This window comes from Diceros bicornis, chromosome 10 (assembly GCF_020826845.1).
Source record: "Diceros bicornis minor isolate mBicDic1 chromosome 10, mDicBic1.mat.cur, whole genome shotgun sequence".
NCBI lineage: Eukaryota > Metazoa > Chordata > Mammalia > Perissodactyla > Rhinocerotidae > Diceros > Diceros bicornis.
The window spans coordinates 47,410,874-47,555,052 of NC_080749.1; the positions used below are offsets into that span (position 1 = coordinate 47,410,874).

Consider the following 144,179-nt stretch of genomic DNA (forward strand, 5'->3'; position numbering starts at 1 on the left):
TCTGGCACGGTGTCTGCACCTGTTGTAAGCTGGGCATAGACTTTGGCATTTGGTGAACATCTCAGAAATATTGGTGAAATCTACAGCGTCCTCCGACTGCTGCAAAACTGCCTCTTCCTCCACCCCATGCTGTGGGATCCAGTTGTGATTATGCTGTTCTACAGGCACATCTTTCGTTTATTTCTGAATTAAACTGATTTTCTTTATGCCTGCAGTCTTGCATATATTTGGCTTTCCTTCAGTCTGCTCCTGCTGGACTATATCTAGAAAAAGACACTTACGGCATGTGCACATCTCTTCCTGGTTTCCAGCCGTGGTGCACATTTTCCCTCCTCGACTCATTTCAGAGCGTGCGCTGCTCTTTTCACTTGCCTCTGGCAGATGAGAGGGTGGTGAATTGGAAGGAGAGGGATTAGATATCTGTGATCGAGAGACTTTTTTACCCAAAAGTAAATGCCTTGAATCCTAAGATTATTCATGAATAAAGGAAAGAGTTGTAAAAGAAGTGTTCACTGACTCTGATAAATATGTATTTTTATTTACTTAATAGAAAACAATTTCCATTTTTATCTTTTAGTTCAAGTAACTTTTGTTCCCTTTCTTTTTAAAAATCGGATAGCTTTTTCTTTTCTTTAGAGATAACAAGTTATTACCAGTGAAAAGAGGACTGGACTAGGAGTCAGAAAAACAGAGCTGTGGTCCCAGATCGGACAACACCTATGCTCTTAAATTCTGTAAGCTTTATCACCATTAAAATGAAAGAAATGGACTACATTCTTTCCAAAGGGCCTTCTGGCTCTGTATTTCCTCTAGTCCATATTAATAGAACCATTGCTAATGATACCCATGTCTAAAAAGCTATAAAGTAGATCAACAAGGTTGGACGAGGTTATTTCCTTGTTTAGAAGACAAGAGGTTGCTCAACACTCCAGTTCTGGATTGCTAGGAAAACAGAGAAGTTATACAGTAGGTAACCAGTGTGCTGTTAAATGGTTTATCCTTGACTTTGCCCTGTTAACTTTCTCTGTCCTGTTAATTAAGTATCATCTGCGGAAATAAAATATACTGAACTACCTCAAGTGGGGGTACACCTGTGAGATGAAAATGATTCCGGGAATGCCCCAAGTGGAACTTTTTTGCTGCAAATTATCTCTAACAGAGAATATTGCTGTGGTTCTACTACGTCCTCTCCTACCTTGTCTGAGCACCCATCGCCTTAGTCACTTGGCGTCACTGCGTAGGATGTTGAATGTGCTTCAGTTGTTCAAAAAAGAGAAAAGGGATGATCTTTCGGTCTTACTAAAGTGTTGATTTGTAATAAATAGTGATTTACCATGACTGTTACTGTTTCTCTGGGTATTTCTTAATCTGTACAATGAAAAATGGCTTTTGAGGGGCCAGCCCAGTGCCATAGTGGTTAAGTGCGCGTGCTCCGCTGCTGGTGGCCCAGGTTCAGACCCGGGGCGCGCACCGTCGCACCGCTTATCAAACCATGCTGTGGCGGCGTCCCACGTAAAGTGGAGGAAGATGGGCATGGATGTTAGCCCAGGGCCAGTCTTCCTCAGCAAAAAGAGGAGGATTGGCATGGATCTTAGCTCAGGGCTGATCTTTCTCACACATACACAAAAAAAGTGGCTTTCGAGTAGTTTGGTTATCTCTCAAATGAAGTGGCCTCTATTTTTTTTAACTGATAATTAATGAAAATATTGCAAGTGAAAAAGAAAGTTGCGATACAAAGTCTTAAAGCCGACTTATGTTTTATCCAGAGATCTATCCTGCCTGGAAATGGTAAAAGGATACACCCTCTGGTTCATAAAATACCAAGGTCCAGATGTTCTGCTCTTCTGTGTTTGCATGTTTCAGGCCCATCTCTAATACTGATTAACATGCTTTTCCACTCTATACCTTAGTGTTGAGGCTGACTTTTGCTGAATTTTTAAATATTTGTGGCTTGTTTTTCATTATGGACCTCTTTGGTCAGGCTGTAATTTAACTTTCCTTTGAACAAAAATTTCATTCGCTTTTTTTTCTTTAATTTATTTTATTGAGGTCATATTGGCTTATAACATTGTGTAAATTTCCAGCGTACATTATTTTAGATCATTTTCTATGTAGACTGCATCGTACTCACCACCAATAGTCTAGTGTTTATCCGTCACCATATATATGTGCTGCTTTTCCCCCTTTCGCCCTCTCCCCCACCCCCTTCCCCTCTGGTAACCACCACTAATCTGTTCTCCTTATCCGTGTGTTTCTCTTTCACATATAAGTGAAATCATACAGTGTTTGTCTTTCTCTGTCTGGCTTATTTTGCTTAGTATAATACCTCAAGGTCCACCCATGTTGTCACAAATGGCACGATTTTGTTTTTTTTATGGCTGAGTAGTATTCCATTGTGTATATATATCACATCTTCTTTATCCATTTATCCGTTGATGGGCACTTGTGTTGCTTCCACATCTTGGCTATTGTGCATAATACTGCAGTGAACATAGGGATGCATAAATCTCTTTGAATTTTTGATTTCGTGTTCTTTGGATAAATACCCAGTAGTGGGATAGCTGGATCATATGGTATTTCTATTTTTAATTTTTTGAGAAATTTGTTTTCCATAGTGGCTGCACCAGTTTGCATTCCCACCAGCAGTGTATAATGGTTCCCTTTTCTCCATGTCCTCCCCAGCGTTTGTTATTTCTTGTTGTTAATTATAGCCATTCTGACAGATATAAGGTGATATCTTATCATAGTTTTGATTTGCATTTCCCTAATAATTAGTGATGTTGAACATCTTTTAATGTGCCTGTTGGCCATCTGTATATCTTCTTTGGAAAAACGTCTGTTCATATCCTCTGCCCATTTTTTGATCGGGTTGTTTATTTTTTGGTGTTGAGTTATATGAGTTCTTTATATATTTTGGAAATTTACCTCTTGTCTGATAGAAATAATCAGCAACTACAGCAAAGTTGCAGGGTACAAAATCAACATACAAAAATCAGTTGCATTTCCATACACAAATAACGAACTAGCAGAAAGAGAAGTCAAGAATACAATCTGATTTAAATCACAACAAAAAGAATAAAATGTCTAGGAATAAATTTAACCAAAGAGATGAAAGACCTACACACTGAAAATTGTAAGACATTATTGAAAGAAATTGAAGATGACAGTAAAAAATGGAAAGATATTCCATGCTCGTGCATTGGAAGAATAAACATAGTTAAAATGTCCATATTACCTAAAGCAATCTACAGATTCAGTGCAATCCCAATCAGAATTCCGATGACATTCTTCACGGAAATAGCACAAAGACTCTTAAAATTTATACGGAAAAACAACAGACCCCAAATAGCCAAAGCAATCCTGAGAAAAAAGAACAAAGCTGGAGGTATCACAATCCCTGACTTCAAAATATACTACAAAGCTATAGTAATCAAAACAGTGTGGTACTGGCACAAAAACAGACACACAAATCAATGGAACAGAATTGAAAGCCCAGAAATAAAACCACTCATCTATGGACAACTAATCTTCAACAAAGGAGCCAAGAACATACAATGGAGAAAGGAAAGTCTCTTCAATAAATGATGATGGGAAAACTGGACAGCCACTTGCAAAAGAACGAAAGTAGATCATTATCTTACACCACACACAAAAATTAACTCAAAATGGATTAAAGACTTGAATGTAAGACCTGAAACCATAAAACTCCTAGAAGAAAATATAGGCAGCACACTCTTTGACATCAGTCTTAGCAACACCTTTTTGAATGCCATGTCTACTCAGGCAAGGGAAACAAAAGAAAAATTAAATGAATAGGACTACATCAGACTAAAAAGCTTCTGCAAGGCAAAGGAAACCATGAATAAAATGAAAAGACAACCCACCAACTAGCAGAAAGTATTTGCAAATAATTCACTTTTTATATTGAGTGACTGTTTAAAATATCAGGATATTCTTTCTTAATACTCTTTTCATGTTCAGCCAGACTAACAAAATTTAAATAAAGGAAAAAAGTTATTTCTTACTTTTTTATTACATTTCTTTTTACTATAATAATTTTTTATATTTCATTTTAGTTAATAATTAATCTAATTTTCAACTCCCTATTTTGAAAGATCATCATTTTACTCCGTGTTGTAGAAGAAAAGTTTGATAGTCTAATGAACTCTGGAAATATTCAATGCTCTTACAAGAGCATATATATCTTTGTATTAACAAAGGCTATGTTTATTATCCATTCAAACTTCACTCAATTTTTTTAATGAAATAGTCAAATATATTCATTCTTTGCTGCCTCTATCTTGCACTTCAATTTCCAGCTGACTTGGGTTTCTTCCTGCAAAAGATTCTTCACTAGCATCCTTGATTTTAGTCTTTCTCTTTTGCTCCAGTGTCTCAGGTCAGAATAGTTTTCTTTAATACCACTTTCATTCTGTTTTCCTCCATAAATTTGGGATGGCTTCACATGGAATTAGACTTCTAAGAAGATGAAGATTAGTGAGGACTGGGAAAGCCAGAGAAGTTGTCTACCTCCAGTGCATCAAGTCCCCCAGACAAGAACCTTGGAGTCGTCTTCATCTTCTGTGGCTCCTTCTCCACCTGTGTGCAGTCAAACATCAAGTTTTACTTGGAGCAACCTCAGAAACACCCAGATCATCACCTCCTTATCCCATTGCTTCTACCTCATTTTGACATTCATTGTCTTTTGTCTGGGGTCTTACAATAGCCTTTTATCTTACCTCCTGCCCTAAAGGGCTTCAGCTCCAGACCTCTTCCATACTATCAGAGAAATGTCTAAGAAGTAAACCAGATTGTGTTGCTTTTTTGAATAATATGTGCCCCAGTGATTCCCTGTGTCCTGAGCATAAAATCCAGATTGCTTAATCTGCACATGGGGCAATTCCAGCCCAGGACTTCATATGCCTGCATGAGATTCTACTGGATATAAAGGGAGGGGAGGTGGCAGTGGTCACAATCTGACTTGGTAATAGTAGACCTAAAATAATATTTTGAAATCTTAACGCTGTAACAGGAAGTAGAGCCATGGCTAACATTTTACAGTTTACATAGATGATTTTAGTCACCATGCAAACATGGTGGTTAAGAGCTTGGACTCAGCCATCAGGTTGCCCCTCTCCAAATTCTGGCTTCTCTACTTGCTAATCTGTCCTTGGGCAAGAAATAAACCTCTTTGGAACTCCTTGTATAAAATAGGGTTAATAATTATTCCTACCCCACAAATTATCATGAAGATTGATTAAATAAAAGAGTATACATGTAAAACATTTAGAACAGTACTTGGCCTTAGTAAGATTTCAACAAATACTAACTTTTGTTGACTGACAAAAAAAAAGTTAGTTGTTATGGTGTTCTCTTGTGTTACATTTCTGGAGTATTCAGATAGAAAATTTTTCCTAATTTTAGCCAAAATTGACCTCACATGAGGACATCATCTCTTTTTTTTTCAAGTTGGAAAAAAATTGCTAATTTAATAGAGATACTATATATATATGAATTATTATTACCTAAATTCATATGTTTATTAAAATCGTCTCCACAATTTCTGTATTTTTATTATTATATCTTATTTCTTCTGTAAACAACCAACAAAATCCATTTCTTATCAGTGATAATTCAAATGCCCTTATCATTCTTTCCTGAATTTTCCAATCCCAGCTCTTTTCTTCTAACTTTTTCTTAGCAATATCTGGCATAAGAGCTGACTCAAAAAATTGAGGTGATCAGGTGAATTTGATCTTCTCTATTGTTAACTTAATTTGACTGGATTTTCATCCATTTACTCTAACTTTTCTCCATATTTAATGTTATTCCTCTTGATTTCAAAGCTTAATGAGTTCTTCTTTGTTCTTGACCCCATCCTATCCTCACATCCCCAGAGAAAGTCCCCTTAAGCAAGTACTCTCTTGTATCTCTAATTTCTTATTCTTCATCAACTCCTTTTTTCTGGCTTCAAGCAAGCATCGCTCTCTCTTATATTGAAAAGTGTGCTCTTTTGTTCTCTTTTATCCCTGTTTTTCTTCCCTTAACAGTGAATTTCTTAAACAAGCTTTGTGTATCTAATTCCTTTATTTCTTTATAACCCACTTATTGCTTATCCACTCTCACTACTTTACTAAAATTGTAATCTTAAATATGTATTAGTATTTTCATATCAATATTTTATAATATTTAAGATATTTTCTAATATACACTTTTTTTTTTTTTGGTGAGGAAGATCAGTGCTGAGCTAACATCCATGCCAATCCTCCTCTTTTTGCCGAGGAAGACTGGCCCTGAGCTAACATCCATGCCCATCTTCGTCCAATTTATGTGAGATGCCACCACAGCATGGCCTGACAAGCGGTGCGTTGGTGTGCACCTGGGATCCAAACCTGGGCCACCAGCAGCGGAGCGCATGCACTTCATGCACTTAACCGCTATGCCACGGGGCTGGCCCCCACGCTTTTTTTTTTGGTGAGGAAGATTGGCCCTGAGCTAACATCTCTTACCAATCTTCCTCTTTTTGCTGAGGCTAACATCTGCGCCCATCTTCCTCTATTTTGTATGTGGGATGCAGCCACAGCACGGCTTGATGAGCTGTGTGTTGGTCTGTGCCCAGGATTCAAACCTGCAAACTCTGGGCCACCGAAGTAGAGCATGTGAAGTTAACCACTACGCCAACACGCTGGCCCCTCCACTTTTCTTCTTGATATTTCACTTTGCCTTCTTAAAAGTTGCAGCAAGTTGCCATTGACCTTTGGCATTCTATTTGAAACCTTCTCTACTCTGGCCTTTATCATCCTTCTCTGATTAAATTGCAACTTGATCTAGGCAAGAACTTCCACTCCAATCCAACTGATCTTTTCATTTGCTATTGCCTTGACTTGCCTTGTTTTCTCTTGTAGGTCAGAGCCAGGCCTTGCTTAGGGCTGGGCCTTTGCTCATGATTTCCCTTCCAATTGGACTGTCCTCCCCTTCTGGCCCAGCTTTTAAAGCTCAGCCTAAGTTCCACGTCATCCAAGAAGCCATAGTTCATCACTTCAATCCTCAATGCCTTTTGCCTTTTATAAACAGCAAGGGATATAGAATAAATCCTCTTTTGGAGAGAGTCAAAATACATAAGTTGCAGTTTTGCATCTTTTGTTTATTTGCTGTGGCCAGTGACATAGGCTGACTAAAAACTTAGTTTCCTCATCTATGAGATGAAGATATTCATACCTCCTTGATCTACCTCCTAGGGTTGTTGTAAGTGATAAATAATAGATATTAAAAACATTTTATAAAATTAAAAAAAATCTCTTCAAGTTTGTCATTGTTATCACAAACAAATCATATAGTGCCTTATTAGTTGTATTGTTTTTGTACATTGTTCTCATACTGTTACTGGACTCTACTGTTATTTAAATTTCCATGTGTTTATTTTGACTACCAAATTAGGTTTTGAATTCTTTAAGTCAGCGAATGTTAGTGGTTTTATGATCAAAGACCCAAAAAGAGCCAACTCCCAATTATCTTAGAGGCATAATTGGGCTTGTACTTCCCATTAAAGTGTGAATCCGTATCAGAGAATCTTATATTCGTATTCTGGCCCCATGGAGATAGTAAATTGAAGATACTCAATAGGAACACTCTATCAATTGGAAGAGGGTCAGCAAGAGAGTAAACAAAGATGCTTGGCTTGTCTCAGCTTACCCAGGCCTAGCTTGGGTTAGTCACACAGACTTATTGGAAAACAGGAAGTAGAATAAAGTCAGTAGAGCTTGGGTTCATTCCATTTTCTTTAGTTGAAGTATAATTTGCATGAAATAAAATGCACATTAGTTTGAGTTTTGACAAATGTATTCTCCCTCATAACCACCATCTGGATCAAGATGTGGAGCATCTCTATCTCCCCAGTGCCCTTACCTAGTCAATCGTTCCTGCTCCCAGAAGTCACCACTGTTCTGATTTCTATCACCATAGCTTAGTTTTGCCTCCTCAAAAACTTCACATAAATGAAACCATAAAGCATGTACTGTTTTTTCTTGGTTTCTTTCACTCAACACAATGTTTTTTTAGATTCAACTATTTTGTTGCATGTATAAATAGTTCATAACATTTTATTGGTGAGTAATACTCCATTGGATAAATATATTAATTTAATTTTCATTTTCCTTTTGATGGGCATTTGATTTGTTTCTTGGTTATAGCTATAATGGTAAAGGCTGCTGTGAACATTCTTGTATAGGTCTTTCTGTGGGTATATATTTTCACTACTCTTGAGATTGTCAGCAGACTGGATAAAAAGAAAGATCCAATGACACACTGCTTTCAAGAGATACATGTTAAGTATAATAATACAGAGAGGTTGAAAGTAAAAGAATAATAAAGGCTAGAGCATGTAAACACTAAGCAAAAGAAAGTTGATATGGCTATTTTAAAATCAAATAAAGTAGACTTCAAGACAGGAAATGCTAACACAGATAAAAATGGTCATAGGGAAAAAAGGGCTGATTTGTGACAAGACATAACCATCTTAAATGTGTATAATAAAATCACAGAATTCTAAAATAGACGAAAAAAATGATGAACTAAAGTGAGAAATAAACGCACAATTATTGTTTGAGATTTTAATGATCTTCTTTCAGTAGTTGATAGAGCAAGTATAAAAAATTAGTAAAGATATAGAGGACTTGAATAATATCAATTATCAAACATGAGGACCTAATTGATATTTATAGAACATTACGCCAAACTGCAGAATATATATTCTTTTCAAGTGCACGTGGAACATTCGCCAAAGACTATATGCTAGGTCATAAATTAAGTCTCAATTCATTTCAGAGTATTTGACTACAATGGAATTAAATTAGAAACCAATAATAAGATATCTGAAAAAGTTCATTTTTGGGGGGAATTAAGCAACACACTTCTAAATAATCTATGGATCAAAGAAGAAATCATAAGGAAAATTAGAAAATGTTCTGTACCAAATGACAATTAGAATACAACATGTTAAAAATCTGTGTGTTCATGACTTTTAACCATTATGTTGTCTCAGGAACTGATTAATCAAATTAACATTTCATTGTCTTCAGAAGAATTGAGGAAGAGGATGGGCAGAAAACCAGACTGAAGGCTGAGACTTACAGGGATCATGCCCACCATCAGCCAATGTTTTTATTCTAATACGATTGCAATTAAGTCACTGGATCTTGGTTGAACTAATAGGTAAATATCCTTTCAATGTCAATAAACAGAATGCTAACTAAATGTTTTGGCAATATTCCCCTTATAAATCCCATGTAGGGGTGTGTATGGTGCTTCCATTTCCGCCCAATGAAACAGTAGCAGAAATAGTCTCGATAGTGTTAATATTGACAGAGATTATAACTAAAGAATAAGTTACGTGGTGATTAAAGAGTTGAATAGACAACCAAGAAAAGTTGTGAAATCTCTTCTGAGATCTGAGACAAAACCATCTGTCTCTGATTTTGGTTCTGTCCTAAATGAATATAAGTAGTCTGACGAAATGATGTCTTGGGAGGCCCCCTTCCAAACACAACATCTATGATTTTAATTAGCATTGGTTATGGTGCCAACAGAAGGAAAAAATTTGGTCAATGTCATAAAGAAAAGTCAGGGTTTAACTCTAAATCTAAGTCATATCTTCTAATTTACAAGTTTTTTTATTTGGAAGAATACTTTCTTTATAGAACTCAAACCATTATCTCTCTCTCTCTCCCCCTCTCTCTCTTGTCTTTTATGAGACACCAAAAGAAAATTCAGTTTGCAATTTGTGATCATGATTTGAACTTTTCAAAAAATGTGTGAGTCATTTTTTGCCCTTTGATAATTTCCAAGTGATGAGGCTGCTTTTACAGATCAGTCCTTGCTTTTAATGATTTCAGTATATTTTGTTTGGTTGGGAGTGAGAAAAATAAATGGGAAATGTCATTCATGAGTATGAGCCTGGAAATGAATATGTAGAAGGCAAATGATCATTTTGTTGGGGGAAGGCAGTACGTTTTCCTGAGCCTTTTACCCTTTTCCCTTCTCAAGCCTGCTGTTTTTCCTGCTTTAGTTTGCAGATGAAACCAGAGCAACAATATGGTGAGATGGGAATCACATGATCTGACATGCGTGGGCTTCTGCATCTCTGTGCATGGATGTTCAAAATCTAACCGTCTTATGAGTTCTAACCATACTTTTCTAATTCACATACAGGGAATTATATAGGGAAGCTTTTAAATACAGAATGCAAGGGATCATTTCTTTTCATTTAAAATACCTTTCCCCATTCATTTCTACAGGCAAAAATTGATATTTTAATAATATTAAGAAGAAAATGAATTAGAATGTTATAATGCATTGCATTTCAAAAAAATATTTTACTTCAAATAATCTGAATTCATACCAATAGCAACCTTATGGATTTGACAAAGATAGGAATTATCCTTATCCTAAAGAGAGAAGGAAAAGAAAAAAAAAAAGAAGAAGAAAAAAAGAAAGGAAAAATCCTAAGGGTTAAGAGATTGAGTGAACTGAGGAACAGAGTGGCTATTTCTCTCTTTTTTTCTCTCTAAAACGTATTAGGCGTGATTAGAAGTAAGAGATTGTGCTGGTGACAGTGGCTGCCAACATGTTGAATAGACAAATGCATTACCAACACATTTTCACATATGAAAACCAGCAAAAGTTTTGTTAGCAGTATCTGTTTTGTAGCTATATCTCTTAATTGGTGCCATTGTCTCTTTTTAAAACTCTATCATGGTCCAAAAGGAGTATCCCTTTTCTAATCTTTTAAAATTTCAACAAATATTTCTAGGCATTAAGGATAGTCAACATTTTGCTTTGTCTGCTTCTCTGACGTTGAGCTGTTTCTAGCGGCTAAATTTGGCTGGTGAACTCTCCATATCTGTGAGGCTGTTGTTGGGTCCACCCCACAGACAGCCACCCAGGTTTAGACTTTTCTGCACAGCCAGGAATGGCTATCCTCTTTCAGCCTCCCCCTTCTGTGCTCGGGCTCAGGACATTGAGTGGCAGTCAGCTTTCCTTTATTTCTGGTATGATTGTTGCTTCTCAGGGTCTGGCTAGGGCTCTGATCTTGACATTTATGTCACAGGTGTCACCGGTGAAACTGCTGGGAAACCAGATGGCAGGCCTAACTGAGGTTGGCAGCGTCTGCTGCTGTCCTCGCTGTGCCTGCTACCTGCTCTACTTTCTGCTTCCTGTGGACACGTGATTGCCTTGTGTTGTTGTTTGATTCTTTCAATGTTATTTACCTTTCTTTAGGCCTTTCCAAGTGTGAATGCCTTTCTGTAACCCCTGTCATGCATTTGCTCTGCTTGGAACCCCGTCATCCAGGAAGGCTCCTGACTTGGCTGGCTTCCTTGGGTCCTTCAAGGGCTTTTGCTTACTAAGTCACTTCCTCAGCAAGAATTCTCTTGAGCGCCGTGCTTAAATGTACGACACACCCTTCTCCTCCTGCACCTCCATCCTGATATTTTTTTCTCTCTCTTTCCTGCATTATCTTTTTCCGTAGCAATTAGCACCACCTGCTATAGTCTATATTTAACTTACTTGTACATAATCTGTGCCACCAGAATACACAGACTATAAGCTTCATGAGGGCAAAGTTTTGTCTGTTTTTCTCTGGTTACTGTACTCCAAGCATCTGGAAGAATGCTGGTCCTTGGTCAGCACCTAGAAAATCTTTTTGTTAAATGATAAACTGCGTTGTAAATTGTGAAAGATCAGACTTCCAGCTTCATATTTGGTCTTGTTCATTCTGCTTAGTACAGTGTTAAGTGCAAGAGCCTGAAGGGCATAGGGAAAAATCGGATAAGGAGCCTCTGCTATGTGTACTGGGTATTTTACTCACTGCCTTTAATCCTCACTATCATCCGAATCCTTTGCCCAAAGCAGCACAGCTAGAAAGCAGCAGAGTCAGATGCAAACTAGTTTTGTCTGGCTCCAAAAGTACAGACTTTTTTTCAGAAGCGTGTTGCCCGCGAAATAATAGTAAGTCAATAAGAGCCCCTCAAAATGAATGATGTTCCATAAATCAAGTATAGCTAGAAATTGACTGCCAAAAACGCTTGCTAAAGAAAAAGAACCATGGGGCCAGCCCCATGACGTAGCGGTTAAGGGCGTGCGCTCCCCTGCGGCGCCCGGGGTTTGGATCCCGGGCGCGCACCGACACACTGCTTGTCAGGCCATGCTGTGGCGGCGTCCCATATAAAGTGGAGGAAGATGGGTACAGATGTTAGCCCAGGGCCAGTCTTCCTCAGCAAAAAGAGGAGGATTGGCGACAGATGTTAGCTCAGGACTAATCTTCCTCACACGCACAAAAAAAACTATAAACTAGCTCCCTAAAAAGATAAGTGACAACCCCAAAGAAAGAAATCCAAAACTGCTTAGAGCCATAGCACTCTTGGGGTAAGTGCCTGGAGCTCCAAGGTAACTAATTTAAAAAGGAAAACATGTATTTGGGCACATATTTTGACGTCTTTGCTGAAAATGTGTTGTTTACAATGTGAACCCAACAACAACAAATAGATTCATTCTTGATCCTAAAAAGAGGCCAGAAGAACTTCATACCCTCACTCTTCAGCATTTTCCTGTTGCAGTCCAAGAAACAATAATCAGTTGTAATTTTAAAACAAGCCAGATCTTATTGGTAAGATTCTTCTTTACTGTGTCCTCTCTTTGACCTCTTTTGATTTAGTTATGCAGATGCAAATAAGCTCTCATTCTTAATTCAGTGCCACATATTTATGGAGAAACCACGTGATACAGTAAGCCCTGGAGACTGGACTGTGGTCAGCAAGCCCAGACGAGCTCCCTGCCCTCAGGGGGATCACAGCCAGGTGGGAGCATCCACTGATCAGGGAGATAACAGGTTCTGTGACCCTCTTCTGGATGTTATCTCTAATCCAGAATTTATGTAAAAGACCTTAATAATTAATTTAATTCTGTTTTCGTTATTCTTACTTTAGTAAAAGATAATTTGATGCCCTTTTTTTTAGGCAGTAATAGAATCTGGAGGTTGGAAGTATTTTTGGAATTATACATTCCAATTATTTGCCCAGACAAGTGTCCTTTCTTCAGTATCTTTTTGAATATCTCTGGTAATTGAGAATTATTTCTTATTAAAGAATAGTCATTTTGTTTTATGCAAGTCTAAGAATTAGAACATTATTATTTATATTGAATCAAAATTTTCCTTCCTGTAATGTCAAATTTATCTTTGATCTATTGTCTGGAGTCATCTGTTATACCTCTAGGCCCCCTTCAGCAGGACAGCTTGTTTAATACTGTGCCTCTTTGAAATCTTCTGTCATTCAATTCTTTCACTGAGTATCTACTTTGTGCAGGGTGTTGCTTTATGTACTTCAGGAGTTACAAAGAGGAGTACATCATAACCTCACCTGAAGGCAATTACATAAATACAACAAATAGTGTGTGAAAAATAAGTGCATTTGAGCTTGAAAAAGTGAAAGGACATAGTCAGCTGGAGGGATGTGGAAGTATTCATGGAAAATATAGTATTTGAGGTTTAAAACTGCTATTGTCTCATCAGGTTGATTTGGTGATGTAGTGAATTTCAAGTCATAAAAACAGCATAAGCAATAGCTTGGAAGTAGAAACACAGAGATCAGCATGCAAGTTTAGGAAGACTTGAGCAAATTATTTCTTTTTTACCTTGAGGTACTGGTAGGGGTTGACAGGAGATAAGAATGGAAAGGAAACTTGGAGCATTCTTTAAATGTCAGTGTTACCACACAAAGGGCACGATCTGCTCACCACAAGACAAAAGCCAATCATCAAGAGGCAAGATGGTGGGAAAGAAAGGGCAGTTTATTACAGCTTGCTAGCAAGGGGGAAGATGGCCAACTAATGTCTCAAAGAACCATCTTACAGAATAAAGACTACAGGCCAGTTATATAGAGGACTAGTCTCCGAGTGAGGGAGGCATCTGGTCTCAGGGTGGGGGCATCCATCTGGTCTTAGTTCCTGGCAGTCTTTTGTTTAACTGATATGCATCAGAGACTGGAGCAATGCCCTATACCCTGATCTTTCAGTTGTCGTTGATGATGGCTATCAGCATAGACTCTGCCTGGGGGTCATCACGTTCCTAAGGAACTCAAAAGAACAAAGTTATCAATTTATAATAGCTGGGAGGGGCCACAAAGCCCAGAGTTAGTCAGAAGTCATCCAAAGTTACAATATGGTCTCTTCTCCAAAACATGGCTTCCCCCTTGTGAACCCTGTATTGAGCCAGCATCGTCAGAGTGAGGAATTTGTACTTTGAATGGATGATCATGGAGAATGGTTCAAGATTCGTGGGTGAGGGTGACAAATGTAAGGTTATAGTTTCATTAAAATTGACCTGGGGCTGGCCTGGTGGCATAGCCGTTAAGTTCATATGCTCTGCTTTGTCGGCCTGGGGTTCGCAGTTTCGGATCCCTGGCACGGACCAACACACTGCTTGTCAAGCCATGCTGAGGCGGCATCCCATGTAAAGTAGAGGAAGATGGGCATGGATGTTAGTCCAGGGCCAATCATCCTTAGCAAAAAGAGGAGGATTGGCAATGGATGTTAGCTTAGGGCTGATCTTCACAAAAAAAAAAATTGACCTAGAAGTAGTTTTGGGGAAGAATTAAAGCAAAGAAAAGTGTATGTAGAGGGGTGCGTTAAGAGATTAGTACCACACTATTTTTCTACTCTAAGTAGAAAATTCAGAAAATGAAGAAGAGATTCCTTAAAGAAAGTTTTCCATAGCGATTGCACCTGAATAATTGATAAGACTGGGAAAGGCAAATAAGTGAATGCTGAACTTTGTGGGCTGGTGAAATAAACTACAGAGGCAGAAACAAGCATGCATATGTATAGACACATCTGAGCACGTGTGCATATGTGTGATGTGTGCGTGTGTGGTAGAGAGGAGAGGCAGTGAGGAGAGTAGTCTGACTTTAGGTTAAGGGCACGTGTTAGGAAAGGTAAGGTGAGGTCAAACTATGGAGATGCCATAATGTACACAGTCACTAATACAGTTCCATAAAACTGAAACAAAAAAACCAGAAACCTAGAATTAGTCTGGTGTCATGACACATAATTTATACTGGAGAGAAAAGCAAGTGTCCTCAGTGAAAAGAACAAGAAAGCTCCTGAGTAAGGATAGGGTGACAGCTGTTAATTCATCAATGATTTTCCAGATGGTTTATCACAGGTGAGGTACAATGCTGGACATTGAGGAAATCACAGAGACAGATGAGATAAGATAAGGAAGATGGGATAATACGGGAGTTTTATTTACATAAATAACTTTATGTTATTTAACTTTCATGTAAATACCTTTAATGAAAGGTAGAAATGACAGACATCACTAAGGCGTCTCTGAAAAAAGGGAAAGAAACAGCACTTGTTAAGCATCTACTATGTCCCAGTCATAGTGTTTTGCTTTTTCTTATACATTTATTTCATAAAACTCAAAATGAGCCTTCATTTCTTCTACTGATGAGAAAACTGAGGTTCAGAGAGTTTAAATCTTATTCCAAAAGAAGTCGAACTAACCCCACAATAGCAAGACTATAATGGGAAACCAAGTTATTCCTAGTGGGTCACCAGTTTGTTTAATAGCAGTGGGCTGATGAGATCTACAGATATCTGAGGTATAAATAGGTATACTGTAACTTAAAAACTTAGACATATTTCACATTACCCTTCTCAACTTGTGTATCAATGGTACATTCTCACTTCTGAGGGAAAATGGGACAATGAAGTGTATTTAGAATTTGAAACAAGACACATGTGAGTTTAAATGCTGGCTCTGTGTGGCAATAACAAGTTACAGAGCCCCCGTAAGCCCGGATCACCACCACATTAGAAAAGTGGCAACAACACTATTTCCTTCACAAAATGTTGCAAGGATTAAATGAGAGAACTAATATCAAGAACTGAGTAGAGTGCCAGAATTTAGGTCATGTTAACATGACATGAAGAAACAAATCTATGGCCTCTTGTGCTCTCATTCTCTCACCTCTAGTTCTCTCTCACTCTCTGAGACACACACATGCACACATACGTACACACACAAATTTTGTATCTTGGACACTGGAATGTAGTGATTTTGGGGGCATTGTTTTCCATTCCTGCTCCTGGCTCTGCCTGCTGTTCTCCCTGGGGGAGATGCCCACACATTCAGATCTACTACCCCACTGAGGAGTTTAGAGGCTGCTTTTTTCTACCCCATAGAAGAGGGTGAAGGCTAAGAGGGAAAGTTTTAGGGTAGAAGTCCTCAGAAAACAGAAGAAATGAGGAAAACTGAGCTGAAAATGTTCAGGCATTTGGCACAAATGGAAATATCTCACTTTCATGGGGAGGAGCACCCTTTAGAAAATTTTCTTCCTTACCTGACTATCAAGATCCAGAAGTGGAATTCTATGATTCTAGCACAATCTATCCATCAAAAATAAACCAATATCTAATCAGATTAGAAGTGGCCTTCCGGTTGATAAGTCATTTAGGAAGGGTCAAAGTAGTTTATGGATGTCTACTAACATGCATTTAATACATCTGAAAATTAGGAAAGGAATTAGAAATGTGCTGCCAGTCTACCTACAATAAAATAAAAATGCTTATATAAAGATATAGGCATATCTCATTGTATATAATTTAGTTTTTTCCCAGAACAGCTGAATGTAAAGTGATTATCAGTATATTGAATAATATTTCCCAGGGATCATCAGGATAACATTGGTGTGCATTTCTGTTAAAGAAGAACAAAATATGTTTAAAAACATAATCATTTAAAGGAATACCCATATTTTTATAAAGAATATTGCTCAACGAATGTAGTATGAATATACAATATTGAAAATAAGTTTTTTTCATGTTGGAACTAAACCTAGCATTTAAAGAAAAATGACTTTATCTGAACAGTACATACTGAGCCTGTGTCTTTTATTTTCTGTTGTGCTCTGTTCCTAATTGATAGTGGAAAAACAGATGAATCTGGTTGTTCAGAACTTTCTCCCTCTCGTGGAAATTGTTAGTCACTGAAATGAGCTAGTGGATCAAGTTTAAAGAGAAAAGGATGTGCAGAAACACAGTAAGTGACAATCAAAAAGTTCATGAGAAAATAGACTCAAACCTGTGGCTTAAGGAAACTAGAAAATCCAGAAAATAAATCTTCAGATAACACTTAGGAAATATTTTCTTGGTTTATGTTTCCAGTATTACTCTAATGTATTGAAGAAAACTAAAAATTACAATTGTAAAATAGGATTAAAAGATCACTTTCAGAAAAAGACATTACTTAATCTTTCTCAGCTTTCTTAACTCTTGGGTATAAAATTCTCTAAGTTTTTTGAGCACTTATCCACTATCAATAATTATAATATAAACCATTAAATAATTGTTTACTTATCTATGAGATTTAACAAGCCAATAATTTTTTTTAGCATAAATTTAACTTTAGAGTACTTATTATTATAAATGTGGATCTTTGTGGAAAGAAATTAGAGCTATATACTATTTTTTACTACATATCTTTGTTTTGTTATTGCCCTATCTTTCATATAACTGTAACTACTATTTTTTTGTAGATGTCATTATGAGTAATAACATGGCTTAATTTTTCTTTTATGTTTTAATTTAGAAAATTAACGTTCCTCTTTTATAAGTGAGAAAAATAAGAGAAAAGAGGCATTGAAAGGGAAACAGAAATGTCATCAGAATTTAGAAACCCAATTCTTAGTGTTCTTTCCTTTCTGACTACTTAAAATAATAGTTTGCCTTTCCCATTATTCATAGGTCTTCCAAAAATAATGTTTGGCCTTAAAAGTTATAATACAAAATCTTCTGTCTGAAAAGCAATACAGCTGAATGAATTTAAAAACGCCATGAAACATGTCATTATCATTCTCATAAAATATCAGTGTGGTGTTAACAAGGGACAGAGCAAATGGAAGAAAATTTAGTACACGTGACCTGAAAACCTCATCCAGGGAAATCAGAAACAATAGGCTGATTCTTATTTCAGATCTGCATTGTACGAAAGTCTTTTTGAGATGGAAATAATATTCAGGTGTTGCTCATCTTATGTCTTGGATATTTTGGTAAAAAATTTTGTGTTCACCTTTTTAAATATCCTAAGACACGTTCACTGGCTAGGATCAATGAGAGAGAAAGGGGTGACCCTACAACTAATACAATATCAAAGAAACTGCGCATTACCTTGGTGTGTTCCTGATGGTGAATGATTCAGGAAAAAAGCTTGAGAAGCATTGCATAATGGTTAGGAATATAGATTCTGTAGCTAGAGAGCAAGAGTTCAAATATTCACTCTACCACTGCCAGCTGTGAGAACTTATGCATGATGCAAATTACTTAACCTCTTGATGCCTCCGTTTCCTCATGTTTTAAATCAGGCTGATCACACTATCTAGTTCATCAGGTTGTTATAAGAATTAAATGGTTTTATAGTTCTTAAAATAGTGTTTGACAAAAAGTAAGCATTATGTGTTATTATTATGGTTAGTTTCCCCCAAAAATACGTTTGGCAAATCGCTTTGTAAATTTTTGCCTCCTTAATTTATTTTTTGAATTAGAAACTTTTGTATAACCAGTTAGCTTATTGTTAAGCACATCTGTAAAGTGAGACCAGAATATCCATGTATTCATTTGATAAATGAAGCTAACGCTCACCATAGAGATTTATGAAATATTTGATTACAGTAGGACAAGCTACTTTGGGGAAGGAATCTTCTAAATATCTTGCCTGGTTTCTAAATCTTTAAGGTGGTATACATGGAAGATATATATATTTTCCTAATAAAAATGGTAAAGCTACAAAATAGGCTACATATATATCTCTTGGTGTTCACAATGTTACTCTAAGTATTAGGGCACTGCAAATATGACCAATATGTGACTAGAGTGTACACTTGTTTTTGTTGACCAGCATCAATCCCCCCTTGTTCCAGTAATAGTACTCCAACTCTGCTTTTGAGGAATGTTCCTATACTACCATCACAACCCTGACTGTTTATAGGTTTCAAGTGAGGTTACCTCTTAGTTCCAAGGGTGGGACATTTGGTTTAGGGAGGCCAATCAAAGCACAAAGCACAGCATCACCCTGGGCAGAGTGGTTACTTCAGGGATGGGCATGTGACCCAACTGGAGCCAGTGAGGGTTTTTCTGGGTCTTTGTTCCTATTGGATTTAAGTCTGGGAGGCCGGGAAGCTGGAGCTGCTATAGCGTCTTACATAGTAAGGGATGAATCTCTAGAAAAGCCATCACCGTGGAAGTCAGAGCCAAAGGATACAGCATAACTAGGTGCTGGTAACCTCAGTTGAGTTCCCAAATTATCCCATGCCTGAAGCTAACCCTAGACAATAAACCTTGAATCAATGGACTCCCTTTTCCTTCTTTCTTTTCTTTCTTTCTCTCTTTCTCTTTCTTTCTTTCTTTTCTTTCTCTTAAGCCACTTTGAGTCATTCTTTTATCTTATAACCAAAAGAGCCTTGCTAGAGTGACTAAAAATTTTTTTGGCTGTATCTTCTCCTTGCTCGTTTCCAACAAATACATTTTCTAATGAAGATGGTGAAGCTAGAAAATATGCAAAATTTATTGATTTAATAATTATGACTGTTTCTGATTATAATTGGTTCCACTGCCTGACTTTTATTTAATCCTTATTTTAGGCTTTAGTTGCATGAGCAGGTGTTTCTTTTTATGACTGAATGGAGTTCACAGATTTTTGGTGTCAGACTTTGAATCCTGCCTGTGTGATCTTGGGCGACTTTTCCTAACCTCGGTGTACTTCCTTTCTTCAGTTTTCATATAAGGATCATGAAACCGTTTGTCTGATAGGGTTGTGGGAGGATGAAATGATATAGTGCGTGCAGACATCTTAGCCCAGTCAGTGACTGGCACATAGTAGGCCCTCAAATCTTAACTGTTATTAGTTGAAAGATTGGCATTTGGGATGCCACTGACTTTTCAGTTTTCTTCTGGTTGCTTTTCAGTCTCTTAAATCAGAGATAAAATAAAATTGGTGTCTCATCAAGTTAATTTAGTTTCTAGAGAAAGTTAACTTGTATGGCACAAAGGCCATCTCTTTGTTGAATTAGCAAAGCATTTTATTGGATTTCAGATACTCTAGGGCTGAGGCTAATGTTAAGTCCCACTGTTGTAAGACTTTAATATAACTGCAGTTTTATGAGTTTTTATGTTTAACTCTTCATTTTTCACTTTTAATTTGCATTATTTGTATTGATTGAATGACTTCTGGCTTAGCAAATAAAAAGCATGAACAGAAGCATTGTTAGTTAACAAAATTAATCATTGAAATCAGCAAAGTCTTAACGTTTTGTTCTAAGAAAAGCCTGTAGAAAATCCGAGCTCCATTACTGAAAGCTTTGGGCTGTTTCAAACATCCGTCTGTGTGTACACTGTGAGCGGTTTCTCTTCACAGTTCCCCGCCCTCTAGTGGTAGTTATAATCATGCCGTTTTGTAGTCCCCACACAGGAAATGCCTGTTCTTACTTCAGTTACCAGAATCCTTTTACAGGAAGTTAGGTGTGGTCTTTGAAGGAGAATTAAAAAAAAAAAAAAAAAAAATTAAAAAAAGAAAAAAAGCATGATGGAATTTTAGCTGCAGTCTTCTTGGTGCCAGCTTATCAATCCCAAACTCTTGGTGTAAAAGATTCTACAGGGGTAATGTTTTAATATTCTTATTATGCTTATTCTCTGTAATGCTTCTCTACCTTTACAGTAGAATCCTTGGGGGAATCTGCAAAGGACCACTTTCATTTTGAAGCTGCTGGCTGCATGTTTTAGCATGTGTCTTCTGTTAGAGCATCTAGGCTTGGCAGTTTCTTCCCTGGAACGTGCAAGGACCATCTTCATGCCTATGCCTGTCGCTAGGCATAAGGGTCTCTGAGGTTGGGTGAGGAAAATGAGGGATGTTTGGAGGCACTGTGATACTGAGAGGGCATTCTACTAGCTGGTAGCTGAAAGGTCCTAGTCTACTTCCAAAAAAAATTATGGAAATGATACAATAGCTCATGTTATTTTAGATTTCCCTCTGTTTTATCTGGCATATGCTGCAGAAATGAACTGGATAGTAATGCATTTTATACTCAGAAAATGCACTTCATATATTTAAATGGCAACTCTCATTCCTGTAGGGTGGGGGTAAAAATGGATTGATATTTTTACAAGAAGGAAAAATAGATAAGTGATTTTATACAGATAGCATTCAGGAGTTCAGATTTTGGTTGTATTGTTTCAAAAAACATAAGAACTCCTGCCACTGGCTTAGAGGTAACATTGGAATGATTGGTGTGGTCTGTTGAGTTATGTATGTTAGTCTAGTAAAATATGATTAGAATACCAGCAAAACTCCATTTATGTTAATGCACAGACCAACATAATAGGAGTTTGCTTAAAAGACAAACTATCTGAAACTTACTATTTTTTTCAAGTCCAAATCTGCTATGTAGATTTTTGTGAAATGGGCACTAATTGAGAAAATGGGCTATCTCGACAGTATTTCCTAAGGTACTGCAAATTTGTTAATTTAAGAAGCAATTACACTAGCTAGCAGCAGGTTGCTAAGCCAGGGGGTCCAAGCTCCAGACCTCTGATGTGAGTGACTTCCTGCCCAGTTTGGCAGGAGCTGGATCCCTTCCTGTGTAGCTTCCGAGCAGTTCCAAAAGCAATCGGGCATCCCCTGCTCCTTCCCGCTCCCCTGCTTTCAAGCAGTATCTACATGTTCCCATAGCCTGGCATTTCAAGATTTCCAGAGCTCTTTACCAGGTGCGTTGATTTTGAATAAGCTTTTAAAGGTGGAAAAGTGGGCCAAAGGGAATGTGGAAAAAAATGGAGAGAGACATGCAAGATCCTCGCAGAGGTTCCACAATTTTGGGTGATTATTCATCTCTTGTTTTAGATCTCTGACATTTTTTCAGACAGGCTGCTGAAAAAGATGGCTGCCAAAATATTCACACAAGTGAAACAGCAAGCACAAACCAGTATCCTCCATTTCCGAGCTCTGAATTGGATATTTTCACTTCAAACATTTTGGGAGTGAGAGATTAGATTACCTCATAGACACCTACTGAATGTGGAAGATCTTCATGCAAGCAAATGAATGCATGCCTGAGAATCCCTTGAATGCCAAATACAGCCTCCTTAGTAAAATATTACAGATAGCTTGGTTTATATATTTTATCTCAATATCATGTAATGCCACAGTCACCTTTTATCCTAATGGACACTGCTTTTCCCTCTCTCTCTCTCTCGTTTCCATAGCACTTTCTTATGCAAGGAGCTAAACAGTGATTAAAGGAGCAGGATGAAAAGATGGCACAGTCAGTGCTGGTACCGCCAGGACCTGACAGCTTCCGCTTCTTTACCAGGGAATCCCTTGCTGCTATTGAACAACGCATTGCAGAAGAGAAAGCTAAGAGACCCAAACAAGAGCGCAAGGATGAGGATGATGAAAATGGCCCAAAGCCAAATAGTGACTTGGAAGCAGGAAAATCCCTTCCGTTTATTTATGGAGACATCCCTCCAGAGATGGTGTCAGAGCCCCTGGAGGACCTGGACCCCTACTATATCAATAAGAAAGTGAGTTCTTACTCAAGTTGCCGTTACTTCCTCTACTTACTAACTGGTTCTAGACTAGTCCCAAGGGTGCCTGGTGAAGAATGTTGTGCCTCCTCCCCTCTGTCTGAAATATCACCACGATGCTAGGTGGGCCTGGGATGTAATAGACTCATTAGCCTAGAAGGCTTTTGGAAGCACCCATTTGAACCTACATTCCCAGGACAGGCAGTGAACTGAAGAGGCATCCTGCGGTGGGAGAATTGAGGAAGGGCAAAAGTCTATTCACCTTACAGTGTAGTGAAGCAAAAATTCAAAACAAGGAGTATAATTTATATGTGTGTGTATATATATATGTTTTGTATTATATTTCCAGGAGTCGTATCTAAATTCCTCTTTAGGATCTAGACCTCTATATGAAGCACTTTGTGATCTGCAGCAGGTTTCTGGCTTCACCCCGTAGGCTCTCTGCCCTTTCCATGGCCCTCTACAGAAGAAATAATAGCAGGTGGATTGTAAGTGCCAAAAAAAGAGTCTGATCCAAAAACACACCTGGAAAACCCTGAAGTTCTTGTGAAAATTTTTTTTATCTAACTGAAGAAGTAATCAGAACCTCACTTGTATGTTTTTCGTGAATTATAAATACAGTTTAAAAATACTGATATCAAAACTTGATAGAGATACTAAGAATTCCTATGGCACTGACTACAAATTTTCTTTATTTTCTTCTTCAAATCCTGATGTCACTTAATTTTGGAGAGTTTATAGTGGTCAGAAAGAAAAAGCACCTATCATTATGTCATATGTAGGTAATTAGTACATTACTGTATTATTTTATAAAGCTATATTTCTAAATAATGGTCTCACCTTTCTCTTACAATGGTCTTAATTTTAATATTAAGATTCTAAATTCTGTTTTATGTATTTTCTTTTTCAGACGTTTATAGTATTGAATAAAGGGAAAGCAATTTCTCGATTCAGTGCCACCTCTGCCCTGTACATTTTAACTCCCTTCAACCCTATTAGAAAATTAGCTATTAAGATTTTGGTACATTCATATCCTTTTTTCAAATAGTCACTTCATATGATTTTGGTCTTTGACTGAATTATTGAGCTGGGAATTTTTCAGAAATACATGTGGTTGGCAATGCTATATGCTCTTTCTTTTTCTTTCCTCTTACTCGACAGTTAGCATATTGCAAAATGGGATCATAGGTAAGTAAACCACTTTTCCCCTCTTCCAAGTATTTCTCCTCTCCCTGACTCACTACTACTTTCTTTCTTCTTTCATCCTCTCCTTCCTTCTGAATTGCTTGCTACATCCAAGACTTCTTCATTAACTTTGACTGTATTACCAGGCTATCCTTTTACAAGTCTTCAAATTTTACAGTGTTATATAAGGGTAAACTCCAGGAGCTAATTTTCTTTATTTCTTTTACATTTGAAAATATACACATACTCTGAATTGCACAATTTTATATATTTTTGTCTGAATTTTACTACTTTCTGCTTTTCAATTCAGCATTTGAAAGCTTTGAGTTAGTAAATGTTTACAATTGTGACTGTATAACACTAGCCTTTCAAATATTTCTCCAAATTCTCTTCCCAACAGCATTCCCATTGATTTTCTATCGTCTATTTCTTCCTTCCTTCCTTCCTTCCTTCCTTCCTACCTTCCTTCCTTCCTTCCTTCTATTTTTTCATTGCTTGTTCCTATGTTTCATTCAAGTCACAGGTCCTGCTACAGTTATCTCTCTCCAAAGGCTTAATGTCTGTCTACCCATGTACATCCTCATTTTATTTTGTATTCTCCATATTGAATTATCTACTTCCTAGAAATGGGATTGATGACATCTTAGTGGGAGATGGTAATTTGATTTACTCCTGGAAGTTAAATAGCATAGTTGTGAATGAGAGATTTTATTCTAGGCCAGGGATAGTGGTCTGGCTGACAGTCAGCCCTAGAAAAAATGAGGAAGCAAAGGTTTGGAAGATTGCGGCTGTGCCAAGCAGGAGCATTTACAGGAAGAACATAGAAGCCTTCGAATCAGGGCCGCTTTGCAAAAGGAACCAGGGGTAAGGTTCCTGGAGGGAAAATTAACATTTAAGCCAAGTCTCAGGACATATCCTTTAATGTTGTTTCCTAATTAGAAAGAGTCATTGCCTAGGATTCCATGATATGGTCACCCCAGACGTGGCTTTAAGGCTTGTAGTATAAAAGCTCACTGCCCTTAGCAGACCCAGAAAATATTTGAGTTAGATAAGATATCTTCAGATTAAATTACGTTGGATTAGATGGATTAGATTAGATGTCTTTAGAAGTATAGCATTCTGGAACTCAGTCTTCTTTTAACCTCTAGTTCATTCCACTCCACCGCCTACCCCAAGTTTTGCAAAGACATCAACATATGTTAATTTTATATTTATGTTTTAAGATTTAATAATTTCTTGTGAGTTAAACAATAATGTTTCCTTACCTTGTTTTTCAAGTAAGAGAACCTGGTTGTACATGGAGAAAATACGTCTTTGAGTTAGCATTAGGAATGAATCATAAAGTTGAGATTTAGATTTGAGTCTCCTGAATTATAAATTATGGTTTATTATTCTGTTTCGAGTGTTTATAATCTGTGTACTGAATAAATCTTACCATAAATTATTCATTATATTTAAAAATAATTTTATATCCCTTATATTAACATAATTTATGTATAAAATTATGTGGAAAATTTAGATGTACTCCAATGCTCTGTTCATAGTGAACACTGGGAGAGGATGTATTGAATAAATGTGATTAATGAATCAGAGGTTAAATAATCAGATGCAAGACAAGTGACAGAATGGAAGGTTTGAATAGGTCAGAAAAATCTATTTTGTCCTGAATCTGAATGATGAGATGGAATTAAGAAAGCCAGTATTAAAGAGACAGTTTTGTGTTGTAAAACTTTTGTACAGAAATAGTGCATTTCTTTGAAAATCGCGTGAAAGCTACCATCTCCACTCCAAAAAATCCTAGAAAGTTAGGGAACCTGTGAACCTGAATTTAAAACCCTCTGAAAAAAGAGCTTCCCAGTGGGAGAAGATGAGCACAGTTTTAAAAGTTTTGATCAGAGAATCTGGGCATTGAGGACAGTTTATGGTGGGCAGGGCGGGGGGGCACTCTAGGAATCAAGATATAACTTGAATTTGAGGGTTTGCGCTTGCTTCCCAAAAGAGAGAAAGAAAACTTCCAGTTGTCAGGAGGCCTGCAGTGATGCAAGTTGAAATGTGAAAGCAGCCAGGTAAATCTATTAAGATTTGCAAAAATGAACTGTTGACTTTCTTAAAAGCTTACAAATGGCTTATAGCCACAAATTTCTTCCAACATAGAAAAGTAGATTTTTAAAAATCTCTAATTGCTTGAATTAAAATATTATATTTCAAATGTCACACCTTGGAGTAGATATATAAGAAAAGAAAGGCAGTTGGGCTAATAGTCTAAGATAGATAAATTCTTCAGTTTTTTGGTGATAGTGGCACACTTGATTAGAGATTCCAGTAAACTTTGATGTATATAATACTGTACAGTTTGCCATTGATTTTCCCAATGATTTTGTCTTTTATTCCTCACAACACAAGCCCTAGGCTCAAATCCTGGTTTTCTGACTTCAGGCACAGTATTTTTGCTGTAAGTTAAAAATGCTTGGGAGCCGGCCCCATGGCTTAGCGGTTAAGTGCGCACGCTCAGCTACTGACGGCCCAGGTTCGGATCCCGGGCGCCACTGGCGCACCGCTTCTGCGTCCATGCTGAGTCCGTGTCCCACATTGGGCAACTGGAAGGATGTGCAACTATGACATACAACTATCTACTGGGGCTTTGGGGCAAAAAAAAAGGAGGAGGATTGGCAACAGATGTTAGCTCAGAGCCGGTCTTCCTCAGTAAAAAGAGGAGGATTAGCACGGATGTCAGCTCAGGGCTGATCTTCCTCACAAAAAAAAAAATGCTTGGAGATGGTCACGGTGGGTTTGAGCACAACTGAGAGGTCATTGTGTATTTATTATCATTAATTTATAAACCAGAAAATGGCCATTACAATAAAGAAATCGGTCTTTAAACCTAGACCGAGACCTCTATTTCCAATGAAAATCCTGACTTGTTTTGTAAAGAGCTGTCATCTTCATTAGGAGATATTGCATATCAAATTAGTTTTGTTTCTTGATTTTGGCAGAATAAGTTATACTTATGCTTACTATATTTTTGCCAGAATATATTTTGAAAACTGAAAATGCTTTTGATGTGCCTAGTGTCTTGTTTTGATAGTTAAATAAAATATGGTTATATTTTCTAGATAGTAAACAAGTTAAAAATAATCCGTATTTCTAAAATTCTCTCTCAGAGTTTTAAATGTGTTTTATGTCAGTTTTTATTGTTTTAACTTAATATGTGCACTTTCTTTTATTTTGTGTTCATTACTCATTCATTTGCTTATTTGCAAATATTTATTGAGTACCTACTATGTGGAGATATTATTCTAGGCATTGGGATGCAACATTGAACAAAACAAAGTCCCTGCTCTCATAAAATTACATTCGTGTGTGTGTGTGTGTGTGTGTGTGTGTGTGTGTGTGTGTGTCTGGGAGGAGAAAGATAATAAAAATAAATCATGTGTCAGCTAGTGATAAGTGCTATTAAGAAAAATAAAGCAGTGTAAAAGAGACAAGTGACAAGGTACTGTTTTAGATCGTATGGACAGAGAAGTCTTCTCTGAAAAGGTACCATTTGAGCAGAGATCCCAAGGAAGTGAGGGAATGAGACGTAGAAATCTAGGGGAAAAATAAGTCTAAGGGGAATAGCAAATATGAAGGCAAAGTATGAAGGTAGAAGTGCAACTGGTGTGTTCAAGGATCAGCAAGGAGACCAGAGTCACTGGAGCAGAGTGGGAAAGGCAGACAGTAGTAGTCAGTGGAGGTCAGGGGCTAAAGTTGTAGGCCGTGGTGAGGACACCAAATTTACTCTGAATGAGATCAGGAGAGATGACTGAAAGATTTTCAGCAGAAGAATGTCATGACCTGACTCACACTCTGGCTGCTGTGTGGAGAATAGACTGCATGGGGGGGAAGGTTGGAAGCAAGAAGATAGATTAGGGGCCTACTGCCATTATGAAGGCAAGGGATGATGGTGGCTTGGACTGTGGTGGAAACAATGAGGGTGGCAAAATGTCACCAAATTTAGATGTGTTTTGCAGAAGAGCTGACATGATTTGCTAAGCAATTGGATGTAGGGTATGAGAAAATCAGCAGAGCTAAGGATGACTCCAAGTGTTTAGTTTGGCCAAGAAAGAAAAATGTAGTTGCTGTTGACTGAGCTTGGGACAAATTCAGGTGGAGCAATATGGTGGATAAAATCAAGAGCTTGGATTTGAACATGTTATTTTTGAGACGCCCATTAGACAGTATCAATCAAAAGGTTAACACATTTTTATTAATACCTGGCATAAAAAATTTAATAGATTAAAAAGATCCTTTTTTCCTGATATTATACATTAGTCTGCCTCTTTTATATTATTTATTATACCAAGGCTCTTAAAGAAATATTTTTCTGGGATACATTGTTCTTTTGAAAAATATACTCTAGTTGGTGTCTTGGCCTATATATTTAGAAAATAATATAGGACATATGCATTTTGTAACCACTTCTAACCCCTTGAAATCTACCTTGATGTGGAGTTTCTATCCTTTTTCAATGTATGTTATCACCAATACAAAATCAATATTTACATTATTTTTTTCATATTCATATGTTTGTTATGGTTGAAATCCTACTATTTCAGTCACTCACCAAACTCTAGGAAGTGTGTGACTGATAAAATAAATCCATAGTGATTTTTACAATTTAATGGATTTTGAAACTCTCTATTTAGAGGCGTCTATTATACCAAAAGCATAAAAACCTGACTCTAGTTATCTCTTATTTTGCTTTAAAAGCAAAAGAGTTTATTTGCTTTCCTTTTTGAGTGTCTGTCAGGATCTTTAACTTAAGTGTATTTTCTATTATTAAAATGATAGTCATGCAATGTGGAAAACACCTGTTTGAATATAATGCTTTATCAGTTGTGACTTACTGGACAATAATCTTGCTTTCCATTGTTTATTAATATTGAAATTTATATTTTACTTCATTATAATTAAATTAATTAAATTCTACTATTATAAAGAGTAAATATTTTTTAGAGGTCATAAAACCATGGCTCAGTCCATTATGTGAAATAAATCTCCTGAGGCTATTAATTTTCACCTTATGTTTATCCTATATCCTCCCTGTCAAAAAAAAGTGTAGAAACTTGTGTGCTCAATATATGTGAAGACAAATTCCATGCTGTATTTTTGTTTCATATTAATAAATACATAATCAAAAATCACTAAAAATGAAAAATATTATTCCATTTAGTAACAAACGAATTACAAAATTATTTTCATTCAGTAGTCAACAGACACTGTGCGAAATGGCAAGAATATAGTGGTGAACAGTACAGACATGGTCCCTGCCCTCGTGAAGCTGACAGTCTAATAGAAAAGGTCAACATTAAAATTAGTCATTGGAGGAATAGTATAAAGTGCCACAGGGAAATATAACTGGCAGATCTAAACAGGTCAGGTGCTATTGTGAACAGCTTTCTACTAGAAATAACTTTCAATCTGAGTACTGAAGAAAAAGTATGAGTTACCTAGGGTGAAGTAGAAAGCATTTCCAGGGAGAAGAGGTGGCGTTTGCAAAGATTGTGATTTGAGAAAGAATGTATTTTGTTTGACGATGTAAAACAATTACAGTAATATTGGACTGGGGAGAGCACAATGAAGAGTAAAGAATATGAAACTAGAGAAGTAAGTAAGGGTTGGACCCCCTAGAATCTTGACTACGCTAAGACATTTGATCATCACCCTAAGAGTAATGGAAAGCTATTAAAATGATCTGAATTATGTTTACAAAGGTCATTTTGGCACAGTGTGCAGAATTGATTGAAAGGAACCAGACATGGGTTCAGAAAAGACCAGTTTGGAGGAAACTGCAATAATCTAGGTTAGACCTAATGCACACTTGAACCATGTAGTGATGTGGGCATGGAAAAAAGTACACTGAGTCCAGAGATAGCAGGTAGAGTTGACAATATTTGGTGCTAAATTGGATGTGGAGGTTTAGGGAGAGAGAGAAATCCAAGACTGCTCCTAGGTTCCTGGGTAGATCATGGGATACCTTCTAAGATACAGAGATGTCAAAGGAGCAGTATTTGGGTGGGAGGGAGCAAAGGGATGGGATGAAAAGATTTTTACTTCAGTTTTAGAACCAAAAATCTTTTAAATGATTTTGAAGTATGAATGAGATATGTAAATGCAGATGTCATATGGACAATGGGTGTGTGGAGTTCAGAAGAGAGGTCTAGCCTGGAGAGAAATATCTGAGATTCATGGGTATGTAAATGGTACTTGAAGCCATGTTTGTTGATGAGCTCTATTGGGATGAGTATAGCAGGAGAGGACTGTGGCTTAGATATCCTATGTTCTTCTTTTCATAAAGGAAATTACGACATTTCATAGGATATAAAGAAATTGTTGCCCATGAGGCATGAAGAAACCAGGGAATTAGGGTCTCATAAAAGCAAAGGGAAGAGAACGTAGTGAAAGGAGGAAGAACCGTCCTTGTGGAATGCTGCTGAGGGAGCAAGTCAAATAAGAACTCAAAGTTATCCTTTTGTTTTCACTGACAAAGCATGGAGAGTTTGTCATTTTTACAAAGAAAAGATAGTAGGCTGAGGATGTGTTGGATACATGAGCAAAAGAAAGGATAAATAGCTCTTTTAAGAAATTGGCTGTGAAAAAGAGAAAAGAGGGTGGTAAGTAGTTAAAGAGGATTGTGGGTTACAGGAAAATATTCTTTTTTTTCCCCCCAAGATAGGAAAGACTTAAGCAAGTTTATGTTGCTAGGAAGAGGCCAGTAGAGTAGGAAATGATAAAGATAAGAGAAAGAAGAGATAAGAGATTTCTGAAGTATTCTGGAAAGGTAGAAGGTGCCCAGAGTATAGGTGGAGGGATTGAAAATTTCCACCATTGAAGAAGGAAGGGGGAAAGATAGGTCCTGATAGAGAGACGTATGTCAGTTTGAAGGTGGGAGGTAGAGGTATGGCAGTCTGATGCTATCTCTTCTCTCAGTGAAGTAGGAACTAAGGTCATCAGCTTGAGGTAGGGAGGAAAGGAAGAAGGTCAGAGGTCAAAGGAGAGTGGAGAATATTTGAAATTGTCTTTGCAGAGAGCAAGAGATGGAGCAAAGTGGAGAAATACAGCACTGTGTTGAGGACCATTGAGGTTGGAAACCAAGCATTTAGAATGGTGCTAATCTGCCAAGCGGACTTATTTTCTCCAGGAGGTCCTAGCAGGCTAGCAGACACAGAGGATCCTTTTTTTTTAGTTAGTTTTATATACTAATGGCAAATCATCTTTAGTTTTATCTTAATTTTTGTTCCTTTTTAGCAATAAAGGAAAAATATGTTTCATCCTTGAGATGTTTTTCTAGGTTGTAGTGCCCTCACGTGGCTGATCCACATCATTCACTTACAACTGTTTTCATGTGGATACATTTGAACAAGCTGAGAATTAAGCATGTGCCTTATATCACTGCTAGTAAAACAAAAAATCAATTGTTGCTTTGACTAAAGCCAGTCGTAGGTGCAAAGAAACTTCCTTTATAGATTAACACAACATTGGCTACTCATTGTCCTCTTTTACTGCACTGAAAATGGTGTTGATATTTTATGTGCAAGGAATGTGAAGATTTATAGTAAAACTAAAGAGTGAGAAGAGTTATAAATAGCACATATTCACTCTCTGGGATTTTTATCATTGTGTCTAAATTTACATTGATAAAGTCTATTGTTTTACATAATTGAAACTGAATCCTTCTTGTGCTTTTTATTAAATATGAAAGAAAGTCATTTCAATTATCTAACCTACGAAATATTTTCTTAAAGAGTTGCTGTTTTTCAATAAAGGAAAGTGAAGGGCATTGGATACGTCTGCAAAGGCAAGGTGGGGTAGAGTGAAACAAACCAGATGGTTGTTATAAGTAGTCTTCTCTATGATTCGGGAAATTAGAAAAGCAATTTGTTGAGCCTCTACTATGTACCAGGCACATTAAGTTGTAGGAGGCTTAACATATTGTAACTACTTTGATCCTCACAGCAATCCTGAGAAATGGTTCTTTTTTCTCACTTGTATAGTGAAGTGAACCACGGCTCAGGGAAATTAATAAGTAATATAGCCACAGTTACAAACCCAAGAATGACAGACTAACGCCAGCTATCTTCTCTTCAAAATTTTATGAGCAATTACAGCGTATTATACACTCCACTTAGAAAGGATCTTATTAGAGACATTCTACCAGGGTGACCCTTAGAATGGAGTTAAAATGCATTTAATTAATTACTTGAGTTCTCTTGCTGAATTTTTGTCAGGGTTTACATGCACGCTAAGCTTGCTGTTCAGTTGTTGAGTCTGTTGTTTAAAAAACTTAAATTGATAAATTATTTACCAATGAACTAATTTCTTTGCATTTAATCTTTTTAGTTACTAAAAGCTCCTAACTAACCTCAAAATAGTTGATGGCTTGGCCTGATATGGCCTAGATATGGGGTTGTTAAAATTACAGAAATGGAAAAAACAAACTCAATAAAAAATTAATAAGGGCATAAAAGTTCTAAACTTCGTGATGGTGAAAGGCATGGTGGGGCATGAAAGTGAGATTTTCTGTTGAGCTTTGTCTTCCTTGACGATATTCTTCTACTTTATTCAATGTGCTCATTATGTGCACTATCCTTACCAACTGTGTGTTTATGACCATGAGTAACCCTCCAGACTGGACAAAGAATGTGGAGTAAGTAGAAAATAAAAAATATCTTTCAATATTGTCATTCCTTTCTATTTAAAATTGTGCGTTTAACATCTTGAGACCTCATGAGTTTCTTAGCAAACCATACTAGCTCCTCCAAACCAGACAAGTTAGACAACGATTCAAGTTCATTTCAACTGCAAATTTCCTCTAGGACAAGGCTTGCATGGCTCATTCAATTGCTCAAATTACTGCGCTGGTTTGACTGCCGGTATTTGTAGCCATCTTATCTTGCTTGTGAGTCTCACAATTTTGGAGATCACCAGTGATTACTAATATGCAATGATAAAAATTATACCTAGTTTGTATGTTCTTTTTATCATGCCTATCACCTTTCTATGTTTTTTTTAGTATATATCTCATGGTTCTTTGTGATGCATATTTTATTAAGCACAAATGCTTCGTTCATTTTTGGATTAATACCAGTTTGCTTAAATCAGACCAAAAGCCAGTGTATTTCAGACAATATCTTCATATAGAACCATATTATTTGGGCCTTCAAATTAATTAATGTAACGAGTACATACTCATTTAGTTAGTCTAATTAATGTAGCAAGTACATACTCATTTAGTTAGTCAATGAGAATGTCTTTCAGAATGTAATGTTTCTTTTTGCCTTAAGCCCTACCTAAGCTCTACATCATAGAGAGACCAATATAGATCAATACTGAAACCTCTAATTTTTGTTTGTCACCTTTAAGATATGTACATGTAAGTTACCTACTAGATCTTTAATGTGGGCTTGGCTATTTTCTCTCAGGTACACCTTTACAGGAATTTATACTTTTGAATCACTTATAAAAATACTTGCAAGGGGCTTTTGTTTAGAAGATTTCACATTTCTACGGGATCCGTGGAATTGGTTGGATTTCACAGTCATTACTTTTGCGTAAGTATCTTGATACATTTTCCATCCTGGAAGAGTAAATCCTTAGTGGGAGCCTACACTGTATTTCTCTTTGGTGGCTTCTCTGAACAGAGCAAGCATGTTTCTTAGTTATCATATGAATTTAGATTATTTTTCTTCCAATCAAATTATGAACTTTGGAGAAATTAGGAACTCTCGTAGTAAATTATATGGCTTTGGTTTCAATTAGGCTGTAAAGTAACAAAGTTTCCCAAGTAACAGAGATTATGATTGATGGCAACGCCATTTTTCTCTTAACTGAGAAATCTGATGGCAGCACTCATTGAAGTTGAGAAGGTCTTGATGAAAGACCAACGTAGACTTAGATTTCCCTAAATTCTGAATAACTCTGATTTAATTCTACAGGTATGTAACAGAATTTGTAAACCTAGGCAATGTTTCAGCTCTTCGAACTTTCAGAGTCTTGAGAGCTTTGAAAACTATTTCTGTAATTCCAGGTAAGAAGAAACTGGTATAAGGTGGTAGGCCCCTTATATCTCCAACTGTTTCTTGTGTGTTATTGTGTTTGTGTGTGAACTCCCTATTACAGATATGTGACAGAGTTTGTGGACCTGGGCAATGTCTCAGCGTTGAGAACATTCAGAGTTCTCCGAGCTTTGAAAACAATCTCAGTCATTCCAGGTGAGAGCTAGGTTAAACACCGAGGCTGACTTTAGCTCCATTGGTGCTACAATCACAGCTGTTGTGCATAAGCCTTGTTGCTTGTCACCTATTGCAAATAAATATGCAAAAAAACAAGAATCAGTACATCATATTTTGGATGGATTTGATTCTTTGCTTTTCCTAATTGCTTTCTTTAACACTGTTCTAAATCAGCCTTTGAGTTTAACAAGTTTTTGCATGAGACATTTGCAGTAACAGGCTACATGGTTTGCATCCTATAACATCAAGCTTTTTGCATAGAAGCTAAACTATGAGGCATTCAAACTGATGCAAATTTGACCATTTAAGTTTAAAACTGGTAATTTTCTTAACGCAGATAAATGAAAGAGCAAGGGATAGCATGAGTGCTGCATGGGGCTCAGTTTTCAGATGTCTTCCTTTTTTAACCCACACTCAAGCTTGCAGAATTTACAAATATATAACCTCGTAATTCAGTGACTTCAAGATTTCTTGCTACTCTATTCATATAGATTTTTCTAAAATCAATAAGAGGTTAGGGAGTAAGACATCTGCAAATAAAAGCAAAATATTTACACAAGGTTGATGTTTAAGCATGAATAACAAAATCATTTCTTTTGCTCTAAGGAGTGTTTGGAAATACACTTTTAGTTCATTTCCATTCACAATTTTCTAATGGACATACAAGTTCTGCTTTCATTCATTTTCACCAGCTAGCAGGCTTTTCATGAAAATGTTATTCAATCACAAACATTAAACTAATAGTGTTGGCATTCTGCATGACATCTTTATTTTCCAGGACAAACTCATGATGTTTTTGTCGGTGAACTAGCTGTTGAATAATATATTTAAATTCTTCCCTTTGGTTTTATTTGTAGGCTTGAAGACCATCGTGGGGGCCCTGATCCAGTCGGTGAAGAAGCTTTCAGATGTAATGATCCTGACTGTGTTCTGTCTGAGTGTGTTTGCACTAATAGGACTACAGCTATTTATGGGCAACCTGCGGAATAAATGTTTGCAATGGCCCCCAGATAATTCTTCCTTTGAAATAAACATCACTACCTTCTTTAATAACTCACTGGATGGAAATGGTACCGCTTTCAATAGGACAGTGAGCATGTTTAACTGGGATGACTATATTGAGGATAAAAGTAAGATATACTTTTTTAACCGTTAAGTTGTTTAGTCCTTTAAATATTAAAAAAAATATATATATATAATGGAAATTGTCTCAATTTTCATGTGAACTGAATGACTTAGACCAATTTAAGATACCTTTATATATGTAGTGGAGAAATCAAATACCTTACTTCTTTTTCCTTATCTGTCAATCAACGTGATAAAAGTTACCATGTAAAAATGTGTTACCTTTTCCTAAACCAGTGTTGAACGCAATACCATATTATGCCGTCTAAACAAAAATATTTATTTGGTAGTCATTAATCAGGAGTTTTCATTTCATCTAAGGAAGTCTTCTTAATAAATAAATCTGTAATTTGAACTTTTCAGTGTATTATACTGAAATGTATTATTAAGAAGATTAGGGAAAAATAATTTCGTCCTATTTGTTTGACTCAATGTATGTATTGAGTGCATATGTTGTATCTGGAAAGAGAGAAACCATTCACCAAGATGAAATCTGAATTTGTGTACTCATCAGAAAATTAAACAACCCCAATCCAGCCATTCACTTATTGATGATGGAAAGGGTAAACCCAAAACCTACCTCTATGATATTCTTATTCCAGTTTATCCCTTTGGTGTCAGTCATTGTATTAGAGTTGTTTATTTGTATACAGTCATGCACGGCTTAATGACAGGGATACATTCTGAGAAATGCATCGTTAGACGATTTCGTTGTTGTGCGAAGATCATAGAGTACACAAATGTAGATGGTATAGCCTACTACACACCTAAGCTACATGGAACTAATGTTATGGGACCACCATTGAATATGTGGTCCGTCGTTGACCGAAACCTCAGTGACCGAAAATTATGTGGCACATGACTGTAGTTTGATTTTATTTTAGAGATGGACATCAGAATACGCTTATGAGGCCATATACTTCAGTATAATTTCTTATCGTTGAAGCCAGTCCCACTGTCATTTGGATTTCCAAGTCCCTCCCACTCCATGTACAGTTAGCTAGCCAACTTCCATTGACCCCTTGATTTTCAGTACTCCACTGGGACACATTCTGAGGTATCCTTCATGGTTTTTAGAACCATATGAAATTTTATCACTTTTCACATTATACTAATGTTTTAACAGTTAGCATTCTTATGAAGATTTATACTGGGCTCAGTAAGATTCATTGGATAAATGAATAAATAGAACAAATTATCACATATTTTGGAGGTTTCCCATTTATTACAATTATAATAACAGCACAATGACAATCTTTGCACGTAAACCTTTTCTCTATTTCTGATTGTTTCCTTCAGATGGATTTCTATTAGTAGAATTTTTGGGGGTTGAAGGGTATGACCAGATTAAGGCTGTGAAGATATAGTGTCAAATTGCTCTGTAGAGAGATCATACAACTATATACTTCCTATAGCACTGGTCATCTTACTGGATGCTCATTAATATTGGCTATTTCCATATTTTAAAATCTTTTGGTAGAAGGGAAGAGTGTATCCTCTTGTTCCTTAATTATTAATGCAGTAGAATTTTAAAAATATGTTTATTAGTATAATTAGCAAGTTATATATTTTATGTAATGTGAATTACCTGTTGATATTTTTATCCATCTTTCTACCAGGTGATAATATATTTTGGGGAATTCATACAAACTCTTTAGTTTATCAAGTATATTAACATTTGTCTTTTTTTGGAAAATATATTCTTCAGCTTATTTTTCATCTTATTGCTTGTATTTGATGCCTAAGTGATTTCGATTTTTAGGCAATGGAGTCATCAAATTTGTTTTCATTTTTTCTATATTTAAGTTTAGAAAATGCTTCTTGATTCAGGAATAATAAAAATATTCACCTAGATATTCTACATATAAAGCAGCCACCTTTATATTCTATACAAAAAAAAAAAACGAAAAACCCTATGTCTTCTTTACAACATGTGAATGGACTTGTCTTTAAATTTTTAATCTTTAAAAATCTGGAATTATTTTTTGATGTATGTTGTGAGGTATCAGGATCTAAAACTTTTCACAAAACTATGACCCACATTTCCCTACATAATATATTAGGGTATTCCTTGAATATAGGCTTTAAGTATTCCTAAAAACAGTCATAATAATTTTTTGTGTTTTTTTATGTGTCTGTTTTTTGTATCTGAATATATAAATACATGTTTATGTATGTGTATGTTTCCTTAGATTATCTTTGCAACTTATTAAAGTTGTAACTAAGGTATTCCCTAAGAACAGAAACTAGATATACTTAGAAAATATATATCTCCAAAGAAACAAGTTTATCTTCTTCATTTGAAAGAGACCAATCAAGCCAAAACCCAAAACAAAACACTTACTTACAGCATCATAGAAAAAACAAACACCTAAGCCCACTTTTCACAGGAAATTAAGTTAAAATTGGCAGGAAAAATATATCTTAATCTATTTGGAATCCAGGCAAAAAGTATTTTTAAGATAAAATTTTATTTGTATGAAAATATTTAGAAGCAACGAGGCTTCCCTTTCTGTCACTTTTTGTGCCAAGCAAACAGCCTTAACGTGGTGACTCTTTTTTGAAATATCCTAAGCAATTTGAGTTTATATTTGCAATAAATGCTGATATGAAAATGTTAAAATATTCTTTTGGAAAAAAATTTGTTTTTAAAACAGATTTTCTAAACATTTGTTTAATCAAAAGTGTTATATTTTGATAATTGTTTAGTATTCAATTGTTATTAAAATATTTTCATTTAGCCACATACATAGTTATTATTTTGTCCATTTTGTTGTGATTGAAAAAAATTGTAAGCTTTATTACCTAGACACAATGACTGAGTGTTTTGAGGGCTTATTTAATGATTCTTTCTATTCCTCGCTCTTTAAATAGGTCACTTTTACTTTTTGGAAGGGCAAAATGATGCTCTGCTTTGTGGCAACAGCTCAGATGCAGGGTAAGTGATGTTTCGTTATTGAGTTTCAGTCCGCACTGCGCCACCGGCCTCAATAACCTGCCACCTCCCACCCACCCGGCCTCCGCTCTCTCCTCATTCAAAGCCCTCCATAAATTCCACTTCACGCTGACTCTCAAAATAGCTGGGATAATTGTGGATTCTCACCTCCTTCACACACTCATATGCAGCAATTATTCTTTCCTACTGGGTCACAGCTAATCTTCCAAATTAGTTAAATGGAAAATAGAAAAGCAGTACGCATCCATAAGAAGCTTAAGTTAATAGAATTCATAAGCATGTACTTTTGTAAGTGGGATATTTTATATATATGCTAATGTGGTCATGGCTTAAAATGTAAGCTCTCTGAAGATAATGTCAATGGCTGAGGCATGGTGCATGTTATGTCTAGCATATTTTAGCTAAGTAGTTAAGAGCATAGACTGGAGAGTTTGCACAGAGTCAAACTCTGACTCCACCATATAACGTTACCTCTCCTTGCCTTAGTTTTCCTATGTGGTAAATGGGTATAATAATAGGGTTGCTGTAAGAATTAAACCGACTAATGAATATATAGCTATACTAGCACTCAATCAGTGCTTTTAATTATTATGATTGACGTCATGTGAATGCTTGTTATTAAGAAATATTGTACCTGGAGCTAAAGCCTAGGAAAATTCAGAGAAAGTTACATTTTCTTATTTGTCAAGATTTTAGAATCATAGACAGAAGCTAACATTCTTTCTATGGAAGATGATATTGTAGACATTAGTAACCAATGCCTATAGCAAAATTCCCAGTGGTAACAGGCTTTGCATTTGGCTTGTATGATAAGGATTGTGCTGCCTTTATCTCCAGATCCCAGCGATAAGTAAAACAGAATGATTTTAATTCCTTGTCTGCACTGTGCTAAATGCTTTACATACAATGTCTTATTCAGTGCTTGCACATTTGCGAGGCAGGTTCTGTTATTAGCTTTTCTTACATATGAGTGCCCAGAGATTAGCAAGGTTAGGAAACTTGCCTAGGATCATGCAGCCCGGAAGTGTCAGGCACAATATTGAGGCCAGGTCAGCCTGATCATTAAGGTCATACTATGAAATCCTTACTATGCAGAGTCATTTCATCCTCTACAGGTGCCCGCATTCGTCCTTTTTTCACCCCTCTTCCCTACTGCCACACACACATACACACACCCTTCTGCATCTTCAGTAAAAACTAATTTTGCCCTGTAGACTCATTTTTCTGTTCATGTCCACAAGTCCCAGAAGACATTAATCATGATATGACTGCTTTTATGTGGAGACATGGTCAATATAATAATGACAATTATCAATCACGGAGGAATCCACAAGTAGACTTAATAGATTCTATTATTCTGTAAACCAGTCCTCGCAGAGCTGGGTTAAGGGCTGGGTAAGGTGAGAGAAATCTGCTTTCCCTCGTGTCCTATAAAATAGACATTGGCATCTATAAAAACAGGAAAACCAGCCAACAGACTCGCAGTTGCTGACTTCTTGTTTTTCCTTCAACCTAATTACAGCCAGTGTCCAGAAGGATACATTTGTGTGAAGGCAGGTCGAAACCCCAACTATGGCTACACGAGCTTTGACACCTTTAGCTGGGCTTTCTTGTCCTTATTTCGTCTCATGACTCAAGACTTCTGGGAAAACCTTTACCAGCTGGTGAGAACGGATACAAGGATTCTTCTGGGAAGCATAAAATACTGAGATCAAGAGAACTGCTGTAAAATTCTTTATTATTTAGCATGTGAGCTGGTAACTCCTGTATAATATTTAATAAAATATCTCTTCCATTTTACAGACACTACGTGCTGCTGGGAAAACATACATGATATTTTTTGTGCTCGTCATTTTCTTGGGCTCGTTCTACCTTATAAATTTAATCCTGGCTGTGGTGGCCATGGCCTATGAGGAACAGAATCAGGCAACACTAGAAGAGGCTGAACAGAAAGAAGCTGAATTTCAGCAGATGCTTGAACAGTTAAAAAAGCAACAAGAAGAAGCTCAGGTATAGTTAGCAAGCATAGAGCTCTTTTCTGTTTGTTTATGTCAATTCTCCGACCACACTGGTAAAGTCAGTGGCGTTTTGTGCACAAAATCAGCAGTGGTGATTGACATTCAAAACATGTCAGATGTGTTTGGTAAGTGTTAGGAGCCTGTTTGGTTATTAGGATATTATTATTTCATTTTAATGACTACTGTCAATACAAATGGCATCAAAACATGGAGAATTATAATTGCTTTATTGACATTTTTTTCTCCCCTGTGACCCCTCATTTACTCAAGCTCACAAAGTAGTCAGACTTACATGTCCTCAATCGAGTATTTTCTTAATCTTCTGGGGAAGAAGAATTCAGTTATAGTTGCTTCTTCATTAGTGTCACTAGAGGTAGGAAAACTCTACCTAGAAAACACTAGAAAACCGGAGTTGAACTGAGATTATTTCATATATAATAATCTTCATAGAAAGATTCCTAGAAAGACAAAGACCTATTTAATATTTATTTTCTATTTGATGAATGTTTAAATGCAAATTTGTGGATTGTGTAAGGAAAACGCTGGTGTGTAAATATACTAAATCACTATATTCTCTGCCTCCTACCCTGTAAATTCTTTAATCTGGATGTGACGAGGCTTCAAACTAAGGCAAGAATTTCTCTAACTATATTTACTTGCTTTAATGGCCTTAACTAATCCAATTGCCTATTTTAAGTTTTTCTTGGATCTTGACTACAGTTCCCTTTTAACATTGATACCGTAAATATTTAATAAAAATCATTTAAATACTAATAAGTTATTTAATAAATAATAAAAACCATTAGTATTTAATAAATATATACTGGGTTAGTAGCAACAATATTGAATACTACATCTTTCCCAAAATTGTACCATTGTAATTTACAATTCATTCAGATGCCGTGATCTGGGATTCTCTTATATATAATCTGTAATATGTTTTTGTTGTGTATTTCTTAGTGAAATACTCAATTTAACTCAAAGAGAAAAAAGTTTATTAAAATAAAATACTTGACTGAATTAAATTCAAAATTTTAGACTGGCACTAAAAGTCCTTGTCAAGTGGAAGTGTGATGGATCAGGTTAAAATAGAAAACCTTTGATCTTTTAATTCTTTCCTTCTTAAGATATTGTGTAAATCATAGAAAAATTGTTATGGTATTTGAGTGTCTTGTTCATATTATTAGATAGTTAGTAAGCATAGTGTGAGGCCAAAGCTTGAAGGTTTTCATCAAAATCATGTGTCATCTTCCACGTGACTGTTGATTTTAATACTTTAATTGGTCTAATGATGGTGCGTTGTTTTTCAAAATATAGACCAGAATGGAGAATCGTCTTTCAAGGTCGTATTCATCATACTAAAGATAAATGAAGCAGTAATATGGATAGATTTTTTTCCCAAGTTTATATGCAACTATCATTTACCTTGTACCCTTCTAGGCAGCAGCTGCAGCAGCCTCTGCTGAATCAAGAGACTTCAGTGGTGCTGGCGGGATGGGGGTTTTCTCAGAGAGTTCTTCAGTAGCATCAAAGTTGAGCTCTAAGAGTGAAAAAGAGCTGAAAAACAGAAGGAAAAAAAAGAAACAGAAAGAACAGTCTGGGGAAGAAGAGAAGGAGGATGGAGTCCGCAAATCTGAGTCTGAAGACAGCATAAGAAGAAAAGGTTTTCGTTTTTCCTTAGAGGGAAGTAGGCTGACATATGAAAAGAGGTTTTCTTCTCCACACCAGGTAAAAATATTAGATTACACAAATTGTGTTTTCATAACAAACAATTTTTTTAAGATATGCCAGAATTTGGTAGAGATAAAACTGCCTTCTCCCTAGATAGCACAATGCTTTCACAATGGTAATGATCATCAAGTGTTTTGGTTATCCCCTCAGAGAATTTGTGTGTTTTACAACTTTTTTGAATCCCAGGGAAGAATTTTTAGAGCATTGATCCCACTAGGCTTGGGAAGGTTTGTTGTTTTGAGGTTTTGTTAAAGACTGAAGCATCTCAGGGTGCTTTTCCACATGAGAAATTATCAACAGATGTTTCCCATCCCTTCTTAGCTACTGTACCTGGACCCAGTGAACTGTGGGTTTTCTGAGTGGTGGTTTCCTACAAGGGAAGTGTGGACTCTTTCAGACCATATGTGCAGTTGTTCCCAACCACGTGCAAACTTCATATGAAGAGTGCATTCTTCATGCCCTTGTTTCAAGGGGAAACAAAGCAAAATTTTTCTAAAAGTGTATCCACAATTCTCAGGTAGACACACACTGAGGAAGATTTATGACACTAAGCAGTGCTGTTTAACTGCACTTGGTTATCTCTGTCTCGTGTTTAACATGGCACTTACATTGAAAGAATGCCCTGATTTATATAGTGCAGAAAATGTTCACCGGATGCCTCTGGCTTATGTACCAACACAAGCTCCTGAAACTTTGAAATTTAGGATCATTAATTGTCTTCAAAATGACCAAGAGAATTACCAGAAATGTACGGTTTCTCAGAACACAAGTTCACTGGTAGTGAAACCTTAGTATCTATATAGTAGCAATAACAGTTAGAACAACAACATTGCTAGCAATGATAGTGGCTAACACTTACATAGTGCATTGAGACTTGCAATATAAACTCATTTAAGCACCTCACTACAGTCCTAGGTAGGAACTATAATCATCATCCCAAGCTACAGATGTGAAGAGAAGGGGAGAGCTGAATTCTTTGTTGAGTGCCTGTTTTATGCTTGGCATTCTTTTTAACACTATCATAATTAATGCTAGCAGCCTTGCATAGTATTATTTTCACTATTTTTTAGGCTTAGTGTACCCAGTGTTATATAGTTAGTGAGGGCTGAGGTAATATTCAAATTTGGCCTGACACTGAAACTCTTGAACTTCCCACTTCATCAGACTGACTAGAAAGAATATCTTTAAAAACTGATGAGGAAATTTACAATTTTATTTCTTTTAAAAGATATATATATTTAAGATTATACTTGCTCTTTGTGCATTTTATAGCTTACACCATCTCACATAACCTCATGTTTAATGTGTGTAAAATTTTTGTAGGTCAGCTTGACTCATTCCAACTCCAAATAACATTATGAGATAGGATAAATTGAAGGAGTAGTGGAGTTGAATTCAAATGTTAAATAGAATTTATTTTTAAGTAAATATCAACTCGACATTTACTCATTTGCATTCATGTTGTTGTCACGTCATTATGATTCCATTAGTGGAGACGTTAATCTTAATAAATGTGAATTCCTTCAAAATTAAGTCCCCTTTTTACAGCATTGATCATTTTGAAAAACAAAGGAAGGATGAGAAGGGCAGGAGGGAAAGAGGAAAGAAGGAAAGTACGTAACATGAGGCAAATTGCCTAAATTCGAAACTACAAACCAACACATACCACAGAGAGTCTCTCCAATTTGCTTTATTTCAAATCCAATAAAACTAATTATAGGCAAAATAGTGAAGCCTGAAAATTTTGGATCCATCCCACCTCCTTCTGCAAATGTTGCTCAAAGATATAACATTTTCCCCATATTCTCTTCTTCGTGCCTCTATTTCCTAACTTGTTAGGCATTATAAGTGATCACTAATTTACACAACAGGGAATTTCTGGCTCAAACTGATAATCGTTTCTTAAGTGACATTTGTATAAAAATACAGCTAAAGACTTTTTTTGTCTAATGAAGAAATAGTCAAACAATCAACTAAGAAGACGGGGAGAGAGAGAGAGAGAAAGGGAGGGATGCTGAAATCATACTAATCCCACTTTGCAAGCCCCTGGAAGTAATACTGAAAATATCAAGCTAGGTCGAGGTTCTCAACCTGGGTACAGTGATGAAGGGTCCATAGCTTTTGTTAGATTTTTTAAGGGTCCAAGACCAAAAAGTCTTGAAAACTATCGTTTTTTGGTGACATGAGGGAAAGGCAATTCTGTTGGTAACCATTTCTACTTTCATATTGAAGAAAATATAATGTAGGCCTTTACCATAAGATTATAGTTTTCTCAGTAGAGTAGGTGGACTGTATGGAATATTTCTTAGACTTCAGTATGACCTGTTAGTATGGGAGAGGGGAGACAAGGAAGTCACGAGTCCAATCTCCAATCAAGTCTCAAGACAATATGGACTTTTTTTGAAACCTTTATAAGATACTGTTGACCTTCTTAAGTTAATATTTCCCTCCCTATTTGTGATAAACCAGGAGTTTTGTTTTTTAGAGATCCATTTGGTATGTCAGATTTTTCCTACTGACCATGCCTTATTTGTGGCAGAGTGTTGGATTGCTATGGATTTATGTAATTAATGTCAGCACTGGAAGTTGATAGTAACAGATGGGACATGATCATTTTTCATATAGCTGTCACATGTAAACTGTGCTCTTCTATGGCATAATTCACCTTTGAACTTAAAGAAACATTGTGTGCAATTTTATAATTTATTTCCCTCCAACTCTTCTATTGGCTGTAATTGTGTGGAGTACCTGTAGTTAAAATATAAACTCTTACTAAGAGTGAACATATGCATAATTTCTATTTTGTTTCTTATTGCCAAGCATTTCTTGTCTGCCTTTCTTTTTGAGGTAATGATAACCAGTAGGTCAGAAATCCTGTAACTATCATGTCCTTACAGCTAATTCAAAGTCCCTTGTGAAAAGAGACATGAAAGAAATTGGGTAGTCTAGGAAAGACTTAAAAAAAACACTTATATGGAAAACAATAAGCGAAAAGAATGAATCTTACTAATGAAATAATAGGATAATAGAAGTTGATAATAGGATGAAAAAACATAGGTACAGGGAAAGGAGAAATAATTTCTGTGGTGGGAGCAGATCAGTCTTCTTAGATGTGCTTCCCTTTGTAAACAATGAATAGGGTCACATAACATAAGATAGTGTTTAAAGCTTCTAGGTATTTTACAGATGTTTATAGACGTTATTGAGAAAAATCATTCTTTAGCTGAAAAGAAAATTAAAAACATACTTATTAGTAAGGAAATGTAAAAAATATATAGGTACAAAACTTTGGAGAGAAAAAGATGAAACTAATAATGTTTAAATGATGAAATTAGTATTTTTTTCTATGAATAGTCATAGAAATCCAACTCAAGCCAGCTTAAGCAAAAAAGAAAATTGATTAGATTATATAAGTAATATTGATGCATAGCTTTAGGCATGGCAGATCCAAGGGCTCAAAATGTGTTATCATAACTAAATGTTTCTCCATATCTCGGCCCAGGTTCCTCCAGTATGGTGGGAAGATGCCCACTGTAGCTCCAATCTCATATTCAATATTTTTAGCAACACCAATTGAAAATGCATCTCTTTCCCAATGATTGTAAAAGAAAGAGGTGGCTGTCGATGGACCAAAACCCATGGTTTCCTGCCCATCTTTAAACCATTCTCTCTGGTCGGAGGTATGGAATACGCTCATTGGCTAGGCCTGGGTCGTGGTTTTGCCTGACGAACATTTCTCAGAGATAATCAGGATGCTGTCAACAGAAGAAGGAGAAATAGATACTGATCAAGCAAATACAAGTGTTCACTAGAGTGAGGTTATAAAAGTAGACTAGTAATGAGCAGGAAGTGATTCCTTGTGCTCAATGCTACTATGCTTAAGAATCAAAGTAAACTGCATGATGGCAGTGGCAATGTAGCCATTTAGACCATTGTTAAATGATTGTGAAGATACTTAGTGAAAACCAGGTTTTTGTAAATATGGTGCTCTTCAGATTTCTTGAGACAGACATAAGAGTGAAAATCAGAGAATGAATCATACATTTCTTTCAGCTTGATTTGTTTGATTTATTCATGAAGACCATTATAAAATATGCAAAGGGAAGGAAAGAAGCTGCTGCTTGTACTATAATTAAACAGACCTACTAGCAAGATTGATTTTATTTTCCTCTGTGGTAAGATTTGCATCAGGGTGTGGTCACTAGTGGGTATATTTTTACAGGGTATATTTTTGGCTTCAAAGGATCTCAATGCAGGTGTGTATTTAATTGCTTTCTATTGGCTTGTTAAGTGAAATTAGCTTCTACAGAAGAGTCTAGCAAAAATTTCAGTTCTCGGTGTCAGAAATGGGACAAAACAATGTTGAGGGGGTACTTCTGACTATCTTAAGGCGTGGGTAAAGTAGAAGAAAATGACAGAAAGTGAGAGAGGAGAAAATGAAAATGAAGGAAGAGAGAAAAAGGGAAAGCAAAACAAAAGAGATGAACCCAACAGACAGTTCCAGAACACCACCAGTAGTTACCACACGAGCCCTTGATTGATTCCACCTGTCCAATGACTTATCCTTAGGTAAGTCAGCAACTGTGAAAAAGTAAGTCAAGTCTCATATTTTGCAGGATGCCAGCTCTAATTCTGTTCATCTGTTTTTTGTTTCCTTTTTTGTTATTCATAGTCTTTATTGAGCATCCGCGGCTCCCTTTTTTCTCCAAGACGCAACAGTAGGGCGAGCCTTTTCAGCTTCAGAGGTCGAGCAAAGGATATTGGCTCTGAGAATGATTTTGCTGATGACGAGCACAGCACCTTTGAAGACAATGACAGTCGAAGAGACTCTTTGTTTGTGCCACACAGACATGGAGAGCGGCGCCACAGCAATGTCAGCCAGGCCAGCCGCGCCTCCAGGGTGCTCCCCATTCTGCCCATGAACGGGAAGATGCACAGCGCTGTGGATTGCAACGGAGTGGTCTCCCTGGTCGGAGGCCCTTCTGCCCTCACGTCTCCTGCTGGGCAGCTCCTGCCAGAGGTGAGGCCAATGGAAACTGCAGCTGTTGAGGAGGGAGCTGAGGCTGGTGGGAGTGTTTTTCTATTTCTGCATCTACAAATTTTGCTGAGTCTATTGTTCAAAGGCCAAGGATTGGTTCAATCAAGCTATGAACTTGTTTTGTCAAATTGCTCCATTCAGACTTTTCTACAAATTAATTAAAAACATAGGTTGGGTGTTGTAGAATATACTAATTAGAAGTATTCCTTCGTCACTATTACTACAGTAACACAACTTGCCAAAAAGCACAGCAACAACTTATCACGCATAATATTTAATATAATCAAATTAAATATAAGAAATGATATGAAAACTCATCTTAGGGAGCTCGTTATTACTGTTCATTTAAAAGGAGAATTTGATACTTCCTCTTGAAGTAGATACTCTTACTAACTATATCTCAATCCCGCAGTGCAGTGTTCTTTCTCTTTGCAGGTCAGAGTGCTGTAACATTTTTAGCACCCACTCAAATGACCCCGGCCATTGTATGTTTGTATGGTAAAGAAATCACTCAAAGTACCCGATAAATCATGTGTTGTAATTTTTAGAGCAGATTTCAATTTTTATATACTGTCATGAATTCTTTTTGTAACAAAACTGACCCTAAATCAAGCATATGGGAAAGGATTTCAACTAAATACCAGACACTTACAGGGATATATTATTGACATTTCCTTTGTAAAACATAAAGTGCTTTTTAACTTTGGTATTAAATAAGATTTCATTTACCAACATAAAAATATTCTAGCAATATTGTTTGCTTGTATTTTATAATTTGCTGAATCGTGTTAAGATCTTCTTTGTATGATTTTTGTTTTTTACGCAATTCCATTTATTATAGTTGGACAAAGTCTTTAAGCCACATTAAAATCATATGGAGTCAGCTTTCAGTCAACTAATAAAGGAGGTTCTTACCTTGGATTATAGAAATAGCCATTGGTCTTCTTCACTTTTTTCACATGGCATCTCCCTAATCACTTTTTCCCAGAGAAATCTCCAAATATCCTGGAGTCAAATCAAATCATGAAAAAAGTGAAACTTGGTAGTGAAGGAACCAGGAAGAATGCAGAAGGAATGTTGACTTCTCTTAAAAAATAGTTGTAGCTAACTATGTACCAGACACTGTCCAGAACACTTTACATGTGTTAATTCATTTAATCCTCACAACAACCCTTTTTCATAGTTACTAATGTTATCCTCATTTTATAGAGGAGGAAACTGAGGCCTGTGCATGGTGGAGTTAAGATTTGACCCCAGGTATGCTGGCTACTAAACCTATGTTTTATCCATATTGCAATATTGCCTCCCATCGAATTTTTTTTTTTTTAACTTTCTTAAGTGGAAAAGAAGAGATGGCTAAGGAAACAAACACTTTCATTTTAACCCAGTGTTTCTCAAAATATACTTCACCCTCAGACTACTTATATCAGAATTCCCTGGAATGGATTGCTTCTTAAAAGTAGAGATTCTTCATTTCCCCCTCCCCCAACCCCTGGCAACCACCATTCTACTCTCTGCTTCTATGAGTTTGATGATCAAAGAGTGCAAAGTTTCAATTATGTAAGATAAATAAGTTGTGGAGATCTACTACATAGCATAATGCCTAGAGCTAACAATACTGTATTGTATACCTAAAATTTGCTGAGAGGGTAGATCTTATGTTAAGTATTCTTACCACAAATAACAGCAACAACAATAATAATAAAAGTGGGGGAAGGAAACTTTGGAAGGTGATAGAAATATCTATGGCCTTGATGGTGGTAATAGTTTATGGGTGTATACTTATCCCCAAACTCTTCGAATTTCATGCATTAGATATATACAGCTTTTACATGTCAATTATTTCTCAATAAAGTGGTTTAAAGAAAAAGTGGATATTTCTGGGCCGATCCAGACTTAGACCAAAAGGCTGAGGAGAACAAGGTCAGGGAATCTTCTTTGACAGGCATCCCACATGGTTCCTACTCATAATAAAGTATGAGCATCACTGATCTTGATAAATGCTAATGAAGCAGACAAAAACAAATCCACAATTTGTTTGCAAAAATACAAAGATAATGTCAGTCTGCAAATAATTAGCATTTATCAGTAATTACCATAAAACTCAAGTCCTATCAGAGAAGGTGCGATAAGTCTCTGAAGAGATTGGGGCAGATTGGGGCAAATTGGGGCCAGTTTGAAGCAAAGCGTGGTGTGATCCCTTCATTTCCTGCTCCCTCCTATCCAGCCTTCACTCTTGCAGGCAGGTGCTGTGAAGCAGGGCACTGCACTGTGGGGCAACGTGAGCTGAAGGTGCAGACAGAAGTTGGCTTTGAGAGACTGCAGAGGGGACATGAGAGGAGAAAATACAGCTGCAGGCAAATGATGCCCTCCAAAATACACAATATCCTGGACTTTACATGTAAATTCAATTGAAGCAAATTACCTTCAGAAAGAATTTCCTCGTTAATATCACTGGAGGTTTGGAATCTGTCATTAAAGATGAGACAGATCTGTGGTAAAGTTCACGTGCTCCGCTTCAGCGGCATGGGGTTCACAGGTTCAGATCCTGGCGCAGACCTGTGCACCACTTATCAAGCCATGCTGTGGCAGGCGTCCCACATATAAAATAGAGGGAGGTGGGCACAGCTGTTAGCTCAGGGCCAATCTTCCTCAGGAAGAAGAGGAGGATTGGCAACGGATGTTAGCTCAGGGCTCCTCTTCTTCCCAAACACATACACACAAAAAAATTAGATCTAAGATTGCACATATAGTTCTATATAGAGCAGAAGGCACTAGATGACCTTTAAATGACTCTATTTTTTCCTTAAAACTTTGCGTCTCTCTGACCAGGCAAAATATTTTAAACTCTGAGAGATAATTATCACATTAATGACAATCGTATCAATTGAGTGAAAACTTTGCTTTTGAATATGAATGCATTAGAGATATGAAGGTTAATATAAATGATGTTACTCATATCACAATAAGGTCAAAGTAGATGAACAGGGCTCATATTGCTATTTTAGAGACAGAGAAGATCCTCAGAGAACTAAAAGTGAATTCTTTTTATTTTTAGCATTCTGACCTGCATTTGAAATGCTTGAGTGTGGCCCTTTTTTCCTATGATAATTAATTTCATTGTTTGATCATCTAAAGTAGGCATAAATTTTTACCCATGTTGAAATCCTGGTGAGTTTATTTTGGGATATAAAAGTAGCAAATCATGATATCGTTGTTAAAAAGCAAAGACCCCCAAATTGGTGTTATCGCCTTAAATTAGAGTTTCAATGCCAAGGATGGGTTGTTTTGTTGATGGAGTTGTTTTTTAAATGTAAGACAAAGTTATAGATTTGTTCTGATATTTAGTTTTATTATTGAAGATGTTGGGAAATGTGACCTGTCTATAATGAAAAAAAGAATTTTACAAGTGGAATTCACGTTTTAGGGAACTATTAAGAATTATTTTTATACATTAAACCACATGAATATATGTCTATAAAGATCTAATAACTCAACCTGAGAGTAAATTAAGGAAAACATGTTGCAGTCTGAAGTCCTAGGTAAGATCAGTTGAAATACTGAAAGGTTATCTATCCGATAGTAGGCATGGTCCCTCTAGCCCAAAGCTCCAAGATGGAGGAATTAGAAAAGTCCATCATGACTACAAACCCCGGCATCCCTGAAAGCTGAGAATCTGATGGGCTTTCAAACACTTCCCGAGAATGATGATTCCTGCAATGTCTTGATGAGCTGTTCACATCTGAGAAAGCATGGTAAACATTTAAAGTAGCACATATTATAGGAATGTTTGGGGTTTTTTGCCCTTAAGAATAATAGTTATTTCATCTGAAATTTTACTTTCAGGGCACGACTACTGAAACAGAAATAAGAAAGAGACGGTCCAGTTCTTATCATGTTTCCATGGATTTATTGGAAGATCCTACAGCAAGACAAAGAGCAATGAGTATGGCTAGTATTTTGACCAACACCATGGAAGGTACGTCAAAAGTCTTACAGTATAGCTAGTTGGTGGGGCTTTGGTAATGATGAGAAAAAAATACTCCCATAAATTCCAAGAAAATTCTTCCTGACTTGATACCACATCACCATTACATCTTTTACAAAATAAAAGTAAAATCTCTGTGCAACACATGGATTCTACTATCTTGTATAGATTTTTACATTTAGCCTCCAGGAAGCTACTGCAAATTCAAAGTATACTTGGAATACTACTTTTGTAGATTAAATTCTAAACTGTTGAAGCTTGTCGTGTGCATGACATTGAAAGGGGTGTAATCATAAATGTTTATTTTTATAATGAAACTAACCCATTTGAATTGTATTAACTACTTGAGACACAAGTTATGAATTCTTTGACTTAACCAGAAATATAAATGAAAAATGTGAATTAGAGTTTGATATTAACCTTTTTAAAGCAATGTTTTCAAAATTTTGTAGAACTGCTTTTGCCTCTCTCTGACCAGAGTATTAAAATATATCAGCTTTCTCTTTCGTTGCAGATTGTATCTGAGTAGTTAACATATTGTTTAGAGGTCTGGATCTTATAATGCGAAAATAAAGACTTTGGGGACAGCTTAATCTGTGATCAATTCTTGTCTCTGCCATGAGTTAAATGTGTTAGTTCATGACTCTAAACTTCATTTTCTTCATCAGTAAAATGTCAATAATGATGTTTAGGCATAAGATTGTTGTAAGGATTAAATGAGGCATCAAATATAAAGCACCTATGTACCTGGCATGTAGAAGGCAATCAATAAATATTATCGCTTTCAGTTGTTTTATTTTTGTTGTTTCTGTTAATTCACATGTTTGTGCCTTTCCATACTGTAAGTGAATTCAAACATCAATTATCAATTTCAACTACTGGGAAAATACTTTCATGTAAAATATATTCTGTCCTCCTCCCTTGCTCTCCCTTCCCCTTCGCTCCCCTTCTCTCTTATAACCTCTCCCTTTTTGCCCTTGTGTGTGAATAGATGTGTCAAAGGAAAATGTAAGATGGAGAATGAGAGAGAGCATGTACACATGCCTTTATTATTGTTAGTCAGAGTTTCTCTTGATTTGGATAGATTCTTGGAATAATTCTTTTCCAGTCTGAATGCAAATATCCTGTGATACTAACACCAGTACCGAAAGCCTAAAAGTCACAGCCAGAAAAAAATCACAGTGTAGATGGCTGTATGTATTACAGCCATGTCAGTATTTCAAGACCCAGTTTTCCTAATGTCCTAATACAGTATCTGAAATCCTTTCACTGATTTCTATGGAATATTAAACTCAGTCCATTCTTCCCCAACCTCGCCTGCATTAGCTTGCACTCCCTCTTCCCCCCCAGCTGCCAGTAGCTTGCTCCTCCCTATCCCTCCAGGTAAATCTTTTGAAGATTCTCTGGTCTTCTGCTCCTTGCCATAGCAAAACCACTGAGAGGAAGCTGCCAGTGGTTCTGCTACCGATGTCAGCAGCATGTCTGCTCCCTAAAGCAAGAAGTAGAGATGGAGACAGGGTAAGTCTAAATCAGCAGTCCTACTTTGCACTTCGGATAGCATTAAGTTTGAGCTAATGTAAGAAATTACTTAAAAAACATCAACCCACTACAGGATTGGACTTGTCCACTAATTAGGATACGGAGTTCAAAATGAGTGCACTCACATCGCCCTCCATGGAAATGTGTCTCATGGAGTTGCTTAGGATGAAAAGGCTGTCCTAAGAATAGGTGCAATTTAGGAAGCAGAAGATTGAGTGTTTGGTTTTAATATCTGCAGAGCTTTTGACTGTATATTTTTGTGAGGGACAATGGCTAAGTTTTCATTCTGCTTTTCGTTATTTGTATAGAAAGAAAAGTTTACTTTTCTTGGTTCAATTATATCTATACACGTTGAATGTGGCATTGATCAAGGCTGGCTATTAACAAGACTGAGCACACACATGCAACCGGAGCTGTCTTTAATAGAGTCCTTTTTTTTGTTCCTGATCATGGTGGAAAGGTTTCTTAAGTTGACATAATCTGTTTATTTGGGGATCTTTTCTTCTAAGTCTAATCATGGTTTCGTTCGCTTTCCCTTTTTGTGAACCAAGCCTGCTGATCCAGCTGGCAACTTTTGTTTTCCTTCTTTTGAACTACAGCCAAGTCTCCATTGTCCAGGGTAATGAATAGGCTCCTGCTTGGTGAAACTGTAGGAGATGAGCAAAATAAATTGTTTGCTTTTCAAGTTTTTTAAATGTAAAAATCACACAGACGTGTTTCCTGGTTACACCTTCTGGGAGGATAGTGGGAGAGTGAGTTATAAGCACCTGAGGAAGTGAGCAGAGCCAGCAAAAGATCTAACCTGAGCTGTAAATGCTTCTCAGTGTGGATAACCCACACAGGAATAATGGAGGGATGGCTGTAGTTCTCTCCTGAGTGCTCTGTTCTGTTTCAAAGTGTAAGATTCTCTTTTATTTTATTTTTGTTTGGCATGAATAACTGCATGATTTTATTTTAGAACTTGAACAACTTTGCTCCACTTTTTCCTGGTGTCAGGATGAGCAACACTGGCTGAATTTCCCCTTTTGAACTTTTCTCTGATTTGTTTTTTTCCTACACAATTCCTGTTTGCTTCTCTTTATCTACTAAATGACAAGAAGCATTTTAAAAATACTTGTTCTGACTGTACACAGGCAAAGAGAGATTTTTTGGGTTTCTTTTTTGTTATTTATTGTAAATGATAATATCTTTTTGTCTTCAGTATAAATATGAGGTTATTTGGGAGTCTTAAAAGCATCTATAAAATGGCTAGTGCATAATAATTATATTTATATTTTTCCTCTAATGTACAACTCAACTATTCTTTATTGTTTGCAAAATTACATATTAAGAGAAATGGAAATAAACTGTGCACTGAAGAACTTCAGTATCTAAAGAGACAGTTAAAGAATCTACCTCTCATGGAATTCTGTTAAAAATAATCAGGAAATCAATTTAAGGAAGTGGTAAACTTTATAGCATTAGTTAGTAGTGAATGTTTATTAGCAGAACAAAAAATCATTACCTCTGGTCATGTTTGTCTATTCCGTATGCTGTTTCCTCCCTCATAAAGTTTGGTTCCTAGTAAATTGTAACAGATTTGGAGGGATATTCCAGTTACCACAGTGCTAATACTAAAGTGACTGACCCAAGTCAGTTATGCCATGGATGAAAAAAAAAATCTTTTCTTCTATTTTAGAGCTGATACTGATGGTCTCATATTTGGCAGAGCAGATAATAAGGTGTGCAGCAATGATATTGGAAGAAAACAACAAGTTCTGCATCCTTTTCCTACTCAAGAGTTGAGATCATTTTACCAAAGGAAGATAGTAGATAATTTCCCATTTCCTAATTCCCCCAAATTCTTTGCCAGTATTTACCAAGTTCAGTATTTTGAGTATCATCTTAAAGATCTGTACATTTCTGTCTTCTTTTATTTTTTAGTTGAAATTCTTCTTGAAATCATTGTACTTTTTTCTTAAGTAAATATATTTTAATATGAAATTTTATATCATAGATTTGTGATGATGGTTTTACTTTTTAATACATTAAAATAAATGCATACCATGAAAATTTATGAATTCTACATATATTCCATCTAAAATTCTCTTGTATTTTACTAGTAGTACGTAAGTCCCATTTTATGAAACATTGATTTATGCGAATACTGCAGACCCCAGTTTCTAGGGTGGATATTTCCTCTTCCTTTGTGGCCTCTGATTAAATTAAGAAATGTAGAGAAAAGGAATCTTCTTGGGTTTAATATACTAGCCTATGTCTAATGAGGCTTAACTAGAAACTTTTTGACTGAGACTGGTGACACTGACAAAACTATCTCATTAAAAGACCCGAAAAACATATCTCATCCAAAAAACTGAGATTCTACATGACTGATAAAGGTTTTTAGAACGTCTCCTGAGAGGAGTTCTTTGGTAATTTATATGAGTCTGGCTTTATCTGGAACATGGATGAGCTTTAAGTATAATTAACGCAAGTCCTACCCATTAGTTTCTGATAGCTTTGAAGATAGTTATCAGACAGTTTAATGTTGCAGAGAGAATCTTGGAAACTATGTTTGGCTAAGATAAATTTGGGAACTTTACTAGCCTTTCTGTGTCCACACTTTCTATGACAGCTAACCCATTAAAAGTTTTGTTTTCCTGCTTCACAATCAGATTAAACCATAATGCCTTTTAACAACTTTTGATTTTTTGAAAATCACTTTCAATTTAAACCAAAGGCTGCTTAATAGGAAGAAAGCAGTTTTTATGAATATTCTAACTTTTTTCTTCCAGAACTTGAAGAATCCAGACAGAAATGCCCACCCTGCTGGTATAAATTTGCTAACATGTGTTTAATTTGGGACTGCTGTAAACCATGGTTGAAGGTGAAACATCTTGTCAACCTGGTCGTGATGGACCCATTTGTGGACCTGGCCATCACCATCTGCATTGTCTTAAACACGCTCTTCATGGCCATGGAGCACTATCCCATGACGGAGCAGTTCAGCAGTGTATTGTCAGTCGGGAACCTGGTAAGGCTCACTGAGGGTTTCCCTTCCCATTGAGAGAGTTCATGATTGCCTTAATAAATTTCACATATCACTCTCAAATTAAATATGAATTAATTGGCCATGTATATCTGGACAGCAAAAGTTTAGCATTCCTTTTTTAACAACAAAAATATATTGCTGCAATAAGCAGTGCAAAAGATTCAAAGATTTTATGTGCAGTTTGATTTAGAATTAAATTTAACTTGCCCATTCATTAGAAAGATGATTATGAATTATGGAGGACATTGGTCTATAATAACAAAATCTTGATGCATTCCTCAAGTATTTAGAATAGATTCTTTAGGACATGTCTACATTTGCCAAACAAATTGTACAATATACCAAGCCAGATAATTTTGAAATATCATTTGTAAATACCTAAAGATGGATTCTTTGGGGAGGAAAACATAGTGTTTATTATTTCTGTTTGAATTTCTCCTGTAAATTTAGGAATCTATGATGATTTTTTGCATACATTTTCACTTAAAAATTTGTATTAACATTCACGGAATATGTGGTAGAGTGATAGAAATGAAAGTGAAGTGGTCTTATACAGAGAAACAAAATGAATAAATTCAGGCAACAAAAATACATTGATACCAATATAAGAGACTTATTAAGTTCTTATGTATCTCCCAACTTGATAAATGAACATATAAACAGATTGTATATAGATAGTAAGCAATATATTCTAAAGTATAATACACAATATTTTTAGGCTCTGAAGTAAGCACTATTTTTTAAATTATGTTACAGATAGGTCTTAACTGAATCCAGTGATAAAGTTAACATATGCTGACCACTTACTTTGTACCAGGCACTGTACTAAATGGTTTATATGAAATTCTTCTCTCTAGGTTCCCACAAAGTCAGTTCTAAGGTAGATACTATGATTGTCTATATTTTACAAATGGGGAAACTACCCGCGAGAAGTTGACAGGACAATGGAAGGTCTGAGCACTATATCAAACACTCTGAAAACTATTTCAGAGACTATTGTTAGCTGTGGTCAGAAATCACAGAACTTTAGAGTAGGAAAGGACAATAGCATTACCTAGTCCAAATTTTTACCTATATAGGAATCTCTTCAACATTGTCTTTAAAAAATGAGCAAGGGATGAAAGGAAGCTTTATGGAAGTGGGTGTTAGGAAATAACTCAAATGGGCTTAAGCAAAAATAAAGAGAATTCATTACTGTAACAACTAGAGTCCGTTTGGGCATGGCTCCAAGTTTTAACCTGGCCAGATTCAGGTTCTCAATCAATGTCACTGAAAGTCAGCTTCTTCTTCTACTTCTTCCCGATATATTTCTTTTGTCTCTGGCTGAGCGTTCTATTGATGGCAACATTCTACCAACTTTTATCCTACCAACATAGCACCCTGAGCAGAAGGGTTATGCTTCCAAACTAGTAGCTTTAATAAAGGCCTAAGAATTGAATATCACTGGCCTCGTTGGAGTTACATGACCATTTCTAAGCCAGTCAGTTACTCTGGTTCTAGGGTTAGAATGCCCTACTTGACCAAACAAGAACCATATCTTATCGTTGGTGACAGAGTAAATGAGTGGAATTATGAAGGAAAAAATTAGGTCTGCCATTACCAGAAGAAGAGAGAATGGATGCTGGAAAGACATAAACAGCAAATGGAAAATTCAAAGTGGGAGTTGTTTTATGTGTTAAGGAAGGTGAGATTTTTATTTGAGGTGAATCATGGAATAGTAGAAAATATATAGACAGGATACATATTCTTTTTCAAGGACATATGGAACATTTCTGAGGATAAACTATATGTTAAGTCATAAAACAAGCCTCAATAAATTTAAAAATGTTGAAATTAGACAAAGTACTTTTTCTGACAAAAATGGAATAAAATAATAAATCAATAACGGAAATAAATTTGAGAAATTTACATATATGTGAAAATTTAAAAACATACTCCTAAATAACCAATGGGTTAAAAAAGAAATCAGAAGAGAAATTAAAAAATACTTTGAGATGAATAAAAATGAAAACATACCAAATTGAAACTTGTGGAGTGCAGCTAACACAGTGCTTAGAGGGAAATTTATACTGTAAATGCCTATAGTAAAAAAAGAAGAAATATGTCAAATCCATAATCTATTCTTCCCCCTTAAGAAACTAGAAAGAGAAGAACAAATTAAACCCTAAGCTAGCAGAAGAAAAGAAATAAAGAGTAGAGTGGAAATGAATGAAATGGAAAATAGGAAAACATTGGGGAAAATCAACAAACCCAAAAGCTGTCTTTGAAAAATCAGTAGAAATGACAAATCTTTAGCTAGATTTACCAAGAAAACAAGAGAGAAGACTCAAATTACTAAAATCAAGAATGAAGAGAGGACATTGGTATAGACCTTATAGAAATAAAAAGGAGTATAAGGAATATTATGAACAATTGTATGCTAACAAATTAGATAACCTAGATGAAATGGAAAAACTCCTAGAAAGTAACAAACTACTGAAACTGAATCAAGAAGAAATAGAAAATCTGAAAAAACCTATAACAAGTAAAAATTGAATTAATAATCAAAAAATGTTCCCACTAAGGAAAGCCTAAGCGTAGATTAGTCTCACTGGTGAATTCTACCAAATTTTTAAAGAATTAACACCAATCCTTTGCAATCTATTCCAAAAAACTAGAATAAAAGGGAATACCTCCCAACAGAGTTTGGAATTTGAAGCCAATCAAGATAGAGAAATTGGACAAACACATTGGGCTTTCCTTTGAAACCCCACATGGGCTACAACTTAGGAGTAAAGACTATATCAGAGAACCAGAAGATTCAACTAGGACAAAGAGCAAACCAAAATATCCCTGCTTTAATTAAGTATAAAACCAAGCAACTGTGACTTCCAGATGGCCAACCTATAATGTAACTGCCTGCTAGAACAAAAATCAGTACTCTTCAGAGGAAAATAATTGAATCAAAATTCTCATTCACATAAAAATTACATGATATGTGAAGAAATAGGAAAATGTGACTCATAGTTGAGAGAAAAAGCAATCAATAGAATTAGATCTGAAGATGATTGAGTTGCTAGAATTAACATAAAAGGACTTTAGAGAAGCTGTTATAAATATGTTTAACAATTTAAAGGAAAAAATGGTCATAAAGAGTAAACAGAGAATGTGAGCAGGGAAAAGGAAAACTATAAAAAAGAATCATCTATACATTTGAACTGAAAAGTACAAATTCTAAAATGAAAAATTTGTTGCATGGGTTTAAAAGAGAATTGCAGATGTCAGAAGAAAGGGTTGTTAAAATTGGAGCAAATCAATAGAAATTATCCAATTTGAACAGCAGAGAAAAACTACAAGGAAAAATGAACTGAATCTCCCTAATTTGCAGAATAATATCAAGTGGTCTAATATTTGCATAAGAGAGACCAAAAGGAGAAAAGAGAGAGAATGGAACAAAACAAATATTTGAAGAAATAATGGCCAAAAATTTCTCAAAATTTCTGAAAAAAATATTAACTTAGACACCTTAATATCAAATTATAAAATTTCAGTGAACATCAATAAGGATAAATATAAAGTAAACTACATTGGGCACATCTTAGTCAAGCTGCTGAAAACAAAAGAAACTTTTGGAAGCAGCCAGAAGAAAAATACTATATACAAGGGACTAACATCTCATCAGAAACAATTCAGTCCGTAAGGAAGTGGCCTGATGAAAGAGAAAAAAATAAAAAGTTAACCCATTATTCTACATGAAACTATCTATCAAAAGCTGATGTGGGGGCCGGCCTGGTGGTGTAGCGGTTAAGTGCGCATGCTCAGCTGCAGCCGCCTGGGGTTCTCGGGTTTGTATCCTGGGCGCTCACCGACACACCTGTCAAGCCATGCTGTGGTGGCGTCTCATGTAAAGTAGAGGAAGATGGGCACGGACGTTAGCCCTGGGCCAATCTTCCTCAACAAAAAGAGGAGGATCAGCATCAGGTGTTAGCGTGGGGCTGATCTTCCTCACAAAAAAAAAAAAAAGCTGATGTGAAATAAAGACTTTTAAACAAAAACTGAGAGAATTTGTTGCACCAGAATTATCCTACAAGAAATACTAAAGAAAGTTCTTTAGTTTTTTCCTTCAGAAAGGAAAATACATGTCAGATGTAAGTTTGGATCTGGGAATGATGGTCACTAGAAATGAATAAATGTGGGTAAATGGAAAAGACTGTATATTTTTCCTTATCTTAATTTCTTTAAAAGACGACTGATTGTTTAAAGCAAGGGTTTAGAGCATATCTAAGTGTAAAATATATGAAAAGATTAGCACGTGTGACTGGAGTGGCAAAGATTTCTTGGAAAAGAGGCAAAAAGTGCTATACATAATCTAAATATCCATAGAATATTCAAACAATGAAATTCTACCAAAGAATAAACCGGTAATATGTGCGTGGGTGAATTTCAACTTGAAGTATTCAAGACATATTTGGAAAAGTCATTAAGACTCTCAGGTTTCTAGTCTGGCCACCGAGGTAGAGAGTGATTCCACTTTGGCAAATATCAGAGGAGAAACAAGGTTGTGCAGAGAAAGTGGTAAGGTGAATTTTGGACCTGTTGAATTTGAGGTACCTGTGAGATAGTCATCCAGTGGAGGTGTTGAATAGGCAGGTGGGTATGTAGTTCTGGAGTTCAGGAGGTATGCCTGAATGGACAAATAGATCTCAAAATGTAAACTTATTGCAAAAGGAAAATTAGAGTAAGAAGGTCCAGAACAAAGAGAAGAAATCCAATCCTGAATAATTTGTTAGAGGAAGAAAAGCAACTGAGAAGTATCCAGGGAGATGTGGATCACTGAAGCCAGGAACAGAAAATATTTTAAGGAACAAGGAAGAGAAAACAATGTGAAAAACTCCTAAAGAGGCAAGCAAGATAACTACTAAAAATTTCAATTGAATTTAACACTAGTGATGTTGGTTATGTTGGTGAATTTGGTTAAAGTAGTTTGTGTTGACTGGTGAGTTGTGGAGTAAGTTGAAGAAATGGAACTAAACAGTATAGACAAATATACAGCTTCTTAAAGAAGTTGGGCTATGAGGAGAGGATAGATGGTGGTAGCTAACAGGGGAAGTAGCATGCAAGGAGAGTTTCTTTGATGACGCTGGTGGGAGTTTTAAGGTGGAGAAGAACTGAGTATTTGCTGCTTCCTGTAAAATCCCAATATAAGAAGCAGTCAGTAGCAGCAAGAGGTTGAATCGACAGATTAATTGAGAAAGTGAATTCTTTGAGAAGTCCAAAGGAGAAACATAACACAGTTGGAGAAATTAGAGGAACACAGGGACACTTCTTTCATTTTTAAATAAGAAGGAAAAAGCAAAGCCATGGGTATGGATGTAAGTAGTTTGGTAGTTGGAAACTGAAAAAGTTCAGGTTGGCTGACTTCCGTTACCTCTGAGACACAGAAGTACTGAGACTGGAGGATTTTGAAGATATGTGGAGGAGAGAGAAAGTTTGAAATAGTTGAAGAGAAAACGGAGAATAGAGAATGCCACTTCTCTTTGGCCAGGAAAATAAACTTTTTTTTTTTTTAGCATTCTTACTATCTCTAGGGCTAGTGGTGACCATGTTTATTACAGCCTATATGAAGCCTTCTTAGCACCAGCCTTGCCTGCAGGGCCATGAGAGGGGACCAACTATTAGGCAGAGCCAAGCAATTGACCACAATGAATTAGCTGAACCTTTCACGTAAGAATATAAAAATAAGAATATTAATTTTATAGTCTTAATTCATATACTCTTCATCACTTGATAAATATCAAATATAGTAAACAAATATTGATTTGAATACAAACCATTTGAGGGTACTAATTTGCTGGACCTAAACCAATTTTTAAAATTCAGAATTTAATTGTGATTTGTTGGGAGTAAATTAAATTGCTCAATAATTATTTCTATTTTCAAGAATATTCATTCGTGTAATAAACAACATTTCTCATTTAGGTCTTCACTGGGATCTTCACAGCAGAAATGTTTCTCAAGATAATTGCCATGGATCCTTATTATTACTTTCAAGAAGGCTGGAATATTTTTGATGGTTTCATCGTGAGCCTTAGTTTAATGGAACTCGGTTTGGCAAACGTGGAAGGATTGTCAGTTCTCCGATCATTTCGGCTGGTAAATTAACTGGAGTTTCCATGATATTTTTGTACTTAATTAGTCTTCACTCTTATCTAGTAATAATTACAAGGTTTACCATAGTTATAATATTATTTGAATACATTTCTAAGACAAATCAGATTGCCCCACAACCGATGGTAATTTCTTCTTCATCATAGCTTTAGTGGATAAATTAAGTTTATTCAAATGAACAGCCAACAGTTCTCTCCTTAGTAATTGTATGGCAGAGTTAATGAAGAGGGAGAGAGAAGGAATCAGAGATAAACCCAAATCACAATTAAACCACACGATATTCATCTTTCAGTTATGTGGGGTTTGCTTCACCATGCATAAGGCTTGGTTGGGACTTAGGATGGGCTCACCTTTCTATCAGAGGCTCAGGAATTATGGAGTTGCCCACTTTGCCCCCATAAAAGCCAAAACTCGGCACTGGGTAGAGTGTACAAGAGAAGAGAACAGAGTTCCTCACACATCTGCCTCTTCAGCCACTTTCTGAGAAGAGTTATCTGTGTTATATTTTGTTAATTTTGAAGAAAGGGTCTTTTCATTTGACCTTTATATTTCATAAGTTTATGGATCTTTTAAAATTAAGAGACAAAATATCACTTGATTCATTTCCATTGCAAGTTTGATATGTTTTATTGTGCTATTACTTTGAGTTGCTGGGAAGAAGGATCTGGCCACCCATTTCAAAAAAAATTGGCCATGAAAACCCTGTGAACAGCAGTGGAGCATGGTCTGATATAGCGCCAGAAGGTGAGAGGATGGCGCGAAGAGACCAGGCTGAGTTCCACTCTGCTGTACACAGGGTCGCTAGGAGTCGGAATTGACTTGTTGGCACTCACAACAACAAAAACTTTGAGTTGGCCGGAACTTTTTGTGATTTATTTTCAAATAACAGAGGTTGTATATAGTTACTAAAGACAGGTTCCTATGAGTAACTTATCTTAATGGTAACTAGTCTCAAGACTTTGTTGTGAAGTCTGTTTTAAATTTCCCTTACCACTTTCATAGTTCACATGTGAGTTGAGGTCCTTAGAGCTGTGGTTTCCTTCCGGGCTTCATGGATAGCTATGGCTCTAATTTGAAACTAGAAGGATGCAAAAAACAGAACAAAAATTAGAAGTGATTGTATAACAAGTAAATACGGGCCACTACTTTAAAACAGTGTTGAGTAAATCTTCCTGATGATGTGCTGCATTTTGGGAAAATAGGAAGCATAATATCATTAGCGTCTTGCTTAGTGTGTCAGGCTCTTTTGCAATAATCATTCTTGGGGAATAAATTAAATATTTTGGTGCTTATATTCACTCGTTTGCGTCACTTAGATGCCATTAAATAACGCATTACTCTTAGCCTGACATTTACCGAAGCATCAGAAATAAAATACTGCTGCTGTTTAACGGTAAGTGGTACTTTAGAGGCCTCTATGAGCTAATACAACCGACGGGTGAAGCACAGTGGTGGAGAGCCGTTTACACACTGTAGTGAGCTGATTAAGTCGCTGAAGACTTAAAGGTTGACAAAATGCAGCTTTTACTCAAGTCCAAGTATTTTTTCTTTGAATATAACAAATCTTTAAAATACAGCCTAATGTTACAGCAAGCTAAAGTTATAGCAGGATTAAAACAATCTAAAGATTTAAAGAAATTAGTTGGTTTTCCTCTTGTACCTTCTATAATTTGTGTTAATTTTGTTTGCACTTGTGCATTTCAGCGTGATATTTCAAGTACACTGAAAAATATATCCACTTTGGGCTTTTGAATAATGACAGCCTCTACTTCTCTGAAACAGTCTTTGCTAATTAATCAGCATTAATCTTACTTATCTCAATTCCTTACAGAAAAACAAGAATTATATTGCAGGTGCTTATGTAGGATTCTGGAAATTTTGGTGTATCTTTTTATTAAAATGCCAATAAATAACTATGTAATTATTTTATTTACAATATAGACTATTTCAGAATGAAAAATATCCCCATGGTATTAATTAAATTGATACATTTGCTGCATAATAGTTTGGCATACAAATAATCCATCACTCTACAATTGCAGCACTGTAGATTTTCCCTGTAAATAAATGTACGGATTCTTTAGAAGGCAGGGCAGTAACAGCCTTCTTGCTTTTGTTTTCAGCTTCGAGTTTTCAAGTTGGCAAAATCTTGGCCAACTCTGAACATGCTGATAAAGATCATTGGTAACTCAGTGGGGGCTCTGGGTAACCTCACCTTGGTGTTGGCCATCATCGTCTTCATTTTTGCCGTAGTTGGTATGCAGCTCTTTGGTAAGAGCTACAAAGAATGTGTCTGCAAGATTTCCAATGATTGTGAGCTCCCCCGCTGGCACATGCATGACTTCTTCCACTCCTTCCTGATTGTGTTCCGTGTGCTGTGTGGAGAGTGGATAGAGACCATGTGGGACTGTATGGAGGTCGCTGGCCAAACCATGTGCCTTACTGTCTTCATGATGGTCATGGTGATTGGAAACTTAGTGGTATGTAGTAAAAACATTTGCCTCTTTTTCAGTAAAAGATAATATTGCCATATAAAAGTATGTTCAACTGAGGAGTATTTTGTATTTTTTTTTTTTTGTATCAAGACCATTTCTAGTTCTCAATTATTCATGATTGCAGAAGCTAGGTATAGCATAGACTGTTGAAATCCACATAAACTCCTTATTAAATTTTTTTAATCATTTATTTTTTTCCAGTTTATTGAGATATAATTAATACGTAACATAAACTCTTAAAATGCCTTTTGAGCCAAAGTTGTTTTTCATCACTAATACCTCTTACTAGTCCACGGAGAGAACTATTTCTGGCTTTTATCTTTCAGTTCTTGTAATAAAGCATGGAAGTGTTACTAAGTCAGTCACTCATTTTATTTATAAGTGCTAACAATACTATCACTTGAAAATGTTTCAAATTTTGGTTTCCTACAAATTGGAGTTTAAAAAAAAATTAGTGATCATCTCAGTCCATTAAGAGCACATGGGGTCTTTGGTGCCCAGAAACTACAATTTGAGCAAGTAACATTGGCTCAAGAATCACTTACTATCATTTCTATGTAAAATGAACCATGCCCAACACCTCTGTACTGAGTCCTAGAGGCATGAGAAAGATAATAGGAAGATATATGGCACAAGGATATGACATTTACTCAGATGAGAGTAGAAATAGGATGTACCTAATAAGTGTCAAAAAGTGTGAAAACAGAGTGCCATATGTCAAGTTCGTAAAATGGAAACATTGCTTTACGATGGCAAGGATGATCAGGAAAGGCTTTGTCAAGGAGTTTGGACCTGAAATTTATTTTTTTCCTGAAATTTCTTTTTTTTTGGGGGGGGTGTGTGAGGGAGATTGGCCCTGAGCCAACAATCGTTGCCAGTCTTCCTCTTTTTTTGCTTGAGGAAGATTGTCGCTGAGCCAATATCTGTGCCAATCTTCCTCCACTTTGTATACGGGATGCCGCTACAGCATGGCTTGATGAGTGGTGTGTAGATCCATGCCCGGGATCTGAACCCGAGAACCCCGGGCCGCCGAAGTGGAGTATGTGAACTCAATCACTATGCCACAGGGCTGGCCCCATGGACCTGAAATATTTTTAATTGAGATGTAAGATTTAGCTTGGTAGGAAGAAAGGTAGACCATCCCAAACCAGGGAACAGTGGATCCAGTGGTTGGGAAACAGAAGACAATGGACTCTGTGGGATGGGTCAAGCTCTTACGCTTTAAATATAAAGTAATTATACTGAGTTGCTTGATTAGGTCCCAATCCAGTGAAATAGAACAAGGACTGACATAACCAATACTTTGAAGTATGTAATTTATGGACTTAATTTCCTTTCACATAAAAGTAACCTCCAATTCCCCAAATGAAGAGAAAAGGGAGAGGGAAAAAAAGACAAAAGGTAATCATTTTATTTCTTTTCATTCCTAGATGTTAGCCTCCTCAGTATTGGGTTAGATAATTTGAACCTATTCTTAAAGTAACAAGAAACATGAACAGTGTACAATCCAGAAATATGAACAATGGCTTAAAACAACAAATTTATTATCTCATAGTTTCTGTGGGTCAGAAATATGGGAGCAGCTTAGCTGGGTCATTCTGGCTCAGGCTTTATCATAAGGTTGCTGTCAAGATATTGGCCAGGACTGCAATTATCTTGACTGAGGCCGGAGGATCAGCTTCCAAGAAGGCTCATTCTCATGGCTGTTGGCAGGAGGTCCCAGTTCTTTGTTGGCTATTGGTACAAGGCCTTGGTTCCTCTCCAAATGGACCTCTCCATAGGGTTGTTGAGTATCTTCATGACATGGCAGCTGACTTCTGCTAGAGCGAGTGATACGAGAGAGAGGGCAAGGAGAAAGCCCTCTTCATGTGCTCATCGTAAAGTCACACACTGCTGCTTCTGCCATATTCAGTTCATTAGAAGATAGTCACTAAGAAGAGCTAACACTTAAGAAGAAGGACTTAGGCTTTAACTTTTGAAGGGAGGAGTGCCAAATAATTTGTAGATATATTTTAAAGTCACCACAATCCCCAATACAACTTGCTTGCTTTCAGAAAAGTACAAGATTGCATAGAACAGAGAGAAATGGTTACATAGAACAGAAACAAAGAAAGTTATAGGTTGTACGGTAAATTTTATTTGATTTCATATTTATATTTGGCATACATTGGAAGAGAAGAAAAGGCAGAGAACAGAATCCTTTATGACAACAATAAAGGAGCATATCAGACTACAACTGGGAATTCATAGTGGGAGTAGTAGAAAGTAAGTTGGGACCAGAAAACTGTGCAGAGTTTAATTTATGAAAAGGCTGACTGTGCATAACAAAATTGGATTTTTTCTGTAGGCAATTCAAAGCTACAGATGGCTTTTTATCAGGAAAGTGACAATAAGCAAGTGGCATTTCAGTAAAATTTAAATTTATGTAGCAGGAAAATGCAGAGTAGATTTAAAAAGAAAGAAACTCAACATACTACATATCATCTATTAGTTTCCTGAAATAAGACATATATCTCTAATATGTAATTGTCCAGAGGATTCAAATGGAGAAGAGAATTTCAGGAAGTATCTATAACTATGGATGACATTTAATGTTAATTTGGATGGCTATGTTTGTGTAAAACGATATATTCTGTAAAATAAGCATTTCCATCTACTGGCATAAATTTAAATTCTTACCTATAAGAAAAAAAATTAAAGACTGCTTTCTTTTTTTTTACTATCAATTAAAAAAATTCCTCCTTTTGTGATATTCTGGATATATGTCTGGAATAGCTAAGGTAGTAATACTGTCTGCCACATTTGTCACTATTAAGGAAATCTGTTCATATCACATTTGTTTAAATAAGACTGAATGAACTTGATGCACTGCCTCCTACAATTCTTCCTTCTCATCCTCACCACAGAGGGAAAGGTCTCCCAAAGAGAAGCTGACATAACCCCTTCTCAACACACATCATTTTCATATGGTGCTCCACCACAAGAGGTGTGAGTAATCACTGCCGTGCCTGGTCCACAGGCAAGATAGAAGTGGGGCCGTAGACTGCTCTTCTGAGGCCAAGATTTTTTATGAGCCATTTTTGGTTTCCTGACACTATGGCCAGAGATCCTTTTATAGGTTCAAGGCAGGTACTACAGAAAGAGAATGTGACTTTTTGAAAAGTACTGCTTCTAGAAGTAGCCGACCCAGTCTCCTCCCTCTCAAAGTGAGGGTGGGACATTAGCACACAGGAAGGTTGTGAGAGTTTTGGGTTCTCATGAATTAGTAATCAGGTTGGAGAAAGTCTTGATATAGGCAACATAGGCAATTTTGGACACAAAATGGAAATTATGGTAAATTTTTTATTCCAAAAGACTAATTTGGGGGACATGTGAAAGAGTAGTTTCAATGAGTTAACAGTCTGTTCATGAACACTTGTGAAACAGGATTCAGGTTTCAGTCCCTGAGTGAGCTTGTTGAACTGTATTTCCTTAAGTTACCATTGATCACACCAAGTACCTTGGTCAGCTGTTATGGAGATACCATTTGGTAAGAAAGGAGGTCTAGATAGCGTGGCTTACACAAATATTTCTAAAAAAATAAGGTAAATCGAAAGATAGTATTGCAGGGAGAAGGTTAGAGCATAATAACATATAATAGCTAAACTTTCTCAAGGGTTTACTATGTGCCACTGTATGAGAGCCACATAAGTTGTTTCATTGAATCCTTACAACTATCTTGTAAGCTAAGCACTGGGAAAATTATTATACTTACATTACAGATGAGGAAACTGAGGCCCAGATTGGTTTTGCTACTTGTCTATAGCCATGTGGTAACTGACAGAAACTTGACTCCTATCCAGCACTCTAATCCAATGAGAAAGAGGAGTGGGCCGTATAGATACAGCAAAAATGACCCATTCACAAATAGAGTACTTGCCCCCATGCTTTGAAGAAGAAATATAGATTGATTCTCACTCTAGGAGGGTTAGTTGATGTATATCAAGAAAAATTTCCTAATAGACAAGGACAGTGCATTAATAACCCTTAAGAAATCAAATCTAGACCACTATTTTGGCACCTAAATTCAATTTTATTGTGGATAAACCCCCAAATTTAACATTTTTTTCCTCTCTTTCACCTATTTTTTATCCAAGTAATAAATTCGAAGGCAAATCACAATAAAATATAACTTTACTGGTAAATTCCAGAAGGAAAGGAGCAGGTCTTGCTATGAATACCAGCAACGATGGTATAGCAATTGAGAGATGTGTCAGTATAGACTCACAAAATTATGTGCAATCCTTATTGGATCTTATGTGTTTTTCCCTTTCTTACCACTATTGGTTAGACTAAGTTGTAACTAGTTAGACAAAGGAGCTCTAAGCCTCATTAGCTTATTGGAAAGATGAGAATGTAGCAAGAACATAGTATCCTTTTCATTGGAGTTTTACTTAAAATCTTCCTAGGATTCCTCTCCTGTACCTTTTACATATCCTTCTTTTGTTCTGTATGCTTGACTAATCAGGGACTCATGGACATTGTTAATCAAACCCTGAAATAATTTATAGTGCCCAAGGGAGTGCCTGATTCCTTAGTAAATTACCTCTTTTTGAGAACACAGAGGGTTTACAGTCACTAATTTTTTTACTCACTCATACCAGTGGGGCCTATTTTTAGAGACCCAAGTTGCAGACTAATTTGTGATCTTATTCATGGCAATACTTTGACTCTACAACTTTTAACTCAATATTAACATCATTATTATTGTATAATAACCATTTCTTTATAGTATTTCTAACCACTGTATAAATCTAGTGATGATGATTTTCTGAACGGAAAAATAAAAAATCTGGACTTTTGATCTAGCAATAGGTATACTTTTCCTAATATGGCAAGTTATCTCCATGCAAAAATTGGTACAAATACATAAAAATCAAATCATATTTAAATATATTGCAATCATCTTTGGTTTTAAAAATAAAATTTTAATAAATTATCAGTGTCCTGGAAAATCTGAGTTATATGGGCAAAATACCCAGCATCCCAAATAAAACTTGTTTTTTTCTTTTTCACTGTAGAGTTATCTAGATAACTAAGATTTCTCTTTTGGAACTTACCTCAATATAGAAACATCATGTGACAATGGTTTTAGTAATTTTGCAATGACTAAAAAGGAAATAGTGTTAACAGTATTGTTTGATATTGGCCAGGTATTTATTTCATTCATGTTTTTTTCATGATAGCTTATCACGAACTAGAAAAAATATCTGTTAGCAAAAAATGAGATGGAAGAACAATTTTGGAAAATTTATAGTCAAGAGCAATTGAAACAACAGAATGTTTTGATCACCTATTTTCCTGTTGTGTTTTAGGTTCTGAACCTCTTCCTGGCTTTGCTCTTGAGTTCATTCAGTTCTGACAATCTTGCTGCCACTGATGATGATAACGAAATGAACAATCTCCAGATTGCTGTGGGAAGGATGCAGAAAGGAATTGATTATGTTAAAAGAAAATTACATGAATTTATTCAGAAAGCCTTTGTTAGAAAGCAGAAAGCTTTAGATGAAATTAAACCTCTTGAAGATCTAAATAACAAAAAAGACAGCTGTATTTCCAACCATACCACGATAGAAATAGGCAAAGATCTCAATTATCTCAAAGATGGAAATGGAACTACCAGTGGCATAGGCAGCAGTGTAGAAAAATATGTCGTGGATGAAAGTGATTACATGTCATTTATAAACAACCCCAGCCTCACTGTGACTGTGCCAATTGCTGTTGGAGAATCTGACTTTGAAAATTTAAATACTGAAGAATTCAGCAGCGAGTCAGATATGGAGGAAAGCAAAGAGGTAGGGATTTTTAAATATGAAGATATTTTGGTATTATGTATGCTTTAAACTATGAGACTATTTTAAAATTATATGTTTTCTTTCCATAAGAAAATAGGAAATATCTGGTGATACATTTCTGTGGCAAAATTGGTGATAGATATATTGACGATAGATTAAAATATAGCTAGACAAATGATATGCTGACTCATTTCTCAAGTATTCACCATTTTGAATTCTTGATAGTATTAATATGCAGATTAATATGAATTTTTCTAAGTTCTGAAAAATAATTTTAGATTTGTGAAAATGCCTCAGTTTATGCACTTGCTTCCGTATAATTCTCCCACAATGGTGGTTTTTGTATGTACTAAAAAAATACTTGGTGAGAGGGTAATTCCAATTCTGATTTTGTTCCATTCTTGGCTCTTATGAAATGCTTCATAAAATGTGATCTTATTTAGTTTGCACAGACATTTTTATTCATGGAAAATCTGATTGGGATCTTGGCTTGATATTTACATATAGTTTCATGTTTCCTGAAGTAAATAATTTTTTTAAGGAAGTGAAAGTAGTGATGAAAAATCATGCTGAAAATATTTTTAACCCTGCTGAGCCCAGTGCATGCTGTCTGAAAAAACAAAAAGCCTTGATACATTTTAGAATGTAAAATTCTGAATTTTCCAACTATAGTAAGAGTCTTGGTGGTTTAAAATATTCTTTGATTTACCAGAAGAGTGTGAGTACCAGAGCGAGTATGTTTTTGGCTTGTTGATAGGTATAAGCGCAGAGTTGGGAGTAAAGAGAAGAAGGAATTTAAACCCTTGGTGTTTAATTCTTTACAGCTTTAGCTGTAGAGTCATTTCAATACCTTCCCACCATAGAGATTGTTACCTGGTTGTTAAAATGTATTATTTGGAGAAATTTTCAATTATGGCTTTATATCAAACTTCCTAAATGTAAACTCATAAACTAATAAAGGATTAGGACAGTACTCTAAGAGGGGAATATGTGCAGGTTTTAATCTTTTGGTATTTTACCTGGTGGTTCTACACTAGAAAACAAAAGAGAATTGAAACAATTATCCAAGAATTCCAAATATTCCCACTTGAAATATCTTTTTAGTGTTCTGTCTTTAAGTTATTTTTGCCTGGTCATTTTCTTAACTGGTGGGATGGGATTATGCTGTTAAATATCACAAGTAGAGTAGTAAGAAATGGATGAGGCTTATTCTTATATATTCTTTTCTAAATGATTAAAAATTTAAAGAAAAAAAGGGAGCACTTTTTAATTTTTGGAATACCTAAATGAACTCCTTTTTAGAGGGCAGACTAACCAAGTGGACCCAGAGGGTGTTTAGGTATATGCACTAAATCCTCTTCTATTTTGTCTTTGCCAAATTTGTGTGATTCTTTGATAGCTGTCTGTACATTGTCTAGAGTATGTCATTTTACATTCATGTCATAATCATATATGCTTTAACTTTTATGTTATTTTGACTATATTTAATGTAATTCCTTTTCATACTTTGCGATTTTGAATGATTTTTCTTATAGAGTTTTAATAATGTTGAAGCCAGGCTTGAATGATTATTTTTCAAAGTGAAATTTACTAGTGCAATATGGTGACCTTCACTGCTTACCATTCTTACTTCTCACAGGGGTAAAATCCAGCTGGAGCCATCAAGATGCAGCTCTGGTGTTTTTTAACCAGCCAAAGGCTCGGGCCACCAATTTACCCAGGTTACCCAAGCAAGTTGTACATATATAAATACGATCAGTTTCTAAATGAGTTTTGACTGGCCTGCATGCTACTCAGCTACATTCCTTGCCCATCCATTGGCAGTAAAATAAAAACATGCACAGCTGCTCTTATGCTGAGTCATAAAGCATGGTCAGGCAAGTCTGGCAACCCTAACTTTTTAAAAAAATGATTTAGCTGCTAATTTTCTTACATAGATTTTAATAAAATTATATTCAGTGAAAAGCAAAACTGCATGCCTTTATGGATTATTTAATTTCCGTTTAACATTACAGAGTTTTGAACATGCTAAGGGCCTAAAGAAGCAATGTAGGCGTTCTGTGAAAAACTCACGCAGAAAAGCTTTCTCTCTCCTGCCCTCTTTTAAAAAAATATATAGCCCTAATAAGTGTGCTTTGTTGGTAATTTTTTGTTCAGTGGCATATTAAGTTTTTTTGAAGGGTACTCTGCAAGTTAAAGCAATCCCTTATTCATGTGCAAACTTCCTAAAGGATGTTTTAATGTGCTAATAATGTAAATGAATTGGAAGGTTTATGTTTTAGCTGCTAGGAGCATGGGTACAATTTTTATCTGCTTCATTTTAGAAAAAAATGGCATCACTTTATTTAGCAATTTACCAAATTTTTTTGCAATTACAATACCATTCCCTTGGAGATTCTGTTGATATTTGTCTCTAAAACTCCCAAGACTGAAAGAAAAGGAAATAAATGTCTTTTGTACATCAGAAAATACGAAAGGTAGTCTTATAGGTGGTATGTTCATTCTGCAAATAGATCTGGACTCCACCTTCTTCATCCTGCTCCTCCTCTCTCCTTTGTGTTTTTTTCTCTTCTCTATTTCGTCCAGACCTGCTGGGAAACTTTCCCCTGAAGAATATTATTTAAATATATGATTCACTGCAAATTCCTGTATAAGAAGAGAATCATTGTGAGCTCTTGCTCCTCGGGTGTTTTTTAAATGAAGGGACCTCCCTTGTCATGTGACTATGGCCATGAGGGCAACCCCATTCTGTGGGCTCCATTTGGTGGACCTTTTGTTTCCTGATTTGAAATCACAGTTTTGAGCTAAAATATGCTAACCAATTTGCTCGATTCAATTTAATTACTTTTGCAAGAAATGTTAATTAAATACTTCGTCACTTAGATTCAGTTTCCTCCCCTTTTGCCATTAAAACTACAAAACAGCCCTAACGTAAGCATATTTAGCTCTTTGGAAGGAGCAATGATCATGCCATTCCTTGGAGCATTTTTCTATACTTTGGAACAAAATATTCAGTCGCTGGCACTCTAGATTCGTGAAAGATAATGCCTTATATATTGGAGGAATGGTATCATATAAAATGAGACCGAAAATGTATAATTGCTCACAATTAAACACAGATACACATATACACGGGACTGGAGAGAATTATTTTTTCCTATTATGTATTAATTCTTCAGAAAAGCACGAGATATGACTCCTTAGGACAATGGCTTGTTTTTCCCAGTTTCTTGGAAAGAGACAAGGTTGGTTTCCTTATTCTCTGGCTCTCCCATTTTCCAAGTTCCTGTGTAGAGAAGTATATGAGGAAAAGTGACAATCAGGTAGATTGTCTACCACTGTATTTAGGAGATTCAACTGGAGTAAGTGTGGTGGAACATAAACTAAGTAGGAACTGATTTAAATTGACTTTGTTTATTCTCAACCCTCACATTATTATAGTTTCCAATTTCTTTGAATGAGTCTCTGATCAGGAAACATTGTCTGTTCCCTAAAACAGTATACTGACTTCTAATGCAAGAGGTGGGAAGGGGGAGAAAGATATGTAGGGAAGGTTTGGGTAAGCAATGGTGGGATGGGTTCAATAGGAACCCATCTATGATTTTATCCTAGAGAATATGTAGTCTTCAAGAGAAAGTTTTCCAGTGAGTTAGTGATTAAGAGGGAAAAAAGCTCTAAATATCCTTAATATTAGAACAAAATGGGCCAAACATATGTGTCTTTGGGGCACTGGTAATCTGCTGAGGAGTAGGGCAGCATGACATAAAAGTATTTGCCATCCCAAGAAAGATATTTAGTATCCTGCTATTTATGAATTAGACAATTTTATAATGTATCCATTATAAAGACAAATGTGATTTTCTAATGTAGTACAATGATAATGATACTTTTGATTTTGTCATCTTCCTTATTAAGAAAGTAACACCAACAATTCCTTTCTAGTAGTGATGTGTCACTTTGGCCTTAAGCCTATCCCAAAGCAAGGCTGACCATCACTTTCATTGTTCCAGTGTTAAGATTTTTCCCATAAAATATCCCAGAGCTCCTTAAGCATAGATTAGAATTAGGATTCATGTGCAACAAAGGATTGCCATTTTTGGAAACCAAAATTTTAGTTAGATATGAAATACTTGGTTTAATCTATATTTGAATTATCTCTTTTTAAAAAAATCCTGATTTCTTTTATTGACTCACATTAGAATATACCTTCCTTTTTTCAAATAATATACAATCTTTACTAGTTACATTTTCTTAAAAATGTCTCTTAACTTCATAGTAAGAAACAAGTGTGCTTATGAAAAAATTAATAGGAAGTAATGCTTTCTTTCCCTTTTTCTGTTATGATTATTTTTAAAAATACTTTTACCTTCTGAAGGAAGGACTATTACTTTGGTATGTTGATGTTTAATAATTTATCAATGAAGTGGAAAGTAAAATAAGTATAGTGTTTAAAAATACAAAGTGAAATATCGTCTCGATATTTATTTATTAGATCATTAAGCAAAATATGATTCTGCTGTGCTTAACTCCTATGACTGTAACTACCCAGTACATAGAAGAATCCAGCAGATTTTTAATAGCAAGGGCCCTGTAATATGAGGTTTTCACTAAAAATAATGTTCAACTAATATTTCCACCTAAAAGTACTAAAAGATTGCCAATGCTATTCATAGCAAACAAGAATTCACTATTCTTGTTTGATCTCTTTACTGTCCTGACCTTGGAGTTCATTCGTATTTTATTAAAGTTTAACTAGGTAAGGGCTACTCTAACAGTGTCATTCAGCCCATTTTTTTCCTAATAAATAAACACGGATTATAAAAAGGGAACCTAAATATCTAAATTTTACCAAAGAGAAGCATAGAACTTGTCAAGTGTAGAACTTGAAAGATAGAACTAGTTTTATTTCCAGCCAGTTAATATTTTGGTCTCTTACTCATATGGCATTTTGTAGTGAACAATGCATAGATTGGAGCATTTATAAGCAGCTTTTATATGAAAGTTCTTCTTTAAGTATATGAGTATTAATAGTTCCATATAATGATGTACGTTTGACAGTTCTGAATTTGCACTGTAGTTACGATTGATCATAATTATGACTTTGCTTGAAGCTAAAGTTTTATATTCTTAATTTGATTCATTTGTTTTTATATGCTCTTTATACATTTTAATTGTTTTAATCAACATATTTTATAATATTATGATATTTGCCTTTTATGTGATTTTAAGAAAGCAAAAAGAAAGCACTGAATTGATGTTACCTAGGAAGGTTTTATAAATCAGAATTTCTTGCCTACATCTCAGGATTATTGTTTAAAGTAAACTTTTTGTTCATGAAATATTCCAGTGTATATTTAGCTCTACTCTACATTAATACATATAAGAATATGACTATAACTTGAACTAAGACTAAGTTTATGATCATGAAACATGAGAATCAACAATATCACAAGCATTATTTTGAACCTACAATGTTTAATTACGTGTTACATCTACTAAATGTTTTAAATTGATAAAGATTGAGTTTACTTAAAAATCATAGAGAAATTCTCTAGGGAATCCTGGCAAAATGGGGTACAGAAGACCTAGAATCGAGCTACTGACTCACTATGACTTTCGACAAGATGATTAAAACCACATTTCTTCCTCTAAATAGACACTGGATTGGTTGATGTTGAGAATTAATGTGCAGCTTAGATTCTTTATTTGTAAACCAAGTAAAGCTATTCAAGTAATACATGTGACAGGTGGATTCTGTGCTGTTCTGTATCAGAGGAAGGATGGAGAAGGATGAGACTGCTTCTCCTTAAAGAGGTTCCCTTCACCACTGGGACTGTAGATCCATGTACATAGAGTGGAAGGAGGGAAAACATTGTCAAAATGATTCAGTATTAGTTTCCCTGACTCTAGAGTTGAAGTACAGTTTACTTCATAGACTCATCTTAGGTCTGAATAATTGGGAGCTTGGTGTTGAGACAGCATTCCTAATTCTAAGAACTATTGGTCATTACTTACACAATTCACAATCTTGAAGGATTTGTATTACTCTACACTTAAGTGAGACTATTATTTGTATTTCCTTGAATGTGAAAGCAAGTATTAGATAGGAGATGTTATAAATAGTTAATGGTGTAATAAAAGAGTCCATGCAGGTCATTCGTTTACTCAACAAACATGCATTAAACACAAACATTGGTGATAGGTACTAGAGATACAAAGATGGCAAGAGCATGATCTTTGCCTGAAAAGATTAAGTCTGCTGAGATGTCTTCTAGAAACACAAAAAACTTTTTTATGTTGAACTTTGGAAAATGTAATAACATGACCTTTAAATACATAAATATTTGACTTCAATAAAAAGACGTCTATTAATTCTATGTCAGTACTAAGGCACTGCAGTAAATGAAAGGAGTGATAGTTGGTGTTACAGGGATCTTCTGGAAACTTTTGAACATTATGAACCAAGATTCTCTGGAATATCTTGTCTGGTGACTTCTAATCGCTGTCAAGGGCTAACCTTCATTCTTTTATGAAGAAGTTCATTCATTCATTCATTTTTTAAACAATATTTATTGAGTACCTGCAATATCCCCAGCACTAATGTAGGCTCTGATGCACTCATTCACGAATGCCAGCCTGACCACATGGAGTATCCTGAATATGGATCCTCATTTTTTCTTTGGGCCCGCCCTCAGGTCTTCCATCAATCTGTATTTGCAATGTGATCCTTTTTCCTAAAAGGAATATTTTCCAATTCTTATTGTAGATTATCTTTAGTTAAGGCAGATATCACTAAGCTAATATCAGATATCGAATCCTGCAAATGATAAGATCAGTATTTTCGGGTCCCTAATATGTAACAACTTCATGTGAAATCAGATGGATTGGAATAAGAGGATAATTTAGTCATTTCTTAGTCAATTACATGCATATAACACAGCTACACTTATCAAAGAAAGAGTCTAACTGAAAGACAAAGGATAAGAAATTAGAAGTCTGAAAAATTAGAATTGTAGTAAATCTTCTCACTTTGATATTTCATCTTAAAATAAAATATATTCAAATTTTAATAGCAAAAAATATTATAATTGAGTATCTGTCTAGTATTGTGATATATTTAATGAGTAGAAAAAGAAATCAACAGCCTTCCAGCAACTTATAATATATAATCCTTGATTTAAGTAATTTGGGCAAATTAAAAAATAATACTGAAGCTAGTTCTAAGAAGGCAGACATTTATGATGTTTATGCTTCTATCATTGGTATTGTTAAATTACACAAGACAAAAGCATTTTCAATCTCATATATATCAGATATAAATGTTTCACATCATCAGTACCACTGTGCCAAGTAAATATTTTATTAAAAGAAAATTATTTTCATACAATAAAGGAACCATTTCCCAGAGAAATCCATATAATCCTTAGCCCGGATTTGAGAAGAATGCTTACGTACTGACTATAACATCCATTTTATAGTAGTTCAACATATTTCAATGTTCATTTTATCATGTGCTTACCTCATCCCCTTTATAAAGTAGCTCTTAGCAGCTCCGCCATTTCCTAATGTTATGCACTACTGGTAATAACATTGTAACAGGTTTGAGAATGCTGTGGCCCAAACTACTCTGATTCCATGTGGCACTCATACCTGGCCCTGTGTCATTCTTGTGGCATTTTAAGACCAGGTCAAGGTCTGGAATCTCTTCATTTATGCTGATCCCGTGAACGACCTGACCTGGCTAAAGTTTGTTGCATTTCAAGATTTAAAACAACTTCTTTCTAGTATATATTGCTTTTGGTGGTATTTGATTTAACCTAAAGGAAAACAAAAGAACAACTAAAGATTCGTTTCTGCCAGTATTAGCAGGATAAGGTAAGAGTGCCAGAGTAACAAGTAGTTTCCAAATGCACAATGAAACACAGGAGTGCATTGGCCAAAGAGAATGCAAAATATCAGCTCTTGCTATAAAGCTAACAATGTGCTGCTCTTTTCAGAATTAGAAAACTATAGACTATATTTAATAACAAACGGTGGTATATGTTTTCATGTCAATGAAAAGTGGATAATTTAGATTGTTGCTGTTTATGTGCATTTGATCAAATCTTTTCTGCATTTGACATGAAAATACATTTGTGCAGCTTTTGTTGGTTGGGTCACAATTTTAGAATAAAACAAAAGATATCATTTGCAAACTACGTTACAAAAGCAAGATCACAGATGACCATACAACTCTGGCAGCTTACATAAGCTCTCTGCAGGATTTTATTTCAGAATCTCTACATGGGCTTACTCAAAAAATTATTTACGTTGTTGGCACCATATTTTTATTAAAGAAAAAAAATGCCGTGGTGCTGTATCTAATCTTGTGACCCTCACCTCTACTAAAGCAGACTGGCGTTATGTTTAAGATATTCTTAAATTACAGATCAAGGAAATGCAGACAGAAGACTTGAGGGCACGCCTTTTGAATTTTTATATTATAGATTAAAGAAAATATTTTAAAAGCTTTTCTGTGGAATTGATTTTCAGAAGCTAAATGCAACTAGTTCATCTGAAGGCAGCACAGTTGATATAGGAGCTCCCGCTGAGGGAGAACAACCTGAGGTTGAACCTGAAGAATCCCTCGAACCGGAAGCCTGTTTTACAGAAGGTGAGCGAAACAATGCATATATGCTCCTTAGACTTCTCTCAGCTATCCCTCTAGTCTCTCTCCCCCTCTCTTCATCTGTATCTGTCTAACAACTGCTCATTGTTTTGTTTGTTCTTTTTCTATATCAAAACAAAGGTGATTTTTAAAAAGGTAAGATTTAATTTATGTAATCAGATATTCTTATTTTTGTGGATCCTGTTCATCTCTAAGAAATGCTGCTGAGTTTTTTGGTGGCCTCCTAGAATATCTAATAAAAGAGAACACCAAATAATACATATCTCTCTTTAGCTTTAAAAAAATAAAAGAAAAAATTTTTTAAAGTCAAAGAAGTAATTTATTGTTTACTGTTTTGTCAAATAATAATGAGTACTAATTGATAAAAGTACATTTAAAACTGTCCACGTGTAACAGTTACCTGTATTTGTCAAGGTCAGATATTTTTTATTTGTACTGAATGATAATAGATAATAGATAATGAAATGCCAAAATATACTATGAGTTATATAATACAGGGCACCATGCATTGGCGTAATATCAAGAGGATTCTCTGAAGAAAGCTAAAATTATGTTATTTGACGTATAGATCAGTTATCTCTTGGGCAATAATGTTATGTATCAAACTACCCAAAGTTTCTTAGCATATAACAAAAAACACATATTTTTGCTCACAAGTCCATGGCCAGCTAGCTGGTTTTGCTGATCTTGGCTGGGCTCTCTCACAAGTCTGAGGTCTTGGATGAGACAATTGAGCTGACTCAGCTCCACTCCACTCTTGTCTCATCCTCCACGCACTGGCCTGGGCTTGTTCTCATGGTGAAGGCGGAGGAGCAGAGAGGAAGCCTAAATGCCAAGGACTTGTCAAAACCTTGTCATGTTTGCTTCTGTCCTCTTCACCTGGCCAATCCGGACCCAGCCTGGGGCTGTACTACTAATGATACAAAGAGACTTAAAAATTAGTGCAATAACACAGGGTATGAAATTCTTTACATTTCTTATATAAATCACTCTTGTAGACACAGAAACGTTTCTCTAAAACCCTAGGAATCACTTCGTTTTTAGCTCATTTTTTAGTTAACAGCTAGTTAATAATTCATACTATGTCTTAGCCCCAAATTTATTACTGTATAGTAATTGCTTAAATAAAAGTTTATCTTAATAATAATGACTGCCTTGACTTGTTACTAGTAATGCTGTTTTATTATAACTAATTCTAAAAATGTTTTATTTGGGTGATGTATGCTTATATTAAGAACACTCAAGCTGTTTTATTTTAAACTTTAAGCTAATTTTTGTTGTTGTTAGAGCCATTGAGTTGATTCCAACTCCTAGTGACCCTGTGTTCAGCAGAGCAGAACCCTACCCAGTCTTTTTTTCTTTTGGTGCCATCCTCTTACCTTCCGGCGCTATATCAGACAATGCTCCGCTGCTATTCACAGGGTTTTCATGGCCAGTTTTTTCAGAAGTAGGTGACCAGGTCCATCTTCCTAGTCTGTCTTAGTCTGGAAGCTCCAATGAAATCTGTCCACGGTAGGTGACCTTGCTGGTATTTGAAATACTGGTGACACCGCTTTCAGCATCACAGCAACACACAGCTGCAATAGTATGACAACAGACGGATGGGTGGTGTGGTTCCCTGACCGGGAAACAAACCCAGGCTGCAGTCTTGAGAGCACCAAATTGTAACCACTAGACTGTAAGGGCTGGCTTAAGCTAATTTTAAAAATAAGCAATTATACAGATGTTAGAAATCACAGTTGATGTCAATAGATTCTTTCAAGGTTATTACAGAAGATTATGTGCATACACATTGATTTTGGACTTAAATGCATTGGTGAAAATAAATATTTAAATATTAATTGTCAATTTTTAAATAATTTCAGAGGGAGAGCTATTTGTTTGCAACAGTTATGAAGGAAACTACATTTTTACTATTTCCTTCAAAAAATCTGTGTACATTTCAATGCAGTTATTTGGTTACGAAAAAATTTATGACTTCACAAAACTTTCAAGTGGTATATCACAAAAGTAATTTCTGTGGTATTAGTTATTACTCTTTCCTAGACAATTAGCTTATTTTTAGGGTCACGATATATGCATAATAATAATTATACTATCAACATTTGTCTTTTGTAAAGTTAAAAAAAATTTAAGTATGAAATATTACCAACATAATATTATAGAAAATAATAATGAATAATACATAGATATGCACTAACCAACTTGAACAGTTTGAATATTCTTGTCATTTTTGCTTCAGACTTTTTATTTAAGAATAAAACAGATACAGATGAGGCCCGTTTTGTACCCCTTCCTTATTCCATTTGTACCCCTTCCTTATACCAATCCCTTCCCTCCCTCTCAGAGGTAAACCAGCATCTCAAATTTGGCATTTATCATTCCCACTAACATTGGTCTTTTTCTATTAAACAGTGTTTTTTCAGCTCATATCCTCTTTAGGGGGAAAAACATCCCAACTAAATACAGTTCCATTGAATTCATTACAACAGATACTTTCAGGGCATGTAATTCTTCTTGATCTTTTGGGAGACAGAAATATGAAAAAAGTCTTGCCCTGAAAGAAACGACTAATATGCTATTTATTTCTTAAATAAGAAACTAATAACATTTAATAACACCATTAAATTTTCATGAAACAAAGGATGTGATGTAGCTAACTGACATTATAAAGTAGCATCTGATAAATATCTATGCAGTAAAGTATCATGCTCCTTCAAGATGAGGTTTCCGTTTTTCTATTAATTGAACAAGGTTCCTCCATCACGGTTAAAACCCTATCTCATGACTCCTTTCTCTCCCACACCCCAGTGCCCCTGTATTCTACATGCTGCCAGGTCCTGTCAAGTCGGCAGTATCTTTTGATTGCTGACCACTGTCACCACCATTACCCTTGCTCTTACTTTTTTAATGTTCAGTTGATTGAATCTCATAGACTCTTAACTCTTTCTTCGTCTTCTTTCTTCTATCTGTCCAATACTTTGTGTAGGAATAGATACTTCTAAATCAGTGTTCTCATCAGGTAAATCTTCTTGACTCCCAAATAAATCTTTTAATGTTTTCCCCATTAGCACATAAAATCCAAGTTATCTAACAGACTCATTCAGGTCCTTTTTTCAAATTGGCTTTAAGCATCTTTTCTAGTCTTGATTCCTAATTCTCTCCTTCATGCAACTTCCAGACTTTTCTGTGACCAAGTTTTATGTATCATTGTTTCTCCATTCCTTTACAACTCCGTGTGCTAGACCTGATTCTTACTCATCCTTCAAAGTCTAGCTTCAAAGTTCAATATCAGAAATTAATCTGTGCCAATGAACTCCCACAATACCTTATCTTGTGATAATTGTTGCTTTTTATAACTACAGAATCTGTGGGCAAATTTCTCCTACTTAAAATGCACAGTCTTTTTAGAGCAAGACCATATTTTACACATTCTAGTATTATAATTTGCCCAATACAATTCCCTGAATACAGCTCATATTCAGTGAATATTTGTTGACAAGCCTTTAATTTAGTAATCCACAAATTAAACAAAGATGTTTGTCACATTGTTGCTGATAATAGCCAGAATTAAAGCAATATAAATATTCAATAACAATGGAATAGTTATATAAATTCTGGTTAAGTCTGGTAATATTATTTAGAGAAGTATTGTGAAACTTTTCAAAATTCCATTTACTGGTAACAAAAAAGGAAATATTTATAGTATACTATTAAGTGAACTAATTAGAATTCAAATATATGTAATGTCCAAATATGAGTGGACTCACACTCATAGAATAAAGATAGGATGGAAATATCAACTTTTGGTGATTTTATTTTTCTCTCTATTTTTCTATAATATGTTTTTATAATGTAATATAATCCATTATAATAATCCCAAAAACATGAAAAAAAATATTTATTGAGTGAACGATTTAAAACAACCATATAGATGATTTCTATTTCTATAAGTGGAAGCCATCTTACAAAATAAAGTTATTTACAATGGATCAGGTAATAATGTAGATGAATCTCCCTCCAACCCAAATGTACATAATCAAAGAGTAACTTTATTTCTTCATTTACTTTGACGTATTTTAGACTGTGTACGGAAGTTCAAGTGTTGTCAGATAAGCATAGAAGAAGGCAAAGGGAAACTCTGGTGGAACTTGAGAAAAACTTGCTATAAGATAGTGGAGCACAACTGGTTCGAAACCTTCATTGTCTTCATGATTCTGCTCAGCAGTGGGGCGCTGGTAGGTGACATATGATCTGCTCCTTTACCTTTACCTGAAACCTTTTGCCTTTCCTTTCAATGAACCTCCTATTACCTATTTTTACAATAAAATGTTTATGAGGATGAGAGACTTTGTGTGATATTTTTACCCCAGTATGAGAGGCTCAATAAATAGCAACTTTTATTGTTCTGGAGTAGGCCTCGGATTGAATCAAACTCAGAGCAGTATGGTTTTTTGTAATATTTAAAGAAAGATCTTTCTGACTTTAGTCATCAGAGACAGTGCTTATGAAGAATGACTATGTAGACAAGATATGGGATTATCATCTAATATATCAAATTGCTTAACACAAGCTCCATCGTTGCAGGGAAATCCCCTGTCTTGTACATGCTGGTTCATCAGTACCAACCACAGTGAATGGCAAATAGTAGACTAATTTTATTACTGACTACTAGCAAAGCAAAAGTGTTACAAATGTAATTTATGTCTGACTTTAGTCAATAGAATGGTCAATTTGGTTAAAATATTGATTTAATGGAAAGAGTGTGGCTCATTTTCCTATTTGGTTATACAAATGTGGTTGCATTTCTTTTATTTTCTTGATAAGTCACAAGAGTGTTTGGTGAGTTGATTTCAGTAGGAGGATTATGGCGTTGTATCTGGACGTCTCTCAGCCTGCCTCTGTTTTGACTAAGAATCCTGCATCCTGCCATGTACTCAGAGCAGAGACGGTCAGCCTTGCGTTTTAATGCTGAGTAGAGGGAGAAGTGTGAGGTCTCCTCAGACACCAGTGCCCTTGCTGTAGTAGCTCTTGGTTCTCAACTACACCCAGTCAGAGCTCTCCAAAGTCACCAACATGCTGGCACAATGGCTGGCTTCTCAGGGGCTTCCAGCTTCAGCTACAAATTGAGCTGAAAAGCCTTTAGGCCCTTGTGTTGAGCTCTGGTCACAAGCCCAGATACCTCTTATCTCCAAAAGAGAAAAATTTCCTGTGTCCTTGATCCAGACCACCAGATTATCCTGACTGATAGTTTTTCTTATAAGGGAATTGAGTTAGATAAATGGCCTTTTCATTCCAGAAGGCCCAGGGGCTCCTACAAATGAGTTCCCCTGCCCTTTCCAAAGAACTCTGCAAAATGATGGCAGAGGGGGCTTCCCAGCATACACCCGCACACATGCCTAAATTGAGCAGGAGAGAGAGAGAGAGGAGAAAGTGAAAGATGAGAATCTGTTCCCCTTTCTCCAGGCTAAGGGAGCTCCTTGCCTCACATTAGCGTTACTGAGAGGGTACATTCCAGTTACTCTGCACTGAACAAAGCAGATCTATTCGCAGATGATTTTCTACCTCCTGCTCTAAAGAGAAGCAGCTGGCAGTGTCTCAAAAATTTTAAGCTCTTTAGGGATACCCTGATACCAAAATTTAAAAATTATTTGAATTCATCGGTTGACTGAAATGCCCAGTCAACAGTCATTTGTGTACAGATAACTATAAAGCAAAATGCCACTACGGGAAACTGGAAGCCTTCCAGCCTTAGGCACCTGAGAAGAGGCTGGTAGAATGATTTTTCTAATAAGACATCAATTAGACACAGTTTATAACAATGAAACTCAATGGAATTTTTTCACTTACAGGCCTTTGAAGATATATATATTGAGCAGCGAAAAACCATTAAGACCATGTTAGAATATGCTGACAAAGTTTTCACTTATATATTCATCCTGGAAATGCTTCTCAAGTGGGTTGCATATGGTTTTCAAATGTATTTTACCAATGCCTGGTGCTGGCTAGATTTCCTGATTGTGGATGTGAGTATTCTGCACTTTCTTCTTTCATTCCATTGGCATGTGATGATACGTGCTAGTCCTAGCAATGGTGCCTGGCACATAGTGGGCTCTCAGTAAAGACTGCATGGGCCCAAATATAAATGATGATTCCCTTTTTCCCGATGAGAAGATGCCCTAAAACATTTTTTTGCTGCTTTAAATGCATATACTTTCATAGATGAAACCATCAAATGCCACCTTATTATATTTATTTAGTTTCAAATTAATATTTAAAATCCCACGTTATACAAAATATTATATTAATGTAGAAGTTTTGCTTTTTAACTCTCACATTTCACTTAATAACTGTATTTAAATTCTTCACAGGCATCTTTGACGTTAGTATCTCTGTCATCACCAGAGGCTGTTGAGAAGTGTTTGTCTCACAGATGGATTACTAATTACAGAGAAATTTGAAAGTCCTAATAGAAGAGACACTTCTTGATTTGTATGATGGTAGAAACAGATTGGCTATGGACCAATTATTTAAAGGTTTTATTAAACTGCATTGGTGTTGAAAATAAAGTAAGATGGAGTACCAGAAATATAAGAGGCTTTAAAAAATTGAATATGAGGTTATTCCCTAATTTCTGAGGGAGAATTTTGAGGAAGATCTCACCTTTTATTCACAAATATAAGATCTTAACTGAACAAAAAATTTAAAAATCATTTTTATTTAGTTTTGGAGATTTACTTCTTAAATGCCTTTTAAATTAGTAGTTCATTCAGAATCGATAGAAAGGAACTTAAAGGCCTTTTATCTGGAAAAGACTAGGTGAGCCAATGAGGACAGAGGACTGTGGATGTCGGGGGGAGAGGACAGTATGATGCTCACCATCAACATAGAGGAGGAGGATGCTGGAATTTGCAGCAAAGTACCGTGTGTTAAATAGTGCATTTTAAAGATAATATTCTGTTGATTGTAACAGTTTCTTGGCAATTAAAGACATATTTTGATATACAAAATTTACATTTCAAGCTAGCCAAAGAAAAAAAGTGGACCCTTTCATGGAGAAAATTATTTTTCATAGTTTCAGATGAGAAAAAAATCAACTTTTAATCCAGTATAAGCTTTCTCTAATCACCAAACAGAAGGAAAATTTATGAGACAGAGTTATTTGAATTTAAGAGAAAAAAAACTTTGTTTTATTTTTTTTTAATCTACCTAAAGCAAATCTACTATTAAACACAACATATAAAGCTACGTGCAGCATTACATCAAAAAGTTTTACAGCAATAAAATAAGACAATAATTAATACTTAAAAATCAAATATGTTTGGACATTACAAACGGTGGAAAAATATACCAAGAATAACCATTCTTTTATTTGTATAATGTGATTATGGATGATACTTTATTTTCTGTATGTGGTTATGATACATTGGTAAATTCATAATAAAAATATCTGATATTTAATATATATGTAATAATAAAGACATTAAGTCAACACTACCTGAATATAAAGAAATTCTTAAGAGAGTCTAGTTGTCTGGCAGTTGGTGCTTATCTTATAGGCTTCCCCCGCTATCTGAAAGTAGAGGGTTCCATGAAATCTTTTGTTAAGCCAAAATGGCGTGAAGTGAAGAAGCAATTACCATTAATTTATATGGGAAAATTTTGAACGTTCCCGGACCCCAAAAATAACCCACCAAATCGTACCAAATAACACATAAAAGCTAAAATTACACTAATGTATAGTAAAAGCAGGAATGATATGATAAATACACGGCTCGCTGCAAAACAAACACTGAACACTATTTTCGCTTTTTTTTTGTGAAAGCAAAACTCCTCTTCGGATTTCCTTCGGTTAGTGAAAATAGATACTAATGGAGGTCTTTAGTGAAAGCAAAGTGGCATACTGTGAGCTTTTGAAAATCGGGGGATATCTGTACCTACTGTATCCTGATGTTTGCCTTCTTAGATTTAAGAAAACTATTATGATAATATAGTAAACTAATCAATAATTTGCTTTATGTCAAATATATTTATTGATCATCTATTTTGTTACTGAAGATACAAAGATGAATGTCATTTTTCTGGGCTTATGGGAGCTTACAGTCGACTAGTGAGGACAGATATGTATGCGCAGAGAAAACGACATCTGTATTAGGAGAGCCATTCACTTCACTGAGGAAGGAGGAAAGACTTCTTGAGGGCAGTGCAGTGTGAGCTGTAGTTTGAGGGATGAGAATGTCAGCAGGTCAGGGGAGGTGAGGGACACCAAAGCATTAAAACACTGATGCGCGCCAAGCAGGGCCTGTTCCAGAAACGAGTGGTCCTGCAAGGTAAGCACAGCGCCACGATTTTGTAGCTGGATGATAAGGTAAGAGAGGTAAGTTGGAGAAGAGTTTGAAGAACCTGAGACGCCATCCAAAGAGATTTCGACCTATGAGTTAGTAAAGAAGAAGCCATTAAAGAATTATCTACGGAAAGTGACAGGAAAAGTTTGCTCTTTTAGGGAGAGAAATTTGGTGGAGGTGTGAATGAGGGAGTAGAAAGGGGATTATGTAGAGGCCAAAAGACCGATTAGGAGATTGCTCCAGAAAGAGAATGCCTAAATGTATCTCTTTTTCACATTTAGCTACACAAGTCATATAAAATTGGATATTTTACCACTTCTTTTAATTAGCCAATAAATACTGCCCCTGTTCAGAATCTTTTTCTTATGTCTAACTTTTTATCTTTCATCCTTTAATTTATGCCTCTCTCTTTTTGGTTCTGTCTTCAGAGCAGAAAAGTACTACAGGGCCTCATACTTTACATACAGAAAATCTTCACAATAAATGATAATTCAGTAACTTTATTTCCCAATGATCTGTGAAGCGGGGACTTATTATACAAAGCCTAAAAGTTTAGATTTTAGGAAGAATATATAAACCACTTAAGATAAATTTTTATAGTTCAAATTATTCCAAATGTACAGGTTTCACTATTTCAGATTACTTGTGCAAAATTAGTTTGAATAAGTCAAGTTTTTTGTAAAAATTTTCTATATGCTTCACTTATTTTTCTTAAAAAATATATTTTTCAAATATCCATTAACACCATACTCTTAAAAGCTATATTACACATCTATTTTCATTTATCTGCTTTTGAAATTCAGGTGTGCTTCAGGAGAAAATACCTTTTCTTAGCTTATGTAATTTTAATGAGTTTTCTATGTATTTTCTAAGGAAATCAGACATTTCTGTGCCACCAGTGACAGTTGTTCTTTTCCTTTTTAGCTTATAATTTAGAACTTTTATCAACTACATTAGTCATCTATATAAATTGACTAAAGAAAACATTGTTCTGGTAATTTCTAATCAGTTATACTAAAATCTCAATTTTTCTTTTTTTTTAGTTAATTATTTTAATTTGACCTAAGTAATAATTTTATGCCCTCACACTGAAATTTACGGAAAGACAACGCCACTGTTTAGATGCCTGGATCTTTCTGAATGTATTTATGTTCAGGTTCACCAGTGGTTTGCATAGTTTGCTTGTGTACTTGTACTAAATTTTAATTTCCCTTTCAGGTCTGCTAAATAATGTGAGAAATGTTAAAAGTTTTACAGATCTGTAGATGAAGATTGCATTTCTGTCATTCTTTTTCTTGCTTTGCATTTAATTTTTTAAAAATATTCCTGTCAAGAATCTTGAAAAGAGAACATGTATATTTTCTTTTTTTTCATAAATTTATAACAGTGGTTCTCAAAGAGTGGCTTGCAGACCAGTATTAATAGCCTTACCCGGGAACTTGAAGAGATGCAGATTTTCAGGCCCCACCCCAAACCTACTGAATCGAACTCTGCCAGCCATCTATGTTTTCAACAAGCCCTCCGGGTGATTTTGATACTCACTAAAGTTTGAGAAGTACTGGTCTATTGCATAGAGCAAGGTTGAACTGTGTAAGCACTTTTGTTGGTAAATAAGAAAATTGTGTTGCTTTTTCTGTATAGGTCTCATTGGTTAGCTTAACTGCAAATGCCTTGGGTTACTCAGAACTTGGTGCCATCAAATCCCTCAGAACACTAAGAGCTCTGAGGCCACTGAGGGCCTTATCCCGGTTTGAAGGAATGAGGGTAAGACCAAATGCTTTAGAATTTGTTGGAATTATAATTGAGAATAGACTGACATTGTGTACTTAGAAATGACAAATCCATGGAGACTCTGTGTCTTCAACATTCATATTGATGTAACCAATCAATCAATAATATTTGTCAGACATCCATACACTTGACACTGTTGGAGACCTCACAGAATATAATGCCTGAGTGATTGCTTCTAATTAGAAACAATTAGATTGCTTCTAACTAGATTTTTCACTCTGTGGGAAATCTCTGTCATGTTGTGTAGGCTTCTGATGTGAGTCAAGATTAGTGATGTTCATTCCATTTATAAATGTACAGGAAATCCCACTCACTGTAATTTAAAACCACCAAATCATTCCTCATCATTTCTTAACTGCTCCATATAATGTGTTTTGAGCCTTTTAAGTCTGAATCTGGCTGTTTAGCCTTCAAACACAGGCTGAGATGGCTAAAAAAGTAGGTCAGCTGTGGAAATGTAACACTCATTTAGAAAGGCGGTACAAAGGAACAAGGAGGAATTTGTGCTGCCGTTTGTCATCCCCTGGGGCACAAAACCTGAGACCACATACCCTCCGCACGGAGGAAATGATGCCCTGTCTCAGTGGATTTAGCTATTCAAAAAGGAACTTTTAGAAAATGGTGCTTTTTGTGATATTTGAAAATAGTTACTGAGGAGTTTCTCTAAATGTTGCAAACACGACCAGAAATGAATGGTGTGTCTAGGTGTGTGTGTGCATGGTTGCATAGAAGGGAATTGTTAGCTGTTAAATTCTTTTTACTTTCGCAATTTAAAATCACTGTTTTTTGCAGTAGTAGATTTAATTTAAAATAGAGAATCAAACTTTCAGTACTAGAATAATTTTCATATTTTCTATATAGAATTTGCATATATAAGGACCTAAATTTCTAGTCCTTCCATAGATCTAACTGTCTTGGAAAACACATATATTATTTCCTTGCTGTCCAGGTTTTTTTTTTTTAATCAGAACTCTATTAAACGGTACCTTCTCGCATTTGCGTAATAGAGCATTCCTGGTGGTGAACTTAAAAATGAAGTGTCAAGTGTAAAAGAACCTCTGAATTATCAAAGAGAGTTGAAATTCTAGTAGTAACTTAACACTGTAATAAGTTCTGTAAAACTTACTTTCATTTAAAAATGCCTTAAAATGTTATCCTTTACTGAATAGGCTCCAGGTGTCAATTTGCAGATGAATTATGCCTTTCACCAAGTCCCCATTTGGTATTGTTGCTGTAAGATATCGATACTCATATATGTATATATATGTATGTATATGTACATACTTTTTATCCCATAAGGGGTTTGATGAAAGCTAGTACATGTATTTCTTATATTTTACATGTCTATTCATTGCTAAAGCCTATTTCTGGTGTAGTTTAGGTGTGCTTGTACAGAACAAGATATTTAGCTAATATTTACTTCAGAGATAATTAAGAAATGTGCTGAAAAATGTCCCTAAAGGCCCTGGTTAACTGAGAAAGCTTCAAACAACAAAGCCATCAGGCAAAACCGTGCGACTCAAATTGCAGTCTTTTCTGAAAAGAAAGCCATTTATAGCCAAACCTATGTTCTGGTTATTGTACTCTGTCATTTCATAATTTGAGAATTTTCTTCTGAAAAGGATTCCACAAAGGAGGACCTTTAGGGCTAGAAAAGTTAAATAACTTGGCCAAAGGTGCACAGCTATTTTGTGATATGAACTGAATACAGATCTCCTGACTTCCAAACCCTTTTCTCCTCATCACATGTTCAATCTCCACGCTCCAGTCTCTTGGCTGCAGACTTTTTGTATGTAGGGTGACCCTATGCTATATTGCTTGGTTTACACTTGCTTTCTCAGAATAATCGTTATTAGTATTCCCTTTCATCCTGGAAACTGACTCCGAAGTGTTCTCTTTTATTCTCAAAATTTCAATAGTAAATTGTACGGTTTGCATGATTAAAAAAAATTGTGATATTCACATGACATGACTTCTGTAGTCATGTTACTATTTGTATTCTTAATTATTCTCTGCATTTGTAATTAGTTCCATTCTTTGATGAAAATTTGCTGTATGTATATCCTTGCTTCTTGAAAAAACATTCCACAATATAAAATTTATTTTTATACATCCTTCTGAAGTGTAATTGTAAAATTCTTAGTTGGAGCTACCAGAGACTAGTTTCTGCCCAATATTTAACTTTAAGAACAGATATATGTCTTCTGTCATTTCACTGTTGTTCTTTTCATAGGGTTTTAAAATAGGTAAAAATAAATAAATATTTGTTGTTGACTTTTCACTTATTTTTCCTTTTCATTTCTGTTCCAGGTTGTTGTCAATGCTCTCTTAGGAGCCATTCCATCCATAATGAATGTACTTCTGGTTTGTCTGATCTTTTGGCTGATATTCAGTATCATGGGAGTGAATCTCTTTGCCGGCAAGTTTTATCATTGTATTAACTACACCACTGGAGAAATGTTTGACGTAAGCGTGGTCAACAACTACAGTGAGTGCAAAGCCCTCATAGAGAGCAATCAAACTGCCAGGTGGAAAAATGTGAAAGTAAACTTTGATAATGTGGGACTTGGATATCTTTCTCTGCTTCAAGTAGTAAGTAACCACTCTATTATTCTCTGTGATGTATTATTAAAGTGAGTTTAAAATTTTTTGTTCTCACTATTTGCAAATACTTGCTTCCTCAGGCCCCTCTGTCTAAATTCTTCCTCAATCATTGTTGAACTATCTTTTCTGCACCATGTTGGACACTAGACAGCTCTACAAAGTTTATAGTCTCCCAGACTATGCATTAGGTACCCCAGCAACAGCCCATTGTTACTAAGATTTCTATGTAGGTTCCCACTGTTTTCCCCCATCCCTACTCTGAGCAAAGTAGAGGCACTGGCCCCAGGTTGGGGTTGGAAAGGTGTGTGTGTTTGGGGTGATGCGGGGGTAGGTGGCGGATTTCTATACTCCTTCTCAGGAACCAGACAACATCTAAACCCTCGTCAAGTCTCCACCCACCCAAGCTTCACTACCATCATAAACAAAACTCCCTACTTTTACACCCCTCGCCCAGACTCCAATCCCGATTCTCATCTCTCTGTCTGCTGGTTGAACAGTTTTACATAGGGAGATTGCTCTCCTGCAAGTGAAAACCTTCCTACCAAGACTTTTATGTCTGCTATAAATTTATAAAAATCCATTTGGCTCCTCAACTGATCACTCAATCATGTCCACGTGCTGCCTGAGATGACCCACCTACACAGTACCCAACACTATATGAATATTAGGGGGAAGGACAGAGCCTGTGGTACTAAGGACCTGAAAAATGTACAAGACTTTTGTTTCCAGGATTACTGTGTCCATATAATAAAAAAACAAATAGAATAAATTGTAGTTGAATGCAATTTTTGTTTTCAGATTAGGAAATGGCCTCTTCTTATAGAATAATTGCCTCAAAATAGTTTGTTCAACAATATTGAGGAGATTTTCAAGGACAAACCATCATGATTGGTGATTGGTGATAATACCATTTAGAAAAGAATAAGCAGAAAAGAAAGCATTTATATCAAACAATGCAGCATATTTTTCAACTTGCCTGTTGCTAGTACTATGTACATGAAATTATGTCATCAAATTTCATGTTATATTCTTATAGGCACATCAGAGTCAAGGTTGTTGATAATTGCTTTTGTGATAGCATATTGTTATCGTTTATCATAATTAATTTATAGATGTTAAAGATGCTATAAGAGAATATAAAGTTGAAGTATTTTCAATGCATATATTATAAAACTTTGCCCAAAGAGTTTAAATATTAACCCCAAACTATTTTACATACCTGTTTTTGGAATGAATCTTGGTCAATTAATCTGATACTTAATTTCTTTTCTAAAATTAGAATTTGTGGGAGGAAAATAAATTAAATAATGTGACTTTTTTACAGGCCACATTTAAGGGCTGGATGGACATCATGTATGCAGCTGTCGATTCACGAAACGTAAGTCTGTTTAGAGGGAAATTGTTTAAATTGATCCAGTGACTATTTCCACAGTGTTGTAATTTAGTGATCTTGTCAATGAAATAAAACTATGGATCGCTTTAGAGAGCATGTCTATATTACAAAAATAAAATATTCAACCTTTTATTGTTTCCTCCAAAATTTGATGTGAATGTTTTTCTCTCCTCACTGTGAATCTTTTAACGTCTCTATTCTAGTGTCTGGCGTGGCACCTGCCACTTAAAAATTTGTTGACTGTGTTTGCAAAATGAGACATTTTATTTTTGGCTCTGATAATTCTGGCCATTTGTGCATAAGCAGCCCTCACAGGCACTTTGTTCATCTGTCATAGATTTCTTCCAGCTTCTGATCTTCCTTGTAGTAGGAAGGATCTAACTAATGAGGATAAAAATAAACAGAAAACAAAACAAACAAAAAACGTATTAGTGTTTTTCTCTGAGAAGTGAGATTTTGTGGTAGAAGGAAGGAGCTTTCACAACCTACCTTACAGACATCAGTATTTTTGAAATTTTTTGTACAATTTCCATTAATTTCTCACTATTTAACAATGAGGGAGGAAATCACATTTTGAAAAATAGAGATTGGCTTCTGGTATATTGCCAGAGCATTGTAATTGAACTCAAAATGTTATTTCCCTAACACCAACAACCAGGTGGTAATTCAGAAAGAATTCCTGAGTTTTGGGGTTTTTTCCCCACTTTATTAAAAAAAGAGAGAGAGCACAAGAGCTCAAAGCCCTGCATTATATCTCTGTAAGCACTATCAGGAATCCCAGTTATGAGCTTTATCAAATAATAATAATTTTATTATTTATTACCACTCACTACGCTAAGGGATTTCTTACATTATCTCATTTAATCCTAAATAATAACCTTATCATATAGTTGATATTAACTGCATTTTACCGTTGGAACAGAGAGGCTTAATGTGTTAAATGGTAGAACATGTTTTTGAACTCTTACCACAAACAGTGGGCTCATAACCACTTTCTACAGTAGTTTCCTACCTATTTGATTAATTCATTTAAAGTTCTCTCCACCTTCCTTATCAATAACTTAAGTGACATGCAACTTAGTTTTGGTTTCTTCCTTAACAACTTAGTATATACTGTCTGATACATAACTCCTTGACATTCAAGCACTTTACAAAAGATGGAGTCAGTTGGTCACTGAATTTATGAAAATTTGCTCACTCTCACTCTCATTAGTCAACAGAGAAATGCAAGTTTAAACCAAATGAGAGGTTTAAACCTACCTGATTGTCAATATTAAAAAGTCTGACGATACCAAGTGCTGCCAAGGATGAACAGCAATAAGACCTCTTATACTATACTGGTGGGGAAAAATGGATAAATACGCCTTTTAAAAAGTTGGGCATTATCACGTTATTCAATAAAGTACAAGACATTCTTTGCCCCTGCAATTCCATTTTTCGCAATATAGCCTACAGAAACTTGGGCATGTGTATAGGAGAATCGATGTACAAGAATGAACATAACTTTTTTTGCACTAGCAAAAAACTAGAAACAACTCCAAAGTAGTAGAAAATGACAAATAATTGAATATTATACAGTGATGAAAATGTATGAATACAGTATACCCAATAACGTGGATAAGTCTTAAAAATATAACAGAATTACAATAAATGTGTCTACTAGCCAAAATGTAGACACAAGTAACCTTATAGTTTAAGAATGCATACCTAGGTGTTAACTCCAAAGAAAAAGCGAGGAAATAATTACTAGAAAACTCAGGATGGTTACCTCCAACAGGAATGTAGAATTTATGTTTGGGAAGAATACACCAAGAGTTTTCAAAGTCCTGACAATGTCCTGGGTTATGAGATTCACTTTATATATTCACTTTACTAAGGTAACAATTTACTATATTTTACATGTAGGTGCTGTGCACTTTTCTGTATGTATTGTATTTAATTTAAAAATATTTAAAAATATCATTTTATGTCACTATCCACTACACACACAGAAACGAAATAAAAGTCTCATCAAAGAATAGGTACTTTTACAATATTTCCAATATTTTCTATTTTACTCTATTTCATTAGGAAAAAAATATCATGTTAGCCATGACCCTCTAAATTGACTTCACGACACAATGGGTCATTACCTGTATCCATTACTACTTATGCCGGGTTAACTGAGTTGAGTAGAACAATATCCTGTGAAACCTGAACTACAGATTACAGCCAAAGCTCAAACCAACTATCACACCTTTTTTTTTTCATCAAAAGTGTGCTGGACAAGAGAGTGTACCATTGTTACAGAAATAGTGTCAAAGGCCTATTGTGTAGAATGACTCAATAGACTAGTTTTCAGAAAGAAAAGATTCTACCCATATCCACACATTCAATAATGATTCTAACCTGCCAAAAGAGATGTGCAGTAGAAATCAGACCTTCACACTTAGCTATATTGGCTAGGCACTGTTTTAAGCACTTTTCATATATTAATATATAGAACCTTTCCAACTGCAATGAGGTTTAGGTTCTATTATTTCCATTTTACAGATGAGGAAACTGAATCAGAGAGAGTAAATCTTAAAGGTTTTAACATAGAAGCCTGTGACTCTAACATCTCTTCTGTGGAAGGAGGAAATCCTCACTTTGCATGTCCTGTTGGGGTCTTCGTTTAGAAAGGAAAGTGTGTTTGTGATGTAGACATTTATTAGGTGAAGTTAATTTTAATTATTCAGACTTTTCTATAAGTTGTTTCATTTTCTCAAGTCAGTGAATAGTCTTGCAGGACTCTTAATAAACGTTAGATTTGTTTCATAAAATCTGTGTAATGTTTGTTTTTTTTCATTCCCGGCAATTAAAGACATGATTTGAGAATTGAAAATTCACTGTCATTTTTATAAAACAAGTATTTGTCCTAATAGTTATCATTCTTCATATCTTGTAGGTAGAATTACAACCCAAGTATGAAGACAATCTGTACATGTATCTTTATTTTGTCATCTTTATTATTTTTGGTTCATTCTTTACTCTGAATCTTTTCATTGGTGTCATCATAGATAACTTCAATCAACAAAAAAAGAAGATAAGTATACTAAAATGTCATCTTTACTCTAAAATGTGAACTAAAAATGTCACACAGTTTCATTTTGGCTCCAAAATGCAATCACCAAAAAGAAAGAATATAAAATTCAGAAATTATTTTGAGATACTTAATAATTTGTAAGTTTTTAAGTAATTGATAATTCAGATAGCATGTATTTGTATTGTTAGTATAGAAGCATGATTAATATGACATAATTTATGTATTGAGTACATGCATCTCCATAAATACAAATATTAGCAACATTAGAATAAAATGTGGGAGCCAATTTTCACGCAATTACTAAGGTGAGTTTTATAGCTAGCAAAGAACACGATTTTAACAAGTTTTGCTTTCATTTCTTTACTTTGGAGGTCAAGACATTTTTATGACAGAAGAACAGAAGAAATACTACAATGCAATGAAAAAACTGGGTTCAAAGAAACCGCAAAAACCCATACCTCGACCTGCTGTAAGAATAATATACTTTCATCACCAATAAAAGCTATGTTATCTATTACTTTCACAGCCCAAATTGCTAGATACTAGTATTTTCGTGAATTTGCAAAACAAACTTTTTACCTTAGCAATGTGACTAGCTATCCTAAATAGCCTAAGTATACATATTATATATATATATGTATAAATTATATACTGTATTTTATATATAAACATATAAAATATATATAAATAAAAATTTTCATACTTATATGCCTATAGTATTATATAGGATTGATGTCATTGAGGAGTTTCTAATAATGGAGAGAAGAAAACATATCCATATATACATATGTGGAAATATTGAAGGTTCTCAGAGTGCAGTGGGTGCGATTGGGACAATGGGTACATCTCAGATATGTCCCATTTTCTGTCCAACTCTGCAGATTGAATGGAATCATTAATGAAACAGGTCATAGTTTTTTTTTTTTTTTAATAAAACCTCATGTTTCCCCCTAGCATCTTGTCCCTAAATCGGATGGCGTCATTCTTTTTATGACTTTCTGTGGTTATTCCAGTTGTATATTTGCCAGTAGCAACTGGTTCTGTTTGGTCACTGCAGAGAATTGTGGTCGGAAGAATCTCTGAGTTCTTCCATCACTTCTGAAGGAATAGCTTAGATATTAACTCTCAGAACTCCTCCGCCGGTACATACGTGGTGCAAGGTAATCCAGTGTTCCCCAGGAATCATGACTCTATGAATTCATGAATGACAATATAAAACTGGCCACACTCATGTTCAGTTTGTAACTTGGCTGAAGCTCAAAGAAAGATAGCTATATCAGATAAAACATAAGGAATGTACAATTTGAACCTAGTCTTTGAGAAATTTGAATGGATGGAAAGAAAAGCAGGGTACATTCCCTATATAAGAAAATGTATACTCCAAAGCCACAGAAATAAATATTTCAGTCGAGAATAGTGACATATTTGAATCAGTGAATTTTCTGGGTTAAACGAGTCAAATTACCATTATGAATGTGTGGAAATTCATCATAATTAAGCAACACAAATGCAATTAGCTAAGGGAACAGCATGGTAACGTGAAGAAAAAGAGATTTTAGAGATTGATACGGGAAGATGTTAGAGACGAGATAACACTGAGCCTTAGACAAGATGAACCCTTATGCCCAAGAAGATGAGTCCATAGTATGGGGTCATGCCAGTAGGACTGGAACAAAGAAGATAAATGAGCCAATAAGAAGACTCAATGGGATGAAGCAGCTATAAAATATAGGAAAAGAGGGAGGACATGTGGATAATGGAAAATCTAAAACAGCTGATGTTTTGTGAAATTATTGGTTCCACTAACATAAATGAAAGTCTTGTAAAGGCATTTGGAAATATAGATTTAGGTCCTGTGGGATGTCAGCCTGAGATAAGGATTTTAGAGTTGTCAGATAGAATTCAGTTGAGCTCCAAAGCATATATTCATTTTTGAAAGATAATTAGACAAAAAAAAGTGCTGAGTATGAAGCCTTGGGCACTTAACCATTATAGGAAAAGATAAATCAATGAAGGAATGAAATTAATCAATAAGGCAGTATCTATCTATATATAGGATTGAGAAATTTTTTTAAAAAAAGAGGCTGGTTAATTACATCAAGTGACACATAGATGTACCTGGATAGGGGTAGGAATGCATGGGAAAAGATCAGTGTACTTAGCTAGAATATTATTGGTGACAACTTGGAAAATTAGGAAATGATCTGGTAAAATCTATCCATTCAGTCATTCATTAACAATTTACTGTGCTAAGCATTTGGAATTAAATATTAAACAACATGGAGTCTAGTTGGTTCAGCAAATAGTAGTCAAATAGTCACACCAACAGATGGAAATATCCAAGGAGGAAAGAATACATTTGGCTGTGAGAGCTGAGAAGTGAGAGGGGGCTAATTAATCAGGGAAGGCTTTGCTGAAGTGATGCGTGGGCTGAGGATAGAAGAAGAAAGAGAAAGTATCAATAGGCAAAGTGGGAAGAAAAGACCCCTTTAGGAGAAGGGGAATGCATGCATGAAGGCCCTGAGGTAGGAAAGCCAGTGAGGCTGAAATACAGAGAATGGGGGTTCATTTGGGACATGTTGAGAATGAAAAGGTCAGGATGGGCCAGACTTTTCTGGGCTTTGTAAGCCACGTTCAAGAGTTGTCTTTATCCTTAGAGCAACGGGAAACCATTGAAGGGGACCTGATCAGTTTGGGTTTTGTGAAGATCACTCAGCCAGTATTGACGGAGGCAGTGTGTATGCATTGTAGACTTGTTTTGGAGCTATTTCAAAGATAATAGGTAGCATGAATCAGGGTGGTGTGGAAATTAATAAAAGTGAATGGATTTTTGAGCTATCGCAGGAATGAAATTAAAAGGTTTGTCTACTAATTGAATATGAGAAGTGAAGCAGCAACAAAGGTGACTTATGAGTTTCTGCCTTACACAACTGGATGAATAGTGGTGTCATGCAGGATGTGAAGTAGGGATATGAATGGAGAATAAATTGGAGATGCTAGTTTGCAGAATTTGAAATCAATCAAAGAGGGGGTGGAGTCTGAGAGAGAATGAATATTTAGAAGAAGTAGTAAAATAAATTTTCTTAAGATTGAGAGATTAGGTTTCAAGCAAAGCAGGAGTTCTGGAGAGGAAGAGATTGAAGAGATAGGGATTAAATATAGAATAAAGTTGCCCAGAACGTGACCCAAGAACAGTGTGATCTAGTTTAGATTTAGAGAGGAAAAGGGACTGAGCCTCTAATGAATTTGGAATAATATATAAAAAGATAGATGTGGAAATCAAGATAATATGATATGCAAAAGGAAGTAGAGGAGTTTCTTTACACCGATTGACTTTGATGTTTTCAAAAATGAAATAAGAATAGAGGGCAAGAGAATGGGAAGTTTCTGAGAAGTTTGGAACTATCCTGGGAGGAGATGAGGCACAAAGGATTGCTAATCGTTGTCAAGGGCCAAGATGAAGTGAGACAACATAAATCTTTGGTGAACAGGCTTCCAGGGTTATATAGCTTCCTCCGGCATATTCTACACTCTGGGATTTAAATTGGAGACATCAGTCAGTAACTGGGGATTTGAGTTGTACATTGAGGTGACCTGTTGGAAAACTATAAAGGCAGGAAATCTAAGGAGCTTTTTATTGATCGTGCTGATATGAAAATAATGACCAGGTTTCTGCTTTGAAGCAATTTTGAACCTACTACTCTTTAGGTGATGTATCTGTGAGAAAAATGACACTGCTCTGTCCTTGCAGAGCCTCCAAACAAAAGAAGAGAAAATTAAAATTAAATAAGAGCCAGCCATTTGCAATACAATGTCATCAATTTTATGACAAATGTAAGCGCCAAGTTTTCTGAGAGCACAGAGTGCTTACAACTTAAAACTGAGTTAGAATTCACAAGACAGAGAAGGAGTGGGGGCAGTCTGTTTAAGACAGAGGGGACAAATAAACAAGATAAAATGATATGGTAGAAGAGCGTTAGGAAATATCAGAAGGGTAGAAACAAGGGGAACATAACCAGACTTGGAAAAGTAAACTGCAGTAAATAAGAACTAAGAAGGGAGGGTTTGGAACTGGAATTAGACCATTTATTAGGTGGAAGGAGGCCCTGGGAGGACAGATCCAGCTGCAGCAGTAGGAGTCCAGTCCAGCAGACCAAATATGTATTCAGAGAAAAGAGTAAAATATAACATCAGGTGTGGTTTGATGTCCAAGAATTTCAATAGGGGGTAATGGATGCCTCTCACCAGGGAGAGTTCAGAACACTAGTGTAGAGAATCCAAATCGATAAATGTGTCCTTCTGGAAAAGCAGACTATGAAGTGCATAGGTAGCAGAACATCAGTTGTTCTAGTTGAGAAGGTAGAGGACAGCCTAGCAGAAGTCAGTCAGGGCCCAAGGCCTAGAGTCCCTGAAATACTAAGCAGATAAGGCAAAAAGCAACAAAACTGGTTCCAAAGCGAAACTAGTTTACAAGATGAGGACTTAATTTCATAAACAAGATATAGGGCCAGTTAATGCTTGGAAATAAGGTCCAAACTGAACAAGGCAAAGGTTGAATATCTGAATTATGAACTACAAATTTTTAAAGATAATTTTATTCTTGTAGAAGTTAGCCCATGTAATCTTCACCCAGCTTTCCCTTACTTTAACATCTTAGAAAACCATAGATCACTTATCAAAACTAAGAAATTAACCTTGGTACAATATCGTTAGATAAAATACAGAAGTTAATCAGATTTCACCAGCTGTTCCGCGAATGTCCTGTTCTTGAACTGTAATTTTTAAAACATCTTCTCAGCTGAACCTTAAGATGGAATTTAAGATGCTGTGGCTTTGGGGAGAGAATATAAAGGCAGAGACTAGAAAAAAGAATGACAGAAAAAGCTGGAGAAGTATTTATTAGTTCTTAAAAGTTAATTTTGATACCCACACCCAACACTTGGGATAACAAAGGTTTGTTATACTGGCAATTATTTACTGTCTGTCATACACATGATGATGTTCTAGGCACTGAGAACATAACAGGTGGTTTTTGACATAGTCAGTTTATAAAATCTGGTATTATGAACAGTATAAATAAAACAAATACATTTGGAAAGAGTCGGATATTCCAATATACAAAATTTCCTTCCAAGCATAAACAAACATGGAGTTTTTATAAAAGGTGTATTTTCATATTGCTATGTTAAAATCTGATAAGTTGAGCTTGATTTTTCTTTTCAGTTTCTAAATGAACTTTTGCATATTCTTTGTTCCAGAACAAATTCCAAGGAATGGTCTTCGATTTTGTAACCAAACAAGTCTTTGATATCAGCATCATGATCCTCATCTGCCTCAACATGGTCACCATGATGGTGGAAACTGATGACCAGAGTCAAGAAATGACAAACATTCTATACTGGATTAATCTAGTGTTTATCGTTCTGTTCACTGGAGAATGTGTGCTGAAACTAATCTCTCTTCGTTATTACTATTTCACCATCGGATGGAATATTTTTGATTTTGTGGTGGTCATTCTCTCCATTGTAGGTAAGAAGAGGTGCTTTTAATTAATTAAGGAAGTTAGTAGTGAAAATTTGTGTCTTAAATCTTTGAAAGTGTTTTTCACTAATCTTTTTCATTCATCCACAAATTTCAAGTAAAAGTCTAATAGTCCATTCGTCAGCTTGTCATTTCTCTGATTGCATGCTGTGCATGAAATGATGTGTAAAAAGAAGAATTTATATTTTTCAGCTTTCATTTATCATCTTGTTTCATTTCAAAAGACAATAACTTCAACTTTGACATAGTACTCCTGTACTCAGTCATACCCCTATAGTATAAATAAGTATTGCTTTGAATGAACAATTCACACACGTACACGTATAAATCATTAGAAGTAGTCAAATAGTCCATAAATAAGATCTCCATGATAATTGGAATAGTGTGTATATATGTTTATATATATTCACACGCACATAAGCTTCATGTTATCTTTGGGTTCAGATAGTTTTCTATGGTTTGTGATATTCTTTTTCAGAAGTAGACATTCTGTTCAAAAATTCAAAACATTCATTATCATCAATACATGTTAAGTGTTTATGTATAGGACATTAAATGAGGTTCTGAAAGTAAATGTAAGAGATTTAAGACCAGGTTCTCCCCATTTGAAGAAAGAGAACATATATAGAGAGAGAAAAATAGCATTCTACTATTTATACGCTTTCTCAGATAAAATAGAATTTTGAAAGAATGTGCCATTCCATTTGATCCTCATCATAGTGCTATGTGGCAGTAATATAATGATTAAAGGATGAGACTTGAGGGTCATACAGACCTGCCTGGAGCTTCACTCTTTCCACCACTTACCAGCTCTGACCTATGGCAAGTTACCTCACCCCTCCAATCCTTGGTTTTCCAAGGAATATTTCTGTAAAATGTTGTTGTGAGGATTAAATGAGATTATGTAGGTAAATACACTTAGCACTGGGCCTAGCACAAAGAAAAGACTCAGTAAATGTAACGACAACAAAAGAACTAGGTATTATCACCATTTAGTGATGCATAAAATCAAGGACCAGAGTTCAGTCTCAAGTATGAGTGTCTCCAAAGCATGGATTCTCTCCTCCACATCATCCTGCCACCTCCCAAATAAAATGGATCACAAACATTTCAGAAGAATAAGAACTCTCACATTCCTGATCCAAAATCACACACCTTATCCCTTAGTTCTTACGCAAATTCTAGAACTGTTATTTTAGAAATATAAATCCATTTCTATGCTTGGTTGCCATATACTTTGTGACATCTTTAGGCCTTTGATGGCTGAGTCTTGCTTTTGATAAATACTTTTCTTGAACTAGGAAAAATGACTATTAATACCTTCAATTAGTATAAAGGTGTTAATGATATAACACCAAACATACCAGTTTCATTTTGCTGAACAAATATTGCAGATTGTGTGTGTGTGTATATTTACTTATATATATATATATATATATATATATAAAATGTATGTATGTGTGTATATATAAACCTAATTCTCATGTCCACATATTGTAAAACTAGTTAGTGTTTATCTTAGTAATGTAACATTTTATTTTCTGCTATTAAATGTAACACTATTTTTGTTGTTGTATCTTGGTTTTCCATAGGTATGTTTCTGGCTGAGCTGATAGAGAAATATTTTGTGTCCCCTACCCTGTTCCGAGTGATCCGTCTTGCCAGGATTGGCCGAATCCTACGTCTGATCAAAGGGGCTAAGGGGATCCGCACGCTGCTCTTTGCTCTGATGATGTCCCTTCCTGCGTTGTTTAACATCGGCCTCCTGCTCTTCCTGGTCATGTTCATCTACGCCATCTTTGGAATGTCCAACTTTGCCTATGTTAAGAGGGAAGTTGGAATTGATGACATGTTCAACTTTGAGACCTTTGGCAACAGCATGATCTGCCTGTTCCAAATTACCACCTCTGCTGGCTGGGATGGATTGCTAGCACCTATTCTTAATAGTGGACCTCCAGACTGTGACCCTGAAAAAGATCACCCTGGAAGCTCAGTTAAGGGAGACTGTGGGAACCCATCTGTTGGGATTTTCTTTTTTGTAAGTTACATCATCATATCTTTTCTGGTTGTGGTGAACATGTACATCGCTGTCATCCTGGAGAACTTCAGTGTTGCTACTGAAGAGAGTGCAGAGCCCCTGAGTGAGGATGACTTTGAGATGTTCTACGAGGTTTGGGAGAAGTTTGATCCTGATGCCACCCAGTTTATAGAGTTCTCCAAGCTCTCTGATTTTGCAGATGCCCTGGATCCTCCTCTTCTCATAGCAAAACCAAACAAAGTCCAGCTCATTGCCATGGATCTGCCCATGGTCAGTGGGGACCGGATCCACTGCCTTGACATCTTATTTGCTTTTACAAAGCGTGTTTTGGGTGAAAGTGGAGAAATGGATGCCCTTCGAATACAGATGGAAGAGCGATTCATGGCATCGAACCCCTCCAAAGTCTCCTATGAGCCCATTACAACCACTTTGAAACGCAAACAAGAGGAGGTGTCTGCTATTGTTATCCAGAGGGCTTATAGACGCTACCTCTTGAAGCAAAAAGTTAAAAAGGTTTCATGTATATATAAGAAAGACAAAGGCAAAGAAGGTGATGGAACACCTATCAAAGAAGATATCCTCATTGATAAACTAAATGAGAATTCAACTCCGGAGAAGACCAATATGACACCTTCCACCACTTCGCCACCTTCGTATGATAGTGTGACCAAACCAGAAAAAGAAAAATTTGAAAAAGACAAGTCAGAAAAGGAAGACAAAGGGAAGGATATCAGGGAAAGTAAAAAGTAAAAAGAAACAAAGAATATTCCATTTTGTGATCAACTGTTTACAGCCTGTAATGGTGGTGTATTAGTGTCAACAGGACTCCCACAGGAGGTCTATGCCAAACTGACTGTTTTTACAAATGTATACTTAAGGTCAGTGCCTATAACAAGACAGGACCTCTGGTCAGCAAACTGGAACTCAATAAACCAGAAAATCAGCATCGACAGGAGGTTTCTGTTTTCACAACCAGCTGACACTGCTGAAGAGCAGAGATGTAATGGCTACTCAGACTATAGGAACCAATATAAAGGGGGGAGGGAAGTTAAATTTTTATGTAAATTCAACATGTGACACTTGATAATAGTAATTGTCACCACTGTTTATGTTTTAACTGCCACACCTGCCATATTTTTACAAAATGTATGCTGTGAATTTGTCACTTTTTTTTTAATTCACAGGTTGTTTACTATTATATGTGACTATTTTTGTAAATGGGTTTATGTTTGGGGAGAGGGATAAAGGTAGGGAATTCTACATTTCTCTATTGTATAACTGGATATATTTTAAATGAAGGCATGCTGCACTTCTCATTCACACATGAAAAAAAAATCACATCACAAAAGGAAAGAGTTTACTTCTTGTTTCAGGATGTTTTTAGATTTTTGAGGTGCTTAAATAGCTATTCATGTTTTTAAGATGTCTCATCCAGAAAAATTTTAATGTGCCTGTAAATGTTCCATAGAATTCACAAACATTAAAGAATTGTTTTATTTTTACATAATCCATTATATGTACATGTATATATGTATATATGTATATGTGCGTGTATATACATATATATGTATACACACACAGAGACACACACACCATCACATAGTCATTCAGTGTCCCGGTAGCATGACTATAACATTTTTGATAAGTGTCCTTTGACATAAAATAAAAATATCCTATCAGTCCTTTCTAAGAACCTGAATTGACCAAAAAGCATTCCCCACCACCACTTTATAAAGTTGATTCTGCTTTTTCCTGCAGTATTGTTTAGCCATCTTCTGCTCTTGGTAAGGTTGACATAGTATATGTCAATTTAAAAAATACAAGTCTGCTTTGTAAATAGTAATTTTACCCAGTGGTGCATGTTTGAGCAAACAAAAATGATGACTTAAGCACAGTATTTATTGCATCAAATATGTACCACAGTAAGTATAGTTTGCAAGCTTTCAACAGGTAATATGATGTCATTGGTTCCATTAGAATTTGAAGCTGTCACTGCTGCATGTTTATCTTGCCTATGCTGCTGTATCTTACTCCTTCCACTGTTCAGAAGTCTAATATGGGAAGCCATATGTCAGTGGTAAAGTGAAACAAATTGTTCTATCAAGACCTCATTCTTCATGTCATTAAGCAATAGGTTGCAGCAAACAATGAAGAGCTTCTTGCTTTTTATTCTTCCAATCTTAATTGAACACTCCGTGGTGAAAAGCCCGACTGTACAAACATGTTGCAAGCTGCTTAAATCTGTTGAAAATATATGGTTAGAGTTTTCTAAGAAAATATAAATACTGTAAAAAGTTCATTTTATTTTATTTTTCAGCCTTTTGTACATAAAATGAGAAATTAAAAGTATCTTCAGGTTGATGTCACAGTCACTATTGTTAGTTTCTGTTCCTAGCACTTTTAAATTAAAGCACTTCACAAAATAAGAAACAAAGACTAAGATGCAGTGTAGGTTTCTGCTTTTTTATTAGTACTGTAAACTTTGCACACATTTCAATGTAAAACAAATCTCAGACTGAGTCCAATGTTTATTTGCTTTCAAATAGTAATGCCTTATCATTGAAAGAAGCTTAAGGAAAGATCAGTTGCTATTCTTGGCATTGCTTGAATCAGATGTTTCCAACCTAGTCTTTATATTCAGTAAATCATCAGTCTTTTCCAGTGTTTGTTTACACAGATAGATTTTATTCTTATTGACCCATATGACATTAGAACTGTATCAGATATGATATAGGATCCAAGTTTTTTTCTCCCCACAACACCAGGTAGTGAAACTATATTACCAGTTACAGCGAAACATTTTGTGTTTCTTTCACGAGCAACATTAAATGTAGATTCTTTATACTAAAGCTATTGACTTGTAGTGTGTTGGTGAAATGCATGCAGGAAAATGCTATTACCACAAAGAGCGGTAAACCACATTACAATCAAGCCAAAAGAATAAAGGTTTTGCTTTTGTTTTTGTATTTAATTGTTCTGTCTTTGATTCTATCTTTGAAATGCCACTTAAAGGTAAATTTCTATCATGTAAAAATGATCAGAAAAAAATAAATATAAAGAATACACATTAAATATAATAATTCATCTTTAAATTTTTTCATGGAATGGAAATTAAGAAGAGCACATTGAATATCTGGCTTTAATATTGGCCAAAAAACTAGCTATGGTATTGGGTAGAGTAGTGGAAAGTTACAAAAATTAATAAAAAATTGACTAACATTTTAAGTTGTGCATCCTTTCTCCTTCTTGGCTACCTAGTATTTTGTTTTGTTTTTCTCTTTTCCTTTTTAGTTCCTTCCCTATGTATTCTTGATCTACGTTTCTAAATACTTTTCCATCCCTTTCTTGGGCTTCCAAGGATTTTTCATTCAGAATATTCTCCTTGTTTCTTTTCTGCTCACCAAATTTCTTGTTTATTACAGTCTGTAGACAATATCTCTGCACAGTTAGGTCCCTAATAATCTGCTATCACTATAAAAGTCCATTATCTCTATATTCATCTCTACAATTTCCTTGGCAAAAATTCTAAGTGTGCTTAGATCTCAACTCTTTATAATATATAAACAAAATTCCCAAATGACACAGATTTGGTTTTCTCATTTAATTACAAGCAGTTTGGGAAATGTATCTCAATTCTGATTGCATATTAGAATTACCTGAGAAGCTTTTTAAAAATGCCAATGCGTGAACCAAGACCAGACCAATTCAACTCGTATCTCTGGGGTTGAGACTTAAGCATCTAATTTTATTAAGGCTCCCCACTGATGCTGATTTATACTAAGGGTTGAGACCCAATGAGTTAGGATATCCTTGCCCAATAGCGAAAAAACATACTCTGCGGAAAATGCACTTGTCCCCTTCAGAGCTTCATTATATAACTCATGTACAAAATGAGGCTCCCTATATGACGGCTCTTGGGGTGTTTATCTTGTAGTGTGACACTAATCCATTTATATCAGACGTTTTCTTCTAGGATCATAGGTGGTAGAGAATTCTGTCAGAATAGTTTAGAGGCTTTTATTGAAGTATATACACCCCCACACACACACACAACGTGGCACCCCAGCCATCCCTAGTGCATTCTGCATGAGATGAATATGGGGTGGTTTAGGAAACAGTATGGATTCATAAAACAGCCTCCAGGTGAATCCTACATGCCTTGTTGTGTAAGAATCATTAATCTGGACCAATGGGAGGCAGCTCACATCGGCCACCATAAAACATACATTGGGTTTGTCATTATCAAGTCACAAATCTAAACAGGAAAGACTCCCATTCTCAACTTCTCCATTCTTGGGCACCCTCATCATCCTTTGTTTCCTGAGCTCAGTATAACGCAGATCAGTTTACAAAGAGAAGGGAGGGGCACAGAAGAGAGAGGAGGGGATGGAAAGGGAGAAGAGAAGGAAGGAGAGAGAAGAACAACAGAGGAAAGTAGAGGAAGGGAGGGGAGTACAAGAAATGGGAGGGAATATTGCATAAATTATCCTCTGAAAAAAAGTCTATTGCTGTTAATATCTGCAACAGTGGTGGGGGAAGGGAGAAGGAAGAGGCATGAGGGAAAGAAATTTTACTTAGCTGTCAATACATTAGATCCACAATGTAAACATATTTCTCCTCTCATTTTTTTTTAAAGAAAAAATACCTGTGAAAAAGGTGAAGAGGACATTATGCAATGATTACATTGTAAATGTAAATGTTACAATGATTGCATGGATAGTAGTTTTTTTCCTTTCGTCTGAACTAAATAAATATTTAAGTTCTACTACATTATCACCTTTTTGATAGGAGCTGAGAGATCACAGACGAACATAACTGTCCAAAGGAAGATTGTAGCCAGAGGTGAAGAACCTTGAAAGTCACGCTAAAGAGTCTGGAATTTATTCTGTTGGCAATGAGGAGTGATTGATTGCTCTTGAGCTGTAGAATGAGCAGTGAAATCAGATACATCTCTACCTATTTAATCTGGTAGTCATGAGGCTACATTGTCTGGTTTTTGCTAATATTTTAGAGATCTCATTTTCCCATCTTTATTTTTAAAGATGTCTGTGTTCGTATCATAGTATATATTTTCAAAAGGATATATACTAAAAAATTTTGAAAAAAATTCTATCTGACATTTTTTGTTAATGTTACCACACAAAGGGCGTGACCTGCTCACTGCCGGACAAAAGCCAATCGTCAAGAGGCAAGATGGTGGCAGAGAAAGGGCAGTTTACTACAGCTTGCTAGCAAGAGGGAAGATGGCCGACTAACGTCGGAAAGAACCATGTTAAGTGGGGGACAGAATCGTGAAGCAGTTATATAGGCCAATGGGTTACAGGGGAGGGGGTTAGGAATGTTTACCCTCTGGTGTTACAGACTGGGAGTGGCCACAATAGATAGACTTTCTGTCAGGCGGTCATCACATTCCTAAGGAACTCAAAAGAACAAAGTTATTGTCTTATTGCAGGTGGGAGGTACATGCACAAGCAGGGGTTGTAAAATCTACAGAGCAGGTAGATAGATTTCCTGGAGGGTGCATATCCATCTGGGCTAGTAAGTCAGAGGTCAATCAAAGTTACAATATGGTTTCTTTTCTACAATATGGCTTCCCTTATGTCAACCTTGTGTTGAGCCAGTATCATTAACAGCCTATCTTAATCTACTTACGTTTGTTTTAGATACAGATATTTTGATTTTATTTTTGTCACCTTATTTTGTGCTTTTTATTTTTCAAGTTTTGTCTTTGTTCCTTCCTGTCTTGTCCTCTTTTGCATTAATTTTATCTTTATTTTCTTTCCTCCATCTCTACTGGTTGGGATGATACACATTGTCTTCTTTTCTTCTTTCCTTCCTTCCTTTTTTCTTGCTTCTTTTTATAAATAATTACTCTTAAACTTTAACATGCATACTTAATTAGTGAAATGTAATCAATAGTATACCCTTATCTGGAACAATGAAGTTCCCTAGACTGATTACACATCATTGCCACTTCTTATGCTATTTTTGTCTACTATTTTAATTCTACCTTGTCTGACACCCAACAAATTAAACACTATTATTATTGTGGATTTGTATAGGCAATGCTTATTTAGACTTATTCGCATTAATTAATTTCTTTGCTTCTTCTGCCTACTTCATTTTGTGTTCTGTTTCCTTCTTGAAATACAAGAGAAATTCTTTTAGTAAGTCTGTGGGAAGCAAACTCACAATTTTCTCTTTCTGAAATGGCTTTATTTCAGCCACATTTTAATAGATTAGCTTATATTATAATTATTTTGGTGTTTTCCAATTTTTTGAGTCTAGTTATGAAATTACTTTTATTAATTTGACTCAAAGTTTATGCTAATGTAATTTGAAGTTTCACATTTATTAATACCTTTAATTCAGAAAATTTCAGGAAAATTCTCAGCTTTTAGGATTACAAGTATTTTCTCATCCCATATTTTTCTATTCTCTCCATCTGGATCTCCTGAGGGTTATATGTCGGAATTTCTAAATCTTTCTTCCATGTCTCTTAATGTCTCTCTCTTACTTGAATGCTCTTTCTGGGTAATTTGTCAGCTTTTGTGTGTGTGTGTGTGAGGAAGATCAGCCCTGAGCTAACATCCATCGCCAATCCTCCTCTTTTTGCTGGGGAAGACTGGCCCTGGGCTAACTCTGTGCCCAACTTCCTCCATTTTATATGGGACGCCGCCACAACATGGCTTGACAAGCAGTGCACCAGTACACGCCTGGGATCCAAACCCCTTTCTGCTGGAGCGGAGTACATGCACTTAACCAGTACACCACCAGGTCAGCCCAAGTTGTCAGCTTTTGCTATCAGGATAATGCTGTCTTCATAAAACAAGTTAGGAAGTGTTCATTCCTGAAAGAATTTCTGTAAGATTGGAATTATTTCTCCCTTAAATATTGATAGAATACACTAGTAAAGCCATCTGGAACTTGAGTCTTTCTTGTGCAAAATTTTTAATTAAAGATACTAATTTCTTTAGCAGATGTAGGGCTATTAAGATTTTTCCACCTTTTTTTAGTTTTGATAAGTTGTATTTCTCTAAGAATTTGCTCATCTAAGTTATTGAATTTCCTGCATAAATTGATCATATCATTCCCTTATTATGCTTGCAATATCTGTGGCATCTCTAGTCATATGTCTTCTTTCATTTCTGGTAGTGAAAATTTGTAATTTATCTTTTTCTTAATTAGCTTATCTAGATGTTCTTCAATTTTATTAATGTATTCAAAATACCAAATTTTGGTTTGCTGATTTTCTCCACATTTTTCAGTTTTTTATTTCATTGATTTCTGCGCTTTTCAATCTTACTGTCGTTTTCATTTTCTTTCTTTACTAGACTAGCTAGACATACATTATAACATTGAAGAGGCGTGATCATAATGGTTAGCCTTTTTTCAATCTGAGTGGGGGGAAGATTTTAATAAGGCACTATTAAGTGTGCTGTTTGGTGTAGGTTTTTTTTAAAATAGATATCCATTATCATCTTAAAGAGGATCTTTTCAGTTCCTAATTTTCTAGTAATTTTTAAATCTATAGTGATACTGAATTTTACTAAATTTTTATTGCATCTTGTTTAGATAATCATATTATTTTTCTTCTTTATTTTGACATTGTGGTAAATAATATTAATTGATTTTAGAATGTTAATCCTAGTTACTTTCCTGGAATTGAATTTAATTTGGTCATTTACATTATCACTTTCATATATTGCTGTATTTTGTTTCCTAACATTTTGTTTCATATTCTTATATCCATGTTTGTGAAAGAGTTTGGCTTGTAAATTTTCTTTCTTTTAATGTACTGTTAGGTTTTGATCATAAATTTATGCTAACTTCTTAAAACAAGTTGGGAAAGGTTTTCTCTTTTTTTGTTCTCTGGTAGAGATTAAGATTGGTGTTAACCTTTCCTTAATTATTTGGATAATTAACCAGTGAAGACTCTGGGGCTGAGCTGTTTTTGATGTACAAGTTTTTAATTATGATTTATTTTCTTTAATTGATAGAGGACCATTCAGATTTGCTATTTCTACTTGTTTCAGTTTCTGTAACTAATTTTTCTGGGAAGTTGCCCATTTCAAATAAACTTGCAAGTTTATTCACATAAAGTTGTTTATAACTTTATATTATCTTTTAAAACTCTGTATGATCTGTAGTAATGATCCTTTTTTGATTTCTGATATTGGTATTTTGTGACTTCTATCTTTTTACTTATTCAATCTTTAAAAGAACAAACTTTTGGCTTTTTTCATCTTCTCTACTGTATGTCCTTTTCTATTTCATTATTATTTTATTCACTTTTATATCTATCATTTTCTTCCTTCTATTTCTTTGGTTTTAATTTGCCATTATTTTCTAAATTACTGAAATTGACTTTCAGCCTTTATTATTATTTTTTTTTAGTAAATGCACTTAGGCTATAAATTTTTCTCTAAGCATGGCTTTAATAGCATCCACAAATTTTGTTAGGTTTTATTTTGTTACCATTCAGTTAAAATTATTGTCTAATTTGTGTTGTAATTTCTTCTTATAAGAAATTTAGAAGAGTACTGATAAATTTCCAAATACTTGAGAGATTTTCTAGATACATTTGTTTTATTTCTAATTTAGTTTCCCTTTCTTCAGATAATATACTCTGCGTAATTTTAATCATTTAACATTTTAGGGGAACTGCTTTGTATCTATCAAATGTAACATAAATTTCTTGTGTAGTTGAAAATGAAGTGCATTATTCAGTCATTAAAGATGCAATGTTTTATATATGTTTAATACATCGAGTTTATTAATTATGTCATTCAAAATACATCTTTATTGAGTTCTTTTGTCTGTTTTTTTCTATCATTTACCAAGAGAGGTATGTAAAAATCTCCCATTATAAATTTACTTCTCCTTTTAGTCCTGTTAACTTTTACCATATATTTTGATTTTTATTTGGTTATTTGATATATACTAGGTGCCTAAAATTTATAATTGGTACATTTCATAGTAGATCTTTTATCATTATGAAATAATCTCCTTAATTTCTAGTAATGATTGCCTTAAGTTCACTTTGTTTGATATTATTATACCTACAATGGCTTTGAATTGGATGGTGGTTGCATGGTGTATCTTTTTTCATTATTTTACTTTTAATGGTTCTGTAATCTCATATTCAATATTGAATATAGGTGAGTTTTGTTTTGCATCCAGTCTGACAATCTTTCACACACACACACACACACACACACCACATTTGGATTTAAATTTACAACTTCTTTTGGATTCCTTATTTGTATTACTCTATTTTACCTATTTTCTTACTATATTGTCTGTAGTTACCCCAGCAATTGCCACATGATTCTGTTGACTTATTAAATTCTAAAATAAATTACTACTTTTACCAGTTTCTGTACATTGCTAGGACATAAGAATACTTTTATTTCATTTCTCCTCATGTTTTGTGCTGTTATTGTCATATATTTTCATTTTACATATGTTTTAAACTCTGCAAGACATTGTACAGTCAATACTTATTTATATTTCCCAAAATATTTATGCTTTTTATTCCTTCTTCAATTTCCTTACTTACCAATGGATCATTTTCTTTCTGCCTGAAAAAAGTCCCTTTCATATTTCCTTTGCTGTGGGTCTGCTCTTATTGAGTCTCTCAAGTTTAATTTGCCCCAAAATGTCTCTCTTTTATTTTTAATTTTGAAGGATATTTTCACTAGATAATGATTTTTTTATTTTAGTATTTTGAGAGTGACATTCATTGTCTTCCATAAAATGATAATTTTTAACAAAAAAAAAAAACCTAAAACCATCTCTCATACAAATAAAAAATTAACACCTGTCAAAGATTTCATTTAACTTATTAATTAATGGGACAATCCATAGAATCCAAACAGCAAGGTAAAATGATGATTTGACTTACAGAGATCCATGATCTCTACCTGACAACATTTTTTTGCTTTGCCATGAACAGGAATCATTTGTTAGCCACAGGTGGTTTCATGTGAACAGAGATGCTGCAGTCTCTTGATTCAAATTCCCTCTTCTCCACATGTTGCCTCCAGATGTCTCTGACCCACTGAGTTTTTGGCTCTTTCATACTCTGCTTTCTACCCTTCCCATGTCAGAGCTCCAAAGAAATTCTGGATCCTCTTACATGTTAGAAGCAGACAATGTGACATCATTGCCACTCTCAGATTCTTCCTGTGCCTATGTGACAGCACCACGTTGCTCCAGGGTTATGCCAAATGGGTGTCATCTCTAAACATCTTGTACCTTTCTTGGGCTATGTTCTGAAAAGTGCAGGATGTGCCCTTTGCTTAGAAGTTGCTTAAATCTTTCTTTGAATGATGGTGGTCTACCACCACCACCTCCAATATTAGTTTCAACTATGACGTGGGAGGGAGATCAGGTCACTCATATCTGATCCCTTTCTCTTAATTTTTTCTCTTCTTTTTCTCCACTGGCCAGCAACAGGACTTGTTTTCCCTTTCCTGTGAGGCAAGAACTTCCCTTACATAATATTCTATTCTTCCTACTCTAGACCCTATACTTTCCTCACTTCTATGGACTTTGTGTCTTAATATGCAAAAGCTCAACATTGCTATGGATTTGTAAATACCAAATTTGAAGGTGAGTGTTTTTTTCCATTATTAATGTAATTGGTGTCTGAATTCTTATTGTTTGAGACAAAAAGCCTCATGGTCTTTATGATGGAAAGGATTCAAGAAAAGGAGAGAAACTTACAAATTGAAATGTGATTGGGACAACTCAAACATCTCAATATACATAAATATATCATATGTATTTTTATTTTATTTTATTTATTTATTTTTTTACCCCAAAGCCCCAGTAGATAGTTGTGTGTCATAGTTGCACATCCTTCTAGTTGCTGTATGTGGGACGCGGCCTCAGCATGGCCGGAGAAGCGGTGCGTCGGTGCGCGCCCGGGATCTGAACCCCGGGCCGCCATCAGCAGAGGGCACGCACTTAACCGCTAGGCCACGGGGTCAGCCCCCTATCATATGTATTTTTAATTAATAAATCTTATATTATTGGAGCCAATCTTTAGAGGGTAAGAGGGTAGGATTATCACCCTATGCTCAATTCTAGAAAGGCTTTCTGTAAAGGACTGGCATTATTAGAAGGAACTATGAATGGGTTTATAACTATTGCCATTATTTTCCCTCACTAACAAGCGTTCTCTTGCAAAACACGCTAATATTTTAGGAAGCCATATTCTGATGTGTCTTGGTTGGCCTTTTTCTGGTAGTTCCTCAAAAAGTTAAAACAGAATTAACATATGACCCAGCAATTCCACTCCAAGATATTTAGCCAAGAGAAACGGAAACATGAATACACACAGAAACTTGTACACAAATGTTTATAACAGGATTAATATTAACAGCAAAAAGGTGGAAACAACCCAAATGTCCATCATTGGATAAAGAAACAAATTATGGTATATACATACAATGAAATATTATTCAACAATAAAAAGGAATGAAGTGTTGATACATACTACAACTTTTGATGAACCTCGAAAATGTTATGCTAAGTGATAGAAACCGGACACAAACGGTCACATATTGTATGATTCCTTTTATGTGATGTATCCAGAATAAGCAATTCCGTAGAGACTGAATGCAGATTAGAGTTTACTAGAGGATGGGGGAGGACAGAATAGGGAGTGATTACCTGATGGTTATGGGGTGTTTTTATGGGGTGATTAAAAGTTTTGAAACTAGAGAGAGCTGGTGGTTGCCCAACATTGTGAGTACACTAAATACTACTGAACTGTATATTTTAAGATGCTTATATTATGTGAATTTCAACTCAATGAAAATTTATATGAAAAAAATAGTTAACATTATTACAACCCTATCCACTAGGGGGCTCTGCTTCCATTAAGAAATAAGACTAGGATTTTTTTTTGGCAAAGTAGAAGGAGGAGAGTTAGCCTTGCAAATACAATTTTCCCCTTATTTTGCGTCTATTTTACATGTAAAAAATAGAAGCAAATGTACATTTTGGAAAAACTCCTGAAAAAACAATGTTTTACATTCGAATGTATCTCTTCAAGAGAAAACAGTTTGTGAAGCGTCTGTATTGAGAAAGGATTTCTTTCCTTGAGCATACAAGACCTCATAGTTCAAAAATTAAACCAACAAGAATAAATTATGAAACTAAAGAACAGGTTAATGGAAATCATTTAAGAGACTCACATAAAGCAGAATGAGCAAAGTGTCCAAGTGCTCATATCAATACAGAGTTTCAAATAATTTTTCATTATTACTGTAAGTACTTGAGAGGGTTTTGAAAGTGTTTATCCGTATTTTCATGAACATAGTAAAATTTGGTTGTCCAACTCATCTCGTGTCCTAAATTCTTTCTCTGATTCATGAAATAACTCATCATTTATTAATTAATACAGCTAATGAAGTCATATCAGGAATAAAATAATTAGGCCATAATCTCCCTGAACTACTATGGCCAGGGGTTTTAACAAAGTAACACAGGAAGTGTCATGCATCCACACAAGTGGAATATTTATTTTCAGCTCCAAAACCACACAAGTTACTCTTCCTACAAAAAGAATGTCCTCCTGCTACTGTACACAACAAATCCCAACTGCAGCAGAGAAAAATTAGCCCAAGAAAACATAGTCCGCAAGATAAATCTGATCCAAAGCACTCTGATTAGCATCAGACAGCCATTCTGGGGTTAATTTATAAAGTCAACAGTCAGCATTTTCCAAGGCATACTAACACAGTAAGGCAAAGCCTTCCTCAGGAACCAACTGATAAAGACTATTCAGACCATACTCTAAGCAAAATCAGAAGGACATCACTACTAAGTCCTCTGTGAAACAAGAAGCAGACATTCCAGAATAGACAGTTTGGGACAAGACTCAATGTAGGGCCTCACAAAAGAATCCAAAAATCCAGAAATATAAGCTTAGTCATAGGTCTTACTTAGAAAGATCTGGAAATATAGCAGAACCTACTCTATGGTCAATATATAAATCATATATAGATTTTCCTAAGGTGTTTCAGTTCAGTCATTCTAAAAAACCAAAAAATAAAATACCTCTTTGTCATCTCCATATTGGTTTTAAATTGCTGAGTAACAAAAAAAACGCAAATGTAGTGGCTCAAACAACACGTGTTTGTTATCTTGTAGTTTCTGTGGGTCAGGAATCCAGGCACAGCTAACCTGGGTCCTCTGTTCAGGGTCTCACAAGGCTGTAGTCAAGGTGTTGGCCAGGGCTGGGGTCTCGTCTGATGCTTGAGGTCTTCTTCAAAGCTCATGTGCTTGTCGGTGGAATTCGGTTTTTTGCAGATGTGGAACCCATGGTGGCTTGTTTCTTCAAGGCCAACAGGAAAGTCTTTGCTGCTTCCAGTCTCTGAGCTCACTGTAATGATGGATACGTGTCATTATATATTTGTCCAAACGCATAGAACGTACAACACCAAGAGTGCACCATAATGTAAACTATGGACTTGGGTGATAAAGATGTGTCAATGTAGGTTCATAAGTTGTAACAAATGTACTACTCTGGTGGGGGAGGTTAATAGTGGGAAAGGCTATGCATGTGTAGGGGCGGGAGGTATAGGGGAAATCCCTGTACCTCAATTTTGCTATGAACCAAAAATTGCTCTAAAAATAACGTCTTTTAAATAAAATTAAACCAATTGAGTACCTTCATTACATCTGCAAAATTCCTGCACCTTTGCCACATTCTATTGGTTAGACGCACGTCACAGGTTCCAGCCACATGCAGGTGGAAGGAGTTACACCAAGTGGCTCATTGTGGGGGGCGGGGTGTCACTCTAGGTGTGTCTGCCACATATAAAGATAGCTGAACTAAATGAAACCTGACTACCTAATCAAAATTATACTTCCCACAGAGGACAAGCCACAAGAAAGCACCTTCTTCTGCAACCCTCTACCCTTGTAGAGTAACAAGGCTTATTTCTGTTTGGGTGGCTACGTACATCACACAAGCAACGAATATAACCAGTTGTCACTCTTCATCCTTCACACCAGCATACTCATTCATTTGTACTCCAATAAACTATCTTTTCCTATGAGACAATGACCTAAGCATTGACAATTAATTGTTGTTTGTCCCTGTACAGAGGAAATTTCCATAGAGGCATGCAACCTGAATTTTAAAAATTGAAATTAAATTTCTACCAGTAACCCAGTAGAAAAATCAAGTAGATTTTATCCAGTAGAATTTATCTAGTCATAATTTCTGACTTAGCTCTCTTATTCAGGATATGAGGAATCTCTGGGGCATTTTTTGAAGTTTATCCTATTTTTAAAAAATGCACAATGAATTCATTCTCACATCACTTAACCTTGCACATGTCTGTTTCCTCAAGGTGGTACTGAAATAATCTGGCATTCAAATATTGGTTACTGCATTAATGAAGAGAATTGCTAGTCTACACAACCCAAAGCCCGAAAAATCAGAACTTCAGAGAGAAAAAACAAAAAAGACATCCCTTAAATTTCAGCTACAAAGTGACAGGAAAAAGTAACAAGTAAGAATATTCTTAAAACAATGCTAAGTTTGAAGAGTCTTCTGTGAGACAGTAAAGATCTTGGAGAAACAGACATTGGAGAAAGCTTGCAGAGGTAACAATCCTACAAGTCATCTTTAAATCCTGCCTGTATGATCTTGCATGACTTGTTAGTCCTGGGAGTGATTTATGCCATTTGGAATGATTACCTGAAACTGAAAACTAACTCTTACTTGAGGATCACTTGTGAGTCCTGATTTGATTAATTACTATAAACAATAAAGCAATCAAGTCAATCAATCAGTAAATGTTTGCTTAAGGCCTGTCACACACCCAGTATGGTGCTAGGCTTTGTGTCAAAGACTTGAGTTTGATATGAATCTGTATCTAGTAATGAAAGAGTCAGGATACTGAGGAAGTCTTGTCACTAAACAAAATTGGTTATCATTTGGGTGTCTCGTGACATAATGACCTGTCACAGAGTGCCTTGTTGCAGATTAAAACTTGTGTTTCTCTCTTTGCACAAGTGGGAGAATGTCTAGGAATCCAAGCTGGTTACCTTTGGGATGGTTATTAACCATAGAGTCATCAATGCATCTTGGCATCCTTGGAAGCCTTTAATGTCAGTTGTTCAAGAATAATCAGTCATTTGTGCCAAAATTAGGAAAGGTGCCAGAGCATTGTACCACCTTCCCCATGTAGAAAATAGTGCCAGGCATATAACAGGTATTTATTAAATATTGCTGCAAAATTGAATGAATGGCAATCTGTATATAGCCTTTTTGAAGGGGTTGGGGCAACTTGGACTTCGTAGCAGTCTGTGCAGCCCTAATGATTTCCCATGAGAACATTCCTCAAACCCCATAAAAAGGGTAATTGGCAGACATTCTTCCAACTCTGTGACCTTCCCCTACTGGTCCCAGTGGATTGGACCAAGGAAGAAGATCAATTGGATCAATCAGATTCTCTCTCTTAAAAATCTGAGCTAAAGAACAGAGACTGGGAATTGGAAGTATGACTATTTAATCATGGAGCTAGGAAGACACTCTGTTCTTCCTGAGGCCTAATTCTTCATCGTTTCTTTGGATTCTGTAAAATATCTTTTCAATAAATCTCCTTTTCATTCATTTATTTTTGTTTGCTTGGGCTGCTTGGAAGATTATATTACTTTCAACCAAAGAGGTCTTAAGTAAGACCATCAATAGGCTTTGAAATGTGCTGGAGGCCAAAGAAAGGGACATGAGATGTCTGTGGGTGAATTACCTTATTTCCCCATTTTTCTGAATTCAAGTATGATATCTAGCAAACTTAAAACTTTTAAGAGTATATAATAGCTTCCCTTTCCACCTTCACGTCACAGTCTCTTAGGGACGCAGCAAGTTGAAACCCACATAAATTTATTTTCTGGGAAATGTTTTTGTATAACTCATTGAAACCACTGACAACAGCTCCTCAGCTTAAAAAAAAAAAAAGAAAGAAAGAGACAGGAGTATGAACTTATAATTCTCAGTAGAAATAGCTTAACATAAAAGCAAGTTACAGACGCATTGTAAGTATCGTGAAGAGATTCAGTAGCGCTACACGATTTTGTTGAGCATTCAATGTAGCTCTACTGTTTATAAACCATCTGACTCTGGTTTGCTTCAAGATACATATCATGTTAAATGAACATATACATCGATTTAATAAATTATAGGTAAGTTTGCCCTTTAACATTGTATCTTTTGCTGATTTTTCACAATCATAGAACACCAAGAACCATGAATAACAAAGAGTTACACATATTATTTTTAAAGTTTTTATTGAAATTGTAACTGAAAATTGAAATTTATTGAATAGTGTTTAAAAATTTCTGTAACATCTTTTTTAAAAAAAGCCCTTTAACATTGTATCTTTTGCTGATTTTTCACAATCATAGAACCCTGAGAACCATGAAGAGCGAAGGCTTACACAATATTATTTTAAACACTTTTTATTGAATAATATTTTAAAATTTCTATAATAACTTTTTTTAAAAAAAACTTGAGACTGCTTTACTTTTTTTCTTGGATATTTGTCATTATACTTTTCAATATGCTTAAAATACTTTATAAAAGACATATATTGAAAGTATAAACTGTAAGAAAACTCAGTTGCTTTAGAGAGTGTACAATTGGATTGATAATATTTTCCTGATTCTCACTCTTTCTTGATAAAAAATGTAAGTGCAAATAGGCTACAGAGAATAAAAACTAACGATTGTGTACATTGGTGTTTTGAAGTTATTAGTTATTTAGTACTTAGTCATTGGAATAACAATTACCAATATCACAGAAGCACATCCCTCCCCAAACTACCATGTTGCTGTGGGCCACATGGGTCTATCTGCTTTAGTTCCTGTTTTGCCCTCATCGGTAACAGCACCCCCTATGGGTATTGCTCAGTCTTACTCTACGACTCTTTTTCTGACCACACTTTAGCTCAACACTGAGGAGTAATTCAAGTCTCCTCTTGCCACTCACCTCTCACACCAAACTCAGTAGTGAAAGGTGGCAGGATATACATTCACACATGCAAATAGGCAAAGAGCCCAAACTTCAGAGTCTGAGATCTTGTCACCACTAGGTAAAGATCTGGGTACACAGACGATGCTCATTCAGCAGCTTAGAGGCTGAATAAGCAGAGTCCTGTGGGGCAGCTTGACTTCCTGCTGTGAACAGTGAGGGTAGCTCTTCTTGTTGGGTGATACAAAGCATGATGGAAATAAACTGTTCCCTAAACAATCTAGGTCTGATGTCATGTCCTCTGGATAGCCTTCCTGGTGTCTCATTTCCTAAAACACCAATCACCGGTGTCCACTCCTTGACTACCTAGCCTTATGCCTCTACATGAGTCAGCCCTCCTAACGTCCTTCAGCCAGGATTTTTAGCCCACATGATCCCCCTGCCATATACATTTCACTTGAGAGGTGCAGGGAAAATTTTGTGGACCCTGCACGTCTATAGCTTAAAGACAAAATAAAAGAGAAAGAAAAAGTGATCGGTAATGGCCTAAAGCTGGTGAGAGACAAAATATTAGAAGAGAGAAATGTAGAGTGACTTTTACCATCAAAGGGGAAGAAGCTTGACTATTGGTCTATAATCTTCTTTAATGTTCCTGAGGATAATTTCTAATTACCACTGTAAACGCATAAAAAATTTTCCTATGAGGCATCTCCCTACAACATTCCTTGAGATTTTTCTTTCACAATCATCTCCACCCCCCGCAACTAGGAAGAATAGTAATGACAATAATAATATTATTAACTATTATATATTAAATTCTATTATAATTACAATATATAATATTACAGTACTTTTGTGATGTTTATTATTATTATCACTGACGTTAATTGAGTCACATTATGTACCAGACACTCTTCCAAGCATTTTGCGTGAATTGTCTCATTTACCTCTCTCATCAAAAATATAAAAGTAACGTTCTCCTCATTGCCAATGGAGAATCTGAGGCATAGTGAGACTCGGTAACTTGCCTAACACCACAGACCTGAGTAGCAGAGCTAGGATTTGAACTTATGCAGCGTGACCCAAGCTCTTAATCACTGAAATGTGCTGCATGTGTGAACTCGACTCAACTCCCTTTTGTCTAAGCAATTTCTTAACTTACTCAATGGCTCCATTCAACCACACAGGTCAAAGTATTTCTAAAGCTTTTCCCTGTCCAACAATGTTAACAGCCAACATCCTCCTTCAGGTCAAGCTATCCTAGGGAAAAAAATTGTTGTTTTCCCAAGTGTTTTTATAGTTGCTTGAACTTTTGAGGAGTTGGGAACAAGGAGGTTTGAACTAATGTGACAACAGAGGCTTGCTTCTGGATTCATGCAACAAATATTTGAATGAACACTTGCTGTGTATCCTAGGGACTGAGGATTACCAATGAACCAGGTGCTCATTTATTTGAGCCTGTCTGCCCCTAAATCCAGCATGCTTCCTAGAGATTGTCTATTAAAAGTAATTTTTGAGGCAAGTCTAAGACATACGGCCACATAAGAACCTGGACACAAGAAATGATTTACAAAGTGTGGGCTTGAAAGCATTTAAATAGTACATACATAAATAGTACACCAAGGAGAAAAGAACCTCCAATTCGTATAGGCAACCAGTCAAAATAAAGGTACATGGATTCAACATCTCATGATACCAACCATCCCAAGAGAAGTCTATTTGTGTAAGGCATGGAATTTAAGCCATTTCTCTGCAGGACACTGATTGTTCCTAGCCATGACTGTGTACTAAATGTGCTGGCCTCGTGGTAATCTAATTGCAAGGAGTGTGAGTCAACTCCTCAAATCAACTACGAGATAAAAGAGTCAGTAGGATTAGCTTGTCCCAGCAGTAAAGCCTCAGAGAGATATAGTGATTTTGTTTGCATTGTAGCAGCTCTTCTCAAATGTACAGTGGGTGGAGTCCCTGAACCTGTTGGTGTTCCTGGGAAAAGCAAATTATAAATAAAAACTAAAACATCAATTTCTCTAAACTCTGTGAAATATTGGTTACAAGAAATAGTGCTTTAGGATTCCTCTAATATACTATACCTCCACTTTACAGATGTCTCCCTAGCCCCTTCATGACTTCACTATTGCCTGAGTTTGGCTGTATGAGGACATCTATGGTGCCATATGGTGGAGCACACCCAGGGGAGCAGTGACAGAGACTATGGCCCCTGCAGGAGCTGTATGGAGGAGAAACAGTGCCTGGAGTAGTGCCAAAGAGAGAGTGTGTGATCATGGAGTATGTTATACTTAACTGCCAAATCCCTAGCTGCCTTCCTGTCCCTTTTTTCCTTCCCCTAATAAGAGTAAATACAACCAGAAAGGGAGATATAACCTCATAACAACCATTTGGAGGTTGTGTCTAAAGGAAGAGGATGCAATAAAACGTAAATTTTATAATGGTCTCTAGTTGATCTTACCTAGACATTTCCTATCCAGACATGGATCATGTGGGTGAGGCTGATGAGTCTATTTTACATGATTTTCTGACCTGAGCTTGTAGAATTCAAGAGTAGCACTTTATCTACTTTCATCCCTTTGGACCATGTGACATATGACTAGAGTGAGTGTAGGCTCCCAAAAAGGGTGGTGGGAAAAAGGAAGGCAGGAAAGAGAGTATCCTTAGACACTAGGGAAAAATGGGCATAAGTCCAGAAGAGATCTGGAAAAGACTCCAAAAGGAAAGGAGGAAGGGAGGGATGAGGGAAGGAAGAGAAGGGAAGGGGAAAAATTTAGAAGCCATTAAGAGTTCTAAGGAGGATATGGGTTCATCTTTCTCTGAAGGTGCTGTGCAGTTTAGAGAGTGAAAAGGCACAGCTAACAAGCTCTGATGGGAAGCTGTAAAGTCACTGGGTGCTGGGGAGGCCAGAGGGTTAAAGGAATCCTCTGGGTCTCTTTCTTTGTTTCACCCAGATGGAAAGCAACACTGAGAGTTTTGGAGGCCGTAGTGATCAGAGAGAGACCCAAGTTCATACGTGGCCAAAGCCTTAACCGGTAAATTGGGTGCGTCAAAAATCCATGATGGTAACTCATTACCACAAAAAAATGATGAGCCCAAGGGTCTTTTAGAATTTACTAGTGTCTAGCCTTGCCTCAGGCACTCAGAACTGCCAGCTTTCCATTAAAGATGGAGGAGGAAGTAAAGGATGGAAATAATTCCACTAACCTTCTCTAAAGGATTAAGTAAAAGGAAAACTTTACAAATGAGTAAAAGATTTACAGTTATGAAAACTGGGAGGCTACACTTGTTGCATTTAAATTTTTAATAATTAGCAATTCTATTTAAAATAATATTGATAGATTAATTTTTCTCTCCTTGTAAGTGAAAACAAAGACATACAAATGAACCCATAAACAAAAAGCTCTCTTTGTACATTCAAGTTCTGAACTTGTACAAAAAGTATTGAGAGATGATGGGCCTACAATTCAGCATTCAGAAATTGCAGAATTTTTAAAAATGGCTGTTCTTTTTGGAAAGGTGTCTCTTCAGATAATTGTCAAAACCCCTTAAGTGGAAATAGAAAACTCCATCATTGTAACTGCAGAAGACTCCCTACTTTTAAACATCAGTATTCATGGGTATCAAGTGTATATGTCTGGTCAGGCAGTGTAATCTTTGTTCGTGGGCTGCAACTATTAATTAACCAATGAAAATTTACAAACTCTAATATAACACTCATACCAGTAGATCCTTTGTAATCACATTTGCTTGCATTATGTTTAACTAAACCAAAACTGGTAAAATCAATTAACTTATAAATAGTAATGAATTAATTTTACTATTTCAGCCAAAGTGTTCTCTATTGGCTGAAATGTTCTCTCTCTCTCTCACATTTCTGCACATAATTTTTCCTGTTTCAGAAGGAATTAAAAAAAAAATTTCCAGCACACCCCCTCTTTGGAGAAACAACATTGTCTAAAGCTGGCTTTATTGACTCTGCTGCCCTAAAGAACAAACAGAAATAAGTAGACAAAGATATTTACATGGAAATTAGTATCAGGAGAAAGTTTTAATAGCTTTTAAATGTCACTCTGAGGCTACCAGCTTTCCAAAGGGGCTTAACAGCTCCAGACCCAGCCTTCAGTGAAAGGTCTGAGTAGCAAAGTTTGAAAGGTTGTTTTTAATTAAAAATAAAAGGTAGGGGTCGGCCCCATGGCTTAGCCATTAAGTGCGCGCACTCCGCTGCTGGCGGCCGGGGTTTGGATCCCGGGCGCGCACCGACGCACTGCTTCTCCGACCATGCTGAGGCCGCATCCCACATAGAGCAACTAGAAGGACGTGCAGCTATGACATACAACTATCTACTGGGGCTTTGGGGAAAAAAAAATAAATAAATAAAATTATTTAAAAAATAAATAAATAATAAAAAATAAAAGGTAGCAAAACGCTAGTGTAATAAAAATGAGAAACTTTGGCTTCTTATTTCAGAGATTTTTCTTCCTGTTTTTGGTGAGGAGGATCAGCCTTGAGCTAATATCCATGCCAATCCTCCTCTTTTTGCTGAGGAAGACTGGCCCTGAGCTAACATCCGTGCCCATCTTCCTCCACTTTATGTGTGACGCCACCACAGCATGGCCTGACAAACCGGCATGGGTGCACGCCTGGGATCCGAACCCAGGGCCGCCAGTAGCGGAGCGCACAGACTTAACTGCTATGCCACGGAGCCGGCCCTCAGAGATTTTTCTTACCTGATTATCCTAATTGATATTATAAAATACTTGGTTATAGTTTATTGTTGTAATAATATTTTGTGAAGAACCAATCTTCAATATTTGGTAACATAATAATAATATTTGAAGAGCTCATCTATATAGAGTCATGCACTATTTCAAAATGCAAATTGGAGCAGCCAGCATGGCACATTGTAATCCCTGTGTTGATTTGCACTAATCACTTCCTGGTGCTCTGTGTGTAAAGTCACAGGAAGTACTCTGAGATAACAATAAAAATGTACTCAGTATAATATACATACTGGTGGAATTGTAACTAAAATGTACTGCAATAATCTGTCCTTTTATCTTTTACAATTTGAATTTTATCAACCCTTTCAAAGTTCCCGTGGACATGCGTTATATTGTAACTCATACACATGTCTCCAATGCCTGCTATTAGTTATTCAAGCGTACTCTCCAGGGCCTTTAAATAATTGATGTTGGGTTAAAGTTTTGTCAGAAATCCTCCAATGTCCTAGATTCCTTTGTCACTGGTTTAGTTCAGACTGCTTAATTATCTCCAAAAGCAAACGGTGAGGCCCGGGCCTGTTTTGCCTAACAGGCCTGTTGCTTTGTGCGGCTTGTGCTTCTCTATCTGGTGTTTCTGAAGAACTGTTTCTTGATGCTTCTTTGGTCCCCACAGGTCATGAAACTATTTCTTACATACAGATGGTAAGTGAGCACAGTCTAGGGATAGAGGGCAGAAACGCCACCTGAGATATCCTGATTTGAAAACGTATAGGTGGGTGGGGGACAAACTGGAAGAGTCTTTGAATAGGTATAATGAAAAATGTAACTTATTATAGCTTTGCTTTTTAGTTAAGAAAGGCAATTATCAACAGCGTAACTGTCTGGGTTTTAAAAAACCAAACAGACAAAAAGAAAACACAATAGCAAAAACTCCACTGACACCATTGGAATAATATATAAATAGGTTCAAATATTAGTGACTTTAGTTGTTAAGGCCTTGAATCCTAAAATTGGGGTCCCATGGAGGGAAGTTGAGAAGTCCTACTTTAGACACACGAAATACTTTATTCTGATGATGCTGGGCAGGGAAGATCATCCTAACCAATAAACACACAGTTGATTCCAGACCGCGTCCAGGGACGATGAATCAAAAGGAGAAAGGAAAGAAGAAACTCATAATCACCACACTGTTCCGTGGACACTAAGGTTTTGCTTTGTAGGTGAATCATATTAGTCTCTCATGGCCTAAAATGAGATAACTAGTATATTATAAATGCTCCTTCAGGGTAAGCATAGATAAAGCTCTGTTCAGCAAGGTAACTTGAGAAAATGGTTTGTACAACAATGCATACCATGGAATATCAAATTTGGTAGCAGGACATGCACACACACACACACAGGCACATACTTTGAAAAATTCTTATATTTAGACAAAATTTTTCTTTTTTAATCAGAGATGTTTAATGCTGGTAAGTTGAAAGCATTAGTATGAGAGGATGATGATTCTAAGAAACTCTAGCTGTCTCTCAGTTACTAAGACAATGGGAGAATTAGTTACTGGCATCATCCTCTCTCCCAACATTAACCATTCCTAAAGGTACCCTCAGAACCCAGGATTTTGTCATCTGTACTATTTTCACTAAATCACACCATGAAACCTTGGGAGGATGGATGGCACCAAATCTCATGTCAGGAAAAATGTAAGATGAGCCTGTGTGTTGTAGGTCCCAAGACCACTCCCAGATTTAGAGATTCAGTAAAAGGATTCACAGGACTCAGCATATAGTTGTACAAAATTCCAGGATCCCAAAAGGAAATCAGTTATCGGTTTAAACTACATTGTTTGTACAAGCGCTTTCAGCACAATGAGCCGTTCTGGTTGTTTTGGGAAAGTTACATATTAGTATAGGAAACTGTTTACTGGCTAGGGTCCCAGACACCAGCCAAGGGCTCACCTAGCTTGCAAGCCTTTTTAAGGCAAGCAATCTCAGGCCTGCTCTGATAACTCTTTTCTGTATAGCTTGGAACCTATAGTTGTCATCATAAAGCAAGGGTGAAATGAAAGATGATACTTTATATTTGTTGAGAAAAGATGGATTAATTATTGCATGTAGTTAGGCAGCTGTAAAGTCATCTGGAAAAAAAGTGGATCCCAATCTCCCTCTTGATAATAGAATAAATTCCAGACTTACCAAAATTTAAATATTAAAATAAAACCATAAAAGTATAGAAGAACACACAACTCATTTTTTTGGGTATTATCTTTGAGTGGCAATGACTTTCTAGGTCTATAAAAATCCCAAAAGTCCAAGGCAAATGACTGATACTCTTGAGTATGCATAAACATTTTTTAAAAAACATGCATATGCCAGAAAACATACCATAAATAAATCCACAAGATAAATATAAAGTGAGAAAATATTTTCAATGCAAATGACAAAGAATTAATTTATTTAAGAAATAAATAGGTCATAGAAAACAAAATACAAATGACCAATAAATATAAGATGTTAGACATCACTAATGCTTAGAAAAACAAATTTAAACAACACGGTATTTTTTAGCTCATCATATTGGCAGAGAAGAAGAGATGTGATAATATCCAGTCTAGTACGGGTATAGGAAAACAGGCTTTTTTTTTTCTTTTACAATGTTCTTGTAAATTGAAACAACATTTTGAGATAGCAATTTCACAATATTTGTGACATTTTAAATTAACATATCCCCTTTACTCAGCAAATCCATTACTAGACATTTATCCTATAAATAAATTCACTCAAATACACAAAGCTACATATTGAAGAATGTTCACTATTGCATTATTTATAAGAACAAAGAACTGGTAATAACCTAGATGCTCATCAGTAGAGTTCTAGTTAAATAAATGACATGACTACTACCTAACATAATACAATGCGGCTGTTAATAGAATGGGGCAGACCCATATTAACAGAAATAGACGGTTGCTGTGAAAAAATAAAGTTCAAAAGAGCGTGTTTAGTATGAATTCATTAGTGTAAAAAAATGTTTGTATAAAAAGAAATATTCTGGAAGGATATACACAAAACTTTTAAGAATCTTTATTTCTGGCAAGTAAAAATGGTTTAAGAATCTTCACTTCTGGCAAGTAAAAAACCCCAACTTTTTTTTTTTTTTACCTTTTATATTATACTGGAAAGTTTTACCTTTTATATTATACTTTTCTTTATGATTTTGTTTTTGCTATGAGCATGGATTTTTAAAAATATAATATTATTAATAGATTTTTTAAAAAGGTGTAGCTATCTGTTCTTCCATGTTTGCCTATTTTCACAATATCTTCCCAAGAAGAGTGGATATTTCTTGAACAGCTTCTTCAGATTGATCAAAGTTGACCTTCAGGAAGAGGGGTAAGAACATCAGCCAATTGCTGGGTGTGATGTTCAATCTGCTTGCCCTGCTTCTGGGAATTTTCTCTTGATTGTGTGAATACAAAGGCAGTGAGCATAACCCCTAACCTTAGTTCTGGAACAAGCCTTTTAAATTCATAAAAAACAAAAAAGACTCTTCCTACCTCCACTATCTCTACCTTTTCTTTGGCTTTTTACTATTCAGTAATCAAATCTTTCACAAGTGGCTCTGGATGGGCAGGCGGTGCTGTCTGCTGGTCAGGAACAGACACTCGCTTAGACTGCCTCACATTGTATGAGTTTAGTAAAAAGATACATGTGACAACAAGGGAAGCAAGAACCCCACAGAAACTCAGGAACAGTTGAATAGTTGAGGCTAGGTGAAATGGAGAATAGTTGCATGGAATTATCCACACAGGATTAGGGTTCATTTATTTGATCTCCTCAACAAATGAGCACATCTTTCTTGGGCAATTATGGAGACTTATCTCTGCTCCTACCAGCCCCCAACCAGCTCATTCGTCTCATTTGTATCTTCTTCTTCTTCATGTCTTCACCTCGTTCATGGCTCTCAAGGCCCTTGCCACAGTACGGCCTCTTGGATATCTTCTCGGATTCTGTTCCCACATGCTCTGATCCTGCAGATGCTCTCTCTGTTTCCTAGTTTAAATTCCAGAGAAGTAATCTGGCTGGCCTAATTACTTACTTATGTTTGGAGCATGTCATGCCAGGCCACTTTGGATGGTCATCTTTGAGATAGGCACCCACCTTGTATACAGAAATGATTGGAGAATATAGAACTTAGTTCGCATAGGCTGAGGTCTATGTGTTAAACGCACTTTGAGTTAAAATGGGAGAACTATTCTGGATTCTTTGCCTAAGTAACTTAAAAAGATCCTTGCAAGGAACTGTGAAATTTACATAACAACCAGAAAATGACACTTCCACTGTTAGCAGTTAGGCCTCTCCTTCAGCCATATTATCAGGCAAAAACAATGAAAAGTTTATCTGATAAGAAAATCATATCCAATAAGAAGTTGGCCAAAAACATAAGAAAAACATAAAAAAAATTTATCCTTTTGATTTTCTGGTTTATATATACTTTATAGTATACAAAAAATACTTAATATATTAATAGATTAGTAATTATTAAGTAGACGTATATAATTAAGGATATGTTTTAAAATTAACTAATTGTGTTTACAATCAAAAAAGTTATAAGGGACCCCTTCACTATAAACTTTATAAGGTCAGGAGTCCTTTCATTTGTTCATATTTATCACTGAGTACCTAGCATTTAAGCCATGTTGAGAATCTCTTGTGAGCCAGACTAGACTCTATTTTCTTTATTGTATACCACAATCCAAAAGATCCCTGTTTTTTTTGAAAGAAGTTGACTTTTGGAAAGGGATAGACTTTAGTAATAGTCAATTACTTCAGCAGAAGTAGGTCTGGTGATATTTTGACAGAATCAGTATCGTAATGTACAATGCTCCATGCCGTGCCCAAGCAATGTGCAAGGGCAGAACTCCCAGCATGTGACTGAGAGCCAAGAGCTGGAATGGAATGAAAGGGCAGTCATACTAGAAAAATTCAAGCACCACAGGAAAGTGATGCAAGGCTAAAGAGCTGGGAGTTTCTTGTCCTGGCATGGCCATGTTGATAATAGGGATGTATAATTAGGCATCTGGCTATGATGGAATTGTGGGAGATAATATCTAGGCAAGGTGAGTGGTCAGTATAGACAATGATAAGTTGAGGCACAGAAAACTATTTCAGGGAGGAGCCAGAAATCTGTAAACATGGAGATGAAATTGAGTCAGGAAACAAAGTGAATAGGTGACTAACAGAAACAAGAGCAGATCTAGAGAGGCCAGGGATGAAACTAAATAGGCAATCAGACCTGGGAAGTCAAATATTGACTTGTATGGAAGCATCAGGGCAGCTTTTGCTATTTTTGTTAAACTGTTAGTCTCTCAGTGAATTTTTCTTTCTTTTTTTTTTTTTTATGGAGGTAACATTGATACCAAACCTCTTAATTCCAAGTTTGTGAGCCCCATGTGCAGTAGGCCAATAATTGAGACATCAGTGCTTGGAGATGGAGAAAGGTTTATTTGAATTGGCCAAAATGAGAAGGCAGGAGGATAGGTTCTCTCAAATCAGCCTTCACAAAAGAAGAAAACAGGGGGTTTTATAGAGCCAAGGGGCTTGGCAGGAGGAGGTTCAGAGAAACAAAGGGGTAATTGGCATCTTTCACTTCAGATAAGCCCTTGGGCAATCTGACTTCGGGACGTCAAGGGCAGTTGGGGGCTGGTTATCTGGCGATTGTAACTTTCTTAAAGGCATTCTTTTTCTTCTGTAAAACAAGCTCATGAAGCTTGTGACCCTTGAGTCACCCCTCAGGTTAAACAAGAAAACAGCAAATTGACAAGATCAACTTCTCATCTATGTCTGTGTTGGGAACAAGATCAAAAGGTAATCATGTTTTTACTGAATATTTACAGTAACCCTCAGGTACCCGGCTTCAACATTGGTTTATAACGTTATTTAAATTTAAGGTGTACATCATTATATTTTGACTTCTATATAGACTACATTGTGTTCACCAAAAGTCTGGTTTTAATCCCTCACTGTACGCATATGCCCCTTTACCCATTTCACTTTCCCCCAAACACCCCTTCCCCCGGTAACCACCAATCTGTTCCCCTTATCTATGTGTGTGTTTGTTTATCTTCCACATACAAGTGAAGTCATATGGTAATTGTCTTTTCCCATCTGATTTATTTGGCTTAGCATAATACCCTTAAGGTACATCCATGTTGTCACAAATGGCAAGATTTCTTTTTTTTTTTTTTTTTTTACGTCTGAGTAGTATTCCATTGTATATATACTACATCTTCTTTATCCATTCATCCATTGTTGGGCACTTCGGTTGATTTCAAGTCTCGGCTATTGTGAATAATGCTGCAAAGAACATAGAGGTGCATATATCTTTCAGTGAATTTTTCTTGGCCCAATTGGAAACAATCTATACATATGAGGTAGATTTTTTGAAACATGATAAAGGCCCATTTGCTTGCTGAAATCTTTTGAAATGCCATAATCTCATTGTAATAGAAGTAATTCAGGTAAGGAACATAGACGGAAACAAATATATACAGTAATAGGAAGAGATTTTCTATTATTACAAGGATAAAATCCTGAGGCTACTTTCAAAGATTTCTCAGAGAATGTCCCCAAATTGCTTTTCCTGGCTTGCCATTCATTTTACGTTTCAAAATTCCTTGGAGTCAAGCCACACTGACTGTTAAGTCTTTACTCACGCAAGACATGCATATTCAGATCTCTATGTTTCAGTGCTCATGTGCTTGGTCTCTGCTGTCTACTAAAGAATTTAGCTGCTCTTTGTCCTCAGTTTCTGAAAAGTAACCTTTAAATCCTTGGAATTTCCCAAGTGATAGGAGTGGTTTTGATATTCATGGTGGTCTCTATAGATTATACAAATGAGCTAACTCATGGTGGGCCCTAGATAGCTTATGCTGAGATGACTCAGGACAGGGACTAGCCTTGCCAGAAAGACCAACTATGTGATTAGAGGGTTATATTGGAGCTTTGAGCTGTGTGATTGCAGCCCAACATCCAGGAAAGGAGAGGGGTTGGAGATTTAGTTCAGTCACACGGTCAGTGATTCGCTCAATCATGCCTATGTAATGATACTCCAATAAAAACTCTAGACACCAAAACTTGGGTAAGCTCCCCTTGCTGGCAATACTCTGTGTATTGTCACACATTGACATGCCGGGAAAGTAACTCCTCCTATTTCCACGAGGGGCAGAAAATGGAAGCTTTGCATTTAGGTCACTCCCAGACCTTACCCTAGCCATCTCTTCCTTTGGCTAGTTCTATTTTCATCCTTTTTCTATAATAAAACCATAATCATAAGTATAGTACTTTCCTGAGTTCTGTGACCTGTTCTAAGTGAATAATTGAGCCTAAGAGGGTAGTGGGAACCTCCTGAAGTTGTAGCCAGCTGGTCAGAAGTACAGATGGCCTGAGGACCCTGAGCTTACCGCTGGTATCTGAAGTGAGGGCGGTCTTGTGGAGGACTGTGCCCCCAGCCTATGAAGTTTGGCTCAATCACTGGCAGTTGGTGTCAGAAGTCCTTGCAGTCTGTGTTTTTAAATAGCTTTTTCCTCACTTATTGACACTTATTCACAAGAACTTAGTGGTTCTTGAAGTGTGGTCCCTGGACCGGAAGCATCAGTATTTCCTAGGAACTTGTTAGAAATGCAAATTCTCCAGACCCAACTCAGACCTACTGAATCAGAAACTTGGAAGTGGAGCCCAGCAATCTGTGCTTTAACAAGCCCTCCAGGGAATTCTGATGCACATTAATGTTTGAGAACCATTAAACTAAAGAGACTTTACTCACCCTTCCAGGCCCAATCACATTTCTCTCCCTCGCGTAAAGACTTCCCGGATTTACAAATCTGAGCTCCCAGATCATCCTGCATCAAACCGTCATATTAGTAAATATACTCCAACTCAATAGTTCCCTAATTTTTTTGCTCCAGGAACATCTTAAAATTCTGGAGGACATCAAGGAGCTTTTGTTTACATGGATGTATCTATTTATATTTACTATATTAGAAATTAAAACTGAGATATTTTTAAAATACTTATTTTAAAACCTATTTAAAATAACAACAATAACTGAATACATTTGGTATAAATAATTCATTTTTTATGAAAAGTTGCTTTTTTCCAAAACAAGTGACAAGAATGACATTGGTTTATATTTTTGCAAGTCTCTTTAATGTCTGACTTAATAGAAGAGTTGAATTCACATGTCTGTTTCTGCATTTAAAGTGTTGAAATATGCTGTTTTGTTTGAAGTACATATAAGAAGAAAAATTGGCCTCATGCAGACATGTAATTGTAAAAGGGAAGAGTGTGTTAATAGCCTTTTCAGATTATTGTGGATATTCTTTTTTAGTATTATTCCAAAAATTGACAAGGGATAGTTTTCAAAGGGTTAGCTGTAATGTGAAATCTGAAATAATATCAAAGAACTTTTTATTCTCCGCTACATTAGAATCTATTGGCCTCTCTTGCACTTTGAATGTATCTTTTACCAGTGCATTGTAACATCATTTATTGCTCATTGAGAAAATATTCATTCATTGAGTTAGGTAGATCTTCCAAATGTTGACATATTTCATTACACAAGATCAAAAATCACATTTGTTAATGTCGTCATCCATCTCTCTATAAAAATCTTTATGTATTGGGAAGCTTTCAAGTTCATGATGGTAGAAACAAATTTCCGCAATCCTAATTTTTGCTCGAAAGATCAAATTTTATCATTGGCAACAAACACTGTCAGTTTTCTCTGAAATGACAGACTCACTTCGTTCATATACGGGAAACTATCTGCCAAATACTCAAATCTGAAAAACCATAGCTTGTCTGCCAGTTATTCTTTCAAGTAAAAATGGTTTTCCTTGAGAAAAAAAAAAAACCCAGCTTTTTAGCTCCTGATTCAAACAATCACATAGTGCTTTCACTTAAGGGAATCACAGATGTGAAGCAGAGTGGTTTATTCATACTTATCATTTGATCACACAGATTATTTATTTGTTGGTTTATTTATTTATTTAGAACTGCATTTTATTTTCCACCCCATGTAATCTCAAAGGACGTTAGGTGACTGGGTTTATTTTTCTTTTCACCTTAATTATTCATTATAGCTAAGGGCACACATCTGTTTTTTTCTTCCCCCCTTGTCCCCTGCTTTACTGAGGTATAATTGACAAAGAGTTATATATATTTAAAGTGTACAGTGGGATGATTTGCAAACGTATACATTGTGAAATGATTCCCACAATCAAGTTAGTTCACACATTCGTCACCTCACCCACTTTTTTTCATGAGACTGCTTAACATCTACTCTCCTGGCATATTTCAAGTACACAATATAGTATTAACTATAGTCACCATACAGTACGTTAGATCCTCAGAACTTATTCATCTTACATCTGAAAGTTTGTACCCTTTCATTTCCCTCACCACCACCGCCCCGCCTCCAGCTCCTGGAAACCACCATTCTACCTTCCATTTCTATGAGTTCAACTTTTATTTTTTTTAGATTCTGCATAAAAGTGATACCATACAGTATTTATCTTTCTCTGTCTGTTTTATTCCACTTAGCGTAATGCCCTCCAGTTTCCTCCACGTTGTGGCAAATGGCAAGACTTTTTTTTTTTTTTTTTTTTTTTTTTTTTTTTTTTGTGAGGAGATCAGCCCTGAGCTAACATTCGCCAATCCTCCTCTTTTTTTGCTGAGGAAGACGGCCCTGGGCTAACATCCGTGCCCATCTTCCTCCACTTTATATGGGACGCCGCCACAGCATGGCTTACCAAGCAGTGCGTCGGTGCGCGCCCGGGATCCGAACCAGCGAACCCCAGGCCGCCGCAGCGGATCGCGCGCACTTAACCGCTTGCGCCACCGGGCCGGCCCCGGCAAGACTTTTTTATGGCTGAAAAATATTCCATCATTTATATATATCACATTTTCTTTATCCATTCATTCATTGATGGACACTTAGGTTGTTTCCATGTCTTGCCTATTGTGAATAATGCTGCAGTGGACATGAGAGTGCAAATATCTCTTTCAGATACTGATTTCATTTTCTCTGAATATGTACTCAACAGTGGAATTGCTGGATCTTATGGTAATTCTATTTTTATTTTTTTGAGGAACCTCCATACTGTTTTCCATAATGGCTATACGAGTTTAAATTCACACCAACGATGTACAAGGGTTCCCTTTTCTCCACATGCTCTCCAATGCTTGTTATATTTTTGTCTTTTTAATAATAGAAAGGTGTGAGATGATATCTCATCGTGGTTTTTATTTCCATTTCCCTGATGATTAGTAATGTTGAACACCTTTTCATGTACCTGTTGAACGTTTGTATATTTTCTTCAGAAAAATATCTATTTGGATTCTTTGCCCATTTTTAAATCCGATTATTAGTTTTTTTTACTATTGAGTTGATGAATTCCTTATATATTTTAGATATTAGCCTCTTATCAGATGTTTGGTTTGCAAATATTTTCTCCCATTCTGTAGGTTAACTTTTCATTTTATTGATCAATCTTTTGCTGTGCAGAAACATTTTAGTTTAACGTAGTTTCACTTGTTTATTTTTGCTGTTATCGCCTACGCTTTTTGTGTCGTATCTGAAAAATCATTGCCAACACCAATGTCAAAGAGCTTTTTCCCTGTGCTTTCATCTAGGAGTTTTATGGTTTCAGATCTTATATTTAAATCTAATCCATTTTGAGTTAATTTTTGTGAGTGGTGTAACATAGGGGTCTACATTCATTCTTTTGCATGTGTATATCCGGTTTTACCAACACCATTTACTGAAGAAACTCTCCTTTCCCCATTGTGTGTTCTTGATGCCTTTGCCAAAGGTTAATTGGCCACATATGCATGAGTTTATTCCTGGGCTTTCTATTCTGCTCCATTGGTCTATGTGTCTGTTTTTATGCCACCATCATACTGTTTTGATTATCATACCGTAGGTTCGCAGTATAGTTTGCAACGCAGCTTTGCTCTTATTTGGCTATTCAGAGGCTGTTGTGGTTCCATACAAATTTTAGGATTTTTGAAAATATCTCTGTGAAAAACGCAGTTAGAATTTTAATAGGGATTGCATTGAATCTGTAGATTGCTTTGGGTAGTATGGACACTTCTCTCAATCCAAGAACATGGGATATTTTTCTATTTATTTACGTCATCTTCAATATCTTTCATCAGTGTCTTATAGTTTTCAGTGTAGAGGTCTTTCACCACCTTATTTAAATTTTTTTTTTTTTAAAGATTTTATTTATTTATTTTTTCCCCCCAAAGCCCCAGTAGACAGCTGCATGTCACAGCTGCACATCCCTCCAGTTGCTGCATGTGGGACGCGGCCTCAGCATGGCCGGAGAAGCGGTGCGCGCCCGGGGTTCCGAACCCGGGCCGCCAGCGGCAGAGCGCGCGCACCCAACTGCTAAGCCACAGGGCCGGCCCTCCTTATTTAAATTTAATCCTAAGTATTTTACCATTTCGATGCTATTATAAATGGGAGGATTTTAAAATTTCTCTTTCAGATAGTTTGTTGTTAGTGTATAGAAACGCAACTGATTTCTGTATATGGATTTTGTATCTTGCAACTTTATGGAATACATTTATTAGATATAACAGTTTTTTGGTGGAATCATAAGGGTTGCCTATATATAAGATCATACCATCTGCACAGAGAGGCAATTTTACTTCTTCCTTTCTGATTTGGATGCTTTTAAATTCTTTTTCTTACCTAATTGCTCTGGCTAGGACTTCCAGTACTATGTTGAGTAAGAGTGGTGGGAGTGGATATACTTGTCCCTGATCTTAGGGGAAAAACTTTCAGTTTTTCACTGTTGAGTATGTTAACTGTAGGTTTGTCAATATGGTCTTTATTATGTTGAGGCACATTCCATCCATACCTAATTTGTTGAGAGTTTTTATCATGAAGAGATGTTGAATTTTGTCGAATGCTTTTCCTGAATCTATTGAGATTATCATGTGATTTTTATCCTTCGTTCTTCTAATATGGTGTATCATGTTTATTGTTTTGTGTATGTTGAGACATCCCTGAATCCCAGGGATAAACCACACTTGATCATGGTGTATGATCCTTTTAATGGGCTATAGAATTTGGTTTGCTAGTATTTTGTTGAGGATTTTTGCATCTATGTTTATCAGGGTTATTGATCTGTAGTTCTGTCTCCTTATAGTGTACTTATCTGGTATTAGGGTAATGCTGGCCTGGTAAAATGAGTTTGGAAGTGTTCCCTCCTCTTCGATTTTTCAGAAGAGTTTGAGAAGGATTGATTTGATTCTTCTTTAAATGTTTGGTAGGATTCACGAGTGAAGCGATCTGGTCCTGGGATTTTTCTTGCTGGCAGATTTTTCTTTTACTGATACACTGTCTAATGATTCTACTCCTTATTGCATTGTTTCTTGCAGTCTTGCATTGATGTCTGCACATTTGATGTAGCAGTCACCTCTTCCAGACTTTATTGACTGGTTTTGTTGGGAAAAGATCTTTATGTCATTGGGTGGCTGCGAGGTTACCAGCTGTGTGGAGTTTGGCAGTTCCAGCTCCAAGAAAGGCCCAGAGGTGTAGTCACCATGCAGCTCAGGTCAGTATTGGCGAGGATTGCAGGGGTCCTCTAGGGCCAAAGATGCAGGTGTCTGCAGCGGTGGTGACAGTTTTGGGTTCTTTGGTGACAAAGGCTTCTGAGGACTTTCTGATCTCTTTTTCTTCCATGAGGGATATTGTGGCTGAGAGGATTCCTCTTAGCACCAGGTCTGGCTTCTAGGCGCCCTGCATTGATGGTGGCACTGGTGTCGGATGTGCTGGTACGCATGGGGCAGCCACAGAGCTGGAATCCGGGGACACTGGTGCATATGGAAGGACAGCAGCTTCAGGGTGGGGACACTGTCTAGCCTGCAATGGGAGTGGCTCCAGTGCCTGAAACTCCAGTCCATGTGGAGCAGCTGTTGGAGTCAGGGTCTGGAGCATGGCTGTGTCTGGATGGTCCTAGGAGCCTGGATCTGGAGCTCAGGCATGTGCAGAGTTGCTGCAGCTCTGGGGTCCAAGTCTATGCAGGGTTGGGGAGGACTGGCAGCCCTGATCCCAGGGCAGCACAACAACAAGTCCTTCTAGGGGAGGGACACAGCAGCCTCTCCCCATTTAGGGTTCCCCAGCAGTGATGGTTGTAGGTTACCTTGGTGATGAAAGCTGTGTCCTCTGCAGAGCAGGCTACTGGGGTTGCCTAGGAACACTATGGGGCCCTCTGCAGCTGCAGGGAGTCCGCAGCTGTCCCCAGGGCTGTTGAGATCCTAAGCAGTAAAGGCTGCCAGGGTCCTCCACGGAGCACGCCACTGGGGACCACGATGGCACCTGCCACATGGCTGATACTGATACTGACAGCTTCGCCTTTCTTCTTTGTTTCCAGCCTTCTCCAGATGTCTCAGCTTTGCCGCTCTCCCCAGCAATCCTTTCTGTGTAGTTATTCTCCATTTTTTTGCTCCACTGTGTTGCTGTAGGTTCTTAATTAAACTCTTTAGCCCTCCCAGGACTATTTTCATTCATGGATAGCTGTCTAATTGTTCTTTAAGGGAAGGTGAAAGCTGATATCTGCTACTCTGCCATGTTTGCTGAAGTCTTAGATCTGTCTCTTTCCAATCACACTAAGATATACTCAAGGGACAAGATTTAATAAAATTAATTTTTAGTGCTTCATTAAGGACATTCTTAGGTAAAACTGGCTTTTTCTTTCTTTCTCTTGCAAGTGTGTGGCAATGAGAATACAATGACTAGAAATGGAGAACAACTGGATGCCACTGATGGTATTTGTGCTAAAGCATTGGCAGTTTTACCCAACACTGTTTCTTCACCACCTATGCAAACGTCAACCAAGTCGGGGGAAAAAGCAAATAATGTCTTAGAGTTATTATGAAAAGCATTTTGACTTCATGGACCTGCTGAATGGGTCTTGGGGACCCCAAGGGTCCATGGGACACATTTTGAGAACTACTGATCAAATAGAACTCCCTTTTGCTCAGCAGTGCTTCCACTAGATTGTAAGCTTCCTGGGGTCAGGGATTCTACCTGCCTTGTTTTTTATTTTACTTTCAAAGCCTAGAAAACTACTCAGCATAAAATAAATATGTACAGGCATACCTCACTTATTGTGCTTCACAGATATTGTGTTTTTTACAAGACCCTCCACCAGCAAAACGATTATGACTCACTGAAGGTTAGCATTTCTTAGCAATAAAATATTTTTTAATTAAGATATGTACAATATTTTTTTAGACATAATGTTATTGCACACTTGATAGACTACACTATAGTGTAACCATAACTTTTATATGCACTGGGAAACCAAAGAATTCCTGTGACTTGCTTTAGGATCATATTCACTTTATTACAGTGGTCTGGAACCAAACCTGCAATATCTCCAAGTTATGCCTGTATGTAACAAACACATAAATTTAACGTTAGCTATGTTTGAAGCTTGCACTACACTGTTATGCTCTTAGTGTTCTCCTAATAAATGTCTATCAGTTACTTAGGCTGATAGGAAAAAACAAAATAAAACAAAAAACAGACACTGTAAAGCTGGTCTCTTAAAAGGCTTCCTTTATATGTAGAGGTGTCCTAAAAATTACGTAGTCAAAAGAGATCGTCTCTAATTCCATAGGGGAGCTAGTCTTGTGGCTGAAAGCAAAAAAGTAGCTTCTGATGCATGAACTAGTAACTTCCCTGCATGGAGGGTCAGCTTTTCTATGGCAACCTCTGTAACAAATGAGGCAAAACACATTCTTTCCTTTTTTTCTTTATTTTACAAAAGCTTCCTTTAAAAAGGCAGTGGGGAGGGTAATTATAAAACATTTAATGTCCACTTGCCTTTTCAAGTACTTTTCTTTAACAGAAATACCTGCTTCTTATTTCACTTATTAGTTGCTGTGAATAATGTGTTATTTCTCACTGCAACTCTAATTTTATTTGTTCAGGAGTGAACTTGTCAGATGGAGAGCATAACACCTGCCATCAAAAGCCGTGCTGCAAAGGCAAGTGCTTCCATACCTTTGTACATACTGTTTTCTTTGCAGAAAATGTCCTCTCCCCCTTTCCTGACAGGTAAAGCTTTACCTGTCATTCAGGCCTTAACTCAGGTCTTACCTTTTCTCTATGGCCTTTACTCTTCCCCATATGCAAGTTATGTTTCCATTTGTTTTCCCCTGTCATTTATACACACCCTCCTGTAGCACTTTTCACAATGAATTTTAGATCTTTACCAGCAGGGACGGTGTAATTTTTCAACTTTGGGTCCCCAGGACTTGGTACAGTGCCTGGAACACAGTAGATATTTAACAAATGGTCTTTGGGTTTTTTTATTATTATCCTGTTGAGAGAATCACGGCAAAGTTGTTTTATCTTCTGATTATCTTACAGATGCATGATGATACATGCCTCAAGACAACTTTATTGCCTAGGAGAGACTGTAGATTTCACAAATGTTATATAAATCCTGGCAACCTGTGGTTCAGTCCTGCCTTGAGTAAAAGCAAAGAAATAATAAAGCAGCAAGAAAAATCATGAAAAGCAGTTTAATTCTTCAGTGTTTTTCAGAAACTTCAAGGAAGGAGTGCATTCATAAAGAGAACAGTCCAACTCCTTGTCGTGCAAGCAAAGTGTGGTCTATGAACCAGCAGCATTAACATCACTGGGGGCTTGTTAGAAATGCCAAATCTGAGGTCCCACCCCCAAAATATGCATTTTAACAAAGTCCCTAGGTGACTTGTATACTCATTAATGATTGGAAAGCACTGGCCTAACTTCTTAAAAATCACCACTTCTCTCATTTTCAGCATCTTCAGAGCAGCTGTTTGCATATCTCTGATCCATCAGTGCTTTGTGATTCTAAATTGCTGCCAACAGTTAATGGAGATATTTCTGATGTTGGGGCTCAGGACAGGCTTCTCCAAAATATGTCTAGGTGGCATATTGATTATTTTGAATTAAAGTTATTCTAGAAACAGCCAGTGCAAGAAGGACACCCTGACCCTCTCTGTTCCCCTGAAGGCAGGAAATAAATCTCCCATGTGAAAGGTACCCTCCTTGATCAGGAGATAAAGAGACATGTTTATTGCCAGAGATAGGGCATTCAGGATCAAGAAGGCTGTGTAAACAAACTCTGCTCAGTCTCTTCACTAGTTAAGGACTCAGACTTAAGTTTCTTTGTCTTGTCAGTTCTTCACAAAATTTATTGTTTCTTTGTCTTAAAAAAAACCATAAAAGCTGCCTGCTTTAGTCACTTCTTTGACCCTTTCATGCCTGTGTGAGGCTCCCATACATATGAAATTAAATTAATTTTTTTCTCTTGTTAATCTGTCTCATTTCAATTTAATTCTTATATCAGCCAGAAGACCCTAGAAGGGTAGAGAAAAAAACTTTTCCTCCCCTACACTGGAAAAGAAAACAAATCCCCGCCTTATCCCCACTCTCCTACAAAGGAAGGAAGGACAGTGAAGATGAGAAGAAAGGGGTGCTGGGAAGGATGAGGAAGAATGAAAGCAACAGAGGGAAGGTGCTTATAGAAGGTATGAGTGATTTGCTCCAGAACATCCATGTTTGTTATATTGTCTGAAAAATAGAACAAATTTTACTTTTAACTTTTTAAAAAGTGTACATTCTTGAAGAAAACTACTTACCTATTAGAATCCAGATTACTCTACTCAGATTCAGCTTATTGTCAGTAACATTAATTAAAATAAAACCACTAAATCACTATTGGTGATAAAGTCATATGAGTTCAGAAAAACATCTTAAAGCCTCTGATCTTTAAAGAGTAGAAAGATAAACCACTGATTCACTATAATTGTTTTATTTCAGCTCACCTGTCTGTGATCTGTGATTTAGCAACTCAGAAATGTTTTTTATTAAGGGAAAAAAAAGGTGTTTTTCTCTAAGCTTATTAAACTGTTGTTTTGTGGTTCTAACTGACCACACTTAGCAAAAATATGAATTTCAATAAAGATCTGGTACAGACAAGCTAAGAGGCCACAGATGTTGACTTTTCACAATGAAAGCAGTCTTTTTTTCATATATTCATAGCTTGTTGCTTCATATTAAAGAGATCCAGAATAAGCCACTGTGGCATAAAAATTATTTTGAGCTGAAGGCATTTGAGTTCCTGAAATCCCTTATCTGCTTAAAAGCAGAGCCTCCCAAAAGAATCCAACTGTCATAAATCATCTCCCCAGCAGCAACTCTACTCTTTTCTTCTTGGTGACCGGAAGTTGGTACCACACCCAAATAGACGTTGCTACAAAACTGTCATATCTCCCATGTATTCTCCTAAAGACCCCTTTATCTTTCCAAAAAGTCATTTGTTTCTCCAGAAGTGTCCTTTTTACCCCTCTGAAGTCGTTTGTTCTCCCCAAATTGCCACTCTGCCCTTCCCTATCCCCTGTTAATATGGTATATAAGCCTCAAGTTCAACTGCCTCCTTGAGTCACATTTCTTTGTGAACTCCCACTTGTACGGATATAATTAAATCTTTTTTTTCCTTTTGTTAATCTGTTATTTGTCAATTTAATTAAAGGCCCTCAAACAACAAGGCAGAGAAAAAGTTTTTTGGCTTGTCTACGATAATTAATCTAATCAAATCTGAGGCAATCAAAATTGGTATTAAAATGGTGGACATATCCAGACCAGAATTAATATGATTTAATCATTATACACTTATTTACTTAACAAAAATTTTGGCAAAATGTGAGATGAATTCACTCGGCATAATCAGTACAACCGTAGAAAGCATAGACTGGAGTCGTGGACACCAAGAGTGCATTTACTCGACCCTGATTCTTTAACTATTCAGGGATTACAAATTAACAGGGGTCATTCCTCCTCTGGTGTTTTCCTCAGCTCCATGGCATTAAAAGAAACATAGTAAATTTCAATACCTCTAGGAGAGGCCTGTACTCTCTGGTTTTATATCATTCCCACTACTCCCTAGTGTCCTACATGTTTATGTCTTACATTTTACATGTCTTCCTGGCCTCTGAAGACAGTTGAGCAAGTGTCTCCCAATTTTAATCAGATTACTGAAGATAACTGTAAGATATCTGCTAAATTCTGAACAATATTATCCTAAACAGAGAGCTAAATCTAAATCCATACCATTAAATTTTATTTCGCAGACCTTTGCTATGTCAACATTATAGAAAAACAGCAATAATTCCCTTTAACAACAAAAGAGTACTCAAATTGACCTCTTCGAGTAACAATTCTAAAACTTTTTGGGGTTGTAGACTAATTGAGAATCTGATAAAAACCATATGCCTTCTCTCCAGCAAAATGTCCATGCTTCCTCTCTCCTCCAAAATATTTTGCAAGTAGTTTCAAGTGGTTTGTGGGCTTCCTGAAGCTCATTTGTAGCTTCCTTTTCCATAAGTATTTAATTTGGTAAAAACTAAACAACTTGCATTTAAAAACTGAGCTTTCGAATAAGCTACTACTTTAAGTGTGTTTTAATGTAATGGTGGAATTCTTGCGGATATCAGTACCTTTCTCATATTTTTGTCTCCTCAGATTTAATGTTTTAGTTTTAAAATCATTGGAGAAAGGGCTGTATTTATTATCTCTCCCAGTGCAAAACATAATTCCACACCTCATATTACTAATAATAATAATACTGCATTCCTAATCTTTAATTTTTCTCAATTATATTTGAAAGATGCAGATAGATTGGAAAGTTGATGTATTAAGGGATTTGGAAAGCTTTAATATTTACTATTGATGGCTGAACAATCCAAAGATCATTATTACTATATGTATGTGTATATATATATATATTTTTTTTTTTTGGTGAGGAAGATTAGCCCTGAGTTACCATCTGTTGCCAATTCTCCTCTTTTTGCTGAAGAAGATTGGCCCCAGGCTAACATCTGTGACCATCTTCCTCTACTTTATATGTGGGACACCTGCCACAGTATGGCTTGAAAAGCGATGCGTAAGTCAGC

At 36.0% G+C, this 144,179-nt stretch overlaps 1 protein-coding gene across 13 annotated transcripts; it reads left to right on the plus strand.

Moving 5' to 3' along the window:
• Positions 1 to 22,312: 22,312 nt before the first annotated feature.
• On the plus strand, positions 22,313 to 104,248 carry LOC131410787 (sodium channel protein type 2 subunit alpha). 13 transcript variants are annotated; one of them, XM_058549150.1, is made up of 26 exons: positions 22,313 to 22,623; positions 23,537 to 23,655; positions 32,408 to 32,497; positions 33,273 to 33,401; positions 33,786 to 33,877; positions 34,940 to 35,212; positions 38,082 to 38,145; positions 39,686 to 39,827; positions 39,967 to 40,173; positions 41,622 to 41,909; positions 46,585 to 46,932; positions 50,797 to 50,929; positions 55,252 to 55,490; positions 61,467 to 61,640; positions 63,779 to 64,135; positions 69,505 to 69,984; positions 78,517 to 78,637; positions 82,736 to 82,890; positions 84,505 to 84,678; positions 88,639 to 88,761; positions 91,099 to 91,380; positions 92,717 to 92,770; positions 95,712 to 95,849; positions 96,214 to 96,318; positions 101,108 to 101,378; positions 102,983 to 104,248. In XM_058549150.1, the coding sequence occupies exons 1-26, from the start codon at positions 22,357 to 22,359 to the stop codon at positions 104,176 to 104,178; spliced, it is 6,021 nt and encodes a 2,006-aa protein (XP_058405133.1). In that variant the 5' UTR covers positions 22,313 to 22,356; the 3' UTR covers positions 104,179 to 104,248. The 13 variants fall into 13 exon arrangements, with proteins under 13 accessions (XP_058405133.1, XP_058405142.1, XP_058405135.1 ...); XM_058549159.1 differs by having other exon boundaries at positions 46,585 to 46,785; positions 92,717 to 92,774; positions 95,716 to 95,849; XM_058549152.1 differs by having other exon boundaries at positions 34,940 to 35,152; positions 46,585 to 46,986.
• The last annotated feature ends 39,931 nt before the right edge of the window (positions 104,249 to 144,179 follow it).

Excerpts from the sequence above, each read along its gene's own strand:
- LOC131410787 (XM_058549149.1), top strand. The coding sequence starts at position 22,357 with ATGGCACAGTCAGTGCTGGTACCGCCAGGACCTGACAGCTTCCGCTTC. Across the intron at positions 23,656-32,407 it reads ATTAAGATTTTGGTACATTC|TTTATTCAATGTGCTCATTA; the intron begins ATATCCTTTTTT and ends ATATTCTTCTAC. Across the intron at positions 35,213-38,081 it reads TGACTATATTGAGGATAAAA|GTCACTTTTACTTTTTGGAA; the intron begins GTAAGATATACT and ends CTCTTTAAATAG.